This window comes from Lepidochelys kempii, chromosome 2 (genome assembly GCF_965140265.1).
Source record: "Lepidochelys kempii isolate rLepKem1 chromosome 2, rLepKem1.hap2, whole genome shotgun sequence".
In the NCBI taxonomy this organism is placed as follows: Eukaryota; Metazoa; Chordata; order Testudines; family Cheloniidae; genus Lepidochelys; species Lepidochelys kempii.
The window spans coordinates 1,929,591-2,071,800 of NC_133257.1; the positions used below are offsets into that span (position 1 = coordinate 1,929,591).

At 47.0% G+C, this 142,210-nt stretch overlaps 1 protein-coding gene across 8 annotated transcripts; it reads left to right on the forward strand.

Annotated features, from left to right (window-relative positions):
• The first annotated feature begins 1,409 nt into the window (after window positions 1–1,409).
• Window positions 1,410–108,130, forward strand: LOC140906245 (uncharacterized). 8 transcript variants are annotated; one of them, XM_073329827.1, is made up of 30 exons: window positions 1,410–1,514; window positions 17,667–17,794; window positions 18,896–19,083; window positions 19,321–19,430; window positions 20,039–20,110; window positions 22,092–29,085; window positions 30,750–32,157; window positions 37,467–37,692; window positions 51,206–51,418; window positions 51,560–51,766; window positions 53,105–53,286; window positions 55,975–56,092; window positions 57,102–57,191; window positions 64,364–64,483; window positions 65,014–65,230; window positions 65,639–65,772; window positions 68,079–68,279; window positions 78,615–78,763; window positions 79,916–80,075; window positions 80,323–80,431; window positions 83,660–83,793; window positions 85,561–85,672; window positions 86,401–86,630; window positions 90,034–90,067; window positions 90,899–91,039; window positions 91,598–91,797; window positions 92,895–93,130; window positions 100,250–100,403; window positions 100,860–100,908; window positions 107,469–108,130. In XM_073329827.1, exons 2-30 carry the CDS (start codon window positions 17,694–17,696, stop codon window positions 107,609–107,611), a joined length of 12,432 nt encoding a protein of 4,143 aa, XP_073185928.1. In that variant the 5' UTR covers window positions 1,410–1,514; window positions 17,667–17,693; the 3' UTR covers window positions 107,612–108,130. The 8 variants fall into 8 exon arrangements, with proteins under 8 accessions (XP_073185928.1, XP_073185930.1, XP_073185929.1 ...); XM_073329829.1 differs by having other exon boundaries at window positions 91,598–91,767; XM_073329828.1 differs by having other exon boundaries at window positions 57,105–57,191.
• The last annotated feature ends 34,080 nt before the right edge of the window (window positions 108,131–142,210 follow it).

A 142,210-nucleotide genomic window follows, 5' to 3' on the forward strand; every position in this document is an offset into this window, starting at 1 on the left:
GGGGGTGATGTGAGGGGTGACGTGGGGGGTCAGAGGCTGCTCGGGGGCGGGGGGTGACGTGGGGGGCAGGGGATGTGGGGGTGAGGGGTGACGTGAGGGGTGACGTGGGGGCGGGGGGTGACGTGGGGGGGTCAGAGGCTGCTCGGGGGCGGGGGGTGACGTGGGGGGCAGGGGATGTGGGGGGCAGGGGTGATGTGAGGGGTGACGTGGGGGGCGGGGGATGATGTGGAGGCGGGGCTCAGAGGCTGCTCGGGGGCGGGGGGTGATGTGGGGGGCAGGTGATGTGGGGGCGGGGGGTGACGTGGGGGGCAGGTGATGTGGGGGCGGGGGGTGATGTGAAGGGTGACGTGGGGGGCAGGGGATGTGGGGGGCGGGGGGTGACGTGAGGGGTGACGTGGGGGGGTCAGAGGCTGCTCGGGGGCGGGGGGTGACGTGGGGGGCAGGGGATGTGGGGGGCGGGGGTGATGTGAGGGGTGACGTGGGGGGCGGGGGGTGATGTGGGGGCGGGGCTCAGAGGCTGCTCGGGGGCGGGGGGTGACGTGGGGGGCAGGGGATGTGGGGGGCGGGGGTGATGTGAGGGGTGACGTGGGGGGCGGGGGGTGATGTGGGGGCGGGGCTCAGAGGCTGCTCGGGGGCGGGGGTGACGTGGGGGGCAGGGGATGTGGGGGGCGGGGGTGATGTGAGGGGTGACGTGGGGGGCGGGGGGTGATGTGGGGGCGGGGCTCAGAGGCTGCTCGGGGGCGGGGGTGACGTGGGGGGCAGGGGATGTGGGGGGCGGGGGTGATGTGAGGGGTGACGTGGGGGGCGGGGGGTGATGTGGGGGCGGGGCTCAGAGGCTGCTCGGGGGCGGGGGGTGACGTGGGGGGCAGGGGATGTGGGGGCGGGGGGTGATGTGAGGGGTGATGTGAGGGGTGACGTGGGGGCGGGGGGTGACGTGGGGGGGTCAGAGGCTGCTCGGGGGCGGGGGGTGACGTGGGGGGCAGGGGATGTGGGGGCGGGGGGTGATGTGAGGGGTGACGTGAGGGGTGACGTGGGGGCGGGGGGTGACGTGGGGGGGTCAGAGGCTGCTCGGGGGCGGGGGGTGACGTGGGGGGCAGGGGATGTGGGGGGCGGGGGTGATGTGAGGGGTGACGTGGGGGGCGGGGTGACGCTGTTCTGACGGGGGCTGGGCGTGGGGACCCCCCAACGAGCGGAGTCACTTCGAGGCGCCAGGCCCCGCCCCCCGCGAGCCCCTGAGCGCTGTCCCGGTGCAACCCGCAGCCCGCTGCCGCCTTTCGGTTTCGTTTCCCTCCCTTCCCGCGACGCCGGCCTGGCGCCCGCCCACCCCAACCCCCAGCAGCCAATCAACGGCCGCCGAGCGCCACGTGCCCGGGTGCGAGAGGAGCGCAGCGGATTGGCTGGCCAGCCCGGATCACGTGGGGTGCGGGCCGCGAGCTGGGCGGGAGCGAAGGCCGGTGACTGCGCGGCCGGGGCGCGGGCCTGAGCGCGGGAAAGCGTCGCGCCAGCTGGAGCCGGTGAGAACCGCCCTGCGCCGGCGGGGGGAGGGGCACCGCCCTGCGCCGGCGGGGGGAGGGGCACCGCCCTGCGCCGGCGCCCCCGTGCGGTGACCGGGCCCAGGCGGGGGCGCCTGGCGCAGGCCCTGCCACGCGCCGAGCGGCTGGTTCCCCCCGGCCCGATCCCCCGCCCGCCGGTGGGGATGCGGCGGTGACCTCCCGGGGTCCCTCCCGGCCCCCGCGGTCGGCGGCTCCCCGTGTGGGGGGGGGCGCGGCTCCCCGTGTGTGGGGGGCGCGGCGCCCCGTGTGTGGAGGGGGGCGCGGCGCCCCGTGTGTGGGGGGGGCGCGGCTCCCCGTGTGTGGGCGCGGTGCCCCGTGGGGGGAGGGGGGCGCGGTGCCCCGTGGGGGGAGGGGGGCGCGGCGCCCCGTGGGGGGAGGGAGGCGCGGTTCCCCGTGGGGTGAGGCGCCTCGAGGGGCTGGCGTGGGCGGGCTCCGGTCCGGCGAGCGGGAGGGAAGGGGCTAAGGTGCCGGAGGCGAGGCTCCAGGCTCAGCCCCTGTCGCAGAGCGCGGGCCCCCTGCCCCCGCGGCGTCGTGTCCCGCGGGCAACAGCCGCGCTTGCTTGCTTGGAAAGCGAGTATTGGGGAAAGCTTTTAATGTATTTTAATTTCTTCTAAGGTGATTTTTAACAGACAGACTCATTTGACCCGCTGGCTCTCTGTGGACTGCAGTTTGGGAAGCACTGCCCGAGTTCATTTAGCACTTCTACTTGCTTATTCCTTTATGAAATAGAAGTAAAATATGTATGGTTTTAATACCAGGTACATAAACCCTCTTCTGTTGGGCCTAAGCCAGCTACTAAGTATCAGGGGTTAGGAAGAAACTTTTTCTTACCTCCTTGTTTGTCTTGGGTATTTAGATTGTCATCTCTCTGGGGTTGAGACTCTCACTACCTATTTGTATGAGATCTGATGAGTTGGGGCCACTAGGCATTGCTGTAAGACAATGAATAAAGTTATCCACTTTGGAGTTCCTTGCACTTTCCTCTGATACTTCAGAGACAGTAAACTGAGCTAGATGGACATTGGTGTATCCAGGTGTGGCAATTGCTTTGTCCCCTCCTCTTCTGCCTTTTTTTTTTTTGGTCCATGTCACCTCTTCTCTCTCAGGGGTACGGCCACAGGTCTTCAGTATGGGTCCTCACCAGTCTGTAGCTATAGGGAGTAGAATCTGAGCTGCTTGGACAGCTGACATGGGACTAGTCCCCACATTCTGGAGACTCCTTAGTTTTGTTCTGCCTCCTGTAACATCTACTGCAAGAGAGAGAATTAAAAAACAAAAAAAAAACACCCTGAAGAGTCAGTTTGTCTCCTGCCTGGAATTACTGTAACCCCTTCCCCCTGGCAGCTCAGACTAGGAGGATGCTGGAGAAAGGTCCAAATGGAAGACCAAAGCTCTGTTCCTCCTGGTCTGTATCCAGGATGGAGAAGGAATGGTGTGTGTATTGTGCACTCCAGCTGTCTCATCTGCAAGGTCAGAAAGGTTTTACTTTTGCCACCTTAACCTGCCCCAGGAGCTGGTTCCTCATCTGTGGGGAGTCTGACAGCCAGGTTGTGAATGTCTTGAAGAATGGTGGAAAAATGGAGAGAGCTCTTCTCCTGGAGGCAGTTACCCCAGGCTGCTGCCTTTTGATGTACAGGGAACTCATAAGCAACCCATGGCTGAATCTGTCACAGACAAAGCAGGCTGGTAAGACAGTTACATGTGTGTTCCCTCCTGCAGCGCAAGTCCTCAGTGGGCAGTTTGATTTCCTTTGTTTAGCCCCAGGGGAAGTCAGGAATTCTTCATGGAGGTGGGAAGAAATTCCTCTGTGGGCTATGGAGCTCTTGGATTTGGTGTAGAACATGGTCTTGGACACCATCCGATGGTCCAGGGGCATCTACATCGAACACCTCACCAGCCACCAACAGTACCGGGAGATGTGTGCCGGTACGACATTGTGCATCAATTATGAGAAAGCGACCAAGAGACTTTTTCCATTGGACCATATGAGCTGGAACCATAAACTCACTGAACATTAAATCTCACCAAATGAGGGCAAATCTATCCTCCTCATCGTATCCACTGATTATACGAACATCATACCCCCATATCTCCATGTCTGTACTTTGACCGTTAACCTTTTACCCCCAATCGAGGATATTGCAGATTATGTATTCCTTACGCCACCTGTTCCTAAACCGAACTTCACACCCCTTGACAATCTGTACCTTATTCCCTGATAACCAGAAACTTCTATGCTTAAACTCTGTACTGTTTTCTTTTTATTTTAACATCTTAATAAAATTATTAGCACTTTTACCTCAGAGGCTGCCATCTCGAGAGCCCCAGGCAGTAGCTGCATTGTCTCCTTACATGCATCCTATGCACTCTCAAATGGGCAAAGATAAAGAGATGCCTGCTAGAAGAAGAGGTTCACGGGATTCAGGTTTCCAATCCCCATTTTCCCTAAAGAAGTAAAATTTGAAAAAGGGGAAAAGGGTTCAAGAAATTGTCTCAGAAACTTAGGAGAAAACTGGTCTGTTCTTCTGGGGATAGCTGTTCCATTGGCTGATCACCAGAGTTTAAAAGCTCTGCTCACAAGGTTTTCATACTTGGAAAGAAAAAGCTTAAAGGGACGAGAATTGTTTGTGTCTGGTTCTTCATCATTTGATTCATTTTCATCCTCCTCTTCATGCCATCAAAGAAAAAACTGGCTAGGAAATCTGTTCAATCTAAGTCAGAGAGAAGTTAAGTGGAAACTCAAGATCTTCACAAGAGAGAGATGAAACTCTCAATCTCAGCATCTGAAACGCAGGATGAAGCAATGCCAGAGGAATTTTTTTCCAGCTTAATCATTTGAGAAGACGTTACAAAAGGTGATTAGATACTTGGGTATTCTGTCAGATGAGCCCATTAAAAAAGATTCTTAGGAGGGAGAAGAGGAGATTGCTACAGAAATTGCAAAAAAAAAAAATTCCCAGCCTGTTTAAAATCTGAACCACACATTCCCCTTCACATCTTTTTGAAAAAAATAATTAAATCTGAAAGGGAAACACCGTCAAAGTCTTTGAGATTGTAGACTTTTTTGGGAAGCCTGGAGAAAATGCATTATAGACAAGCAGATCTTGGGTCTCTTCCCAAAGTGGACAGGGCAGTTTCAGCACTAGTCAAAGACACTGCTATCCAAATGGAAGGGGACTTTTTCCCAAAAGAACCCAACAACCGTAGAATGGAAATACCACTGTGCCATACGTTTGAGGCTGCATCTTCCCCTCTGAGGTCTTCTGCTGTTGCAACATTTTTTGCAATAGTAATACAGGTCTGGACTGAGTTTGGTAGCCAGACTGCCAAAAAAAGTTAGGATAGATCAATGAGGTTCAGAGTTAAAGAAAATCTCAGTGGCTTGAGCATTCATAGCCAATGCAACCAGAGAAGCTTTGGAGGTCGTGGCACGTGCTGAAGACATGAATGTGATGACCAGATGGCACCTCTGGTTATGAGCCTGGAAGGGTGATATATGCCAAAAATGTTAGTGGCTTTGAAATATTCAGAGGTCAGTTATTGGGGAGCTGTTAGACAACGTGGTGATGGAATCCTCAGATAAATCAAAAAAGACCTTACTGAACCCTCCTAACGCCAAAGCTGCAAAAAAGGATAGCTGACCTTATTACAGGTCTAAATATTTTTTTCATGGCTACTCCTAAGTATGGTAGGTGAGATTGCAGCAAAAGCAAAGGGAACAAGTCTAAACCTGGAAAGAGCAGAGACTAGTCTTCCTGCAATGCAAATTCCAACACTAGAAATAGTGCCTGATAATGGTAGGAGAGGTCTGACAAGCCCCACCTAGTGGGGAGACTTAAAATTCAAGGACCAATGGCCTCTCTCCACATCAGACAGATGAGTCCTGCATGTGATTTGATAAGGTTGCATCATAGAACTTTCAAACAAAAAAAGGTCTCTGTGCCTGAAAGCACCTCAACATTCAGGGTTTTAGCTAATTGTCCCATTCTGTTGCGTTTTATGTCAAGGGTACTATTAAGGGCTGAACACTTCAATAGTCTACTCAGTAGACCATCCACAGTCAATCTGGGTGTCCTTGATCAATTATCCGAGAAACCCATTGTCACGTTATTGACTTGAACTGGGACCATATAGAACATGGTTGCAACCAAGGTCCTGTAGTGGCACCAAATCTTGTATAAAGGGGGTCAAATGAGGTATCTAAGACAAGGTTATGGTTTGCTGTTTATGATTGTGTTGTCTATATGTGTGTATCATTTTTGTAGTTGAAGTTATGAATATTGGCTCTATACTGTCTGTATTTCAAACTTCTGCTATGCTTCTGGATGACACCCCAGACAGGTTGGTGTCAGCTCTGCCTAGCCTGCTTGATGGCCCATTAAGGACCATCCGCTATACAACTGACCCATTGAGGGAAGGCAGACGCCTTGCAACTCAGCAAGGTAGGCAGGGACATGCCTATGGACAGAACTCTGAGGTTTTTAAGGGCATGTGATGGACAGCTTGTCTTTGGAACAAAGAAAGACACACCACATGGCAAGAGAATATAAAAAGCTGCTGCAGCTCCTCCATCCTGTATTCAGTCCTGCTTCTTACCTCTGGAGGAACTTTGCTACACTGAAGCTTTGAACCAAGGACTGAAAGACCCATCCCAGCTGGGGATGTTCTCCAGAGACTTGATTTGAACCTGCAGTTTATTCTCTCACTGCTGCAAATCTGAACCAAGAACTTTGTCATTACTGTATGTAACTGATTCCGTTTAACCAATTCTAGCTCTCATCTATATCTTTTTCTTCTTATGAATAAACCTTTAGATTTTAGATTCCAAAGGATTGGCAACAGCGTGATTTGTGGGTAAGATCTCATTTGAATATTGACCTGGGTCTGGGTCCTTTGGGATCGAGAGAACCTTTTTTCTTTTACTAGGGTGTTGGTTTTCATAACCATTTGTCCCCATAATGAGTGGCACTGGTGGTGATATTGGGAAACTGGAGTGTCTAAAGAAAAGGAGTACTTGTGGCACCTTAGAGACTAACCAATTTATTTGAGCATGAGCTTTCGTGAGCTACAGCTCACTTCATGAAGTGAGCTGTAGCTCACGAAAGCTCATGCTCAAATAAATTGGTTAGTCTCTAAGGTGCCACAAGTACTCCTTTTCTTTTTGCGAATACAGACTAACACGGCTGTTCCTCTGAAACCTGGAGTGTCTAAGGGAATTGTTTGTGTGACTTGTGGTTAGTCAGTGGTGTAAAACCAAAGTCTTCTCTGTCTGGCTGGTTTGGTTTGCCTTGGTGTGCACGGGAACCCCAGCCTTGGGCTGTAACTGCCCTGCTTTAAGCAGTTTGTCCTGAATTGGCACTCTCAGTTGGGTCCCACCAGAACCAGTGTAGTTAGACCCATCAAAGAGGATCTCGACCTCCCTCCATCAGTTGAAGAAGTCATGAAAGCCATCAAACAATTGAACCCTGGCAAAGCATCTGGAAAGGATGGTATTTCAGCAGAATTGTACAAAGTAGCAGGCCTAAAGGGTATCAAAGTATTTCACGCCATCTTGTCTAGCATTTGAGAGGAAGAAGAAATGCCACAAGACTTCAACGATTATATTATTTTATCACTGTTTAAAAACAAAGGCAGCAAAGCTGACTGTAGAAACTACAGAGACATTTCTTTTCTCTGTATGGCATGGAAAATACTAGCTCGCATTCTACTGAACAGACTCATTGTGAACGTATCTGAGGAGAATCTTCCAGAAGCGCAGTGTGGTTTCAGACCAGGTTGTAGTATTATGGACATGATCTTTGTCATAAGGCAAGTCCAGGAAAAATGTTTGTTTAGAGCAGAACATGGACCTGTATGCAGTTTTCATTGACTAGACCAAAGCTTTTTGATACCATCAACAGATAGGGTATATGGGCTATTATACATAAACTGGGTTGCCCAAGAAGGTTCATACAAATCATCTGTCTGTTCTATGGCCACATGACAGTGCAAGTGCTCCCCAATAGTGACTCTTATGCATTTGAAATCTCAAATCTAGTGAAGCAAGACTGTGTACTTGCTCCAATGCTTTTCAGCTTGTTCTTTCACTGTGTCCTCAGCCATGCCACAAGGGACTTGGATCAGGAGATATACATCTGCTGCTGCCTCGGTGGCTCCCTCTCTAAGACCAAGACACTTGAGAAACTTCTTGTGGAGGCACTTTTTTGCAGATGACTGCTCCTTGATAGCCCATAGATGTGACAACCTTCAGGTCATCATTGATAGGTTTTCTGCAGCATCCCAGCTCTTTAGCCTCACCATCACTCTCGGGAAGACAGAAGTCTTGTTCCAGCTAGCACCTCATTCCAATGCCCTAGTACCAGCCATCTTCATCCAAGGCACACAGCTGGAAAATGTGGATCAGTTCAAGTATTTGTGTAGCACCCTCTTGAGTGATGGTTCCCTGGATAAGGAAATTACTAATTCTGGAGGCAAAGTCAGGCAGGTCCTTGACCAACTCTGAACAAAAGTCCTTAACCAACACAACATTCGTGTCTCCACCAGAATGAAGATCTACAGTGCTGTGGTTCTAACATCTCTCCTTTATGTATCTGAGACTTGGACTTTTTATAGACAGCACATTCAATAGCTTGAGCAATTTCACATGTGCTCCCTCCACTCAATAATGAGCATTCGCTGGCAGGACAGAGCGACCAATATTAAGGTCCTTGAGAGAGCAAACACAACCAGCATTGAAGAAATGCTACTGAGACCACAATGTAGGTGGATCAGACATGTCATCAGAATGGAAGACCACCGTCTCCCAAAACAGATCTTGTATGGGGAGCAGAGTCTGGCAAAAGAAAGAAGGGTCCTCCGTATAAGCACTTCAAAGATAACCTGAAGAACAGTCTCCAGTGATCTGGCATCAGTCTCAACTCAAGCAAATGCCTTAGAACAGGATTCACTGGCGTTCTCTAGTAAGATCAGCATTTATCAGGTTTGAGTGGATTAGGCAAAATCTTGAGGCTGCATGTGAAAGACGCCACAGAGCTGCATCATCAAAAATCATAGATATGGACTTCCCATGCCCTTGGTGTGGCCGACTCTGTGCATCAGGGTTTGGATTTTGGAGTGATATGCTTAACCATAAATGAGAATTGTAACAATATCGTCGTCTTTGTCAGCGATGGACTACTAACACTAATAAGGGGACTCTTAGAGGGTTCCTTTCTCTCGCAGTTAACTAAGCAATTATCTGTGTGTGCTTGCAAATTAACAGGGTTATAAGGAATAGCCAGCATGGATTTGTCAGTAACAGGTCATGCCAAACCAACCTAATTTCCTTCCTTTGACAGGGTTACTGGCTTAATGGATGGGGGAAGCAGTAGAAATGATACAGCCTGATTTTTAGGAAGGCTTTTGACACTATTCCACATGATATTTGCATAAGCAAACTAGGAAAAAAAAGGTTTAGATGAAATAACTAAGGTGGGTGCACAACTTGTTGAAAGACCACACTGAAAGAGCAGTTATCAGTGGTTCGCTGTCCAAACTGGGAACATGTATCTTGTGGAGTCCAGCAGGGGTCAGTCCTACATTTTCATTAATGACTTGGATAATGGAGTGGAATTTGTTTATAAAATGACCCCAGGTTGAAAGGGGTTGTGCAAGCACTTTGGAGAGTCGGCTTAGAAGTCAAAATGATCTTGATAAATTAGAGAACTGGTCTGAAATCAAGATGAAATTCAAAGACAAGTGCAAAGTACTACATTTTAGAAGGAAAAATCAAATGTACAAGCCAAAAAACCCCCAAAAAACAGCTGGCTAGGTGGTAGTACTGCTGAAAAGAATCTGGGGGTTATAGTGGATCACAAATTTAATGTGATGCAGTTGTGAAAAAGGCTAATATAACCCTGGGGTGTATTAATAGGAGTGTTGTATGTGAGACCCAGGAGGTAATTTTCCCACTCTGCTTACACTGTTGCGGCCTCAGCTGGGAGTATTGTCCAAATCTGGGTACCACACTTTAGGAAAGATGTGGACAAATTGGAGAGAGTCTAGAGGAGAGCAACAAAAGTGAAAAAAGGATTAGAAAATCTGACCTAAGAAGAAAGACTTTTTAAAAAAAACAAAACCTAAAAACCCATGTTTAGTCTTGAGAGAAGAAGACTGAAGGGGAATTTTGTAACAATTTTCAAATATGTTAAGGGCTTTTTATAAAGAGGATGGTGATCAATTGTTCTCTGTGTCCACTGAAGATAGGAGAAGTCTACAGCAAGGGAGAATTAGGGTAGAAATTGAGAACAACTTTTTAACTATAAGGGTAGTTAAACTTGAATAGACTTCCAAAGAAGTTGAGAAATTCCCATTATTGGATGTTTTTATGAACAGGTTAGACAAACATCTATCGGGGTGGGCTAGGTTTACTTGGTCCAGTGTCAGCACAGGGGGATGGACTTGAAGATTTCTCGAGGTCCTTTCCAGCCCTACATTTCTGATTCTGTAGTGCTCTGAAACCCACAGTTGTAAGCTTGACAGGGTTGGCTTTTGCCTGAAGTGCTGCCTCAGCCATGGAGCTCTCATGATGAACTTGCTGTGTCTTCCAAAGAGACTGCTTTGCTAGTCTCCCTGAGGGTTGTGGAGGTAGAGAAAGAGTCATTAAGCTCAAGAATCTCCTCAGTGGTTTGTCTATCACAATGCCTGTGATTGTGTGTCTGAACTCTTACTGATACTAGCATTTTCAACATCTGTTGCCAGTGCCTTAACATCAGAGTTTCCAGCATTGATGGCTTCTGGCTCTGGGGATCCTGTGTCAGATGCTCCAAGCAATTGAAGCTTTGGTGTCACAATATTAGTTTTTCTGTCCATGATGTTGTGTTGGTTGTGCTGGGGATTGGGTCCTAGTGTTTGTCAGCTTGCTCATTTCTTCAGAGGTAAGTCTACCATATCCTTATGAACCACAGGCATATTGGCTTTATTGGGCAATGTGAGCTCAACAATGTATGTCTCAAGATTCGTTTATGCTCGTCTGGAAGGGGGGAAAAAGAACCTCAAGACATTCTTGCTGGCAGCTGACTTTTTTTAGCCATGATTTTCAGAGGATTGGGAGGGTCAAAAGATCCCAGACAGCCCTATCCCAGAGGGTTCCCATCTGTATTCTCTTCATCAGATTATGCTGTAACATCACCAACGTCTTCTCTTGCTCTCCCCTTCTGAATGACTTAAAATCTTTTGGAAGAAGTCTTGGAGGCTGAGACATTGGGCCAAGAAGAACACCAGATCAAAAAAAAGTCTCTCATGTTCAACATCCATTAGATAAAGCAACCTGGCAGAGTGGCCCTCCCAATAAATGAGGGGATTTTTTTTTAACGGGCAAAACAATCTTTCGTTAATTCCAGCTTCCATATCCTCTCCATCTAAGGCTGAAACCTGTGGGTATCTGGTTCCTCAAGGACTTGAATATTTCTATTTCAGTTGCCACAGAGAAATCAACTTTTTGATTCCTCTTGTTTCTCACTACCCACTTCTGGGGAGGGAAGTCAAAAGCTAACTACCAAGTAACACTAGCTAAGTTTCTCACCTGGGACAAACTCTCTTCTCTTGATAAAGGCCCTTAAAAATTTCTGGAGATCAGAAAGCCTTTGGCCAAAAGCCTTTTGCTCTCTGAAGTTGAAATCGTTCTCCATCTGGGTACGATTGAAGGAAAGTCTTCCAGTTCCTTTGTTCTGTGCTGTTGGTACTTCATCTCAGACAACTCAGTTTCTTTCCTAGCTCTATGACCGGTTTCAGAGTAACAGCTGTGTTAGTCTGTATTCGCAAAAAGAAAAGGAGTACTTGTGGCACCTTAGAGACTAACCAATTTATTTGAGCATGAGCTTTTGTGAGCTACAGCTCCGATGAGCTACAGCATCCAATGAAGTGAGCTGTAGCTCACGAAAACTCATGCTCAAATAAATTGGTTAGTCTCTAAGGTGCCACAAGTACTCCTTTTCTTTTTCCTAGCTCTAAAAGAGTTCATAAGATTATCATTTTAGCTTCTCTTCCTCCTGTCTGGAATTCCGTTGTGTGCTCACCCTACCTCAGGACTTTCCTCCTGTCTGTGCGCTGTCACTGTCCTGAGTCTTAAATATGGTGCTTGCCAAACTAATGGAACCAGCGTTAATGGAATGGTCCCTGCATAGTCTCTTGCAAAAGACTGCATTCCTGATGGTGATTGTATCAGCCCAGAGAAGCTGTGGGATACAGGTACTGATATATGGTGGATCAGTAATCATGTTCTGCAGGGATGTGGTGGTCCTCTGTTCTCTAGTTCATCTCTGAAGTGATCTCTGCTTTCCACTTAGACAGTTGTGTTAATGGAAGGGAGGCTCCGTTACATGTTTAGATAAGTCTATGAGGTAATTTTTTTTTTAAACCTGAGGACCCAAGTTTAGCCTCCTAAATGTGGCCTGAATTTCATGCTGAGCTCCTGCAGCTTCCAGTACAATCAATTTAGGGGCCTGCCTAACTTGAAACATCTGTTGTGAAAACATTGGTTTGTTAGTCTCTAAATAGGACTAAACTAGAGATTGTTGCCTGTTCTTGGAACCAGCCAAGAAATAACCACAAAGGTTGAACTAAAGCAGAACTGAGGGCTGATTTATTGTTTGCTTCCCTTATTTACGCAATTATACTCTCTCACACATTCCATTCATACTGGTGGCAGGCTGCAGGTCCAGATGTTCCTTTCGATCTTAGGTGACTGAGACTGGCCAGGTTCCAGGTTCCCAGAGATCGAGCCGCTAGGCGACTAAAACCCCTGACGTCCCTTCGGATACATGGGAGGGCTTTACTGCTTCCGATCCGGTCCTGAGTTTCTGCTGTCATAGGTTACATCTCTCTCTGTCCGCTACTGCCGTAGGTTTATATACAGTCCCATATACACCTTGATTATCCTTACACGGTAATATTTCGGTTCAAGCCTTGCGATTGGTTTCTTACACTCACTATCTCGCTCGTTCCTTACATATTGATTACATATTCATAAGCATGAATACAATTGGTAGTATAGCTTTAAGCAAGCCCTTAAGAGCTTCCGCTGGTTGTGGTTTTGTAACAACAGGAAACCTACACAGATGCAGAAACCTACACAGACAGATTCGGGGGAGGGACGCGGCATGGGCTGTCCCTCCTCCCTATGGAGCAGAAGCTGCTTCTGCCTGGCAGAGGCCAAGCCATGGACGGGGCCGTGTCCGGCTACAGAGATCACCCAGATTATTTGTTGTGCATGGAGGATACTAGACGTTGCCTAATTTCTATTCTAAGACTGTCCAAGTTGATGCATGCTATGAGCTAGAGATCTCACTCTACCAGGTCTAAGATGCGCTCTACCACATGTCTCAAACGTTTCTGTTTTAGTGATATGTAAGGCAGCTTTCTGGGTTTGTGTCCAGACCTTCCTGCGCCAGAACTCTATGGGGAAGTAGTTCTGGCATACTGCTAGTAGAGCTTAGAAATAACAGGATAGATAGTTGGGCTTCTCGCTCTTGTATGTCCTGCCCGGGGTGCGTACAAATGAACACTGTTCTCCAGAAAGTGTAGGCTCTTTCCCCTGTAGTGGTAACCAACGCAGGCAAATAATCCCAAGCCATAGATGCTATGTTAATTGACCACGTATTATTTTGAATTGCAGTAGCAACCAAAGCCTTCGTTTGGGATGTGGGGCCCCATTGTGGTAGGCACTGAACTAGCACGTCCATTTGAAAGACATTGTCTCTGCCCCAGAGAGCTAACAACTTTCTGACAGACATCGGGAGGGAGCAGGGCTGGGGTGAGGGAGAGGGTACCAGTGTAACAAGTTTTAAGATCCTCTAGGATGCTAGAGGAGTATGAAGACTTAACACACCAGGTTTTAAATCTAGCTTCAATCCTTTCTGCTTTTTCTTCTTCTGGTGAATAAGGAGTTGTTGACGTTAACCCAAATGCTGGAATAGTTAAGTGCTGGTAGGCAAGAGATGATTGCGATGGCAGTGGCCACTGATGCTCATCTAGTTAGTAATGAATATAAAACCTCTTCAGAGTGACAGATTTAAGCTGGTAAATGATAAACATAAACTACTAGTCACAAGTCATTGATTAAAAGATCAGTATGAGCTTTTGGAAGTTTGTGTGGGATGCATTTTTTCCCCTCCTTTCTTAATGACTGAATAGTTGGATGTAGACTTGCTGATTCCTGGAACTTCCAGGCATGGGCTAATCCTTCACTCCTTGTGTGGGCAAAATGCCCATTTGCCTTTGTAAGAGCTGCTGTATTGGTCCTTGAGTTTGTATGATGCTAAGAGTCGGTGAGCTGCTGTCTGTCAGATGAGACATAAAACCAGGGTCTAGTCCAGTTTTCATTAAAGATCTGTGGCTTTTTTGTTAACTCAGTGCTCTGGCCAAATTTCTTCTGGCCTAAATAACTAATGATGTTTCAGCATAATGGAGCAGGTGATATGGGACTCAATGGTAAAGAATTAAAGGAGGGTAATTTAATCCCAATCAACATGGGTTTATGGAAAATCACACTAGATAATTTTTTTGAGATTACAAGTTTAGTGGGTAAAGGAAATAGTGTTGAGGTAACATACAGTAACTGCTCACTTAAAGTTGTCCTGGTTAATGTTGTTTTGTTGTTAGGTTGCTGATCAATTTAGGGAACATGCTCGTTTAAAGTTGTGCAATGCTCCCTTATAACGTTGTTTGGCAGCCGCCTGCTTTGTCCACTGCTTGCAGGAAGAGCAGCCCATTGGAGCTAGCTGGTGGGGGCTTCGAACCAGGGTGGGCTGACAGCCCCCAGTCAGCTCCCTGCTCCCCTAAGTTCCCTGTGCAACAGCTGCCCAGCAGGCTAGCAATTGCCAGCAGTTCAGCTGTCGCTCCCGCACTGCCCTGTGCTGCTCCTGCCCTCTGCCTTGGAGCTGCTCCGGGAGCCTCCTGCTAGCTGTGCAAGTGGCGGGGGTGGGGCGGGAAGAGGGGTGCTAATGTCAGGGTTTCGTCCTCTCCCCTGCTCCTTTACCCCATCGGGCCATCTCCATGGAGTGGGAGCGGGGGGGACACGACGGGGCTCAGGACAGAGGGACCTTGCTGGCAGCAGCTGCTGTCTCAATTTGCTGATCTACTTAAAAGGGAATCAGAGTAGCAGCCGTGTTAGTCTGTATTTGCAAAAAGAAAAGGAGTACTTGTATTTGTTAGTCTCTAAGGTGCCACAAGTACTCCTTTTCTTTTTAAAAAGGAATGTACTTAGAGTGGGGCCAGCGTACTTAAAGGGGCAGTGCACGTCTGTCTCTCTCTCACACACGGTGTGTCTTTCTGTCTGTCTCTGATATGCTCTCTCCCCTCCCTGCATTCGCGCTGCCTTGTAGAGTGTGAGGCTACATTAACAACGTGTTGAGCCTTGAGGGCTCAGCAGAGTGCTAGTTCATCATTCAGCAGTAGGGCATTCCCTGGGAAATATCCCACCCTATTCAATGCTCTGACTCCACCACCTCAACCAGGCTTCACAATCATCATTGCTGTGTACAGTATTAAATTGTTTAAAACTTATACTCTGTGTGTGTGTATGTGTGTAAAATATAGTCATTTGTCTGGCCAAAAAATTTCCCTGGAACCTAGCTACCCTCCCCCCCCCATTTACATTCATTCTTACGGGGAAATTGGATTTGCTTAACATCGTTTCACTTAATCGCATTTTTCAGGAACATAACTACGTTAAGCGAGGAGTTACTGTACTTGGATATTTGTAAGGCATTTGATTTGGTACTGCAAAACATTTTGATTAAAAAAACGAGCATGATATAAAATTAACATGGCATACATTACATGGATTAGGAGCTGGCTAGCTGGGAATCACTGAGCAGGTGTGTTTCTAGTGGGGTGCCGCAGGGGTCAGTTCTTGGCCCCTATGGTATTTAACATTTTTTATGAATGACTTGGAAGAAAACATAAAACCATCACTGATAAAGTTTGCAGACGACCCAAAAATTGGGGAAGGGGTTAAATAATGAAGAGGATAGGTCACTGATACAGAGTAATCTGGGTTGATTGATAAAATGGGCACAAGCAAACAAAATGCATTTTAATATAGGTAAATGTATACATCTAGGAACAAAGAATGTAGGCCATACATACAGTATGGGGGGACTATATCCTGAAAAAGATTTGGAAGCTGTGGTGTATAATCAACTGAACATGAATTCCGAGTGTGATGCTGTGGTGCTAATGTGATCTTTGTGTGGTGCAAAAGTGCTAATGTGATCTTTGGATGCATTAACAGAGAAATCTTGAGTAGAAATAGAGGCGCTGTTTTACCTCTGTATTTGGCACTGGTTTGACCACTGCTTGAATTCTGTGTCCAGTTCTGATGTCCGCAGTTCAAGATGGATGTTCATAAATTGGAGAGGGTTCAGAGAAGAGTCTTTAGAAAGATTAAAGGACAGGAAAATTACACTTTATAGTGATAGACTCCAGGAGCTCAATCTATTTAGCTTAAAAAAGAGAAGGTTAAGGGGTGGCTTGATTACATTCTATATGTGTCATAAATGTAAAGAGAAGGGTAATCACCTTTCTGTATACAGTGCTATAAAATCCCTCCTGGCCAGAGGCAACATCCTGTTACCTGTAAAGGGTTAAGAATCTCAGCTAACCTGGCTGGCACCTGACCCAAAGGACCAATAAGGGAACAAGATACTTTCAAATCTTGAGGGGGAAAAGGCTTTTGTTTGTGCTCTTTGTTTACATGTTTGTTCTCTCTTGGGACTGAGAGAGGCCAGACAGAAATCCATCTTCCCCAACCCATCCTAATCCAAGTCTCCAATATTACAACCAGTAGAGGTAAGCCAGGCAAGGCGGATTAGTTTATCTTTTGTTTTATGTGAATTTTCCCTGTGTAAAGAGGGAGGTTTATTCTTGTCTTCTGTAACTTTAAGGTTTTGCCCAGAGGTGGATCCTCTGTGTTTTGAATCTGAATACCCTGTAAAGTATTTTCCATCCTGATTTTACAGAGGTGATTCTTTTACCTTTTCTTTAATTAAAATTCTTCTTTTAAGAACCTGATTGATTTTTTCATTGTTCTTAAGATCCAAGGGTTTGGGTCTGTGTTCACCTGTACAAAATGGTGAGGATTCTTATCAAGCCTTCCCCAGGAAAGGGGGTGTAGGGCTTGGGGGGATATTTTGGGGGAAGATGTCTCCAAGTGGTCTGTTTCCCTGTTCTTTGCCTTGGCTTTGAACAGTATGCTGCCACCACCAAGTGTTTTAAACAAAGTTTGTACCTTGGGGAAGTTTTTAACCTAAGCTGGTAAGAAGCAGCTTAGGGGGTCTTTCATGTGGGTCCCCACATCTGTACCCTAGAGTTCAGAGTGGGGAAGGAACCCTGACAATATATATCTATGTAAGGAAGAAATACTTGATAATCAACTCTTCAATCTAGTAGAGAAAGGTATAACACGATCCAATGACTGTGAAAGTTGAAGCTAGTCAAATTCAGACAGGTAATAAGGCATACATTTTTTAACAGTGAGGGTAATAAACCATTGGAACTGTTTATCAAGAGTTGTGGTGGATTCCCCATCATTGGCAATTTTAAATCAAGATTGGATGTTGATCTGAAAATTATGCTCTAGGAATTATTTTGGGGAAGTTCTCTGACTTAGTTATACAGAAGGTCAGACTAGATGACCACAGTGTTCCTCTCTGGCCTTTGAATCTATGAAAAGGACACTCTTTTTTAGGACCAGAAAATTAATAATGATTGTATAATGTTGTTGTGTGCAAGATCTACGACGTTCTATACCAAGGTTGGTTATATTTCCATAATGGGCATGGAAATATATACATAATTTGTTAAGCCTTTGGGATCCTTGGGCTGGAAAGCACTGTATAACTGAGGGACCCTAGAAAGAAAAAGCTATGTTAACTTTACTTGTTGGCCGTGGAACTTGGTCCTCCACTTTTGACCCTGGACTGCTTCTTCAGTTCACTTTGTGGATGGTGATATTTGATGTTTCTGGGATAAATGCATTGAAGGGTTGTAGATAAAGTGGGAGTGTTTTTGTGAGCGGTATGAAACTTACATGCTTCATTCACTTTATTTTTAATTTATTTTTCCCCCCTCCAGATGTAAAGGAAGCTCGTATTCTCTGAAATGGCAACCATCTGCCAAACGCACGGAGGGGGGCTCAACCAGTGTCACCTGCGCAGTATAGGCCGCAAAGCTTCTGTCTTCGGTGTTGCAGAGGTTATCCAGTGAGTACTGTGTAAGACAGCTCTTGGGCTGCTCTGCTCAAGAATGAACACTACATGCTGGGATTTGTATTTTATGGGCTGTGTTCCATGTTAAATATGAGTGGCGATGGTCCATATTGTAGACTGTGTCCAGTATTGAGACTAACTTGTTATGGTGTGAGTCTGATTTGATAGAGTATGTTTCTTAGTTTAGTTTAATATTATTAATCGTAGCTTACCTTTGTTTTCTTGATTTTATTTTAGTTTGAGAATTGTAACTCTATCAATTTTATAAATTGTATTGAATTTCTCTCAGTATGGGTCCCAGAACCTTTTGAGGGCCTGGCTTAGATACCAGCTGATCAACCTAAAAGCCTGACCAGCTCCCCTTACAAGTCTTTGGTTCTCACAGCTTGCTTGGACAGTTTTGACTTTGCCACTTTGAATATTTAACAGAACAGTCTTGGCACGGTCAGTGCAGTGGGTTTTTGTTGATTATTTCCCCCCAGATGTATAAGTTGAATCTTTCTTCTTTTCTGCTTATGTTTCCAGTTTCTCTAGGTTCCTTTGTATTATTATTTCTATGCCCTGAGAGGTGTTTGACTCCTCCTACTTTATTATTGCCTGTGAATGTAATTTATTAGCTGTTTGTTCTTTTTTTTTAGATCATTAATAAAAATGCTGTATAAAATCAGCTGTAACTTAGTCCTCACAGTATTCTGTGGACTTAGTACAGACTACCTCTTGCTCCCCTCCTCCCCCATTGGGCTCCTTTAATGTGTGTCAAGTTGGGCAGCCACAGATCAAGACGCCCATAATCACTGGTTACTTCTGAAAATGTGAGCCCTGTGTTCTCTGAAACCACTCCCTATTATGCTGAGTTAGTTTTGCTCTATGCATCTTCTCTGGTAGTGACCAGAAAATGATGATTCATTACTCCAACTGTAATTGAGTTACTAGACCTTGTAAATTCTATTGTACCTATTTGTGGTTCGATGAGAGGTGTTGTCTCTAGCCTCTTGTAATCACGCTGCTTTCCATGAAATCCAGACTTCCGCAGGAGAAGCTATATGTAACAGAGAAAAAAATCTGACTTTTTTTTTTTTTAAACTTTGTTTAAAGTTTTTATAAGGCAGTTACCCTGATTGGAAGAAACAAAGATGTTGTGGACTATTTCATCAGTGGTCCAGTTTCAGAGAGAAGAGATTACATTTCCCGGACTCATGCCAGAGTGATTCGAACCAATGATACTTACAGACTTGTGGATTCCAGTTTGACAGGCGTTTATGTGAACGATGTTAGAATCAATGGTAAGTGTGGAAGGAAGATGTTCAAGGGCATCCAGAGGAATCTTGTGCATTCTTCTCTTTAGGATTAGATGTTAGGATATACATAATAGATCACTTTATTTGATGCTTATTTAACATTTATATTACGGCTTCTTTATCGCCTGATGTAATACATCCAATGATAGTTCTGAATTTTTGAAAAGAATGATCGTTTGTTGTGATGTCTAATATTTTTTTGTTTTTGTTTTAAATTTTCAGGTACAATTAACTTGCAGGAAGGAGATACTGTGACCTTTGGACATCCTGCAGGGAATGGTATCAGGTCTGGAACACAAGTTCGTCAGCCAAATTCAGAATTTTACTTTCTGGTACATTTTATTCCTTTTTTGATCTGTTTTAAGAGTAGCTAAAGCATGGGTCAAATGTGATCCATATTGTTACACAGTGCAGCCTGTGGCTACCCTCCTCCTTAATACAAGGCAGGTCCCGTGGGAACCATGAGTCCTAGCATGCTGTGCTCTATTTTGATCTAAATGTCCTGTCCTCATTGCAGACTGGATGGGGGTGGCTGTGATCTGATTCATGTAAATAAGTTAAGTGTTGCCCTTGTGCTCCTGGCGGGGTCCAATCAGTACATCAAAGTTTTAGAGACCTCTGTTCGAATTAGTGATACTGAAGAGAACTCCCATAAGTTTAGTATTCAGATAACTTGTATTCTTTTAATACATCAGTATAGTTGTTTATGCTACAGACTCTGAGAATGATTCACTTTTAAAGGTAACTAAGTAAGACTAACTTCCATTAAAATTGGAAGACTTGAAAAAACTTAACTTCCTTTAAGCCTGAAAACTGAAATCTGTTAAGCAGTAAATGATGCAGTTTACAAGGTATTAGGCCTCCTCTTCATTTTATTCTTCTGGATCTTGAATTAAAGTGAGGTTGTGTTTCAGATAAACCTCTTGCACTTCTGTTTCAGTTTGAACATTGTTACTGTAGAATCGATCAGCTGCAAAGTGCATGTGGAGAGATGAGGAATTCGCTACCACAGGTGAGGCAAAGCATAGGAAAAAGAAATTACTAGCAGTACTCAGGGTATTTCATCTGACAAACAGTGTTCCTTTGTTGTACTTAAGGTACTGCACAGGATCTTTTCAGGGGGAATAAGGCAAAGCGTCACATTTATGGGTAATACATGTATCAATCAACACTGTATCATATGCATGTTATCTATATTACACGCACGCACGCTCCGTCTTGTTGTTGTTACCAACGAGTTGCTCCCCTTAACTTCACTGGCCAGGTGAGTTAAATGGGGGAGGGGTGGAGCCGGGCTTCTGTCGATCCGGATCGATGCTCCGATGTTGACAAGACGAGACCCAGGGTCCTCTGCAAGACCCGTCATATTTATAGCTGCTTCCCTCTCATGCAAATCTATATCAGATACAAAATCTGTGTCTGTGTCCATTGGTCCTTTGTGCTGCTTCCTTCTGGGTGTGGTCTTAATGCTACAAAGGGCACTTTCAAAAGAAAGTGCTGGCTTCTAACCCCCAAGGCCATCAATATATCTGCTCTTCTTTAGTGAGCCCACTTGACAAGTTTTATTGTTCTTGGGTCTGGTTTCCATCCCTTCTGTTGCAGCTGTCTGGAGGTGCTTGCCTTTCACACCTCGTTCATTCAACAGGGCAATTGATTAAGAGAGTTGGGGGGGGGGAGATCTTATTCTACTCCTAGCAAAAAGACATTTTTAACATTATACCAAGGCTCAATAGAAAGTTTTCTATATAAGGATCTGATACAAAGTTCTATGAAAATAGAGGCATAATACAAAGTCATATGAAAGTTATGTGAAGATGCATAATGCAGAGATTTATCTACACCTTTTTTCAGCTAAGAAAACTAATGGTGGAAATCTGTGAAATGCTCTCTGACCTCCTGAATCAGTTCCCCTGCTCACTGCAAGAGTCATGCTGTTGTTTGTTCAATACACAAGTGTAATGGGCGCTTTTCAGACAAATAAGACCCAGATCCTGGCCCAGTGTACTTATTTTCTAAGTTTTAGAGAAGATACAATGAATGCTAGCAACAAACAAGATGGGGAATTGGGGAAAGAAGGACAATGGTTACAAAAATGTCATACTGTTTATGTGCACATCTTGAAGATTCTGTTATAATAAATACATTTATATTACAAATGGAAAAAAATAATAAATACCTATTGTGTGTGTGTACATTTCTCGATCCTGTCTTCAGCAAGCACTGCTCCCCCGCCCCTTGTTGAGTTCCCTCTGATCACTCCTGCACTGCTTCTGAATTGTTTCAAGGGTGCCTACGTTGGCCAGACAGAACGAGAAAGAAGTGCTGTTGGAACTTGGACCACTTCCTGAAAAATAGCACTGACTACACTTGGAGTGTAATAAATATAGAATATCAGGGTTGGAAGGGACCTCAGGAGGTCATCTAGTCCAACCCCCTGCTCAAAGCAGGACCAATCCCCAACTAAATCATCCCAGCCAGGGCTTTGTCAAGCCCGACCTTAAAACCTCTAGGGAAGGAGATTCCACCACCTCCCTAGGTAACGCATTCCAGTGCTTCACCACCCTCCTAGTGAAAAAGTTTTTCCTAATATCCAACCTAAACCTCCCCCACTGCAACTTGAGACCATTACTCCTCGTTCTGTCATCTGCTACCACTGAGAACAGTCTAGATCCATCCTCTTTGGAATGCCCTTTCAGGTAGTTGAAAGCAACTGAGGTCATCAGTTGTGTATGGGGAAGAAGGTTATTATGCTCCCTCCAGTCAAAAATTATGTGCCCTTAATGTGTAGTAGTGTGGGGGTGGGGTGGTGGAGGGTGGCACCGAGTAAGTGGGTGGTGGTGGTGAAGAGGGATTAAGTAGATATGAAATGTCAAGTTATCCATTCTACATGGGTTTCTGTTTTCACAATTAATATGTAAAACCAAAGTTCATTCCTTTTCAGTTACTTATACTTAGCATTTTATGGTGCTGTGACTCTTGTCTCTTTTCTACAGGTTCAGTTACCGCTGTTGACATCTCCTGAAGTACCACCAGTGTACAACGCAGGTCTGGTCTTCGAGAACAATGTTGGCCTTCCCATTATATCCCAGCTGGCATGGACTTCTCAAGTAGTCCCAAATAGTGGAGCTCCATCTATATCTAGCACACACTGTGGTGATATGCAGCCTCCCACGGTCATTGTGACTCTGCCGTTAACATCAGCTGGCTCAGTCCTGTCTTCAGCGAAGTCTTCTCTTTGTACAAATTCTGTTAATGTGACTTCAAACAAATTAGAAATGCCTGCAACATCTACATCAGCTGCAACAGCAGATACTTCTTTGGAAAACTACACTAGACCTAATTCTCAGATTGTACGTTCTTCTTCACCTGAATATGTCCATCGGAAGGACTCAACAGTCACCACAGAGCCTTCTCAACAAAGAGTCTTTGAAATTGCACAGTCTTCGTTTCACGAAAATGCTGCAAGGACAGCAGAACTGGCTAATTCTGACTTTCTCTGTGTGAAACCAAGCGGAGCCCAACCATGCACATTAGGAAGCATGTCAAAGTTTTACAGACCATTCCTGGATGAGAGACAAGACAGTGGTGAAATAGAAACACAACCTCCTGTAACTTATAATCTGGAACCTTCACCACCTTTTCCTCACTCAGGAGGTGCTGTAGAGACACATGACAGTGACCCGAGTGGAAAAGCAATTGTCAGAGCTAGTCTTTCTGTTAATAGTCTAGATCTTTCAGACTCTTTTCAAGTAGAAAGTGGAGGCAACCTTGATTCCAAGCCACTAGTTCCTGTAGCTGATAAGTCAGTGCTTGGAAGTTGTGCAAACTCTGACGACGACGTAGTGATGGAGATTAACGTTATTAACAGCACTGAAGAAACAGCTAAACATGAAACTTCGGGGCATTCAGAACCTTATATTCAAATGCAAGTCACAGAAGTGATAAATGAAGCTATGAAAAATGTTCAGGTGCCATCAGTCGGTGATTATAAGGCGAATTTAATGGAAAAGGAAAGTTCAACAGAAGAAGAGAATAAGTATTCATTGGAGCAGCATATTGGTGATGCTTGTGTACATGAAACTCCATGTTTGGCTGTATCTGTTGCTGGTGCTGAAACTTGTGAATCTCATTCAAAGAAAAAGGGTAGTCTTCGTGTAAATAGCCTGTCAGAGTTGGTTATTGTTGAAGTAGAAAACTATTCAGAAAACAGTGACTGTATGGCAATAAGCATTGTCCCAGAAGACATTGCTTTGGGTAAAGATCTGGATGGTGGGTCTCCTGCAAAAGAAGTGGTGAGTCCGAAGAAACTAGTGAATGCAGATGGTAAAACCTGTGTAGAAGAGTTGGATTTGCCTTCTGAAACTGCTGTGACCATAGACAGAACTCGGGAAGTAAACATATCATTTGTGCCAGACTTAGAACTTCCACATAGTGTTCGGCATTCTGAGATGAAAAATGAGATCTGCAAAGATGAGCTGACTTCAGTTATAAAGCAAGACAGCCTTATGCCAAATGAGGAAGCAATAAAAGAAAGTAGTGATATTGTAGAACGTGAAAGTTGTTCCTTGGCTGATGGAGAATTGGAAACTTTAAATAATACCTTACATATGGAAACTCAGAAGCCTGAAACTACTTTGGATATTCAAGAAGGAGCTGAACCTAACACTGATAAAATCATTATGATATCAAACAGAGAAGTGAGAGAAATACATAGTGATCATGTTTTTGAGGACAAGTTGCAAAATGCTTTAGATCAGGACTATATGTTTTCAGACACTGGAATAATTAACCTAGAACATCAGAATTCTTCTGATGCTCATAAAATTCTGACAATGTGTGCAGCAAAAGAAATGTCCGGTTCTGAGTGTAATATTGGTTCTGCTAAATTCCAAGAAAATGAGGATGACACTGTCAGTGGGGTTGCCTTATTCCAGAGCTGTGTTACAGAACAAGTTGTCTCTAGAGCCAGTGGAACAAATATTGTCCAGTGTCTGGATATGCTTCATTCAGAAGAGGAAGAATCATCAATGGATTCTCATGTGGCACTGGATGGGCTTGTAACAAAGAAACTTCAAAACAATTCAGATCCCACAGCACCAGAGAACCTGCCCTTGTGTACAGAGAATATCTCAGACTATCATGTACATTCTCCTTCTAAACACCATATCCTTTCTCAAGATACATACTTGGAAGATGTAACTTATGATTCTCCCTGTAATTGTGTGCCGTCTTCCTCTGGCTCTTTGCACAGTGAGAGCTCACCTCACCAACCAGCTCCAAAGGAAGAGGAATTACGTAATTCAGGGGCAGTTGTCAAACCTTTGAGTGGAACATTTTGCAGTTTGCAGGCCACAGCAGTAGAAATGACTTCTCCTGAGTATCCTTGCAGGTATGAAGACTCTGGAGCTTTTACATCTGTCAAGAGGTCCATCAGTGAAATGATGAGCCAGGAAACAAACATCCAGCCATTGTCTCAAAATGAAACTGAAACTTCTGTGGAACAGAATGCATGCAATAAGGCAAATATTTCTCATGCCACTGTGTGTATAGAGTCTGAAGGCTTTCAGTCAGACCACGTATATATGACTACATCCGTATCTACAAAAGGTGTGCCACAGGAGGATAGTGATTTTGGTATCAATAAAATACATTTGGAAGTAAGTGCTTCTGAAGGGGATGAAGAGCAAACAGGTATGAATGTAAATGCCATCTCTTTAACAATGGGTAGTCCTGTTAGATACGGAGACAAAGATGAGAGTGAATCAAAGATGGATTCCATGGATACAGAGACGAGAATATCTTTAGTTACAGATTGTGTTGAAATATCATATGCAGAAGTGGGAACTCAAAGTAGGCTAATAAATGAGAGGGCCATAAACTTACTGGCTACAAAACCTGCAGTAAATGGAAACAAAAATAGTGTGTCAAACACTAGTATCTGTGAGGAAGAAGTAAATATGTCTGTGGACACACATTTGAGTCTTCAACAATTTTCAGAGGCATATGAAAGAACTATACTGTTTAACAATGCAAGTAAAAATTCCTGGAGAGAGTTCTCTAAACAGATGGAGATAGATTCCAAAGCAGAGGAAAAGCTGCCTTCAGAAACACGGATAAAAACCTTTGATGAAAAAACAGTATTTGTAGCTTCGTGTTCTTCTCCAAATACAGTGACATTTTGGGAAAACACAGAGAAATTGGTGGAAGCGATGAATCCTGAGTCACCGATTAATGTAGGTGAAGAATTTCTTGATCGGTGTCTTCTACAGAAGAGTGACTGTACTTTGGAGAGAAAGAGGTCTCCAGGAAAAGAAGAGGACGAGTCATATGTCTCTGTGTTTTCTTCCAATTCTCTTTCAACCACTAACACCAGGTGTATTAAAACAGTTGAAATCCTTGTCAGACATACTTTGGATTCCACTCTTAACGATAACAATGAGATGTATGATACTGATTGCCAGGAACTGAAAACTGCTTGCTCAGTAGTGGATGATACAGCATCAGGGGAGAAGCAGCTTGATCAGTCAGTTAGTATTGAGAATACGTTTTATAAAAAGACAGATGAAGATAGTATCAAAAGCAAAGAGATAATGAAAATACCAGAAGAGAGACATGACTCAGGAACAGCCATTAATGATAGCATATTTGAAGAACAGAAAAATATAGAAAACAAAGGTATAGATAAAGAGATGGAGATTATGGCAAATATGCATGTTGGACAAACCAATCTTAATCACAGCAGCGTTACAAAAGCACCCACAAACAGGCTGGAAGGGAATACAGCATATTACTCTTCAGAATTAGAGGGAGGAATAGCAAATGATCTTTCTCCATTATGCTTACCCAAACAGACTTCTCTAAAGTCAGAGCTTCTTGCTGCTACTAATGATTATTCCTGTTCACAAACACAGTCCCCTTACTATGTGAATAAAAGGGACATGGGAAACAATCCAGAACCTGTAAATGACTACATCTTGCCCCAGCAGGACACCAGGAATGAAGAAGGTATGAAGTTGAATGATGAAAATACAGGTGAGGCAGTAAACTGTAAATGGAGTGTAAAATCAGTTACACTGGAAAAAGATAATGCTGATGCACATTTTAGTGAGCTTGATTTGGGAACACTGAATAATTACCAAGAAAATAATGAGAACTCTTCTGTTAGCGCTGCCCATTTGGAATTACGACAGCAGTCTAGTGCATTTCATGACCAGCAGGAGACAGATTCCCATGCTGTAGAGTCCCAGCATTTGGAAAGTAACATAGACTTGAAATCCAAAGAGGATCCTGTGAAACAATCACTTTATCCAGAGGACTTTGTTGTAGACTGTGATTTGAAGAAGCTATGTGAACAAAATATGACTACTGAAATCTTGACACCAACTGCTTTGGAAAGGAGTAATCAAAAAAGTATATGCCAAGAGGAAGGTGGAATCAAACTGCAAACTTCTGAAATGGACACACAACCATGCAGTGTAGACAAAAATGATCTTGCAGTCGGGATGCAGGCTATTGCATTTGGAAAGCCTGAATCTGCCAAAGAAAATATAGCTGAAAACCACCTAAAGGAAATTGAAAATGACCCTACAGAGGGGTCTGAGTTATTCAGTGGAGAGGAACTTAATTTATATATCTCAGATTCTGAAGTTGAAAAGGAAAAGGAAGAAAACAATAGCATGAGAATGAAAAATACAGTTGAAATGCAGCATGATAGAAGCAAAATCCTGAAGAAGGATACTGTCATCTCTGATCCAAACAGTGTTTCTGGCAGCATTATTCTGCAAGCTGACCTGGACTGCAAGCCAAATGAAGATCAGCTTGACAGAGTGATTGAAACAGCTGATATCAAATCAGTGATAGGTACAGAAACATCAACAGATAGGAGTTTGGAGGGAAAATGCTATTCTCTTTGCAATGCAGAATATGATCTAAGTGAAGTTAGAATTGCTGGACCTGAAAATTGTAGCACAGGTGTGGTAGTTGGTGAATTCAGTCACTTAGTAAAAAGCCCAACACTGAGACAAGAAAAAACAGAGAACCAAATAACTGCAGAACGTGATCTTGGATCCTTACGTTATCCATATAATTCTATAGAATTTCCCTGTGTACCGGGAAGCCAGAGAGAAATGGAAGCAGTGAAAGGCAATGCAGAGGTTGGTTTGAATAAGGGAGATGCAGGTTGTTCAGATGAACATGTAGGAAATGCTGATTCTAATTCTATCCAAGCTGGAAAAAATCTAGAGGAGAATCCGGAGCCTGCGCATAGCTTGCTTGATGGTTGCATTCAAGAACTAGAGGTGGGGACACTAGCTGTGCCTCTTGGAGCCCTAAAAACTGTTAAAGACTCTCCAGTAAATGAAATGCTGACAAGCCTTTGTGCAGAAAAAGACAAATTTAATCAGAAAACAGAAACAAATGAACTGGTATATATGCATGAAGAAAGCAAAGACTCTGAACCCCTAAAATCCCAAGCAAAGATATGCCAGCCCACAGGATGTGCAGACTTTTCTGAAGGCAGTAACGAAGATTTAACTGTTTCAGAGTCTAACTTTACGAACAGAGTGGAATTTCATAAAGAGGAGAATAAAGATTCTCAGAATAAAGAGGCAAACAAAAATAATTCTTTCAGAACACTAAAAAGACACATTAGTAGAAACGAATATTCTGGAACTTCAGTTTCTGAAGATGAGCAGTGCTGCTCCCAAAAGAGAAACTGCCCTTTAGGGTCTCTTTCCATGCAGGAGTTTGTATCTGACCTGCCCAGTCCTAATGTAATCTTGTTTTCCATTCCCACTGATTTGAAGGAGTGTCATGATCAGTTTGTTAGCAGTAGTGTTAAGAAGTTCTTTAAAAAATACCCCATTCTTCAAACGGCTCAGCATCGTGATGAAGTGGAGAAGGAAAATAGTAAAAATATTGCCCAGTTGGTGAGAGAATTTTTTAAAAAAACAAATGACTCTGAGAACCTGGTAAATGAAAACACAAAACCTGAAAGGTTTGTGCCATCCATTAAAAGTAAAGTAGAAGAAGACACTGACTGTAAATCTATAGGTGAAGTAGACAGTGAAAGGAGAGATGGAAGCAGTTTACTTCTGCTTTCAAGTATTGAACCTCAAGTAAATGGAAAACAGTCAGTTAAATTAATATCTGAATCCCAGAGTCTCCCCTTTGACAGTCAGTCCGGGTTTACTGAACTTGCTGCCAGTTCAGAAGATTCGTGGACTTATGTACTAGAAAAAGATGTGGTAAATAAAATTCCAGAAAGCCCAAGTGCAGATTCCCTGTCTGAAGAGGAACAGTTTCAGTCTAGGGTGTGTTTAGCATTAGATAATCTATATACTTCTGCTAAATCTCCCCTGAAGTCTCCTGATATAAATTCTGAACAGAGCACCAAAATCAAAGATTTGGACTTCATATTCTCTGACATATCAAATAGCTCTGTTGAAAATGAGCATCATCAACTTGCCCGAAAACTAAGTAGCAGTAGTTCTAGTGGAACAGGTGACGGGCTACATGAAGGTATTTGCAGTGACAGTTGCAAAGCAGCTGGTCTTGACACACAGTCAGGTTTTTCATGTAACTCCTTAGAAGCTTCAGCTGTGTATTGGAGTGATGAAGACACAAATATAACTTCAGATCTCATTGAGACGTCTAGAGAGAGCAGCCAGTGTGTTATAAGTAACTTGCCGCAGCAGTTGGAGTCAGAAGACCATGTTGAAAGCATCAAAGACAAAAATTACATGCCAATACTGCACCGGGCTGAGAGAACACTTGATGGTGTCAAAACACCCAATATAGAAGACTTATCAGTTCCTGCATTCTGTGTGAATTCAATAACTGGAGCTGTTTCTAGTTCACAGAAGATCATCTTGAAGGTAGAAAGTGATGCAGACCAACATGAAGTCCCTGAATTTGATGGTCACAACAACACACAAAATAGTGAAATCTCCTGTCTTCAAACAAAATCTGTATGCTCTCCCTGCAAAGGTGGTAATTTTTTTTAAAAAGCATAAAAAATACATGTCTTAAGGCAGAAAAATGCATTTGAGAAGGCATATGTTGTGGGCTGGGTGTGTGGCTATGAAAACTGCCAGAAATAAATTAATTTGGCTATCACAGCACGTCATATTTATTATGGCGCATAGTCCCTATTGTATAGAGAAATTATAGTTGTCTGATTTCACATTGATAAACTTCCCTTTTTGTGTGAGGAATGTCTCTCTCACAGTGTTTTGGAACCAAATTTGCCTTATCCTACAAACTTGGAAGTAGCTTACATCGGTTGCTCTGGCTCCTGCATTTCAGTTATAAATTTAATGTGTTTATATTTTTATATAGACACACACTCTTTCCATCTTCCAGCGTGGTTTTTCTTGCATTCCTCGTGGCTGTGGACAGAGCAGCCTGAGTGGTATGGCTAATGCAGATTGAATTTGCTGAGAAGTTTACAAATATTGTAGTTCTCTAGCTTACTAGTGTTCTGGAGCACTGGCTTCCGTCTAAGGGTACGTCTACACTGCAGTCACGGGCTTTTGAGCCATCTTGTACAGTCCACACTGACGTGCACACTGCTGCAGCTTCACTGCTCTGGTACCTGAGGTAGCTACACTAAAGATAACTTAGCTATGTCTTCCTGAGCTGTGATTACAGCCTGGACCTACTCTAGCACAGATGTAACAGATGTGCTCAGCTGGCCTCATATTTAGGCAGACACATAAGCACAAGGCCCGCATATTTCTCTATCCCAGAATTCATCCCTTAACTTGGAATTGTGCTCCAGAATCTCAACTTTCATTAAAAAAAAACAAAACAGTTTTAATCCGTATGGTTGTGAAGATAGCCTCAAAAATGTAAACCAGTGCCCCGCCTGAGTCTGTAAAGAGACAAAAACAAATAAAGTTGATTGATCCATTTTCATCCTTAAATCTGAGGGTAAAAATTATATTCTCCACTAAGGAAGCCTCTATTAGTAGGGTCTAAACAAATGAAGTTGCTCACTCTAAAATGCAGCTGTTCTCTGTTGGTGCAAAACTAACATTGAATCAAGGGGTGAGGGTAGAGGGCACCCAAATGTTTCAAGTTATATTTTTTATTTGTTTGAACAGCCAGAAACATGCCAGGGTACTCCACAAAAGCAAGTATACAGTCCCTGCCCCAGAGCGTGCAGTCTGAACTTGGATATGATGACAAGTGTGGGACATGGATAAATGAAATAGCAGAATTTAGGAGAGGAAAGGGAGAAGTGAAGCAAAAAGATCACATGATTACACAGTAAAGCAGTGGTCCATTGTTGGCTTTAAATCTGCCTCGGCCTTTTGAGAGACAAGTCATGGGGGTGGGGTTTGAGAGTGAGAGAGAGGGAGGTGACCTGGTAAACATTAAGGAGGGCATTCCACGTATGGGGGTGGCTTGGAAGAAGGCAGAAAGTAGCAGAGTGTGAGTGAGATGAAGGGGGTATCTAGGCTGGCATCATTGGCAGAATTCAGGGCACATGGGAGGGAAAGCAAAAGGAGAGAAGGTTGTAGCTGAGAAGCAAGTAGCAGAAGCTTGAATTTGATAGGCATATAAGGAGCCGAAGTGGGCATTGGAATAGTCTAGATTTCTGTGAATCCCAAATGAAATGTTTGGTGTTTTTTTCTTTTCACCTCCAGATTTAACACCTGCAGCCACAGTGGATTGGAACGCTAACTCACCTATACAAGAACAAATTACGTCACATATAAGACTATGCATTAATTCTCAGGCGCAGTTAAAAAGGGAGCTTTCTCATGAGGAGCATGGTGATAGTGGTAACAGAAGCAGCATTTCCCCTCCATCCAAAATGTGTCCCCCTGTTGTTGCAATTTCTTCAGAGTCTGCTGATGAGGAACCAGCACCAAATCAAAAGGAAATTGGCTCTCCTGATGCTTCAGGATCATGCAGCACTTCTCAGACAAGCCTTACTGAACATCTTACCCAAACGCCATCCAAGCCTGAAGCCAAACACTCTTTATCACTGAAGAAACTGAAAAGTTCATATGCATCCATCCCTCCTTCTGCAGTCAAAGTGAGCAGTTCTTCTCAAAAGACTGTAGATAGTAATGTAAGCAGATGTCTTCAGAGCTCATATGTCAACAGTCAGTTGGAACTCTCTTCCTCTAAGCTTCCTCCTCCTGAGGCAAGTGATTCTGCTGAGATGATTAATAGCCACCATGAGAGAACTGACAAAGAGGAGGACTTTGCTAAAGATAACCAGCATGGAGGCCCCCAAAACCAGAAAGGGCAAACTAACCTATATGATTACATGGATGGAAGAGTTGCTTTGGAGCCTTGTATTGCAGTGGGATCGAAAGACCGCAGTGACTTACAGACTACTAATGATTTTAGTAGTATGAGCAGTGTGCCAGAACTAGAAGGTATGGATTTGTCTAGGTCAACATTGAACAGTTTAGCTTGTGAACCTGCTGCCTTTCCTGGTTTCAAAGAAGAAAATCTGCAGTGTTCTCTGCAAGTACAGACGCTTTCTGACACTTCTGGTCATTGCAGCCTGGACTTCAAGGAGTATCCCACAACTTTCTCTCCGGTAATCTCAACTTTGAACAAGTGTGGTGCCTCAGAGACTTCAGTAAGCTCTCTGCCAGACCATTCGTTTCAACCAACGTCTATGGCAAATCTTCAGATTCAAGACCGGGTCCTCTCTCCTTGTACGTTTGAGGCATGTACGTTTAGCCAACCAGCTTCAGAACATGTTTGCTCTTCGGATGAAGAAGCTTCCTGTCATTCCGAGGATTTAAGTGAAGATATGGAAGAATTCCCATCCATGTCTACAGAGAGTTCAAGTGCTATTGGCCTCTTGTCTGAAACTAAAAATCTGGGCAATCTCTCTGATGCTGAAAAATCTGCTCACAAAGCAAGTTCCAGTAATACAAATATAACGGAGAGTGAGCTTCAGAAAGCCTGGGCTTTATCAGAGGGAGACATTGAGTTCCAATTGAGTCAATGTCAAACTGTGCTTGATGACATTTCCCAGACTCTGTGTGCTGTGGAGGGCATTGATAAAGTGCACATGGAGGAATGGAGGTAAAGCTTTATTTTTGAGAGTCCATAGTTGTCAAACTAATGAGACCATTAGGGGGAGGCAGGGTTGTACTGGTCAAAGCATACTGAAAGGCAGGATTCATGACTCTCTGCATGACTTTAGGCAAGTCACTTTAACTTCTCTGCCTCAGTTTATCCATTTGTAAAATAGTGTTAGTAGCCACTTCACAGGGATGTTTTAGGCTACTGTGGCAAATTTGGTGTCATCCCAGTGGTGAATTTCTTAAGGAACTGTTGAGGAAATGGTATCCAGCCAATATGGGTTCTCAGTATGAAAACCTAAATTAATGGGGTCAGGACAAGAAACTACTCAAATATCCAGGAACCTGTTGTCATGCCGTTCCAGTGTGCCCTCTTGTGGCCCTGTGGATGTATTACACTTAACGTACCTTGAGTCTTTTCAATTACAATTCAGAAACAGGTTTCAGAGTAGGAGCTGTGTTAGTCTGAATACACAAAAAGAAAAGGAGTACTTGTGGCACCTTAGAGACTAACAAATTAATTTGAGCAGAAGCTGTCGTGAGCTACAGCTCACTTCATCGGATGCATGTAGTGGAAAATACAGTGGGGAGATTTTATATACACAGAGAACATGAAACAATGGATGTTACCATACACACTGTAACGAGTGATCAGGTAAGGTGAGCTATTACCAGCAGGAGAGAAAAACAACTTTTTGTAGTGGTAATCAAGGTGGGCCATTTCCAGCAGTTGACAAGAACGTGTGAGGAACAGTAGAGGGGGAGGGAATAAACATGGGGAAATAGTTGTACTTTGTGTAATGACACATCCACTCCCAGTCTTTATTCAAGCCGAATGTAATGGTGTGCAGTTTGCAAATTAATTCCAATTCAGTAGTCTCTCGTTGAAGTCTGTTTTTGAAGTTTTTTTGTTGAAGAATTGCAACTTTTAGGTCTGTAATCGAGTGACCAGAGAGACTGAAGTGTTCTCCGACTGGTTTTTGAATGTTATAATTCTTGATGTCTGATTTGTGTCCATTTATTCTTTTATGTAGACTGTCCAATTTGGCCAATGTACATGGCAAAGGGGCATTGCTGGCACATGATGGCATATATCACATTGGTAGATGCGCAGGTGAACAAGCCTCTGATAGTGTGGCTGATGTGATTAGGCCCTATGATGATGTCCCCTGAATAGATATGTGGACATAGTTGGCAACGGGCTTTTTTGCAAGGATAGGTTCCTAGGTTAGTGTTTTTGTTGTGTGGTGTGTGGTTGCTGGTGAGTATTTGCTTCAGGTTGGGGGGCTGTCTGTAAGCAAGGACTGGCCTGTCTGCCAAGATCTGTGAGAGTGATGGGTCGTCCTTCAGGATAGGTTGTAGATCCTTGATAATGCGTTGGAGAGGTTTTAGTTGGGGGCTGAAGGTGACGGCTAGTGGCATTCTGTTATTTTCTTTGTTGGGCCTGTCCTGTAGTAGGTAACTTCTGGGTACTCTTCTGGCTCTGTCAACCTGTTTCTTCACTTCAGCAGGTGGGTATTGTAGTTGTAAGAACACTTGATAGAGATCTTGTAGGTGTTTGTCTCTGTCTGAGGGGTTGGAGCAAATGCAGTTGTCAAAGAGCTTGGCTGTAGACGATGGATCGTGTGGTGTGGTCTGCTCTGGATGAAAGCTGGAGGCATGTAGGAAAGTATAGCGGTCAGTAGGTTTCTGGTATAGGGTGGTATTTATGTGACCATCGCTTATGAGCACCGTAGTATCCAGGAAGTGGATCTCTTGTGTGGACTGGTCCAGGCTGAGGTTGATGGTGGGATGGAAATTGTTGAAATCATGGTGGAATTCCTCAAAGGCTTCTTTTCCATGGGTCCAGATGATGATGATGTCATCAATGTAGCCCAAGTAGAGTAGGGGGATTAGGGGACGAGAGCTGAGGAAGCGTTGTTCTAAATCAGCCATAAAAATGTTGGCATAGTGTGGGGCCCTGCAGGTACCCATAGCAGTGCCGCTGATTTGAAGGTATACATTGACCCCAAATGTGAAATAGTTATGGGTGAGGATGAAGTCACAAAGTTCATCCACCAGGTTTGCCGTGACATTATTGGGGATACTGTTCCTGAAGGCTTGTAGTCCATCTTTGTGTAGAATGTTGGTGTAGAGGGCTTCTACATCCATAGTGGCTAGGATGGTGTTATCAGGAAGATCACCGATGGATTGTAGTTTCCTCAGGAAGTCAGTAGTGTCTCGAAGATAGCTAGGAGTGCTGGTAGTGTAGGGCCTGAGGAGGGAGTCTACATAGCCAGACAGTCCTGCTGTCAGGGTGCCAATGCCTGAGATGATGGGGCGTCCAGGATTTCCAGGTTTATGGATCTTGGGTAGCAGATAGAATACCCCAGGTCAGGGTTCTAGGGTGTGTCTGTGCAGATTAGTTCTTGTGCTTTTTCAGGGAGTTTCTTGAGCAGATGGTCCCTCTGATCCCAGTGAGGGTTACCAAAAGAAACTACACCATCTGCTCAAGAAACTCCCTGAAAAAGCACAAGAACAAATCCGCACAGACACACCCCTAGAGCCCCGAGCAGGGGTATTGTGGATGGGCCGCTCGTTTTTCTTCCTTCCTTCCATCCATCCATCCATCTCTCATTCTCCTTCTGTCTCTCTCTTTAGTATTGACATAATGTTGACGTTATGCTCAATGACCATAGCCTTCCTCAAATCAAAGGACTTCAAAGTATATCTCACTCATTAAAGTTGTATGAGTTCACTATGTTGCATTATTTTAATGGGAGAATATTTTTCTTGGGGGTAGATGCCTCCAAGGTGTGGATTAACTTAATTTTATAAATGCATGTTTAGGTTTCCTCAGATGTACGTTTGTTTCACACACAGCTTCCCTAAAAAGTTAAACACAAAAATACCCACCCTCTTGAAACCCAAGACTGGTAATTCAGTTCTGCACCAGAGACCGGTTTAAGGTCTGTTTATCTTGTGATATCTAAAAATTAGAAACAGAAGCTTTATATCACTGGAAATGTCTAATTAATGTGCATAACGAGTATGGCTGGAATACAGTAGTACAATATTGTGTCCCTCTTTTCCTTCCGGTAATACTGTACTCTGCCACCTCCACTCCCTCATACACTAAGACACACCACACACTGGCTAACAAAGTCTTTCCAATGTTCTGGGGTGCTTTATTTGGCATTCTTGTTCTGTGAAGGGCCTAAGGGCATACCATAGACTTCTCCTACCTACGCTTCTAGGCCAGTCTCTTTAACTACAGTCCTAGACCAACAGCACCTGTTTTTTTTTAAAATGGAAACTTAAATTGCAAGCTCTTTGGGACAAGAACCATGTCATGAATTTGTGCAATCTACAGCAGACTGGAACACTCATCCTGATCAGGGCCTCTGGGAGCTACTGCAGGATAAATACTGCTAATAGTCAAAACTGCAGAAAAAATCACTCCTCCTAACTCTATAGGCTAATGTTCTGACTGAAACTCACTGGCTTGTCTCATTGAGCTTCTAAGGAAGGCTAGCAGCAGGTGTTATGATTCCTGCTGGGTTAATTGACAGGGTGCCAAAGGTCACTTGCTAAAGCAAACCCACTTTGTGAACTCCTGCTAGTCCTCGGATAAATCCCTGCAATAGATGCAGCGGTAATGGATTTTCTTTCCAAAGGCTCATTTGGATTAGGATGCTGTTGTCACAGAAGATTCTTTGCTGAACCCCAAAGAGCTAGTACATCCCATCATACTTCCTAAGTAAGCATAGTTCTGTAATTTGGAATTTATTAGATGCACAACTGTGATACTTTTCTGTTAGTCTGGAGCAGACATAAGTACTCTTAAGATAGTTGCAATTTTCAGTTTTCCTGTGGTCTCAGGAGCACTAAAATACTTAAAACTGTATCATGAATTGTTATATAAACCAAGAAAGCAATATATCTTAGCAAGGGATAAGCATAGAGGTCCCTCAAGATGACAGCACATAAATACTAGCAATAAGTTCCATGGGGGTGCTCTGTCCAAATGCAATAAAAATAATTCTCCTCTATATTGAATATAACTGCAGCATACATATATTCTGTATTGTCAGTGGTGCAGTGATGTGCTAGTATTTTAACAGAGCTCTTCAATTCTTAAAGAAAACCTGAGTTGAATCCTTTGCAGAAGATTGAGTCACACTTCTCTGATATTTATTAATTGCTTATTGCATCATCTTCATGTTCCTATTACGCCTCTGGCATTTAGGGCAGTGATGATGCTCCTCCATTCCTGTCTGTTTCTGGCGAGTCTTTCCATGGTTCCCCAGGTTTTTCAGCTCGGCTTCCACAGCTCTTCACTATGTTGTTCTCGGGCAGCCTCGTTTTCAGTTGTCTTCTGGTGTCCATCTTATTGCTACTCTGGTGATGGAATCAGTTTGGATGTGTCCTACTTTCTCATTCTCCAGCATTCTGCACCATAAAGTAGTGTTGAAAGTACGCAGCTCTGATAAATCTTGAGTTTGGTTTTGGTGTTGTATTTCAATGATTTCCAGACTGTATTTAAGCTTCTGAAGGTGTTCCTGGCTTTACTGATTTTGTTCTGGATGTCCTGGCTTGTTCCACCTTCCTGGCTGCTTATTTACATAGGTGTAAATGTTGGAGGCAGACAGTTATTCTGTAGAATAACATTAAATCTTGTTGATTGCTGAAGAGCGGCTTATGGGGGGAGGGGAGGGAAGAAACCACAGTGTTTGAGAGAGATGAGATTTGCTCATGTGCCTAGGTTGTTAAGCTATGACCAAGCCTGGAAGTCATGTGGATTTGTCAAACATTGCAGCAAGTAAATAACAGTATTAGCAGGGGCAACGATCCTACCAGGGTAAGAACGGATGATACCTAAGTTCCAAGGCTGGAAGGGACCATGGTGATCATCTAATCTGACCTCCTGTATAACACAGGCCATAAACTACCCTAAAATAATTCCTAAAGCAGACCTCTTAGAAAAACATCCAGTCTTGATTTAAATGTTACCAGTGATGGAGAATCCAACATGAGCCTGGCTAAATTGTTCCAGTAGTTAGTTACCCTCATGATTAAAGTAGGTGGTTGTATTGCTGTATGTTGTAAGTGAAATGTTTGAGGGTGGTGGTGACTTCAAAAATACCAGAAGTAGGATACAACCCTCTAGTTCTGATTTGATCTCTGGTGGAGTAATTTTGGGAGCGTGGTAGGTAATTCAACTTCCATCAGTCAGAATAGCTGCTTATGCAAATTGAAAGCTTAAGTTAAATGTTGCCAGGTGACTGCTTCATAATTCTGCCTTTTTTTTTTTTTTAAAATAAAATAAAGAGAACAGATTGAAAAGTTGCAGAAAGATACAAAAATGCCAAAGACCTACATTGCAGTGGTGGGGAACACCGGGGCAGGGAAAAGCAGCTTGTTAAATGCCTTGCTGGATGAGGAAGCCGTGCTGCCTACATCTGCCATGAGAGCCTGCACTGCTGTGGTGGTGGAGATCTCCAAAACCGGTGGGAAGAGTCTATATGAAGCAGATGTGGAGTTTCTTTCTAAAGAAGTAGGTAGCAAAGATAAATCTAAATATCCCTAAAATGGCTAAATTCTGCCAGCAGAATGGTTGTATGACGACATTGGGAGCCTATGGTGTTAGGGTAAAGGGGTTAAAGAAGAGTAATTTCTTTCCTGTGGAGTGCAGATGCATTTTGTGTTGGCACGCAACATTTCATGGGCAAAATCTGAAATCTATGACGTGTCTGTCTGTTTCTCTCGCTCCCTGTCTCCTCATGGATGTGTCCTCTAACTTTGAATCCTGAAACCCATTAATCTAAGTTGTATTGTCTTGCTCCCAGCCTCCATCCTTTATGGGTTTCACTACACTCCTGAGTGAATGTTCCAGTTTGCAGAGACCCTTTAAAGCCAATCTGCAAAACTAACGGGCATGTTCTTCATTGCATGGGCAGGTTAGCAACTTGTCACGCAATCTTTTCAATGCCGTTTGAACAGTTTTACTATCATCTGAATGCTATTCATCAGAAAATATTGGGTACCCTTCTAGATCTTTGGGGTTGTATTATAATTTGTAGGGGTTTCATAGAGTCCAAGGCCAAAAAGGATCATCTAGTCTGACCTCCTGTATGACACAGGCCATAAAATTTCCACAAAAATTCCTAGAGCGTATCTTTAAGAGAAACATCCAGCCTTGACTTAAAAATGATCAGTGATGGAAAATGCACTATGACCATTGGTAAATTTGTTCCAGTGGTTACTCACTGTTATAAATGTATGTCTTATTTTTGGTTAGAAGTTAATAGGTTTCTAAACAGAGAAGTAACATAACTAAATATAATGAGATAAAAATCTCTCTGGCCTTGTTCCAAAGAGATGTTAAGGCTTGTGGGGTCTGTGATGATGGTAATTTGACCTTTTAGTTGGATGGTACTTTTAAGATTTACTGTGCCAGGGTTTGAAAATTCCACTTGTCCTTGGTGAGCTTGAAGTTTTTCCCAGGCAAGTGCCATTAGCCTCTTCCTAATATAAGCTTAGACTTGCATTTAATTTAAAAAAATGGTTTTGGGTGCCTTAATTGTTGGGTGCCCATTTGAAAGAGCCTGATCTTCAGAAATTGCTCCCCTGTGAAAATCAGACCCTTTGAAAAATGTCTCAAGTTTTGTGCACACAATCACGGCCTAAGTTTCTTCTTCGAGTGGTCTCACCCTTAGAATGTTTGAATGGTGAGGGGAGAGACTGGGGGAGCTTGTGAGCACTCCAGGAGGTACAGCTAGGAAAAATTCCACTGTCTGAGCATACCCAATAGGTGCATCCCATGAGTGTGAATATGCAGAGCCCATCTTGAAAAACTTAGGTTACAGGTAAGTAAACTTAATTTCTTCTTCAAATGCTGGTCTCTGTGTATTCCGCTGTGAGTACACGTGTGCTCCATGTGTCTGAGACAGGAGAATTCTTGCAAGTAATGTACATTGGTCTGCATCTGTGCTCCTGCTGTCCTCATGCTCTGCACCAAAATCATAAGTGGTGGGGTGGAGCAATTGCCTCTCCAGTTTCTTCATCAATTTTATCTTCAGTGTAGCTATACTAATAGAACTATTAATACTAGTTAGTGGTTAGATAGCGTCCCCACCATGGGGAACCTTCCCAGCTTTCTGGTATTGAAATCAGATTATATCCAGAATACTGGGCTTTAAAAGCTGCGTCTCCTGTCCCTCCTCTTTTCTTGACAGTGATGACCATCAGCATTGTCTGCACTTGCCTCAGGGAGGCTCATCTCTTCACCAAGTGCCGTATCTGTTGTCTGCCCCAGCTGGACCTGTCAGGTGTGGGAATTCTAACTTCCTGGGGAAGGCTATAAGGCCCCAGTCAGACCCAGACTGGAGGAACCTCCCTGTACATTGGCCAGAGTCATCAAGTAGCGCGTCTCCTAGCATGAGGCCTGACGCAAGTGTGAGGAAGATCATACTTATGGACCCTCCATTAGGGTCCATTTGCTCAGGAAAGCAGGGGACACTCTCATAAGCACAAAAGCAGACCACTCTGAAGAGGATGATCCTCCCTTCCCCCCCCAACTCCATCCAAGTCAGGCAAGTCTTCATCCTCAGGTCCCGAAGACTTAGCATGTCTTGAGTCCCAGGGCCACAATATAAAGATGCAGAGGAACAAGGTTCTGCTGATACTAGACTCTGCACTGGCAGCATTGCCATCGGCAGGTACCATCTGTAGGGGAGCCCTAGGCACGCCTAGCAGTATGAACCAAAGGTGGTGAAGCAAAGTAGGCTTTGTCAGAATAGTAACATCAGGGTATCAGCTAACCAGGTAAACATGTTCCTGACTGGAGAGGATGGTACAGGAACACGCAGGCCCCTCATAAAGATAAGGATGGGATGACAGAATAACAGACGAGGATGTTTTGTTCAAACTAGGAGGTACAAGTGTTACCCGCACGCTCTAGGACACCCCACGTTTACCTTTTGGTGGGCTCAAGGGTTAATTTAGGCACCCCCACCCTAACCCAGTTCCTAGGCTCAAGGCCACCCATACCCAATTCCTAGGGTTCAGGGTGTAATCTTCTGTGGGTTTTGTGGGGTTTTTTACCAATGAAAGAGCCTTACACAGTAATATCCTTAACCTCTATTTATTAACAGTTACTACAACAGAATACAAATACTAAGCATACAATGCTCGCCACTCCCAATAAATCAGACTAACTTTTCCTGGTGGCCAGTCAGGATCAGGTCATCCGGGGACTCCAGTTTCTGCAAGGTGTCATCGGCAGAGTGCTGAGGTCTGGCAGCTCTGAGCTTGGGCTGTGTCCTGGAGTTGGTTCCCAAAGAATTTCCTTTTGGACCCCAGTTTATATAGTGAAACTTGAGTCCTGCTTAGCTGTGCCGTAACCAATCATTTTAAACTGAAGTCCTACAAAACAGTATTTTTCACCAATCCTAGCCCATTATGAAACAATTCTTTAACCAATCAGACCCCAGCGCCTTAGTTGATTTTAATCTTGCAAGATTAGTTACGCAACAGACAGAAGAATTAAAGAATCAGACAGAGACCCTACAGATAAACAATAGAGAAGTAGGGATCATAAAGGCAAAACAATAAATAAATGTAGATTTCACAGTCACAACTAGTGAGAAGTGGTTCCTTGCCAGATAGGGTGACCAGACAGGAAGTGTGAAAAATCGGGATGGGGTAGGGGGGTAATAGGAACCTATATAAGAAAAAGACCCAAAAATCGGGACTGTCCCTATAAAATTGGGACATCTGGTCACCCTATTGCCAGACAGATGCTATCAAACAAAGTTTTCTTTAAATATCTTCAAGTTTCAGAGTGAAGTGAGCTGTAGCTCACGAAAGCTTATGCTCACATAAATTGGTTAGTCTCTAAAGTGCCACAAGTACTCCTTTTTTTTTAAATATCTTAAGATCTGTTCCTTTATCTGGTGGTGGTGGGTACTCTTGGGACAGGATCGCCACCTTAACAGCCCAATATTACATTGTTTTGATGGAATGTAGATGGAATGTGAGGATGTGACTTTCTGCTTCTTAGTTCTTGTTGTGGGCATATGTGTTGAGCCAGGGCACCTTTGTCACTGAACCAAGTCTGTGGTCTGTCTTCATGATTAACGTAGAGGTCTTCTGAATCTGCAAGCTACTCTGGTGCAGCTAATCCTGGAGTGCCACAAACAGCATAGGAGCAGCACAGACACCCAGCAGCATTAACACCACCTTTGAGGTCGAAAGGCAGAGAACCACCAGTACTGACAAAGAGCACCCATCGAGAACCTCAGCCACCGGCAGTAATGATCCAACCCCATATGGATCCGCCAACTCAGAGCCTTCCTACGTCAGCTCTCTTGGTGTGGGTGGACAGAACCGCACACACCGCGGGTAGAGCAGAAGGACTCCACTCCCGGGGATGTCTTTGTTTTCCTGGATCTGCAGTCTCCTCTGTTGCCAGGAGCAGCCATTACCAGAGAGATCTTGACCCCACCTGGAGACGTGAGCTATGGGACCCTATCCAGTCTACCACCTACAGCTTTCCTTTGATAGGATCAACTGCACCATTGATTGTCAGACCTGACCTTGTTATTGGGGGAGTCAAATCTACTGGAGGAACTGTCATTGCCTCATTGATGGAGAACAATCCAAACAGGAGATCAAGAGCTTCCTGGAACCAAACTCCCCCACCCAAACCAGGACATCCCCCCCTTTGGGACTGGTGGTACCCCCTATGTCTTGGGGACCTCTGCAACCCACCTTCAAACCTTTCTTCTGGCTCTGTTGGGTCCATGGGACCCAATGCACACAACACCCAACGTCTGTGTAATCTAATAAGGAGTCAGATCACCCCTCCGCTCCAAGAGAACAACGAGAACTTCCTTCTGAGCCTACAGAAGAGGAAGAGTATGGTTCTGCTGGTCTGACAAGGGTATCTTCTGTGGTTAGATGTTCAGCTGCGTGTGTGTATTCTCCCTGTGTGCTGCCCCAGCTCTGTGAAGACAGCCGGCACAGCAGACCTCGAGCAAACCACTCAATGACCAGAAGATCCGAAGGTGCCAGGCCAGGTTTATTGCTGACAAAGCATGGTAATAGCACCTGGCAGACTCTACAAGGATACTAAGACATGTATGCCTGTGACAATGAATGCAGCCCAGTGGATAGCGGGACTTTCCTTTCCCCCTCGGCTGGACCAAGACACACACTCCGAGAGATACCTCTTTAGACCCTGACACAAACAAGTTACGTACTGCTCCTCTGACATAGTTACTGCCCCCACACAGGGCTAGTTATTACCCAGCTCCTCGTACATGTTGGTTTGATCAAAACATCTCTATTCATCACCCTGTCATCCTGACCTTATCTTATTGGAGGGGTCAGTGTGTTCCTGTTATCCTTTGGGAATGTTTTTGTACCGTCCTTGATATCAGGGATGTTCTGGTACCACTTGAAATCGGGATGCCTGAGTGCTCTGTGCTTAGCTCTTCTTAGGAGTGTGCGTTTCTGCAATATCGGCCCTGTGCTTGCCAGATTCTGTGAGCTTGCACACAGGCAGAGCCTGATCTTTGCTTACAGCCTGACTTGTGCTAACTTTGCTTTATATCAGCAAAGCTTGGCCCATGGCTTTAGCTCAGGCCTTCGATATGAGCGCTTATATCTCAGGCTCTCTTCCTACATCATCTTCCTCTTCTCTGAATGAGGCAGATGCTCCAGCTTCGCCATCCTCTCCAGGTGACCACAAGCAATTCCAGGAACTGCTACAGAGTTTTGCCCAAGTGCTCCACGTCTCCTGACGAGATCCAGGAAGCTCAACATAAGCTTTTGGACATCCTAAAACCCACGGGATCCAACTGGATAGCACACCCAGGGAACACAGTCATACTGGAATTGGCAAGAGCAATTTGGCATACGACAGTAATCTGTGTCCTTCCCCCAAGAGGGCTGAGAAGTGTTCCTTTATGCTTGCAAAAGGGGCAGAGATTTTATTTACCCATCCTGCACTAAACTCTGGTTGTTCAGGATGTCACTGAAAGATCTAGGCAGCAACACCCAAGAGCCACCACCAAGAGCCTGGTACTGACCAGGAGGCCAAACATCTGGATCTGTTAGAGAGGAAGGTGTTTAAATCTACTAACCTCCAATTTAGAATATTGGACTAAGTATGATTTTTCTAAATTATTCAGAGTTCCTAGATTTTAAGGACAAACTATCCTAGCAGGACAGGGCTAAATTTCTGGCCCTTATCGGTGAAGACACACTGGTGGCCAAATCTTTTTTTAAAATATATATATATATTCACCCTGAAGAGGAAATACCATTAATAACCATACATATAGAGGCCTATGCCTCAACCATTTTACCATCAGTGTTCTTATGAACTGCCTCATAAAAGACAGAGAAGGCCCAAAGGCATGGTACCCTGCACCCTCCACTTAACCACATCAGCCCAACCGCACCTCCTGGCCGAAAGATACTTTTGACAAAATGTTCAGGAGTTGTGAACCAAAGTTGATGCCATCTCTACCCAATTCCCAGGTCTCCTTTGGTAGCTGCCTAGCACTCTTCTGCCTCCCACCCCTGCCCCACAGCTGGAGGGCAGTAACAACAAACAAGTGGGTGCAGGATATAATCCATTTCAGTTATACAATCAAGCTTCTCTCCTCCTCCTCCAAAACCTCCTTCCCCTTCCCTTTTCAGGGACCACTCTTACGAGGAGATACTCTCTCTCCTCCAACGGGGACCAATAGTGCAGGTACTTCTTCAGCATTGGGAAGAGGTTTATGTGTGAAATATTTCCTCATTCACAAAAAGAAGGCAGTATGGAGACCCAGTCTCGACCTGTGACAACTCAATGTTTTTATTCACAAACTAAAATTCCACATGGTTATATTGGTATTGATAATACCAATCCGGGAAAAGAACTCATGATTCATAGCTCTTGATAAAACATAAAATAATCACTGATAAATGTTTCAAATGAGACACACACTAGTGGAGTGGTAAATAATTAAGTGGACAGGTCACTGATACAGTATGATGTGGATTGCTTGATTCAGTGGTGAACAGCATTTTCACTCAGTGGGAACCCCCACTTGGGACTCTTTCACCTCCCGGGAAAACAAGAAATGCAACACTTGCTGCTCCAGGGGTGACACACTCTTCCTACTCCATTGGACACCACTTGAACTATTCATTCTGCTGCTACCTTGGTTCTTTGGAAAATTCAGCCAGACAGAGCCTGAGTCATCTTCATTGAGGCCAAAGGACCCAAACAGTTCTGGTTTATAAGCCTCCTAAAAACGTCAGCACGTCCTCTCATCAGCATTCAACCCTCCCAGATTGTCTGACTCAAGAGAATGGCAGGCTCAGGCATCCCAACTCAGGTGCCTTTCACCCCATGGCTTCGTATTTGGATGGGCCTGGAATGTGGAACGTTCCTATTCTGAGGCTGAGCAAGTCATTCTCGAGAACAGCAGTGTGATGCTGGCAGACCAGGTGCCAGCTTATGCCCAGGTCTCACTGAACACTGACAAAAGCATAGCTGGAACCAGTCTGGCTTACCTCTGTGTTTGTGTTGTTGTGAAATAGATGTTAAGTCGACAGGAAGAATGTGTTTTAGTGTTTAGACCTGATGAAATGCTTGTAGGATGCTGCATGTATTGATCTCACTTAACCTCTGTTAGCCCATGGTATAAAGTTATATTGAGAGTTTGCATTTGCAGTTGAGTTACTCACCAAACAGCAAAGAAGCATTCATTAATGTAAAGTGCTTGTTCTGCACACAAGAAGGTCCATTGAGGGTAAATGAGCCATTGTGAAACAACAAAGGACAGACTTTATTGATTGCTTCCCTGCCCCCCATGGTCCCCCCTACCCATAAAGAGAGGCTTGCACTTGGACACTCTGCCATCAGTTTGAACTCTGGAGGAAGAAAATAAAAATGCCCGACCAGAAGGAACTGTAGCTCTGTGTGGCTTGAACTTTTGAAGGGCAAAGATTTCTAAACATAAGCAGGGGATCCTCAAGCTGCATAGCTTGCCTTAGGGGACATATGGATCTGGCATATACAGCAGTTACAATCACCTTTTGGAACCTAAGATTGTAACTCATTTGAGTATGTATATCTGCTTTAACCTTGCAAATAACTCTTGTTTCTTTTTCTTCATTAATAAATCTTTAGTTTATTACACGATTGACTACAAGTTTTGTCTTTGAGTGCGCATGGGTACAATTGACCCGGGATAAGTGACTTGCCCTTGGGGACTGGGAGTAACCTGAATATTGTGATTTTTGGTGTAAAGGACCATCTGTCACAAAGGCAGGCTTGCCTGGGTTCAAGATAGACCAGAGTGCCCAAGTGGGCTGTCTGTGACTCCAGGGAAAGGCTGGTATAGTCATTGAGGAGTTCACACTTGTTACTTGGTTGGTGAAATCTAATTATAGAACCATCAATCAATCTGGGGCTTGTGCCCTGCTCCTTGACAGTCTGCCCGAGGTTGGCACTCGTGCTCTTGACCCACTTGAGACAGCTTGACAAGCAGAAAAGATTCTATCAGAAAAATGTTAGCTGTCTAAGTGGAAGCACTTCTCCCTCGGGACCAGCAGAATCATATATCTGCAGATACAGCGGATATTCTTGCAGTCTCCCTCCTTACCCACAAGGTTGGTCTTTCCCTTAGCTTGATACAGGTTTACCTGGTGGCAAGCAACTTTTATAAAAAACCAGCAGATAGCTACTTTATTTTTATTCACACAGTAACTTCTGGATTCCTAGATGGATTAACCAGAACCTTTCTGCAAGTAACAAAATCAACTTTTCACTGGAACCTCAACTTAGTACTTTTTGCATTCACTAAGCCAGCTTTTGACCCCTTTGCTACATGTTCAGTGTCTTACCTATCAACGAACATTATCTTGTTGCTATCACCTTGGACAGAAGGGCAGGTGAGCTTGTGGCCCTAATGACAGACCCACCTTATACAATTTTCCATAAAGACGCACAGTCTTGCTACAGCTGCACCTGAAATTCATCCCTAAGGCAGTTTCAGAAGTTCACGTAAACCAGACAGTCCACTCATGGTGTTCTTTCCGAAGCCTCCTGCCTCCATTGAAGAGAAAAGGGCTTCGTTCCTTGATGTGACGAGGCCAATGCACATCTACCTGCAGCGAACAGAACAGATCAGAGAGTCATCTTGATTGTTTGTTGCTATAGCAGAACGAGTCTGAGGACAAGCTATTTCCTCCCAGACAATCTCTAGATGGATTTCTGGCTGCATCCTGCTTTATCATTTGGCACATCTTCCTCCCCTACATGCAGTATGGGCTCACTGGTACCAGAGCACAAGCAGCCTCGGTAGCATCGCTTCAGAAGGTACCCCCACTTGATATTTGCAAGGCAGCAATATGGAGTTCTGTGCATATGTTCACAAGGCATTACCCACTGAACTAAGACTCCTCCACTGACTTATCCTTTGGGACTGTGGTTCTACAAGCAGCTATATCACCTGCATCTTTGCATCACCTCCTCCGAGTATTGCTTGTCAGTCACCCATAGTGAATTACACATAGGGATCAGCACGTGAAGAAGAAAGGGAAGTCACTACCCTTTTGTAACTAGAACTTTTCCAAAATGCCTGGTCCTTTTCTGTATGCCACTACCTTGCTTCCTTCCCTTGTGCTTTGGATCATAAGGTTCGCAGTAGAGAAGAAACTGGAGAGGCATTTGGTCCACCCTGCCTCTCAATCTCGATACGGAACACAAGGAGAGCAAGGATGCAGGCATGGACCAGTGGATGCTACTTGCAAGAATTTGCTGGTCTCAAGCATGTGGAGTGCATGCATACCCACAGGAGAATACAGATAGGGACCACACATCTCAAAGGACTTCAGTTACCTTATGGTAAATAACTTCCCTTTATATCACTTATGGTTGACAAGATAGCCTTCCAAACTTGATTTGAGAGTAAACTGATGCAGTTGTGTTTGTTGTTTTTTGCAGATAGACTGCTCTGTTGCCTTTGCTACTGCTACTTTTTAGTTCTTCCAAGATGCAGCAGAGCGACTAGCTTTTGTCATTGTCTGCTATTTAGACCTCTGTGGGGAGCAGTGAAATGGAGAGGAGTCTGAGTTCACTCCGCTGCTGTTTGGCAAGGCTATGAGTGGCAGTGGTGGCAGACATTGGAGCTTTTCAGAGGAAGGAGGCTCCAAAAACAGAGGCCGAGTGAGGGATAAAGTACAGATTTTATTTAGATTTACATCTCTACCCTAGCCCCTCGCTATCGAGCTGACATTCTGGATTACTAGTTACTACTTCCCATCCCCAAATCCTGAAGACTTTCAGCTCTCCATTCAACCTCCCTTGCACCCTTCTCTCTACCTTCCATAATACCTGCTGAGGGCACTGTTAAATGGCTTTCTTTTCTGTGTATAGCGTATAGTATTTTCTCTTGTCTCCTTTTATTCCACTTGATTTCAATGGGTCCTTCTCTGTATATTGTATCAGGTTTAGCTTCCTTTTATCATTTTCAGTCATTTCAGCTGCTGTTCAGATCTTCCTCCACTGCCTCCGGAGCAGAAATCTATTTAGACTGGTTACCTAAGTGGTACTTGAAAGGCTGGATTCATCCTTGGTGCAGTGTTGGATTTGTTTAAGTTAATGTCGGAGATGAATTCATCCTGCAAGGTGGATAAAAATCAGTGACTTAAAAAAATAATTAAAAATCTAATTTTATTGAATCAGATTTTTCAATTTTTTGTTTATTTAAATTGTTGGTTTTTCTCTTCTTAGCAATAAACCTGTTTAAAATGAAATCTGAATTTAGTACAAAATATGTGAAGGGCAACATTTCTTATAATCTCTTAAAATCTACTGGCTTAACCAAGAGATGTTCAAGAGAGTCATACAAAAAGTGGAAACTAGGTCAAATTATTAAGCATGAATATATAAAAAAAAAAAAAAAACCCCAAGCATGTAGCAACAAAATTAGAAAGGCCAAGACCCAAAATGAGATTAAACTAGCTGAGGATATAAAGGGTAACAAGAAAACGTTTTACAAATACATTAGGAGCAAAAGGAAGACCAGACCGAGGACAGGCTAGGTCCATTGCTCAACAAGTAGGGAACGATAATGGAAAACACAGCAATGGCTGAAATGTTAACTGCCGTTTTTGTTTCGGTATTCACATGGTAAACATTGATTGGGTAGAATCTGAGGCTAAAATAGGGGAAGAGCAAGTTAAAGAATTAATTAGATAAGTTAGATGTCTTCAAGGTGTCAGGGCCTGACCAAAATGCATCCCAGGTACTTAAGGAAATTGCTGAAAAGATCTCTGAGCCATTAGCAATTATCTTTGAGAATTCATGGACAGCTGGAGAGATCCCAGAGGACTGGGAAAGGGCAAATATAGAGTAGAATTTGAGTTATAAACCCCTCAGGAATTGAGGTAGTTAGTGACTCTGAAATGTTCGGTTTCAGAGTAACAGCTGTGTTAGTCTGTATTCGCAAAAAGAAAAGGAGTACTTGTGGCACCTTAGAGACTAACCAATTTATTTGAGCATGAGCTTTCGTGAGCTACAGCTCACTTCTCTGACAAAACATTATGGTTCTTTCAAAAGTTTACAACTGAACATTGACTTAATACAGCTTTGAAACTTTACTTTGCGGAAGAAAAATACTGCTTTCCTTTTGTTTTTTGTTTTTTAGTAGTTTACGTTTAACACGGCCCTGTACTGTATTTGTTTTTTTGGGCGGGGGTCTCTGTTGCTTCCTGATTATTTACTTCAGGTTCCAAATGAGGTGTGTGGTTGACTGGTCAGTTTGTAACTCTGGTGTTCGTAGGTAATACAGTAGAACCAGTAGTTATCTATTATAAAGGGAAATAAGGATAATCCAGGGAATCATAGACCAGTCAGCTTAATTTCCGTACCCAGAAAGATAATGGAGCAAATAACCAATCAGTTTGTAAGCACCTAGCAGATACAGTGATAAGTAAGTCAACATAGATTTGTCAAAAACAAATGTCAAACCAGCTTAATCTTCTTCTTTGGCAGGGTAATAAGCCTTGTGGATGGGGGGAAGTCGTAGATGTGATATATCTCGACTTCAGTAAGGTCTCACATGTTCTTCTCATAAGCAAACTAGAGAAACATAGCCTAAACAAACCTACTATAAGGTGGGTGAACAACTAGTTGGAAAACTGTACTCAGAGTAGTTATCAGTAGTTCACAGAAAAGCTGGAAGGGGTCTCACAGAGATCTGTCCTGGGTCTTGTTATAATCAATGTCTTCATAAATGATTTGGATAATGGCATAGAGAGTACACTTAAAATTTGCTGACAGTACCAATCTGGGAGGGGTTGCAAGTGCTTTGGAGGACAGGATTAAAATTCAAAATGATCATGGCAAACTGGAAAAATGGCCTGAAATAAATAGGATGAAATTTAATAACTACAAATGCAAAGCACTATATTTAGGAAGGAATACTCAATTGCACAAATATAAAATGGGAAATTACTTGCTAGGAGGGATCTGGGGATTATAATCTATCACAAACTAAATATGAGTCAATGGTGTAACACAAGTTGCAAAAAAAGGAAACATCAGTCTGGGATGTATTAGCAGGAGTGTTGTAAGCAAGACATGAGAAATAATTCTCCCATTCTACTCAGTACTCAGCTGGAGTACTGCATCAAGTTTTGGGCACCACACTTTGGGAATGATGAAGACAAATTGGAGAAAGTCCAGAGGAGAGGAACAAAACTGATCAAAGTTCTAGAAAACATGACCTATGGGGGAAGATTGGAAAAACTGGGTGAGGGGGGACATAATAGTCTTCAAGTGTATAAAAGGTGGTTATAAAGAGGAGGGTGATAAATTATTCTCCTTATCCACCGAGGATGGACAAGAAGTAATGGGCTTAAATTGCAACAAGGACGGTTTAGGTTAGACATTAGGAAAAGTTTAGGGTAGTTAAGCAGTGGAAAAAATTACCTAGGGAGGTTGTGGAATCTGTGTCATTGGAGGTTTTTAAGAACATGTTAGAAAAACACCTGTTGGGATGGTCTAGATAATTCTTAGTCCTGTCTCAATACAGGGGATTGGACTAGATGATCTATTGAGGTACCTTCCGGTCCTACGTTTCTAGGATTCTAAAACATTTAAATAATAAATATGCTATTTTGTGTGTTTAATTAAATTCAAATTACCCTTCTAATGCAGATTGACACAAATTATGTGCAAAATGTTTATTAATAAGTAAGCAATATATCATTCACCATTTTCTAACATACTAAAAATGCAGGTAAGAAGGATCTGAAAATATTAAGCCATATAACTGCTTAAATAAATGTATATAGTTATAGTGTACCCTCTTAGGTAGCAAAAAGATGTATCAGAGCTAGTATAGAGGCTCTGTCTAGTTGTAAATCAACATATTTTAATGATTATATCAACCAGTGAGAATGCACCTTTCTTCAGAAAATAATTGAAGTACAAGTGGAAAAGTAGATTAAAATCAAGGATTGAAATGGAGGATTTCTTCTTGGTGATTCAAATAATTATTTAAATCGATCCTCTGTCATCCTGTTTAAAAATAGGAATGTTGCTCATGCTACATGTTGGAACTATCTTGGATCTTTTCAGTAGCCGTTCTTTGTACCAGTCGTTGGTGATGCTGTTCATATTGTATGTTTAATTTTAGTGCTTAGGTACTGTGGTAAAAGGGAGCTGTATAAATATCTGAGGGAGAGAATCGGAGCTGAGTGGAAAACTTTCATCAGTCTTCAAGGGGAAAAAACAAACAAAAAAAGCTTTAAAAAATGTTTGAAAATATTTCCTGTTTTACTGACTAGCTAGTGTAATCAGTTAAAAAGGGTTTCTTGGTCTCAGCAGAGCAATAGTAATAGAACTCACTCCTCTGTATGTGGTAAAAATATCTTAGGGCAAACAGCATCTGGTCTTGATTCATTTTAACTTGAATAGTTATTCTACATATAACAAATGACAAACTTACTCTTTTGGAGTATTGTCTCAATTGTTTCTGTATTTCCCACTTCAGGAGTGGGATAATGAGCTGAAAGCTCTCCTAGAAGATATGAAAGACAAATCTGGTAACTTAAAGAAACGATGCCCAGATCGCAAGACTGAAGCTGGCGCTGCCTATAGTCGTGTGAAAGCTGTATATGGGACGATAGCAGAACTTCCAAAGCTGAAGGAGATGAAGGAGGTGACTCAGCATCTTGGGACAGTAAAGCACATCTCTGCAGAGAAGGTAAACACAGCATGATTTGAGGTGTGGCCTTCCTATATCTTCACCCATTCAGGCTATTTCACACTGATATAGAGAATAAATGGAGTAGCTCAGCCTATTGCCTGTAGTGAACCTTACTCTTGTTTTCTCTCTATTGCTTAGGCAGCAGATTTTCGCACAAAAATAGAGAAATTCATTGACTCTCGGACTGATAACTTACGCGACATGAAAGGTGGAGAATTTTGGCCCATTGTTAAATGTGTCAAAATCCGTGTTCCCGGTGCTAATGTCTTGAAGACTGGGGCAGTGCTGGTGGATTTGCCTGGAGTACGAGATTCCAATGCTGCCAGGGATAATGCTGCCAAAGAGGTACAATGGCATCTCTGAAATTTCAGTCTGTGGTTTGTTTTGTTTTTTTAAGCCCTTATGTCCCGTCTGGTTCCCAGACCTGATCTTCATTGGAAGCAGCATCTTCCTCCTTAACTGCTATATAATGGTTTTGCACACATCATGTCATTCAATATGCATTGGGCACATGAGCAACCTCTTCCCTTTTCCTCTGTTTTTCAAACATAAACATTTGCAACACCATGTAATTAACATGTGGCACTTGCTGCTGCATGATACCATAGTGACAAGCTGATTACTAAAACTCTAGGATTAGTAGCTTCTATGGATAAGTGGCATCCACAGTTGCACTAATTAGGATAAAATTACAAGTGCTATCCATCCTTGTGCTTCAGGGCATACATTGATTGTTATTTGAGGTCTGTAAGTAATCACCATAGATGCTATCATATTGCACTCTTAGGTGCCTTGAGGACATTTATCCCTCCCTTAGAAGGATGCATTGCTATTAGGGACTGATCATAGTACAGTCAGAAGTAATACATCTGTGTTTGTGTTTACGCAGACCTTTTCTGCCATTTCAATTCCTTTTGTACATCTCCATCAGCAACACTGCTAAATTGTGTTTGTATTAGTGCATTCTGCGAAAATCTGGGCAACTGTCTTATAGTGCCTCAGTAGATAAGAGTGCCAAAAAACCTGATTAACGTTAAATTTGGAAAATGGTTAACCACTGATAGACACATGTAACTGTTATATAGTAACTCTGAAAGCCTTGGCTCGTAAATAGGTTTGGAATTCTTTCCTTTTGCATTATCCAGCTGGATATTAATATTAATATTACTAAGGGCTTGTCTTCCACTTAATATTTCTAAGGGCTTGTCTCCACTTAGCAGGGGATCGATGCTCGGCGATTGATCCACCGGGGGTCGATTTAGTAAAGACCCGGTAAATCGACTGCCGATCACTCTCCCATCGACTCTGGTACTCCACCGGAACAAGAAGCATAAGGTAAGTCGACAGGAGAGTTTCTCCCGTCGACCCAGTGCGGTGTAGATACCACAGTAAGTTGATCTAAAGTACGTCGACTGCAGCTATGTTATTCATGTAGCTGGAGTTGCGTGACTTAGGTCAACTTAGCCCTGTAGTGTAGACCTGCCCTAAGTGTCACTCTACGACTTAGACACCCATGCGGGTTTGGAGATTCTGAGACCGTGAACAGTGTTTCTTTAAAAAAAGCAAACTTTTTTGGACAGTTCTTCTGAATGTATTATTTCGTAAGAATTGGTTGAAACTCTCAAGCTTTAGAACTAATTACTATAGTTTTCCTGTAAACTGACTTTTCTTGCCATCCTTTAGTATTTAAAGAACTGCAATGCAGTGTGGGTAGTAGCCAACATCACCAGAGCTGTGGATGACAAGACTGCCAAGGAGATGCTGAGTGCAAACCTGCGGAGGCAGCTGCTCATGGATGGCCAATATGGGAGTTTAGCTTTTGTTTGTACGAAGACTGATAGCTTTAATGTTACAGAAATAATGAGGTAACTTCAACTCTCCCGAGCCTGCTGCAGTAGCATGTCTTGCATGAGGTAGTGGTTGATCACTCAAGCTCTGTTAAACTGGGAACCACTTCAGCAACTTGCCAGGGGTACAAGAGATGCTCTTAACTTTCATAAAATGGGACAGATTACAAGTAGAGGTAGAACGTAGAGGTGATCCCACTGAGACGAAGGGCTCGCAAGTTACTGTGCGGCAAGCCAGAGTCTGACTCTGCAGCTCACCAGCTTGCTGTGCACTAACATTCTGTGTGGACAGTGCTAGATACAGTGAATGTCAGTGTGGCTCCTCAGCCTTAGGGATTGTCTTCACTATGGAGCTAAATCAGTGCTGCCGCAATCGATGCAGTGGCATTTCTGTACTCCACCTCAACGAGAGGCGGAAGCAATGTTGGCAGGAAAGCGTCTCCCATCAACATAGCATAGAGTGGACCCCACAGTAAGTAGATCTAAGCTACATCGACTTAAGTTATGCTACTAATGTAACTCAAATTGCGTTGCTTAGATCGACCGGAAGCGGTAGTGTAGACCTGCCTTTAGGGCCCTACCAAATTCACAGCCATGAAAAACGAGTCATGCACCTTGAAGTCTGATCTCCTACCGTGAAATCTGGTCTTGTGTGTACATTTACCCTGTGCTATACAGATTTCACAGGGGAGACCAGCATTTCTTAAATTGAGGGTCCTGACCCAAAAGGGAGTTACGGGGGGGAGGGTATCACAAGTTTATTTTAGGGGCGTTGTGATATTGCCACCCTTGATTCTGCACTGGCTTCAGGGCTGGGGAGTGGCGGCTGTTGGCCAGGCACCCAGCTCTGCCCGCAGCAGCGCAGAAATAAGGCTGGCAACACCACACCGTGCCATTCTTACTTCTGTGCTTCAGAGCTGGGCTCCCGGCCAGCAGCCACGGCTCTGGCTACCCAGCTCTGAAGGCACCGCCGCTGCCAGCAGCAGAGCAGTAGTAAGGGTAGCAGTACTGCAGCCCCCCTATAATAACGTTGTGATTTCTCTTCCTCCACCCCCTTTTTGGGTCAGGACCCCAACAATTATCATCTGTAAAATTTCAGATTTAAATAGCTGAAATGAAATTTATGATTTTTAAAATCCTATGATTGTGAAATTGACCAAAATGGACCATGAATTTGGTAGGGCCCTAATCATACTACAACTTGTAGGGCTTGCCATGTAAATCAGCCCTTAAGTGTGCAGAGTTCAAAAAAAGATCAATTAAGTTTTCTGGTTTGGTTGGGGCTAGGTTGGTGGCTGGCTGTATGGATTACTGGCCACAGCAGTGCACTAAGTTCATCACTATTGGAAAAGTTGATATGTCCCTAACCTTTCAGTTGAATTACAATGGACTGTACCACCTTTAGCTTGCACTAGTACAGTGGTCTCAAGATATAAATGGCTATAAAAGTGTGAAATATTTGTCTGTCCTCAGAGTGTCTGTGTGCTGGGCTTTCTAGTATCTTGGCTTGTGCTTTCCGTAGATCATTTTAGAGGCCCATAACAAACAGGTTCTCTGTCTCTTGTCTTAAAATTCAAGAGCTTAGTTCTGTGAGGTGTTAACATTCTCAGCTTCCTCTGATTTCAGTGCAAGTCAGAGATCTGGATTGTAACCCCCCCACCACTCCCAAGATGCAGTCTTTTTGTCTTTGTTCATGGTGGCTGATGTAAATCATTGTTGTCTTACTGTTCACACTCTAACCTTTAAAAGGCTAGAGTGGATTCAGGGAGCACACACTTGGGTACTGTCTGGGAAGCAGAATTGATAAGTGTTACTAAGTTCCCTCTAAGCTGCGTGGCCACGCCGCTGCCGGTTAAGCCCCATGCAGGGGCTCAGGGCTGCGGCGGGGAGAGATGCCTCTCCCCAGCACAGACCTGCCGTGGTGGGGAGAAGTGCCCCTCCCACACCCAGAACCCCTCATGCCTGGCTCCACCCCAGAGCCTTCACCCCCTACCTGGAGCCCCCTCCCACACTCCGAACCCCTCGCCCCCCCCCCCCACATTAATTTTGTTTTGTGCACCAATATAGAATCATGGAACTGGAAGGGATCTCAAGAGGTCATCTACTCCAGTCCCCTGCACTCAGTGTGTCACACATCACCTCCATATTGGTGCACACAACAAAATTCATTCCGCACATGGACACACAAAATGGGTAGTGTCCTTTTGCCTTGTCATTAACCTTCCTGCCTGTGGGACTGGCTTGTTTTGGTATGCTACATGTAATCTTGGAAAATACTTGCTTGGGTTATTTATTTCCAGCAAGGAAACTTAAGTTTTTACATGTAATGTCCCCAGCTTTGGTGGCTGTGAACTTGATCCAAAAGCTATTGAAGTTAAGAGGAGTCTTCTCCATGACTTCAGTGGGCTCTGGATCAGGCCCTATTGTATGAGTGCCCTAGATTATAATGTGATGTGCAAACCAAAGAGCCATGGAACTCACCCATCTTTGAAAAGCTTTGCAAACAAAATGAGTGGCACAGGATTGTCAGATTTGTTCACAGTGAATTGCTGTTAGTAATCAAGCAATTAAAGCAAAATATCAGTGTAATTCTTTTACAGAAAAAATATCCACTTAATTCAAGTAGAATATCAGTGCATGCAATGTCTTTTCTGTAGCGGGTCACTTTGTTTATAGCCTAACTTTTAAGTATCCTGGATCTTGCAGTGACCTGGATTTAAGAGATGAAATCCAGCCCATGGAAAAGTCACTGGAAGAGCTGGAAAATCAGCGGGTGCAAATGGAAATGGAGAAGGACACACTTTATACTCAGCTCCAGCAAGAGGTTGGTAACTCTTTCCCCCCTCCTAGTACAAGACAGTGGGTGGCAGGTATAATTGGGTCTGGAAACAGCCTCCAGGCAATAGAAAGTCATGTTTGTTAGTGGTTAAAACAGCTATTCTCCTCCAGCTAACTTCACCCCTGCCACTCAGATGGGCTGTATTTCAAACCCGGAGAAAGGCTTTTCATGGTTAGTTGTTCCAGTGGGGAGAAGAGGAGGATGGATAATCCAGAAATCGCATATGAAGAAAATCTAACTCAAGCCTTGGGAGCTGTGCAATAAGAGAGATGTAGTGGGATCCTCAGCTCTCAGATTGCCAGGTTAGAGAGGAAAATGCTCTTAGATCTAGTCCATCATCCAGGAGACAGTGCTGAACTGTACTCTACAAAATGTTCCTCCAGCGTTTTACCCCGTAGGTTTGAAACAGCCTAAGCAATAGAGCTTCCTCGTCTCATAGTCTAAAGATGAATGAAAGTTAGGCATTGTACTTCATTAGTACGATTGTATAGGGACCTTTTATAGAGAAAATAAACAAACTATCTCTGCCTCAAGAGCTTGGAGCCAACCTTAGATACATGCCTTCTCTTCTTGTGTCATGTCCTCAGGCAAGATGGGTAGTGAGGCTTACACAAAATAAAGTTGAAGTTACTTGTCTTTTACTTAATCTCAATTTTATCACTATAACATTGGTGTGGAGTGCCAGTCACTGCTGTGCTTGGGTGTGATGAGTCTTGAGGACTCCCTCAAGGTTCTCTTCTGGGAACTTCTGTGATTTGTGCCGTTGAAAGCTTTGTTGTGTTCAGTTGTGTCTAGCCAAATGTTTCTAGTTCATGGAATTTTTCTGATTTAAACACTCTTCCCCCCCCCACCTTAGGAAATATCACTTTTAAAAAAATGCATAAAACCCATTTAAGGTCTAAATTACCTATGGGACACAGCCTGGTGATTGGGGCAGTGTGGAGCTTTAAATTTCTAATGTTTTTAATGCTTCCGGTATTCTGTTCTTTCATAGCAGCAACGGCAAGGACCTGGTGCAGAAAATCCAGCCTCATTCCAGAAAGAAAATGACCTTAGGAAGAAAATCCTAGAGAAGGAATTCAGAGTGAGTGCCCTTGGGAGCCATGATCTGACCAACTTTTTGTTCAAACAAGGAAATGTGGATTCTTCTTCAAGTGATGATCCCTAACATGTTCCACTGTGGGTTATGCGTGCGTACTATGTGCCTGGAGCCGGAGAATTTGAAAGTATTGTCTGCTAGTCTGCACATGTGCCCTGGCTCAGCTCGTGTTTCTGACCAAGTGGATAAAAGGCGGGGCAAATCGACCAACTTCTCACTGCTGCATGAGCCAGGTCGGAACCTCTCTGTGTCCGTAGCTTTGGCTTCATCCCTTAAGATACTATTTAGCTTTGTAAATAGTTTTTAGCGCCTTGTACTGTTAATAATGTTAGTGTTTTCATAGTTTTTAGTGCCAGATTAATCTTTGGGGGAACACTTCACTTCCCCCTAATGCCCCATGTGGGTACTGGACTCAGCCCAAGACTCAGGGCTTCAAACTCTGTTTCCTGCCTGCAATCCTTCTTTGTCAGTGACAACCACTATTGCTTTGGGAAGCTCACGTTGCAGTGAGGTGCAGTATCTGCCACTCATTCCCCAGCTGTGCCTGGGAAGGGCAGGAACTCCACCTTTGAAAACACCTCCGTGGAAAAGACTGAGAGGGTTCAATTCAGCCCAGACGGGGGAAACCCCCCCTGTACACCAGCCTGATGAAGCAAGGCCTGGCCTTCCTGCTGCGAAGTTGGACACTGGTTCCAGAGATGTTACCCTCATAGACGCCCCCAGCAGGATATTCTCGGGAAGCCAGGAAGCATTCTCATATGCCTGGGACTTCAACAACACCGGATTTGGCTCTGAAGAAGCTCAGCTGAAGAGGACTTCCAGTAGAACCTCAGAGTTATGAACACCTTGGGAATGTGGGTTGTTCACAACTCTGAACAAAACATTAGGGTGGTTCTTTCAAAAGTTTGCAACTGAACATTGACTTAATACAGCTTTGAAACTTTACTATGCAGAAGAAAAATCCAACTTTTAACCATCTTAATTTAAATGAAACAAGCACAGAGATTCCTTACCTTGTCAAATCTATTTTTTGGTAGTTTACATTTAACATAGTACTGTACTGTATTTGCTCTTTGTTGTTGTTGTCTCTGCTGCTGCCTGATTGTGTACTTCTGGTTCCAAATGAGGTGTGTGGTTGACCGGTCAGTTTGTAACTCTGGTGTTTGTAACTCTGAGGTTCTACTGTAGTACATCCTAAGTCCCAGAGGCTTGACAAGAAAGTCCATAAATATCAAGCTCCATAAATACTGGAAAGCGATTAGTCTGTATTGTTCTCGGCACCTCCCAAGACCTCAGGATCTGTTGGCTCTGACAATGACCGTTCACCTCCGACTTGTCGCACAGTCTTCGACAGCACCCTCTCCAGCTCTGATGGTCCAGACAAAGACAGCCACTCTCACACTGGGGAAAACTGAGTCCCAGGCCGCTTCACAGGACATCTTCACATTCCCGGTTCTGGCATCCCCTCCACTGGGTCTGTTCCTTTCCAGAGATGTTATAACACCACCTGGAAATCAACAGCTCAGAGAAGTTTATTGCCTGTTCCTTCCTCAAGGTGCACCTTCCCTTCAGTGGCACCACCTCTGGAACAGGAATCAGCTTTCTCCTCATCCGGAGACTCCAAACCACCCGAGGAACCTTCGTTTCCTTACCCTACATATCTTCCACCACCCGAAAGACTTACACCTGCTTGGGAACAACCTCTGTATTTAGCTTGGAGCCGCTGGCACTTCATGCCATTGGGGCTTCCATGTCCCCCTTTTAACTCTGCCTACTGGCCATATTGAGGGCCCTGGGACCAGTACCGCTCTGCAGTGTCTCTCAGGTCTGCTAGGGAGTCACTCCTTGCCTCCTCTTGATTTGAGACACTCTGATCCCCCCTGGATCCTTTAGAGGAGGAAGAGCAATATGCACTGGACCCAACAGTTCTGCCGGAACCAGTAAGACTGCTATCTTCATCTCTGGACGACGTGGTAACCCCCACATCTCCCTCCCTCCCGCCCCCCAGTGAATTCAAGCAGTTCCAGGGTCTTTGTTGTAGAGTTGCTGGGTAACTACGATTCCTCTTGAAGGGTTTTTCAGGAATCCCAGTACAAACTCCTTGACATCCTCCACCCATCTGTCTCCAGCAAAATAGTGCTCCACGTAAACGAAGCTATAATGGAGCCCATTAAGGCTGTTTGGTTCACTCCCGCCGCCTGTGCTTCCATCCCCAACAGGGTGGGGAAATGTTGTGCACTGGCCAAAGGGGCTGAAATTTTGTTTTCTCGCCCTCCTCCCAAGTCCTTGGCATAAGCCGCTTCTGACAGGGCTCTACAGCCACACCCATGGTACGCTCTTTGTCTGCAGGAGGAGAAGTGCCCAGACTTACTGGGGAGAAAGGTCTTCCTGTTATCTAATCTCCAGTGCAGGATAGCCAACTATCAGGCAATAATGATCGAGTGCGACTTCTTGAACTACTCTAAGTTTACGGAGTTCACCGACAGCCTTCCACAACAGGACAGTGTTTGTTTCCAGGCATCGATAGACGAAGTCAAACTAATAGTCAAGGCTGCCCTCCAGTACAGAGTCGATGCCACTGACATATCCTCTAGAGCCATGGCTACTACCATTGTCATGTGCAGAGAATCATGGCTCCATGTGTCAAAGTTCCCTTGAGAGGTCCAGAATACTGTGGAGGAAATCCCCTTCGATGAACCACAATTACTCAGTCAGAAGATGGATGAATTCCTCCGTAGTTTGAAGGACTCTAGGGCTATCCTCCACTCTCTGGGGACATATACACCTCCCAAGAGAAAGCTCCATCAATAATCATCTAGACCTAGACGTGCGGGGAGGGATAGCTCAGTGGTTTGAGCATTGGCCTGCTAAACCCAAAGGTTGTGAGTTCAATCCTTGAGGGGGCCATTTAGGGATCTGGGGCAAAAATTAGGGATTGGTCCTGCTTTGAGCGGGGGGTTGGACTAGATGACCTCCTGAGGTCCCTTCCAACCCTGATATTCTGTGATTCTATGTGGCTCAACAGGTTTTCCCCATCAGATGCCCTATGGAGCACCATGCAAAAGGCGGAATGTTCAAAGAACTCACTTTCCTGCACCTTCTGCAACAGGGTTGGCCTTCCAATCTCAACCGGCAGCGAGGCACAATTTTTGAAGGGACCTTGAGAGCTGTGAACCACTAGGCCAAACATTGTCCGACCTTCACATGCCTTTTGTAGATTGTCTGGCGCGCTCTCAACCCTTAGAATGTAGTACCAGACCAGTGGGTGCTGAATGTCATCCGCGCTGGCTCTGTGATTGAGTCTGCTTTCCTACCTCCTCCACAACGCCCTTCTCCTACCTCCTTTAGGGACTACTCTCCCAAGACTATTCTCAAGCAAGAGGTGGGCTACCTATTAGAGCGAGGAGTGATAGAACATGTCCCCTATAGATACCAAAGAAACGGCTTTTACTTGACTTATTTTTTTATATCCCAAAAGAAGGGCATATGGAGACCAGTTCTCAACCTCCACCACCTCAACCACTTTGTCCGTAAACTCAAGTTTTGTATGGTCTCACTGGCCTCTGTAATACCATCCCCAAAAAAGGACACATGGTTTACAGCTCTTGATATGAAGGACATCTACTTTCATGTAGATATTCATCTTGTTCACAGATCATCCTCACATTCATGATGGGCCCTGGCCATTTTCGTTACAGAGTGCTCCTTTTTAGCATAGTCTTCACGGTAGTGAGAGCTCACGCCAGACTCCTTGGTCTCCTTGTCTTTCCCTACCTTGACAACTGGCTCCTTGTTCATAAGTCATGCCAGAAGGCCCATGCATCAACTCTAATGATTCTACACTTCCTCTTCAACCTAATAGCTCTCTTTGACACGGGTAAAAAGCCTTGTGGATAGGGTGAAAGTGGTAGATGTAGTGTATCTTGACTTTAGTGAGGCTTTTGATACTGTCTTGTATGACCTTCTCATAAACAAACTAGGGAAATACAATGTAGATGAAGCTACTATAAGGTGAGTGCATAACTGGTTGGAAAACTGTCCCCAGAGAGTAGTTATCAGTGGTTCACAGTCAAGCTGGAAGGGCATATCAAGTAGGGTCCCATAGGGATGAGTTCTGGGTCCAGTTCTATTCAAAATTTTTCATTGATGATTTAGATAATGGCATAGAGAGTACACTTATAAAGTTTGCGGATGATACCAAGCTAGGAGGGGTTGCAAGTGCTTTGGAAGATAGGATTAAAATTCAAAACAATCTGAACAAACTGGAGAAATGGTCTGAAGTAAATAGGATGAAATTCAATAAGGACAAATGCAAAGTACTCCAATTAGGAAGGAACGATCAGTAGCATGCATACAAAATGGGCAATGACTGCCTAGGAAGGAGTACCGCAGAAAGGGATCTCGGGGTCATAGTGGATCACAAGCTAAATATGAGTCAGTTTAACACAATAGCAAAAAGAGCAATCATCATCCTGGGATGTATTAGCAGGAGTGTTGTAAGCAAGACATGAGAAGTAATTCTTCCACTCTACTCTGTGCTGATTAGGCCTCAACTTAGAGTATTGTGTCCAGTTCTGGGCGCCATATATCAGGAAAGATGTGGACAAACTGGAGAAAGTCCAGAGAAGAGCAACAAAAATGATGAAAGGTCTAGAAAACATGACCTATGAGGAAAGATTGAAAAAATGGGGATTCTTTAGGCTGGAGAAGAGAGACTGAGGGGGACATGACATAGTTTTCAAGTACATAAAAGGCTGTTACAAGGGGGAGGGAGAAAAATTGTTTTCCTTAACCTGTGAGGCTAGGACAAGAAGCAATGGGCTTAAATTGCAGCAAGGGGGGGTTAGGTTGGACATTAGGAAAACTTCTTAACTGTCAGGGTGGTTAAGCCCTGGAATAAATTGCCCAGGGAGATGGTGGAATCTCCATCATTGGGGATTTTTAAGCGCAGGTTAGACAAACCCCTATCAGGGAGGTCTAGATAATACTTAGTCCTGCCATGAGTGCAGGGGACTGGACTAGATGACCTTTCGAGGTCCCTTTCAATCCTGTGATTCTATGAGTCTTCCCTGGGTGTAAATCCCAAAAAACCGTTCTCACCCTCCAAAATTCGGCAGGACAGGGCACAGGTTATCCTGATCACTCCCTACTGGTCTAGACAGTTTTGGTTTCCGAATCTTCTGCACATGTCATTCTGAATACCAATCATCCTCCCAACGTTCCCCAGACTCCTGACTTAGCAGAATGGTAAGACCAAGCACACCAATCTGCATTTTCTTCATCTCAAGGCTTGATTTTTGGATGGACGTTGTTCTTGAAACATGCATGTTCTGCAGCCATATGAGACGTACTTTCTAATGGTAGGGAGGATTCCACTGGATGATTCATCCTGGCTAAGTGGATATATTTTTCTTCTTGGGCACATCAGATATCTCTCTCATTTTAGATGATACCTTTTCTCTAAAGACATCAGGCCTATCCATCAGCTCCTTGAGAGCCCACCTGGCAGTGATTAGTGCATTCTGTCCTCCTTCTCAGGGTTACTTGGTCTTTGCTCATCCATTAATCACCAGATTTTGGAAAGGCCTACTTGGAACCTTTCTGACTATTCACAAGCCTACCCTTGAGTGGGACTTGAACCTTGTTCTGTCAGCACTTACACGATCACGCTTTGAACCTCTAGCTTCCTGCTCCATGTCTCTTCTCTCCATGAAAGTCGCATTCCTTGTAGCTATCATAGAATCATAGAAGATTAGGGTTGGAAGGGACCTCAGGAGGTCATCTAGTCCAACCCCCTGCTCAAAGCAGGACCAGCCCCAACTAAATCATCCCAGCCAGGGCTGTCAAGCCAGGCCTTAAAAACCTCTAAGGATGAAGATTCCACCACCTCCCAAGGTAACCCATTCCAGTGCTTCACCACCCTCCTAGTGAAATAGTTTTTCCTAATATCCAACCTAGACCTCCCCCACTGCAACTTGAGACCATATCACCTTAGCCAGAAAGGTTGGCGAACTTGGAGTGATGATGGCAGATCCTCCTTACATTGCATTCCATAAAGATAAGGTTTTGTTATGTTTACACCCCAAATTCACTCCCAGGGTTGTCTTGGAATTTCACTTGGACCATTCAATCCACTTACCTGTGCTCTTCCCTAAACCGCACACTTCCTCAGAGGGACTGATGTCTGGCAGGCCTTAGCCTTTGTTCTACACAGAACACGACCAATCAGGAAGTCCCCAAGACTATTCATCGCTCTAACAGAAAGACTAATGGGACAAGCGATCTCGACTCAGAGGATCTCCAAATGGATCTCTGGCTGCTTTCTACTGTTACCAAATATCGAGCCTCTCTCCCACATGGGGGAAGAGCTCATTCCACAAGAGCACAAGCTGCGAGTATGGCATCTCTTCAGGATGTACTCTTCCTTGATACCTGTAATCCAGCCATGTGGGACTCTGTTCACACCTTTACGAGACACACTGTCCTAGTCCAGGACTCCTCTGCTGATGCCTCCTTTGGGGCAGCAGTCCTTTGCTCAGCCCTACCATCAACATCCTCACACTCTCCTCCTACTTAAGTACTGCTTGTTAATAACCCACACTGGAATACAATAGGGACCATCACTCTAAGAACAGGAGTTTACTTACCTGTAACTGGAGGTTCTTTGAGATGTGTAGTCCCTATTGTGTGGTCCCTATTCAACTGTCTGCTCTCCTTTGGATCTCCTCCGATTCATGATGGAGAAGGAACTGGAGAGGCAGTCGGTCCACATTGTCCTTTATCCCCTTGGTTGGAGAGACAAGGTGATCCGGGGGCATGCATGGATCAGTGGACACTACTTTCAAATTCTCCAGTTCCAGGCGCATGGTGCACATGCGTAATCCACAATAGAATACAGATAGGGACCACACATCTTGAAGAACCTCCAGTTACCAGCAAGTAACGTAACTTCCTGTTCCTTTAAGTTACTTCCTTGGGCAACCTTGTCATTCCTCACCCTGAACAGCAGTGACACCCCAATAAAACAACAATCTCTCTGTGCAGGTCACATGCAGCTTCAGCTTTTGGTTGCAGTTGAAATTTTGTGTTGTTTTTTTTTTAAATGATGTCACCTGTTCTGGATATAACCTCATTTCTCCCCTTTCTTCTTTACTTAGATTAGTAAATTGCAGAGAGAGAAAGATATGAAGCTTCGTGACATTAGTCTGATCTGCGTTCAGTCCCGAAACAGATTTTCCAAACAGCGGATTTGGGTGGATTTCAACAACGGCCTTCAGGTAGGAATCCATGGGAACACCACCTCTATCTCTGCAGAAGGGGAGACAGCTCTTCCGGGCCACCATCTGGATTTCGCTGCTCTAAAGTAGTGAGTGGATGCAGTGAACCATAACTGAAATCTGAAATGTCGTCAACTTTCACAGAAAAGTTAAAGGGAATCCATATGTTTTTGGTGCTACCACTCCTTTTATCTGAATCACTGATGTTTCTATGTGTACTACTAATGAATGGTTAGGGCACCTTTTTAATGAGAAGCACATTATCTAGCAGAGGGCACCTCTGTGTTCTTGTTTGGCTAATTTCGGGAGACGAGTTGTATGTTCATCCATAAATTGCCATTATGACTTTCTGAATAACACAGGCCAGAGAACCGGACCAAATGCAGCTCGTGGTAGAACTAGCACATATCTCTTATAAAGACAAGAAATACTCATTCTAGTGTCTAAACTAGATTTTAGCTAAAGCCTCTGCAGCTGATCAACGAGTCTGCTTTGAGTAGAGGTGAAATGGAGGCTGTTCTTTGTTGCAGGAAATGAGAAGGAAAGCAGCATATGATGAAGATGAGGAAGAAGAGGAGACTGAGGATGAAGAGTTAACTACTTCAGACACAAGTGACCCTGGTGAAGTTGAATCCCAGCATGGGAAACTTCTGGTTTTCACAGTCAGCTCTACAGAATATCTAAAATTGCATGGAAAACTGCTCCGAGATGGGCAGCCGCAAGTCTTCCACAATGAGGAGGATACAGGTATTAACACCTGCTAACTTGAGCTCAAGTATCATGCTGCTGAGTTAGTGATCTGTTGTCTTGATTGCTCACTAATACAATGATCTGCCCCCTGTAACTTTGAGGTCAGTTTGAGTGTTCTCCCGGGTACATGGCCAATGGGCATTACAGATATCACTTTTGTTTTATATCTTCTTCTTTAAAAATATCTCTACGTCCAGTTCTTGCAACAAAATGTTTCCCGATCACTGTTTTCCTAGTCCTCTTCCCCGAGTCTTCCTTTTCATATTTTGTCTGTTTACTAGGTGTTTGTACAGAGCCTGGCACAATGGGGTCCCGATTATGACTGAGGCTTCTGAGTGCTAAATAATTTCTGAGGAAGAGGGTCCATGCAGGGGAATGGTCATGTTCTCTTGTCTCTTTGTTCAGAAATACCGGCTCTGAAGAAGTTTGCCATTCAAACTGCCTTGCAGCATAGCATGGTGGCAACAGAGAAGGTGATCAGAAATGTGGCTCGTGTCATAAGTCAAGTGGTCAATTATCTGACCAATCAGAGAGCAGAGGTAAGCATACACTAATGTTTTTAACTTACTTTTATTTGGGTTGAGCAACTATTAAGTTTCCTCAAAACTGATAAGTATTTGCAAATGCAAAATACGGAATAGACCAGTGGTTCTCAAACTTCATTGCACCGCAACCCCCTTCTGACAACAAAAATTACTACACAACCCCAGGAGTGGAGACCGAAGCCTGAGCTTGCCTGAGTTCCACAATCCCAGACAATATGTCTATTCCAGTGGTTCTCAAACTGTAGATCGGGACCCCAAACTGGGTCAGTACCCGGTTTTAATGGAGTCGCCAGGGATGGCGTTAGACTAGCTGGAGCCTGAGCCTCACTGTCTGGGGCCAAAACCAAAGCCCGAGCCCCATCGCCCTGGGCGGGGGGACCAAAGCCGAAACCTAAGGGCTTCAGCCTCAGGCAGGGGGCCTGTAACCTGAGCCCTGCCATGCAGGGCTGAAGCCCTGGGGCTATGACTTCAGCCCCGGGTGGTAGAGCTTCCGGCTTCAGCCCTGGGCCCCAGCAAGTCTAACACCATCCCAGGTAACTCCATTAAAATGGGGTCGTGATCCAGTTTGGTGTCCTGACCCACAGTTTGAGAACCGCTGGAATAGACATATTGCAGTAACTTGCATGGACTCTAGGTTTATTGCATGATACATGTTGCTGGCTGTTAGTGCTATTGTCCTGGGTCCTACTCAAGATGAAGAAGAAATGCTGGAATGGCGGCCAGCAAAATGAACAGTATGGCCTAGTAGACTCCTGCTTAATATACGTATTTAGGGAACCGAAGAGACTGTCTTCTCTCTGTTTGCAGCACAAGCCCTGAGTTTCTCTCTTTTAAAATTAATCTTTGTATTTTACTTGTTTAATGCATTTCACGTTGACTGACTTCTAGTACATAACCCAAATGGAACTCCTCTGTGACAGCAATGATGGCAGACAATGGGCAGTCATTAGTTTGAACCAAAGACAAACTCATACATGAGAGAAAATTGTAACTACAATAGAACCTCAGAATTATGAACACTTCGGAAATGGAGGTTGTTTGTAACTCTGAAATGTTCGTAACTCTGAACAAAATGTTATGGTTCTTTCAACAGTTTACAACTGAACATTGACTTAATACAGCTTTGAAACTTGACTATGCAGAAGAAAAATGCTGTTTTCTTTTATTTTTATTTTTTAGTAATTTAACACAGTACTGTACTTGCTTTTTGCGGGGTGGGCTCTCTGCTGCTGCTGCCTGATTGCGTACTTCCAATTCCAAATGAGGTGTTGACTGGTCAGTTTGTAACTCTGGTGTTCGTAACTCTGAGGTACTACTGTATGCCATTGTTCTTGGTCCAGTACTGGCCTGTGAAGCATACTTGTTGGATGGGTCCCATAGGTTCACTTTGTAGCAGAGTGAGGAAGGCAAAGGTATTTAATCATGTCACTAAACCAAGGGATGCCAAATGGCATTCTCTGCGTCATATCCAGCTCCAAACATTCTGAAGTGCAGCCTGTGCCCACTTTATTGTTTTTCATATGGAGTTGTGGCCAGAAGACTCCAGTTCCTAGCATATGAGGTGTGGCCTGAATGCTTGGGTTAGGGTTCCGGATGGGACCTGTAGTTTCTGTAGGCTGTACCTCTTTGTTAAAGATGTGGATGGCTAAGTAGCTATAGCTCTTTGGCTCATGGCATCTTGCTGCTGCTGCCCTGTGTTATGCTGCCTTTGAATGTAATGCAGGGTGCCCACATATCTGTGGTGTGTGCATGCTTTGATGGTCACAGGATCTTCCACTGGAGAGATGTGTAGACTTATTGGATATAGGTCTGTATGCAGTGTTGTTGCTGCGTCGGTCCCAGGATATTTGAGACAAGGTGGGTGCGGTAATATGTTTTGTTGGACCAGCTTCTGTTAGTGAGAGAGACCAGCTTTTGAGCTTACACAGATACCTGAAGAAGAGCTCTGCATAGCTAAGAAGCTTGTCTCACTCACTGAGAAAAGTTGGTCCAGTAAAAGATATTACAGCATCCAACTTGTCTCTGGATGTGGATCTAGTAGACCAGCAGAGCTGTGGGTTCTGTACGAAGTTAGCTCTCAGTTGTGTTCTTTAATTCTTCTAGGTGCTGTTTAGCCAACATCCAGTGACCTGAAGCAATGTAGCAGGTGGCCCACGTTGATTGCTCGCATTGTATGCAGGCCTCTGGATGTTTCTGAAGCAACTGGCAGAGCTCAGCAGGGATGTAGATGGCCTCATGTGCCTGTTGCACTGAGAGCTTTTTACATTGCCCTGTTAGGATCTTCTCTGTTTGCCTTTCAGGACAATTCTCACCGGGCCCAGGTTCAAGAAATCGTGCAGGAGTGCCTGTCGAGACTACCCACGCTCTTTCAGGAGGCCGTGGAAGACAGCCTCCATGACATCAAGTACTATTTTTCTGTCCTCATTCTCGCCAGCCTAAAGAAAGGAGCCAGAAGGGCAGAGGAGCTGTGTGAAGACAAAGTCAGAAGTTGGGGTTTACCTGTAAGATACGTGCTTCTGTTTGCCAAACCCTCTCCTATGCTGTCACTGTCAACACCCTTGCCATCCTGCCTGCCTCTCAAGCTTAGTGCTGCCTTTCACTGCTCTTTCCTTCTGCACTTACATTATTGTACTCCTCTGCTCTCCATGTACTGTGTTCTGTACAAAGCCAAATATAAAATGATGCTAATGCTGATCTATGTTGGAGCGGTGTGATGAGGACTATCTAGTGTTTTTTTGCATCACTCTAAAAATGCTATGTAACTGGGGTGGGATATTAGTGGTGGTAGTTTTAAGGAAAGAATCTATACATCGGAATGGATGAGCTCCACCTAAACCAAAATGGAACCAGATTTCTGGCACTTAAAATTAAGAAGGTCGTAGAGCAGTTTTTAAACTAAGAGCTGGGGGGCAAACCGACAGGTGCGGAGGAGCATGTGGTTCAGACAGAGACATCCCTTAGGGGAGGATCTATTAATGGGTATTCTCTATATCCTTGTAAAGAGGAGAGGATGGAAGATAAAATATGAGTAGGATCTGATGAGAAACAGTCAAATGAAAGAGTCTCATTCAATTACATCATGTAATGGCAGAGAGCTAAACAGTGACAGTTTTTAAGTGCTTGTATACAAATGGTAGAAGTCTATAAATAATAAGATGGGTGAACTAGAGTGCCTCGTATTAAATGAGGGTATTGATATAATAGGCATAACTTGGTGGAACGAGGATAATCAATGGGACACAGTAATACCAGGGTACAAAATATATCAGAAGGACAGAATAGGTTCGTTCAGGTGGGGGAGTGGCACTATATGTGAAAGAAAGCGTAGAATCAAATGAAGAAAAAAATCTTAAATGAACCAAACTGTACCATAGAATCTCTTTGGATAGTAATTCCATGCTTGAATAATAACAACGTAGCAGTAGGGAGATATTACCGACCACCTGACCGGGATGGTGATAGTGACTATGAAATGCTCAGGGAGATTAGAGGTGCTATAAAAATAAAAAACTCCATAATAATAATGGGGGATTTCAACTATTCACATATTGACTGGATACATGTCATCTCTGGATGGGATGCAGAGAGTCTCTTGACACTTTAAATGACTGCTTCTTGGAGCAGCTAGTCCTAGAACCCACAAGAGAAGAGTCCATTCTTGATTTAGTCCTCAGTGGAGCACAGGATCAAGTCTAAGAGGTGATTATAGCTGAATCACTTGGTAATAGTGACCATAATATAATTAACATCCCTGTGGTGGGGGAAACACCGCATCAGCCCAACACTGTAGCATTTAATTTCAGAAAGGGGAGTTATACAAAAATGAGGAAGCTAATTACACAGAAATTAAAAGGTGCAGCGCAAAAAATGAAATCCTTGCAAGCTGCATGGAAACTTTTTAAAGACACCATAATAGAGGCTCAACTTAAATGTATACCCCAAATTAAAAAACATAGTAAGAGAACCAAAAAAGTGCAACTGCAGCTAAACCACAAAGTAAAAGAAGCAGTAAGTGGCAAAAAGGCATCCTTTAAAACATGTAAGCTAAATCCTATTGAGGAAAATAGAAAGGAGCATAAACTGAAGTGTAAAAATAGAATTAGGAAAGCCAAAAAAGAATTTGAAATATAGCTAGCCAAAGACTCAAAAAGTAATAGCAAAAAATTTTTTTAACTACATCAGAAGCAGGAAGCCTGCTAACAACCAGTGGGGCCATTGGATGATTGAGATGCTAAAGGGGAACTCAAGGCTGATAAAGCCATTGCGGAAAAATTAAATGAATTCTGTGCATCAGTCTTTGCAGCTGAGGATGTGAGGGAGGTTCCCAAAACTGAGCCATTCTTTTTAGGTAACAAATCTGAGGAACTGTCCCAGATTGAGGTGTCATAGGGGAGGTTTTGTAATAAATTGATAAACTAAACAGTAATAAGTCACCAGGTATTCACCCAAGAGTTCTGAAGGAACTCAAATGTGAAATTGCAGAACTACTAACTGTGGTATGTAACCTATCATTTTAATCCGCTTCTGTACCAGATGACTGGAGGGTAGCTAATGTGATGTCAATTTTTTAAAAAGGCTCCAGAGGTGATCCCAGCAATTACAGGCCGGTAAGCCTAACTTCAGTACCAGGCAAACTGGTTGAAACTATACTAAAGAACAGAATTATCAGACGCATAGATGAACGTGATTTGTTGGGGAAAAGTCTGCATGATTTTTGTAAAGGGAAATCATGCCTCCCCAATCTACTAGAATTATTTGATGGGGTCAGCAGGCATGTGGACAAGGGGGATCCAGTGGATATAATGTACTTAGATTTTCAGAAAGCCTTTGGCAAGGTCTCTCACCAAAAGCTCATAAGCAAAGTAAGCAGTCATGGAATAAGAGGGAAGGTCCTCTCGTGGATTGGTAACTGGTTAAAAGACAGGAAACATAGAGTAGGACTAAATGGTCAGTTTTCAGAATGGAGAGAGGTAAATAGTGGTGTCCCCCCAAGGGTCTATACTGGGGCCAGTGCTGTTCTACATATTCATAAATGATCTGGAAAAGGGTAAACAGTGAGGTGGCAAAATTTGCAGATGATACAAAACTACTCAAGATAGTTAAGTCCAAAGCAAACTGTGAAAAACTGGGTGACTGGGCAAAAAAAGGGCAGATGAAATTCAGTGTTGATAAATGCAAAGTAATGCACATTGGAAAACATAATCCCAACTATACATATAAAATGATGGGGTCTAAATTAGCTGTTACCACTCAAGAGAGAGATCTCAGAGTCATTGTGGATAGTTCTCTGAAAACATCCACTCAGTGTGCAGCGGCAGTCAAAAAACGAACAGAATGTCGGGAATCATCAAGAAAGGGATAGATAATAAGACAGAAAATATCCTATTGCCTTTATATAAACCCATGGTACTCCCACATCTTGAATACTGCATGCAGATGGGCTCGCCCCATCTTAAAAAAGATATATTGGAATTGAAAAAAGGTTCAGAAAAGGGCAACAAAAATGATGAGGGGTACGGAACAGCTTCCATATGAGGAGAGATTAATAAGACTGGGACTTTTCAGCATGGAAAAAAGACGACTGAGGGGGGATATGATAGAGGTCATGACTCGTGTGGAGAAAGTAAATAAGGAAGTGTTGTTTACTTCTCATAACATAAGAACTAAGGGTCATCCAGTGAAATTAATAGGCAGCAGGTTTAAAACAAAAGGAAGTATTTCTTCACACAACACAGTCAACCTGTGGAACTCCTTGCAAAGGATGTTGTGAAGGCTAAGACTATAACAGGGTGCAAAAAAGGACTAGATAAATTCATGTTGGATAGGTTCATCATTGGCTTTAGCCAGGATGGGCAGGGATGGTGTCCCTAGTCTCCATTTGCCAGAAGCTGGGAATGGGTGACGGGATGGAACACTTGATGATTACCTGCTGTGTTCATTCCCTCTGAGGCACCTAGTATTGGTCACTGTTGGAAGGCAGGATACTGGGCCAGATGGACCTTTGGTCTGACCCAGTCTGGCCATTTTTATGTTCTTAGTAAATACCTTATGGAAGGAAAGGTATGGCACCCTGGCACCCCCATTCCATTGAAATGAAGAAAATTCCAAGGGTTGTTAGCAAAAATGTGCATTGCTCTGGGTAGATGGTGTAGACTTTAGTCATGTAAGGGTTTTGTGGGTAATAGAGAAGATGTTGGCTGCTGTAGCTCAGTGAATGACTAATTGTGCTAAGATGTGTTTCATTTACTGTCACTGTTTGCTTCACCTCTCCCAGTTAAACAGCATCGTGCATTTTAAAAATGCTGCACAACCACTAGTAAATCTACACAGCCATTTGTAAAAAGAAAAGGAGTACTTGTGGCACCTTAGAGACTAACCAATTTATTTGAGCATGAGCTTTCGTGAGCTACAGCTCACTTCATCGGATGCATACCGTGGAAACTGCAGCAGACTTTATATACACACAGAGAATATGAAACAATACCTCCTCCCACCCCACTGTCCTGCTGGTAATAGCTTATCTAAAGTGATCATCAGGTTGGGCCATTTCCAGCACAAATCCAGGTTTTCTCACCCTTCACCCCCCCACACACAAATTCACTCTCCTGCTGGTGATAGCCCATCCAAAGTGACAACTCTCTACACAATGTGCATGATAATCAAGTTGGGCCATTTCCTGCATAGCAGCGGCACTGCTATGGGTACCCGCATGGCCCCACAGTATGCCAACATTTTTATGGCTGATTTAGAACAACGCTTCCTCAGCTCTCGTCCCCTAAAGCCCCTACTCTACTTGCGCTATATTGATGACATCTTCATCATCTGGACCCATGGAAAAGAAGCCCTTGAGGAATTCCACCATGATTTCAACAATTTACATCCCACCATCAACCTCAGCCTGGTCCAGTCCACACAAGAGATCCACTTCCTGGACACTACAGTGCTAATAAACAACGGTCACATAAACACCACCCTATACCGGAAACCTACTGACCTCTGTTCCTACCTACATGCCTCCAGCTTTCACCCTGACCACACCACACGATCCATCGTCTACAGCCAAGCTCTGTGATACAACCGCATTTGCTCCAACCCCTCAGACAGAGACAAACACCTACAAGATCTCTGTCAAGCTTTCTTACAACTACAATACCCACCTGCGGAAGTAAAGAAACAGATTGATAGAGCCAGAAGGGTTCCCAGATGTTACCTACTACAGGACAGGCCTAACAAAGAAAATAACAGAACGCCACTAGCCGTCACCTTCAGCCCCCAACTAAAACCCCTCAAACGCATTATTAAGGATCTACAACCTATCCTAAAGGATGACCCAACACTCTCACAAATCTTGGGAGACAGGCCAGTCCTTGCCTACAGCCTGCCCCGCAACCTGAAGCAAATACTCACCAACAACCACATACCACACAACAGAACCACTAACTCAGGAACTTATCCTTGCAGCAAAGCCCATTGCCAACTGTGCCCACATATCTATTCAGGGGACACCATCACAGGGCCTAATAACATCAGCCACACTATCAGAGGCTCGTTCACCTGCACATCCACCAATGTGATATATGCCATCATGTGCCAGCAATGCCCCTCTGCCATGTACGTTGGTCAAACTGGACAGTCTCTACGTAAAAGAATAAATGGACACAAATCAGATGTCAAGAATTATAACATTCATAAATCAGTCGGAGAACACTTCAATCTCTCTGGTCACGCAATCACAGACATGAAGGTCGCTATCTTAAAACAAAAAAACTTCAAATCCAGACTCCAGTGAGAAACTGCTGAATTGGAATTCATTTGCAAATTGGATACTATTAATTTAGGCTTAAATAGAGACTGGGAGTGGCTAAGTCATTATGCAAGGTAGCCTATTTCCCCTTGTTTTTTCCTACCCCCCCCTCCCCCCCCCCCGCCCAGATGTTCTGGTTTAACTTGGATTTAAACTTGGAGAGTGGTCAGTTTGGATGAGCTATTACCAGCAGGAGAGTGAGTTTGGGTGGGGGTGGGGGGGTGAGAAGCCTGGATTTGTGCTGGACATGGCCCACCTTGATTACCATGCACATTGTAGGGAGAGTGGTCACTTTGGATGAGCTATTACCAGCAGGATAGTGAGTTTGTGTGTGTGGTTTTTGGGAGGGGGGTGAGGGGGTGAGAGAACCTGGATTTGTGCAGGAAATGGCCCAACTTGATTATCATGCACATTGTGTAGAGAGTTGTCACTTTGGATGGGCTGTCACTTTGGATGAGGCCAGTGAAGAAGCTTGGCAACATGTGACCTCCAGAAGAGGTAAGCGGAATGTCCGGGTTCCAGTAACACAGACACAGGTAACTAACCGCTTTCATGTTCTCTCCACAGGTACCATTGCGGAGAGTGGACCAGATGATATGTCTGGGGTGAGAAAGCAGAAGGAGACTCCGCTGGTTGGAAGGCATGAGATGTGATGTCCTGAGGTTGGGGGTTCCACGACCACCACTCCCAAGAGGAGAAGGCGGGTGGTGGTGGTCGGGGACTCTCTCCTCCGGGGGACTGAGTCATCTATCTGCCGCCCTGACCGGGAAAACCGAGAAGTCTACTGCTTGCCGGGGGCTAAGATTTGCGATGTGACGGAGAGACTGCCGAGACTCATCAAGCCCTCGGATCGCTACCCCTTCCTGCTTCTCCACATGGGCACCAATGATACTGCCAAGAATGACCTTGAGCGGATCACTGCGGACTATGTGGCTCTGGGAAGAAGGATAAAGGAGTTGGAGGCGCAAGTGGTGTTCTCGTCCATCCTCCCCGTGGAAGGAAAAGGCCTGGGTAGGGACCGTCGAATCGTGGAAGTCAACGAATGGCTACGCAGGTGTCGGAGAGAAGGCTTTGGATTTTTTGACCATGGGATGGTGTTCCATGAAGGAGGAGTGCTGGGCAGAGACGGGCTCCATCTTACAAAGAGAGGGAAGAGCATCTTTGCAAGCAGGCTGGCTAACCTAGTGAGGAGGGCTTTAAACTAGGTTCACCGGGGGAAGGAGTCCAAAGCCCTGAGGTAAGTGGGAAAGCGGGATACCGGGAGGAAGCACAGGCAGGAATGTCTGTGAGGGGAGGGCTCCTGCCTCATACTGGGAATGAGGGGCGATCAACAGGTTATCTCAAGTGCTTATATACAAATGCACAAAGCCTTGGAAACAAGCAGGGAGAACTGGAGGTCCTGGTGATGTCAAGGAACTATGACGTGATCGGAATAACAGAAACTTGGTGGGATAACTCACATGACTGGAGTACTGTCATGGATGGTTATAAACTGTTCAGGAAGGACAGGCAGGGCAGAAAAGGTGGGGGAGTAGCCCTGTATGTAAGGGAGCAGTATGACTGCTCAGAGCTCCGGTACGAAACTGTAGAAAAACCTGAGTGTCTCTGGATTAAGTTTAGAAGTGTGTGCAACAAGAGTGATGTGGGAGGGAGTCTGCTATAGACCACCGGACCAGGGGGATGAGGTAGATGAGGCTTTCTTCTGGCAGCTCACGGAAGCTACTAGATCGCATGCCCTGATTCTCATGGGTGACTAATTTTCCTGATATCTGCTGGGAGAGCAATACAGCGGTGCACAGACAATCCAGGAAGTTTTTGGAAAGCGTAGGGGACAATTTCCTGGTGCAAGTGCTAGAGGAGCCAACTGGGGGGGGCGCTTTTCTTGACCTGCTGCTCACAAACCGGGTAGAATTAGTGGGGAAAGCAAAAGTGGACGGGAATCTGGGAGGCAGTGACCATGAGTTGGTTGAGTTCAGGATCCTGACGCAGGGAAGAAAGGTAAGCAGCAGGATACGGACCCTGGACTTCAGGAAAGCAGACTTCGACTCCCTCAGGGAACGGATGGCCAGGATCCCCTGGGGGACCAACTTGAAGGGGAAAGGAGTCCAGGAGAGCTGGCTGTATTTCAAGGAATCCCTGTTGAGGTTACAGGGACAAACCATCCCAATGAGTCGAAAGAATAGTAAATATGGCAGGCGACCAGCTTGGCTTAATGGTGAAATCCTAGCGGATCTTAAACATAAAAAAGAAGCTTACAAGAAGTGGAAGGTTGGATATATGACCAGAGAAGAGTATAAAAATATTGTTCGGGCATGTAGGAATGATATCAGGAGGGCCAAATCGCATCTGGAGCTGCAGCTAGCAAGAGATGTCAAGAGTAACAAGAAGGGTTTCTTCAGGTATGTTGGCAACAAGAAGAAAGCCAAGGAAAGTGTGGGCCCCTTACTGAATGAGGGAGGCAACCTAGTGACAGAGGATGTGGAAAAAGCTAATGTACTCAATGCTTTTTTTGCCTCTGTTTTCACTAACAAGGTTAGCTCCCAGACTGCTGCGCTGGGCATCACAAAATGGGGAAGAGATGGCCAGCCCTCTGTGCAGATAGAGGTGATTAGGGACTATTTAGAAAAGCTGGATGTGCACAAGTCCATGGGGCCGGACGAGTTGCATCCGAGAGTGTTGAAGGAATTGGTGGCTGTGATTGCAGAGCCATTGGCCATTATCTTTGAAAATTCGTGGCGAACCGGGGAAGTCCCGGATGACTGGAAAAAGGCTAATGTAGTGCCAATCTTTAAAAAAGGGAAGAAGGAGGATCCTGGGAACTACAGGCCAGTCAGCCTCACCTCAGTCCCCGGAAAAATCATGGAGCAGGTCCTCAAAGAATCAATCCTGAAGCACTTGCATGAGAGGAAAATGATCAGGAACAGCCAGCATGGATTCACCAAGGGAAGGTCATGCCTGACTAATCTAATCGCCTTTTAGGATGAGATTACTGGTTCTGTGGATGAAGGGAAAGCAGTGGATGTATTGTTTCTTGACTTTAGCAAAGCTTTTGACACGGTCTCCCACAGTATTCTTGTCAGCAAGTTAAGGAAGTATGGGCTGGATGAATGCACTATAAGGTGGGTAGAAAGCTGGCTAGATTGTCGGGCTCAACGGGTAGTGATCAATGGCTCCATGTCTAGTTGGCAGCCGGTATCAAGTGGAGTGCCCCAAGGGTCGGTCCTGGGGCCGGTTTTGTTCAATATCTTCATAAATGATCTGGAGGATGGTGTGGATTGCACTCTCAGCAAATTTGCGGATGATACTAAACTGGGAGGAGTGGTAGATACGCTGGAGGGGAGGGATAGGATACAGAAGGACCTAGACAAATTGGAGGATTGGGCCAAAAGAAATCTGATGAGGTTCAATAAGGATAAGTGCAGGGTCCTGCACTTAGGACGGAAGAATCCAATGCACAGCTACAGACTAGGGACCGAATGGCTCGGCAGCAGTTCTGCGGAAAAGGACCTAGGGGTGACAGTGGACGAGAAGCTGGATATGAGTCAGCAGTGTGCCCTTGTTGCCAAGAAGGCCAATGGCATTTTGGGATGTATAAGTAGGGGCATAGCGAGCAGATCGAGGGATGTGATCGTTCCCCTCTATTCGACATTGGTGAGGCCTCATCTGGAGTACTGTGTCCAGTTTTGGGCCCCACACTACAAGAAGGATGTGGATAAATTGGAGAGAGTCCAGCGAAGGGCAACAAAAATGATTAGGGGTCTAGAACACATGACTTATGAGGAGAGGCTGAGGGAGCTGGGATTGTTTAGCCTGGAGAAGAGAAGAATGAGGGGGGATTTGATAGCTGCTTTCAACTACCTGAAAGGGGGTTCCAAAGAGGATGGCTCTAGACTGTTCTCAATGGTAGCAGATGACAGAACGAGGAGTAATGGTCTCAAGTTGCAGTGGGGGAGGTTTAGATTGGATATTAGGAAAAACTTTTTCACTAAGAGGGTGGTGAAACACTGGAATGCGTTACCTAGGGAGGTGGTAGAATCTCCTTCCTTAGAGGTTTTTAAGGTCAGGCTTGACAAAGCCCTGGCTGGGATGATTTAACTGGGAATTGGTCCTGCTTCGAGCAGGGGGTTGGACTACATGACCTTCTGGGGTCTCTTCCAACCCTGATATTCTATGATTTTATGATCACCAGCAGGAGAGTGAATTTGTGTGAGGGGGTGGAGGGTGAGAAAACCTGGATTTGTGCTGGAAATGGCCCACCTGATGATCACTTTAGATAAGCTATTACCAGCAGGACAGTGGGGTGGGAGGAGGTATTGTTTCATATTCTCTGTGTGTATATAAAGTCTGCTGTAGTTTCCACGGTATGCATCTGATGAAGTGAGCTGTAGCTCACGAAAGCTCATGCTCAAATAAATTGGTTAGTCTCTAAGGTGCCACAAGTACTCCTTTTCTTTTTGCGAATACAGACTAACACGGCTGTTACTCTGAAACAGCCATTTGTGAGTTTCATCCATCTGCCAGTTTCACTTGTAATCTAGACTTCTGAGTTTTGTATTAAGTGTGTTTGTACAGTGCCCACTACAATGGAGCTGTGATTGGAGCCGTTAACCACTACCTGAATACAAATAATAGAACATTGTATGGGTGCTGCACTCCTGCCTCTTAGTCTGCTCGCTGTTCTAGTGTATCTCACGCCACCTCCCTGAAAACTATTCTGCATTGGCACGTACGTAGTTGTCTTATTTCTGTAGGGGAACAGCACCTAGTTGTCCATAAGTGGGCAAGGAATTGTCATGGTAAGTTGACTATCCCTTTTGAGCTGCTCTTTTTATTTGTATTACTTTACAGCACTCAGAAGCTAAATCATACCCTGTCAGTGCCTTGCACAGATATGATATGGTTATCCCAAAGGTACATTTCTCACCTGTGAGCAACCAAAGAGCATATTCGTGTCTTAGAGTTGAACCGCTGTCTCCTGTGTACATTGAAATACTGTGAGAGACCCTCTCTCTCTTTGCTTTCTATTTCACAGGTTATTGGATACCCCTATGCTACGTATCGAGCTGTGTGCGCTCGTCAAGGTGTCTACAGCTCTGGAGCATGTGGTTTTGTTGATTTCAATGAGCAACTCACAGAGCCAATATCCAGTGCAATCTCCATGACATGGAATGACGTCTTCAGGTACCCTCCTTTTCACTGCACACTCGGACATTCTGACTAACACAAGACACTTGCAAACCTCTCTGGTATAAAAACAAACACAATTTTGTGCTGTCTGCCAAAAACAGTGAGATGAGCTGGTACAAAATGCATGGCCTCTGTTCTCTAATGTCCTCAGGCCACTTTATGCCGTAGGTGAAATGATATTCCAGCATTTGATACAGGGAAAGGCAAAACTTGATGATTTCTTCCCCTGAGGGGCTGAGCCTTCCAATTCACTTCCTGTCTCCCAAAAGGTGGAGATCACCTCATGGCTGATTTAGTGTCTAATTTGCATTGCTTCCTAAATTGGAAAGGATTAGTTATGCACTCGTTGGTATTTTTGTATTAAATTGTATCACACAGTCCCTAGTCTTGCAACCAAATGCCAGAGTGCTGGCACAGAGCCCAGTTTTCTTAAGTGCAGTTGCAGAATGGGGGCCCTATTCTCTAGTCGCTTCGTGTATTCAATTACTATTTTAAAAATACAGTCTTTATACACTGTATCTGTGTACTAGTTATAACTTGTATTGTAATGCAAGTCTTAACAAGGATGAAAGTGTTAAATTCTGAAACTCTTAAGTGAACGTAAAATTTACTAATCCTTTGGAGAATATTATTTATATCATGGAGTAACAGTACTTATTTAAAATATCCTCTTCTGAATTAAGAAATCAATCACTTGTAGCCTATGTGATCCAAACTTTGGAACAGTAGATCCATAATATAAATTGCCATACTGGATAGTGGTCTATCTTTTATAGGTACTAATACACCGCTTCATTAAAAGGTATAAAGTGCTTTGAGATCCTCTGATGGAAGCTGTTATAGAAGTAGGAAAGCCCAGGACAGAAACAGACAGATCTGATGCAGCAAGGGTTCCCTGAAAGGGCACCTAGCATTTGTAGTGAGACTTTAGACCCTGTGGAAAAAAATGCAGATGTTTCATAGAACTCATTTCTCTGGACATAACTTCATCATTTGGTCATCAGTATGACCCCACCATTTTATCTCCTCCAAGAGCAGTTAAGTGCATGGTGATCATGCCCCCAAATGCCCCTTTTGGCATTGCAGCGTGTTACTCATGCCCTTAGGTGCCTGGATTAATCCTTGAATGTATTTTCCCCCTTCCAGTTGTAGATTGGCGGAGTCCATCAAACAGTTCAGCAAAGCCATCTTAGATAAATTGAAATACTTCTTCAGAGATCTCAAGAACAAGCTCCAGGAAAAAGGCAGAAACACAGAGCCAGTAAGCGTCATTCAGAGGCATCAAATGGAAGCTGTCCAGGCTTTGGTAAGATTGGCAAGGGGGTCCATGCAGTGGATGCCCTTCAAAACTTGTCTGTTTTGTGTTGGGTAAATATGGTGAGGATGCCTCACTGTTTACAGTTTGCCCTGTGCTTACTATAGGGAATCTGCAAATGCTCAAGTAATATAACTGTTGTGGGTAATAGGCAACGTTTGGTAAGCAGCCACTTCATTTGAAATGAGAGAACTTTTTGTAGCAAACCATACTGATTTTTCCTTCCTTCACTTCTCAGATGTGTAACTTTCTCCTGGATCAGACGGAGTACATCAATAAAAGGCAGCGTGGTATATCCCGTGTCCTGACGCCAGAAATACAGGCTAGCATGAAACCAATATATGCAGGTAGGAAAATCCTATAGCTGGGCTAAGTCTGGCTTCCTGTGCATTGAGTTCCTGACCTGGGAACCAAATTGTAGCAGTGACGCAGGGGGGGATTTGATAACTGCTTTCAACTATCTGAAAGGGGGTTCCAAAGAGGATGGCTCTAGACTGTTCTCAATGGTAGCAGATGACAGAACGAGGAGTAATGGTCTCAAGTTGCAGTGGGGGAGGTTTAGATTGGATATTAAGAAAAACTTTTTCACTAAGAGGGTGGTGAAACACTGGAATGCGTTACCTAGGGAGGTGGTAGAATCTCCTTCCTTAGAGGTTTTTAAGGTCAGGCTTGACAAAGCCCTGGCTGGGATGATTTAACTGGGAATTGGTCCTGCTTCAAGCAGGGGGTTGGACTAGATGACCTTCTGGGGTCCCTTCCAACCCTGATATTCTATGATTCTATGACGCTAAACATCTGTGCAGTGGTGAATTCTGCCAGTTAGTACTGGACAGAATGGTTCCCAAGCTGGTAGTATGGAAATCTGTATGGTGGTAAAAAGAAAAGGAGTACTTGTGGCACCTTAGAGACTAACCAATTTATCTGAGCATAATCTTTCGTGAGCTGCAGCTCACTTCATCGGATGTATACTGTGGAAACTGCAGAAGATCCACAGCATGCATCCGATGAAGTGAGCTGTAGCTCACGGAAGCTTATGCTCAGATAAATTGGTTAGTCTCTAAGGTGCCACCAGTCCTCCTTTTCTTTTTGCGAATACAGACTAACACGGCTGCTCCTCTGAAACCTGGCTGGTAGTAGAGTCACTACATGACTCCGCCTGTTGAGTCTGCTTTTCCCACTTTCATTTCTTACATTTCAAAGGCCTAGCTCAAAGGGATCACTTTACATTCTTATTCTTGAGCAGCCGAGTAATAATGTTGTGTATTTGTAGATCACTTAGCATCTTCAAAAGGGAGAGAAGGAGCAGAGAATGAAATTCCACAGCAGTGCTGTGGAACGGCACAGAGCTAGAGCTGGAGTCTGTCACAGCAATGGAGTAGCACCCAGGTGTGGTGCGTGCCTCCATCTGACAGTGAAATCTGACACTGAAAACACCCACTCAGTGTGCAGCGGCAGTCAAAAAAGCAAACAATGTTGGGAATCCTTAAGAAGGGGATAGATAATAAGACAGAAAATATCTTATTGCCTCTATATAAATCTATGGTAAGCCCACATCTTGAATACTACGTGCAGATGTGCTCACTCCATCTCAGAAAAGATATATTGGAATTGGAAAAGGTTCAGAAAGGGCAACAAAAATGATTAGGGGTATGGAACAGCTTCCATCTGAGGAGAGATTAATAAGACTGGGACTTTTCAGAATGGAAAAGAGACAGCTAAGGGCAGATAAGATAGAGGTCTTTAAAATCATGACTGGTGTGGAGAAAGTAAATAAGGAAGTGTTATTTACTCCTTCTCATTACAGAACTACTAGGGGTCAACAAATGAAATTAATAGGCAGCAGGTTTAAAACAAACAAAAGGAAATATTTCTTTGTACAACACATGGTCAACCTGTGGAACTCCTTGCCAGAGGATGTTGTGAAGGCCAAGACTATAACAGGGTTCAAGAAAGGACTAGATAAATTCATGGAGGATAGGTTCATCAATGGCTATTAGCCAGATTGGACAGGGATGGTGTCCCTTGCCTTTGTTTGCCAGAAGCTGGAAATGGGCAACAGGGGGATGGATCACTCGATGATTACCTGTTCTGTTCATTCCTTCTGAAGCACCTGCCATTGGCCACCATCGGAAGACAGGATACTAGGCTAAATGGACCTTTGGTGTGACCCAATATGGTCATTCTTACGTTTTTATGAAATGGCAGTCTCACCAAAGAACAACAGTTGAAATACAGGAAGGCTATCCTGTTCCTGTAATCCTTCTGGATGTTAGGAGCCACACCAAAATAAGTCTCTGGAAACTTTATAAAGGACTTCAGAGACACTGTAGTGATTGCTTCATATGGTGGCATGTATGAAGTAATACTTTGCTGCTGTGTTTATGATTGCATAGGTCTGGGCTAATTTAAAATTGGAAGCATGTGATGATGAAAGCAGAAGAGTGTTAGGTCAAATGCTGTCCACTGTTTTGAGATTAGAAGTCTAGGGATTGTGGAGACCTTATGGGTTTTGAAATGTACTGGTATGTTTTAAGGGTGCCAGAAGACAACCTAGTAACCAATCCACTACCATATTCTACTGAAGTTGCTGTCAGGTCTGTAGCTTCTCACATTCCTTGGTGAAAAGAGCTTGAGGGATCAACGTGTAATACCCTGGCTTTTTTTATGTGCTGATGACTCCCCCTACCGACTAGCTGCAGAGCATACAATTTGCTGCTTTCTCACAGCTAAAGAGGGTCAGTAATGCAGGTAGTAGAGGTTTGGTGCTGAACATCCTAAGTTTAACCCACAGTGACGGTTATGATGCCTGTATATATGCCGCTATGGTTTGCTATAAAAGCACTAGAGAAGTGCTCCGTGTCATGACCACAAAGCTTCTGGCTGTGTAGTTCACAGTCTGTGTGGTCTACAAGCTAAATATAGCAGAGTTCTACAATGAAGATTATGTCCCACCTTATCTTCAGTGTGGAACCCTGTTTCGCATGCAAGCTTTGCCCCTCTTGCTCCCGAGAGGGAGAACTTCTCTCCTCATGACAGCTTGGGGCTTCACAAATCGTAAGGCTGTCTAGTGCCTTCAACGCCGTCCCAGTGTGCAGTTTAGTATGGCCACTTGGATCAAAATGAAGCAGCATATGCTGGGACCAGAGGCAATACGTGTGTGTGAGGGGGGGACGTGTAGGGTCATGTGCCCCCCTCCAGAGGCTTGATCACATGGTGCGGTCAGGCCTCCTCCCTACAGGACAGCTGAGGAGGCAGGAGGAACAGCTGGGAGGTGCAGGGAGGGGCCACTGCTTTCTGGGAGGGAGGCACTGCTTTGGGGGCGGGGCATGACTTGGGCTGTTCTGGGGTTGTCCCCCTCCACTATCAGCAGGCATGGGTCATCTCTGGTTGGCACTTGCAGTCCCTGTAGGCCACACCTCTATTAGATTGCCTTTTCCATTTTAGTAGTCATTGTGTGGCACCAGGCATCCTGACAGATTGCCATTCAGGCCGTTGGTTGAGTAGCATGTGGGCAAGGCTGCACCAACACTTGTAAGATTATGTGCTGACATTTAAATACTATCTCTCTTCTGTAGTTTGTAGCCAACTGAATGGTCCTGGCTGTTTCCAGAGAATGAAAGATCTTATGCAGAGGCACGTCCGCAATCAGAAGGAGACCATGTTTAACTGTGTCACTGATAAGTTACGGCACCAGCTTGACCTGCTCCAGGTGAGATGAAACAGAATTAGCCTTCTTCTGGAAAGTAGCTGACCTTGTACAATGTGATATAACTGCTGTCTCTCAGGTCACGGGACCATGCTGTTTAGTATGACTTGGAAGAAGCATTGTAGCTTTTCCATTTGCAGTTAAGTAGCAAGAATGGCAGCCAGTATTAGAAGTGAACCCCTCCCGTTGTGTTTAGTTTGACTCTTGTTGCAGTATTTACTGGGATTTTAGCCCTGGTGAGATTCCAGTGCTATTAATAATCTTGTCTAGTGTGGAGAAGGGAGAATAACTTTCAAGAAACTGTGACTGGATGGAAAGATTTCTACTGTCTGTGAAAGATTTTGTGTGAAACACTGATAGACAAGCTTTGTGCAGGATGCCTCCTTGAAGTGAGTCTCTATATGGGGACAGTACCATGGGGCTACATGCCATGATTGCTGTCTCCAGTTTCTTTCACACTTGACTCCTACTGCTTTTAGGTTGTTTGAATCAGTAAGCTGACTTATTGATGAGCTACTAGTAATCAGATTTCTATTATTACAAACAACTCTTCATAGTGTCATACATGCCTGTTACAGGAGAGCCTCAGAGTTACGAACTGACCAGTCAACCACACACCTCAGTTGGAACTGGAGGTTCACAATCAGGAACAGCAGAGACTGGGAACAAAAAGAGCAAATATAGTACAGTGCTGTGTTAAATGTAAACTATAAAAAAAGAAGGGAAAGCAGCATTTTTGTTCTGCATAGTAAAGTTTCAAAGCTGTATTACGTCAGAGTTCAGTTGTAAAGTTTTGAAAGAACAAACATCACGTTTTGTTCAGTGTTACGAACAACCTCTATTCCCGAGGTGTTCAGAACTCTGAGGCTCTGCTGTATATTTCAGTATGCTTTAGAGTTAAACCAGTATTTATATTTCATTTATTTTTTAATTCCATCTTCGAATGAGGTTTGAAAAGAAGTGAAGAGGCAGAGAAATACAGGAAATCTACAGTTCAGACAAAGCATTGCATGCTGGTTTTGGTCATCTCCAGGGGTCAGACTTTTATATTAAAGACGATGATAAAATTGCGGTTGTAGTACTTCAGCAAAGTTGAGTACCTCTGCATGAGCAACCGTATAATTTGGACCTGATTTTAAACATGTCAGATTTTAAAATTTATTTGTAGTCTCACTAACTGGTTGTTTGCTCGCTAAAATGGTCCTCAAACTGCAGCCCATGACCTGCAGGGGTCTTGATAGGTCACATTATGCAGATTCTTCCTCTTTGGTTCCAGCTGTTTCTAGGCTATTGGTGGCAAAGAGCCCTGGTGCCCTATACAAGTAGTTGGAAATAAGGAAGAGGAGCCAGCCTAGCCTATGCACATTGTGTAACTGAGAACTGGAGGAGAGCGGGTCCATCGGGTTGCAAAAGGGAGAGGAGGCAGGCCACAAGACTATAAAAACATGTCCCATGCCATGAAAAATGTGAGCTCACCAAGTGACTATGTGTAGATAAACGGGAGAGGGAGGCTTGTGTCCCGGATACTTAATGTACAAGGTTTCCGTATAAAACTGCAACCTGAGCCTTCTCCCCTCTGAGTTTCACTTGTTTTGTTTTGGTTGTTGCTCTTATACGGGGATTATCAAAGAGATTTAGCCTGATTAGAGTGATCTAGTGGTGAAGCAGCCTACTAAACGAAAAGGGCCCTGCTGACTAAAAGAGAATTAATATCCATTTTGAAGAAAATTAGAGTGTAACATGAAACCTTGAAGCCTTGTCTTGTTTTAGATCGACATCGGTGGTAGTTTTGAGTGCTTGGTTCGGGAGCTGACTAAATCCTTGAATCTGCAGTTTGAACCAATGCTGAAGCGTGTCCAGAAAAATGATGGAATTATTCCAGGTAAAGAGGCTATTGCTTACACGTAGGCTTCCTCTCCTCCCTGTAAACAATGTTTAGAGTGAATGCTGCACACAGAGACAGAACATCACAGCACTCAGCACCGTCTTGTGGAGCAGTTAGAGGGTGGTTACATATGTGAGCTATAACAAGTAAGCATTGCTGCAGCTGATTCAGTAATCTCATACTTCAGAGTGTGCTGATCGAAATTGTGCTGTCTTTAAGTTTTGAACTGTAATGCTCTCATACTAAAAAGGGTGCTGAACTGTACTTTACCATCCCTAAAAAAAAGAGTTTTGCATTTGTTAGATTTGGGCTGCGTTCCTGCCCCTTCTAGTGGTGTGTCCTCAGAGGCAGACTTTTCACACACAAGCATAATTGTATATACATCAACTGAAAGGGGAAGATCCACAAGGATGGCAGACATGACCAATGGTACCTCTACTCTCCTGGGAATGGGCTGCCAGCCGCACCAGGTGTGTCTTCTACACAGAACCAGGTGCCGTGTATCCACTGGAAAGTCTTGCACGAAATTGGTTACTTACAGTGTTCCAGTTTAAGCGGTTACATAGCTTATTGGGAGCGGTACAGTTCGTGTTAATGCTACCCATTTCTTGCTGTGGAAAGCCTGGCTTCAATGTGTCTTGCATTTATAACAGGTGCAGCTTTGAACCGGTAGGACTGCTGGTCAGCGGAGGGAATAACATTTGTTCCTTTAATGTTTTGTCCAGTTTTAGTGAACATCTGTGCCAAAGTCAGCAAGATTTGTAAAATATCCCGTGTAGATTATGTTCTTCCCAACCTCAACCAGACAGAGAGCTGTTCTGTACCTGCTTCTCCTGGGAGAAGGTTGCCATTAAAGAGGGAGCTGCAGGAAGGCTTGGATCCCCCAAACTTCTTGGGAAAGTGCAATATCATTCACATTGGGACCATGACACTTTCTCACATTAATCCCATTCAGGTACTGAATTTAAAAGCACCTCTTCCCTTGGGTTGGGAGGGATGTTCAGTAGGAGGAGATTTGTGAGTCCAAGAGAGAAGGCACAAGAGAAACCAGCAGAAATATTTCTGCCAAAGTGGTGTGAAACTTTGAGCCCTATTATTCCAAGTGCTACACAGTCAGAATATATGGTATATCCTATTTCCCTGTCTCAAAAGATTCACTGGCGTAATATAGTATACCCATGGATTCCATGCTAACAGGGAGGATTTTTTTTTTTCTGCACCGATATTAGATGAGAGAGATTCTCCCTTTTTCTCCTCTTGAAATTTATCCTCACTGGGAATGTTCATTCTTTCTGTGACCACTCTCTGCCCTCAGGCAGGTTTGTACACATTGCGAAGCTGTTTCTCCTTTCAGTAGTTGAGTTTTAACTAGATTTCCCAGGTAAGTTTGATTTTGGACCCTTGCACAGCCCTAACTTGTTCAAAATAAATCCTTTCTACCAGAAACTTCTTGTGTGGAGCATTCTGCCACAGAGTTTTTTTTTCTTATGTTTGTGATTAATTTGAGATGTGAGAAGTTGGAAAACAGACTTCAAGAAGATAAGTTAACTTTTTTTTAAGACTCTAGGAACCCAGCCTCCCCTCCACCCCCTTTTATTCATTCATTGGTCCTCCATGAAAGTTAGTGCCTTTGAGTACTTCTGAAATGCCGCTGGCTGACTGGCTTTTAGATCGTGATTTATCTACCACAGACCTGGAACCACTGTGGCTTCCTGCAGCACTTTTTATAAAGTTTGTCAGTTGCAACACTTGGCTTGAATATTTTACAAACCTATTAATTGCCATTCTACACCAAACTAGAGTACAATCTTCTGCCTCTCGGGTCTTGTCTGTACTTACAGCTAAATCGGCACTGCTGCTATTGATGCAGCGGTGTCATAGAATCATAGAATATCAGGGTTGGAAGGGACCCCAGAAGGTCATCTAGTCCAACCCCCTGTTCAAAGCAGGACCAATTCCCAGTTAAATCATCCCAGCCAGGGCTTTGTCAAGCCTGACCTTAAAAACCTCTAAGGAAGGAGTTTCTACCACCTCCCTAGGTAACGCATTCCAGTGTTTCACCACCCTCTTAGTGAAAAAGTTTTTCCTAATATCCAATCTAAACCTCCCCCACTGCAACTTGAGACCATTACTCCTCGTTCTGTCATCTGCTACCATTGAGAACAGTCTAGAGCCATCCTCTTTGGAACCCCCTTTCAGGTAGTTGAAAGCAGCTATCAAATCCCCCCTCATTCTTCTCTTCTCCAGGCTAAACAATCCCAGCTCCCTCAGCCTCTCCTCATAACTCATGTGTTCCAGTCCCCTAATCATTTTTGTTGCCCTTCGCTGGACTCTCTCCAATTTATCCACATCCTTCTTGAAGTGTGGGGCCCAAAACTGGACACAGTACTCCAGATGAGGCCTCACCAATGTCGAATAGAGGGGAACGATCACATCCCTCGATCTGCTCGCTATGCCCCTACTTATACATCCCAAAATGCCATTGGCCTTCTTGGCAACAAGGGCACACTGCTGACTCATATCCAGCTTCTCATCCACTGTCACCCCTAGGTCCTTTTCCGCAGAACTGCTGCCTAGCCATTCGGTCCCTAGTCTGTAGCTGTGCATTGGGTTCTTCCGTCCTAAGTGCAGGACCCTGCACTTATCCTTATTGAACCTCATCAGATTTCTTTTGGCCCAATCCTCCAATTTGTCTAGGTCCTTCTGTATCCTATCCCTCCCCTCCAGCGTATCTACCACTCCTCCCAGTTTAGTATCATCCGCAAATTTGCTGAGAGTGCAATCCACACCATCCTCCAGATCATTTATGAAGATATTGAACAAAACCGGCCCCAGGACCGACCCTTGGGGTACTCCACTTGATACCGGCTGCCAACTAGACATGGAGCCATTGATCACTACCCGCTGAGCCCGACAATCTAGCCAGCTTTCTACCCACCTTGTAGTGCATTCATCCAGCCCATACTTCCTTAACTTGCTGACAAGAATACCGTGGGAGAACGTGTCAAAAGCTTTGCTAAAGTCAAGAAACAATACATCCACTGCTTTCCCTTCATCCACAGAACCAGTAATCTCATCCTAAAAGGCGATTAGATTAGTCAGGCATGACCTTCCCTTGGTGAATCCATGCTGGCTGTTCCTGATCACCTTCCTCTCATGCAAGTGCTTCAGGATTGATTCTTTGAGGACCTGCTCCATGATTTTTCCAGGGACTGAAGTGAGGCTGACTGGCCTGTAGTTCCCAGGATCCTCCTTCTTCCCTTTTTTAAAGATTGGCACTACAGTAGCCTTTTTCCAGTCATCTGGGACTTCCCCGGTTCGCCACGAGTTTTCAAAGATAATGGCCAATGGCTCTGCAATCACAGCCGCCAATTCCTTCAGCACTCTCGGATGCAACTCGTCCGGCCCCATGGACTTGTGCACGTCCAGCTTTTCTAAATAGTCCCTAACCACCTCTATCTCCACAGAGGGCTGGCCATCTCTTCCCCATTTTGTGATGCCCCGCGCAGCAGTCTGGGAGCTGACCTTGTTAGTGAAAACAGAGGCAAAAAAAGCATTGAGTACATTAGCTTTTTCCACATCCTCTGTCACTAGGTTGCCTCCCTCATTCAGTAAGGGGCCCACACATTCCTTGGCTTTCTTCTTGTTGCCAACATACCTGAAGAAACCCTTCTTGTTACTCTTGACATCTCTGGCTAGCTGCAGCTCCAGGTGCGATTTGGCCCTCATGATATCATTCCTACATGCCCGAGCAATATTTTTATACTCTTCCCTGGTCATATGTCCAACCTTCCACTTCTTGTAAGCTTCTTTTTTATGTTTAAGATCCGCTAGGATTTCACCATTAAGCCAAGCTGGTCGCCTGCCATATTTACCATTTGCATCTCCTGTATCTATATTGCTGAGTAAACCCTGGGTTTACTCAGCAATGGTTGGTGGAATTATAGAGTTAGTGATAAAGTTGTTTGGGGGATCTGAATGATGAAAATCTGGAAATTGAAACATGAGGGGTTTTTTTTCTAAAACTAATAAAATTGTATCATATATTTACATCCTTAACAGTTTCTAAATGAAATATTTTAACTGCAAAATGTGTTATCCAGTTCTCAGTTGCAGTGTACTTTATTAACTCATAGAGGCTATTAGTAAAATAAATTCAAAAACTGATCTTCAGGAGAAAGCAAAGCCTGTCGTCCATTTCAGGGCTTCTCTATGAAAATATCTTAGATTTCCATTTGGGGGTCAATACTGTAAAATGAAAGACAGCCACGAACCTTGATTTTAAATGTCTTTTCTCACTGTTCTATTTGCCAATCAATAAGTTATCACCTAACAAATCTGTCTCTTGTATTTTTAAGATATCTGTGCAAGAAGTCGCTGTCACTATGACAGGTCAGTAGCCTACATCATTTTTAACTTTGTGCATGCCCTCTCTTTTCCACCCCCCCCCCCCATGTATAAACTGCAGAAAAGAAAGGTTTTCTTCAATCCCTTGAAGTTGGTATTTAAAACTCCCAAGAAAGAAACTGTTTTGACCATTGCTTCTGCCTTGGCTATGAAGCATTGGACTCAGCACACAGAAGCAAGGTCCCTCTAGTGTGGGGACATTCCATGGGCAGTATGAATTGGATCAGAATGATTGACTTTTAGAATCATTGGTCTCACTGAATCCATTCACACTTTTTCTGGCACAGCTGGAAATATTCCTGTTACTTCTCCATCTGTACTCTCAGAAGAGACAGAGACTAGAACTTCATGCCACTCTTTTTCCTACACACCATTTTAGGGCTTGGTGCACCTTGGGGATACCCTGTAGGTAAATCTTAGTAACCAGGAGTTCCCAGCCCGGCAGATTGCATTGATGCTCTGAGAAAGCTCCTGGTCACTGACTTCAAGGAGTTAGTCATTACAGTGTTTAATACCCACTGCCATTCTCCATTGAGGGTTTTTTCTTTGTACACTTTAAAATTAGACTTCATTTTAGAATATTAAATGAACAGATAGTTAATCTCTCATGTGGGAGGCTTAAGTAGGTTTTTGACATGAGGATATTCTCTTTCCACCTGGACAAAGCACATAATATAAATAGAGCAGTGACAGCACCATCCTTTGGCTGTGGCACCATATTACGTTCAGAGATTTTGAAACACTGAGTACAGTTTGGCTATCATAGGAGCATAAATGTGAGCATACTTTTAAATTCTCATCTTTCTTCCTCCAAAGATCATACCACCATGACTCTTCCATTCAGCAGCGTGTATCTTTGCGAATGTTGCTTCCACCTGTATTATTTGATCCTTCATGTCTCTCCTGAGTTTGCCAAGAACATTTACTCCAGATTGGGAGCCCAGGCATCCAACCCAAGTGAGTGGAAATGGGAATGCTTCCCAGGTGGTGGTGATGTCTTGAAAAACAACCTAGATAAACCTGTGAACTATTGAAGGGCTTTTTGTTTGTAAAATGTTTGTTTTCCATATCTTCCCTCACCTCCACCAGACAAATGTACCATATATTATAATTTAGAGTCTGAACCTCTACAATCGGCTAATGTGTTTTGCAGTGATAGGTGTGCCTTGTCTTCCCTGCCCTAAGCGGGAAACCACACATACACCCACATTAGCTTTTTCTATCTGTCATTATCATCATGATGTGTGGAGCCAGCAGAAGTTTCTTTGAAGATCTCCTGCTGTGTCTTCTGTATGGAGCAGTATGTATGCTAATTTGAGTTACTCCATAGACCTAGTATCGCTGTGCTACATAAACCATATAAACATCCTGAGACTACCTCGGAACATATTGGATTCCTAGAAACAACAGCTAGTAGGAAGTGGGGGGAGTGATAGAAGAAGCTCCTTCACACTTCTGAGATTAGTTTATGTTGTGCTATGTAATGTAGTTTAATTGTACTGTCTTTATACCTAGGTAACCAGGAGGTGCTCATTATCCTGGACAAGCCCCAGGACCCGTCATCTTTCCATAGCTTGGTAGAATTCATATCGGCAAGACATGGGGGCATACCGTGGTTCCGGGAACTAAATCTGCAGCAGGGAAGAGAGAAACTGGAATCGCTGGGAGTGTATTACACTGTCAAAGTGAGCCATCATGAGTTCTGCATGCTAGAGGTGGGAATTTCAGGGTGACTATCAGAAAACAAGCTTGTTTCCAAAGAGAGAATGAGTTAGAGGCTGTTTGCTGGGAATGCTGGTATTTTCAGATACTTGAGCTCCACAGATGAGTCAGCCAGTCCTGAAGAATTGTTCTGGAAGACTGGGGGCTTCCCCTACATGTTAATAGATCACCTACTCTTGAACAGATTCTTCAACCTCAAGTAGAATCTAGTTCTAGTGACACAGTGAATTCTCACTGTCTTACAATGATTTTTGTTTTTTTGGGTTGGTTTTTTTTTTCGTATTTATCTATCAGGCCTACTTCCTAATCAGACAGACATGCATGACTTAACTACAAACTCCCATAGTGTATTTGTGCCTTTAGTTTAGCTAGCCACCACAACAAGCTTTCTGTGCTGTTCTTGCAAGGCTTCGCTTCTGGGAGACTCTTGAATGTAACCACTCTAACATCCACAGTTTGATCATGGATCTCTGCCCCTGCCAGCTGTTGGATGATATCCCACCTGCAGGAATTCTCATTTGATTTGAATCTTGTGATGATGGAGATAAAATATTCTTTCATGGTGTTTAGTCACTCATCTTTCAGGAATCCTAATCTCTTGAGTTGAAATTATTGAGGGTTGATCTCTATCTGATGGTGAATTATTTTTGGAAAGTCTTTAAACAAAAGCTTTGTAATTTAACTGACTTACGAGCCTTTGAAATATTTGTACTGTTTTTGCAGTAGACTTCTGCATTCATCGTCTCATTGTTTTTATAAAGCGTGCAGCAAAAGGCGGCCATGCTGTGCATGCGTATGCAGGTATCATAAGCTGCATACTGTTGAATTGTAAACTGTTGCGGGCTCAGCTGCTATTCATCTTGTTTAGTGCTCCTGGAACTCTTGCTGTGTTTTCGCTGAATTCTGGGAAAAAAAAAAATCATCCATATTCTTTTTTTAAACCAAAGAGAGAACCCGTGGAAATTCCATACAAAATACGTTAAGAAAGCCTTAGAGATGCATGGTTAAGAATGCAAAAGTTAAGGTTGCTGCAGGCTGCATTTTAGTACTTTCATTTTAGCAAGTATTTAATTTTTTTTCTCTTCCCTAGGACTTAAAATATGATGATGAAGAAAAGACTCTTGAGGTCTCACCTTCCAGTTCGCCATCAGATCAACCAACCGTCTTCACCATTGCACAGCAGCCCCTGCTCCCTGGTGTGAAGTTGTATTCATATGGCAGAAAGAGAGGAGGCGGAGAGATCCAGTCACAGCCGGAGAAGAAGCACAAAGGCAAAACCATAGAACAAAGCCCAGAAGTGGAGCCTGCTGGGTTCCATTTACCGAGGTAACTGCATGGTGATCTCGGGGCTTCACTGCTCACATAGCAGTACTTTCAGTGAAAGGTCTCAACAGCATCAGCAGATATTGCAGCACACTATCATACTTGACCCCCTGTCTCAGCTACAGTGTAAATACTGAGCAGGCCCTGTCAGAAAATCACATTTTTAGAAGCTCAAAAGTCTGTACAAAAATTTCAGCTCAAGATTGAAATGTGCCCTGCAAAAGCCAAGCTCAGAAGAGAGACTTGGTGACAAAATGTAAATACAATTAAAATGGGATATTTTAAAGTGTATAGGCTTCAAAGCTGGAAAACTCTCATTACTGGTTGCTCAGCCAATCCAGCCCTCCACTTTTCGTCTGCCCCTTAAAGTGTAGTTCCCTATAGTCTTTCCGTGTGGGAACCATGTGGAGATTTACCTCCTACCTCCCAATAGGCACTCTCAGTACACTGTGACTCATGGCTGTAGAGCCCTCGTTGGTGCAAGGGGAAAAGATGAGCCTGTCTCCTCTGTCCCTTCTTGATTCTGCACCCTTATTAAAGAAAAAAATTGTGTTAACTTGAAAAACTGGTTTCATCCACCTAAAATGTTATACTTCTGTTTACTCGGTTATTGTCTTATGAAGAGAGGAATAGATTAATAACACAATCCAGTTTATTTTCTTGTAGAAGTTGATTGCCTAAGGCGATAGCTACCTGGCAGCTGGGAGGGCGCTTCCCAGCACGGCTAGACAGACGCACTCGTTCTGCTCAGGCTCGTGCACTAAGAATAGCAGCGTGGCTGGGATGACTGGGATTAGCTCGCCAAACCAGAGGGTCAGGTGGGATTGTGTTCAGGCAGTAGCCTGGGCAGCCTCCTGTGGCTGAACTGCTATTCTTAGCATGCCAGCCTGAGCAGTGCTAGCGTGTGTCTGCCTGCCTGCTCTGCGAAACCCTCTCCCAGCTGCTGTGTAGACATCGCCTAAGACAGTGTCTTCCCAGCTAACCCACGATATTCCGTTTTAGTGCAGTTCCCGCAAGCTGCCCAGTCTTTGTGATATAATGCAGTTGGGCCAAGAGTTGGTTCTTCTGCCTTCAGGCAAGAGAAAGTAGAGCTCTGGGGTGTTCCCTCATTTGGCAGGCTTTCTTAAAGACAACAAGGAAACACAGATAGGTCTTGGGTCAAATGACTGGCTCCAGGACCTTCGTTCCATCATCTTCTATGCTGACGGCTCCTCCTGTTCTTCCAGTGCTGCCCCAGGACTCCAACTAGCTGTCCTCAAGCTGGAGGAAGTCCTTCCGTGCCAGGGCTGCTTCTGTCCTGGATTGCCTGTAGGTTTCGATACAAGCTGTCATTAAGATCTGGATGGAAGCGTTTTGGGGATAGATCTGCTGCACTTCAGCTAAAGCTCTAGTTTTTCTTCGAGTGCTTGTTCATGTCAATTCCAATCAGGTATGCGTGTGCTGCGTGCACAGCAACCATAAGATTTTTCCCGTATCAGTAGGGTCGGCCTGGGTGCCCCCTGGAGTCGTGCTTTCATGGTGCCCAATATAGTGCCTTGCCAACCCAACACCATCTCCCCTTCCCCAATAATTCCTTCTTACTGCCTGTGCGGCTAGCTGGAACTCCCTACCGCTCTTGCCTCGGCAAACACATGCATCGCAATATCTCTCTTCGTGTACATAGTTAGATTTTTGCAGAAGAGTAGTTTATAGTTAGCTTTTTTTATAAGTTTCCTTTGCGGGGGGTGTTTCCCCCCGACGTGTTTTCTCAGGCAGTGGGCTATGCCTTGGTCCCCAGGCTTTAAACTGTGCTCAGACTGTGGCACGTTTATGCCAAGAAGCGACCCAAACTTGTGCCTTAAGTGTCTTGGCAAGGGGCATCTCAGGAACCGCTGTAAAATCTGTAAGAGTTTCCGCCCCAGGACCCTTAAGGACAGAGAGCAGTGACTCCAAGTCTTACTTATGGAGGCAGCACTTCGGCCACAGTCGGAACCCCACGCCGGACCTGGCCTCGAGAGTCGCATCCTTGGTGTGCAGCACGCCGGCACTGAGGAAGGATTCAGTTACAGACCCTCAGCACCGCCATGGCTCCACCCACAGGCAGGCATCGGTAAGGCACTGCTCTCGCTCCGTGGTGCCCCATAAAAAGAAAAAGGCAGACAGAGGCGCTCCCCAGCTAGATCCAAGGACCATTTAACCAGCAAGCCCCCATTGGGTGCTCAATTGGCTGGGATCCCATCAACTCCTGCCCCAGGAGGGGTCCAGTTGAGTCCGGACCCACATCGCTCACCGGCCTGCTGCTATGAGGACATGCAGTTCCCCTCCACGCCAGAGGCATTCAAGGCAGCAGCGGACCTGTTAGTACTCACGGCTCTGCCTTTGTCTCCTAGGAGGGAGAGGTCACCGGCACAGATACCAGGCCCTATACATTCTGTGGGCAAGCCGGCGATGATGTCTGCCATGAGGCCATCCCCATTGCATCAGCCTGCGGCACTGGGGGCCATGCAGGAGAGCTGCTCTGGTCCCCAACTTGGCACCAATCCCTGGCACTAAGAGGCTCCGTTCCTCCCTGGTCCTTTCAGTCAGAGACCTTGGAATCGGAAGTAGAGTCTTTGCATTTTAGTAGGAGCAGAAGATCCTGCTCTCGGTGCAATCGACATCCCTACCTGGCGCCGTGGCCAGGCTAGTGGCAGGCTCCTCAGTGGCCCTTCTGGACACCCTGGGCCTATCATCAAAGCCAGGGTTCCAGATCGGTGTCGATGGCCTCAGCCAACAACAGTGTCAGCTGCTGCACTGTCCTCGGCGTCGTCCCTGGCCCCCGATCCCAGCGCTGTCCACAGTGCCATTGCTCCTTGCCCCGCAGGACTCCAGAGGGGCTGAGGGCAGTGAACAGAATCCAGTTCCCGCCACCTTCTCATCCTAGTCGTCGGACGAGGCGGTGGAGGGTACCTCAACTGCTCCGGCCTTAGAGGACCTTAGGGTCCTTCAGCAGCTGCTGAGTGAGACAGGTGGACCAGAACCTGAATATCAAAACGGAGGAGGTGGTGGAGAAAACTGATCCAGTAATTGATATTCTCTCCCCTCCTGGGCCACCCCGAATCATGCTGCCACTGATCAAAACAATTAGCGATGTCACCAAGACTCTGTAGCAGACCCCTTCCTCACTGCCGCCAACCTCCAAAAGATACGAGCGGAGGTATATTGTTCCCTCACATGGGTATGAAACATTTGTACACCCACCCCCAACCGAACTCCCTGGTCGTTGATGCTGCTAACCAGCATGAGCAGCAGGGCTACCAGGGACTTTCTCCCAAGAATCATGAGGCCAAGAAATTGGACCTTTTGGGGGAGGAAAATATACTCGACTTGGGGTTGTAGCTCCGTATTGCTAACCATCAGGCGGTGGTTAGCAGATACACTTTTAACACCTGTAGGACTATGCAAAAGTTCTTTGAACTTCTGCCTTCTGACTCTTGTGCGGAGTTCTCCGCACTAGAGGAGGAGGGCAAATTGATCTCCCTTGTGTCCCTGTGGGTGGCGTTGGACGCAGTCTCCTGTACAGTGGCTACAGGGGTGGCCATGAGGAGTTCCTGGATGCAGCTCTCGGGCCTACCATATATGGTGCAGCAGACAAGTCAGGATCTCCCTTTTGAAGGTCAGTCAGTTTTCAGAAAAGACTGACTCGCGTCTGCACAGCCTCAAGGACTCTCAGGCCACCCTGAGGCTGTTGGGCCTCCACATGCCTGCGACCCAGAGGAAGCACTTCAGGCTTCCTCTCTTCACTCCCCCTCCCCCCCCCGAGGAACAGGAACTCGAGAAAGAGACCTCATCCCTCGTCCGGCCAGGGCTCTGACTAGCCTAAACCCTCCTCAGGCCAGAAGCAGGCCTTTTGAAGGTGTGCTTTGGGGCGACACAACAGTGCAGAGACTGGCTCCATCCCACCTTACCTTTTCGTCCCATCTATCCCCTTCCTACCCTGTGTGTGCTCGCATTACGTTGGACTGTTGGGTGCTCTGCACAGTAGAAAGGGGATATTCACTCCAATTCTCGGCCCTCCTGCCCTTTCACTCCCCTACCCCGTCCCTCTTCAGGGACCCCTCTCACGAGCAACTCCTTATCCAAGAGGTGCAAACACTCCTCTCACTGGGAGCAGTGGAAGAGGTTCCTCAGGACTACAGGGAGAGGGGTTTTTATTCCCGGTATTTCCTAATACCAAAAGCCAAAGGTGGGCTAAGGCCTATTCTAGACCTGTGCAAACTCAACAAGTTCATGAAGAAACTCAAATTCCGCATGGTCTTGTTGGCCTCCATCATCCCTTCTTTGGATCCATGGGACTGGTATGCTGCACTAGACTTGAAGGACGCCTACTTTCATATAGCAATAACTGCGTCCCACAGGAAATACCTCAGGTTTGTGGTGAGCAACAACCACTACCAGTTCAGTCCTCCCTTTCAGTCTGTCAGCGGTGCCTCAAGTATTTACCAAGTGCACGGCATCGCAGCCGCGTTACTGCGCAGGCGCCAGGTACAGGTGTTCCCGTACCTCGACGACTGGCTGATCAAGGGCCGCTCCAGGGCCCTAGTGGAGGCACAAGTCGAATTCATCACGACTTGTGCAGGCTTTCCTCCCGAAGGTTGTCTCCCATTTTCACATCAACCCGGACATCTTCCTCCCAGTGTTCTGTCCTAAGCCGCACTCAAGTGGTAGGGAACAGAGACGTCGCTCACTGGATGTCTGCAGAGCGCTAGCCTTTTATATCAAGAGAACAAAACTGTTCCTAAAGTCCATCCAACTCTTCGTGGCTGTGGTGGACAGAATGAAGGGTCTTCCTGTCTCTCCTCAGTGGATTTCATCATGGATCACATCCTGCATAATGAGTGCTATAACCTGGTAGGTGTTGCTGCCCCTCCACCAGGGTTCAGGCCTCTTCAGCGGCGTTCCTGGCTCACGTTTCCACCCAAGAAATTTGCAGAGCAGCGACATGGTCCTCCATACACACTTTCACCGCGCATGATGCAATCGCCCAGCAGGCCTGAGACAGCGTGGCCTTTGGTAGAGCCGTGCTCCAATCAGTGGACAGCTCCAACCCCACCTCCTGAACTTGAGCTTGGGAGTCACCTGACTGGAATGGACATGAACAAGCACTCGAAGGAGAAAAACCGGTTACTCACCTTCTCGTAACTGTTCTTCAGGATGTGGTGCTCATGTCCCTCCCAATACCCACCCACCTACCCTGCTGTCTGAGTCGCTGGGAAGAAGGAACTGAGGCGGGTATCAAGTCGGCAGGGCCGTATATTGGGCGCCATGAAGGCATGACTCCAGGGGACGCCCAGGCCAACCCTCCAGATACTGCTAAGGGGAAAATCTTCTGGCTGTCATGTGCAAAGCGCACGTGCACCTGGTTGGAATGGGTGTGAACGTCACATGTCGAAGAACAACAGTTGCAAGAAGGTGAGTAACCATTTTTTCCTGAGAAGATTGGGCTTATTCCATTAGGGCAAAGGCTGTATTAGTGCCCTGCCTTCACAGGACTTCCATACAGCTCCTTGGAGTTGAGTACACAGGCTTACTCAGGAATATCATCGACTTGGCATCTGTGGAGGGTGCTTACTTTGGGATGGCAATTGTCCAATCTCTCTCCAGCTAGAATCCACATTCTTAGTATTGCTGGCTAAATCCCTGCAGATGGGAATATGCAGAAGACAGTAGAAAGTAAAAAGGCAAAAATAAAAAAAAACCCAAGTTTGTTTGACAAGTCCTCTTTTACTGTGAGCTGGTATTAATTATACTGCTTTGGCCCCGAATGTTACAGTACAATGTCTCTACAGCCTCTCTTTGTAAATGAAGAACCTCTTCCAGTTAAGGTCTTTGTTTCACATCCAGAAAATCTAAATTTAAATTTATTGTCCAGAATAAATATAAGAGGCTATTCAGGCTCATTGCTTTCTCTCTTAGGGTTTTCTCTGGCGCATCACCAGGGTATCGCTGCACCTTTGTCCTTCTTCTGAGGCCTTGTCTATGCTACAGAGTTTTGTCGACGCAAGTTATGCCAACATACACCACCGCTTTAATTAAACTGCTGTTTTGTGTCAACACTATGTTCCCTGTGTCGGCAGAGTACATCCACACTAGCAGCTCTTGCATTGAGACAGAGAGCAGTGCTCTGTGGGTAGCTATCCCACTGTGCAACTGGCCGCAGGATGCTTTGAGAAGGATTTTCAGTGCTTCATGGGGCAGGTACACCATCACATGGGGCAGGTTTCTCAATCCCATCCTTCCATGGGCATCCTATTAGGTTGCCAGCTGCTTTTCATCTGAAGTGGGGGACAGGAGCGGGGGAGTGTGTGTGATGGGGCGGGGGGGAAGAGAGAGACAGTGCGTGTGTTGGGGGAGAGTGAGTGTCAGCATGTGGTCTCTTTTAAGTTCAGAGAGCAGCCAGAAGCAACTAATCCTGAGGCAGAGGGAGGGGGATACACCACCCGCCATCAACCCCAGCTCTGCACAGCAGTGTCTCTCCCGCCCTCCACCCTACCTACCTGCCACTGTGTTCCTAGTGCAGAGGAGAGCAGGATTCCACATTAATGATTCTGAGATTCCCTCTGAATTCTCCCACAGCCTCGTCTGCCTACAGACCAAGATGATCTACCCCTCCCCTGTAGTCTAGGCAGGAGTGTGTTTGCTGCTGTAGTGCTCAAGGGGGCCTTAGCTATGTGAGCTCTGTACACTGAGGAATTTCCACAGTTCCTGGAGCTTTGGAAGGGGAGGAGCACATGCCTGTGTAGCTGGATGCAGGGCTGTGGAGTTCAAAATAGTGAGCAGACTGGTCACGGTGGGCACTGTGGGATCCTTCCTGGAGGCCAGGTGAACACAGTGTCTACCCTGACGCTTCATAACTCTAACTTTGCCACAAAAATCTCTACGCCTCTCGTCAAGGTGGTTTTCGGCAAAACAAGAGAGTTTTGCCGCCAAAAGTTTCACTGTAGTGTGTACCCCTCCACTGTTTTGCCGACAAAACTGTGTAGTGTAGACAAGGCCTATGTTTCCAGTGGGTATCGAATTAGCGGTGATGTGACCTCTATTTTAATCTCTCTCAGCCTTCTGCTGTTTAAATACCCCTCCTTGATATTTTTTTCTCTAATTCAGCCAACACATTCCTGGCAGACTGGTAGTCTCAGCCAGACAGTCCATGGCAAGTCACCTGCAGAACGCAAGCAGAGAGTGTGCACCTGCGTTTTACGAGTTGAATACAACCTCCTTTCCAGGAATGTCCATGTCTGAGGCACCATCCAGTTCTCATGTAAGCAGCCTGCTAGGAGAGTGTTACAGCTGTTGTGGGGGGGCAATGACAGTCCCATCAGCTGGGCTGTGGTTTTCATGGGAGTTATGCAACTGGAACCTTGTGCAGTACTATGAACACTGACTTTGGTCTGGAGGATTTCATCCTTAACTAGGAACATAGTTCCATGCATCTTTACTGCTGAGAGCATCTTATGCCTTCCCACATGAGAGCTTCGTTTCCTTGTCAGAGCCCTGGGCATCCCTTCTATTTTATAACACCACCTTGAGGGCTTTCTCTTTCCTTGCAAACATAGGTCCCAGCCCTCTCTGATTTATTGGAGTCTGATAGGCCATAGTTGAGCAGCTAATTAAAAATGAACCACTTCTGTGGTGGCTGGTAAAGAGAAGGGTGAGAGACATGGGAGCTCATATAGTTGGGTGTATACTGAACTTTAACTCTTGTTTATTTCCTCAGGTAACTGTGAAGGATGAAAGCGATCTGTTTACCATTCCAAGTGCAGCTGGTAAGCAAAGGCAACTGTTAATGGTTACTGTGTCCTTGCTAGGCAAGGGACACCCAAAATGTGCCCAACCAGGAACTTCACCACCTTTGCAGCCTACAGTCAATTAAGAGATGCAGCCTGTGGGGCATACATATCTCAGCATGTCTGCTCTGATCAAGGCAAACTATATTGGACTTGTCATCTCTGTGAGCCTTGCTTCCATATTGATAAGGGTGGTTGCATTCTGAATCTTAACTGGCTTGTTGCCTTCTCAGTGATCTATTTCAGAGGACCCCACTCTGTTTCTGAATGTGTTTGGTTAGGTGTATGGACGAGTGTGTGGTTCTTTGAGTGACGGTCCCTATGTGCGCGTGTGCTCCATGTGCCTGAGACTGGAAAATTCTTACTAGCAGCATCCATTGGTCTGTGCCTGCATCTTGTGTGTCCTGGGGCTCCGAATCGAGGGCATAAGGGGAGGTGTGGCTTGACTGCCTCTCAAATTCCTTTCTACAGCTTACGGTCTGAGACCGAACTCCTCATTGTCTGCAGCTTTTGCTAGCATTCCTGCTAAAAAAAATCTGGGGGGGGCAAGGGGGTGTAAATAGTTTTCTTAAATAGCTAGTTCTAGTATTTTAGTAGTTAATTTTGTTAGTGTTTTGTGGTCTGTGTTTTCCCCCCATGTCTCTCCTCCATAACATTTAGGGTTCTCAGGATGCCTAAGATCCCAGGCTTTAAATCCTGCATGACCTACCTCTAGCTTTATATTGCCTTGGAGACTCCCACGTTCTCTCCATGTGCAATATTTGCTGTTCACTTTCACCTTGAACATGGCAATCCCATGAATTTCAGCTTCAAAGATACCCTAATGGAGCAGTCAATGAAGCCCCAGTCCAATCCCACGTCCCTCTCTCTCTCTGTCACGCACAAACACAGACCCCCTCGTGCGTCGTCAGCAGTTCCCTAATAATGGCCTTTCAGGCTGACACACTCCAGCTCTGGATCGTCTGATACCAAGCCTGAGAACGCTGACAAGAGACAGGAGGAGGGTAAGATCAAACACCCCATCAGAAACAGGAAAGGTCCGCTCATAAGGCCTCTGAAAAGAGAATCACTTCTCCTCCACCTTCCAAATCACATCCCAGTATTGGTATGTTCGGAGCTCACTGGGACCCAGGGGCTGATCTGTCAATACTGAGGGCCAAGAGCAGCCCTAAGCAGCCAGCTGTGGAAGGGGCAGGACCAGCCCCAGTACTGGAAACAGGAGGGAGTGAGCACCGGCTGCACTGTCGGCACTGCACCACAGCACCAAAAGGGACTTGGTGGTTCCATCGTCTAGCACCCAACTTAAATCACTACTGTCAGCTCCACTGGGAGGTAGCAATCCCTCCCGCTCTCCTTCTGGTAGACCTGGGCTCACTGTCCTGGAGGATCTGGCTTTTATTCCAACACAGAGTTGCTGATACTTGTGGAACCAGTGATCTATAAGGAGATACCCATACCTTTTGAGGCACCATTTGCCAGTATTGTCAATGGCTTTATCCGTGGAGTCTGAAGAATCCTATTCTTCTGGTGAGATAGAGACTGAGTCAGTGTCCCTCTACCTGCTTCAAGAAGCAATGTTTACTCCTGGGGGAATTCTGTGCCTAAAAATTCTGTAACAAAAATTTTAAAATTCTGTGCACGATATTTTCAAATTCTGCATATTTTATTTGTCAAAATAACACAATATAATCACACCAGTTTCAATTATTTTTGGTCATTTATTTCAAAATATTTGTCAACAAGTGTGTTCTGTAACAATACAGACAACAAAAAAGATTCAGAAAATGTTTTTTGGCAAAAAGATTCCTTACTAGGCATATTAATACAGAACTCTGAGTAATAATTGATTTAAACTACAATACAGAACCATATTTCCTGCACCCCCCACAGAAGCAGTGCAAAGTCTGCGGGGAGTGAGGGGTAACGGAGAAGCTGAGGGAGAGGGAAATAATTACTGGGAAGGAGACTGGGTGTGAACTTGGAGGGTTGTCGGGTATGGGTGGGAAAAGTATGGAACAGGTTTTTCGGGGGGGGGGGGGGCAAGGAGGGACTGCTAGAGAGTTTTCCCCCATGTAGAGCCTGGCTGACCCCTAGCCTCACCCATTCAGTCAGGCACATGTGTCCCTCCACCCCCACTCAAACACCCACTCCCCCCCATCCACATGTGTCCTTGCACCCCCTGTCCACATGTGTTCCTCCACCTCCACTCAGATACCCACTTTTCCCATCCCCATGGTGCCCTGCACCCCCTCCCCCATCCCCATGTGTCTCTGTGCCCTCACCCAACCACGCCTTGTCCCTGTGTGGCTCTGTACCCCCTCCCCCTGTCCCAATGTGTCTGTGCCCCCACCCAGCCACCCCCTATCCCTATGTAGCTCTGCACCCCATCCCCCATTACCATGTCGCCCTGTGCCTCCACTCCCATTCAGCCCTTGCCCCAGTCTGTCCTCCCACACTAGCCCTTGTGAGCCCCTATCTGACCCCCCGCCCAGCGCCCCATGCTCTGTCTCTCCATAGCTCCTGACCTGGCAGGTGCTGCGAAGAAGGCAGGCTCTTTCTCTTCCCTAGCTGGCTGGGAGTTGCTGCTGTGTTCTATCGCCACAGCACCCTCTGGTGGGCAAAAGATGGAACTGTAGCCACTTTTCAGCAGAAGCTTTTTTCTGCGCAACAAAATTAAAGTATGCACGGCTCATTAATTATGCGCACCTGCAGTGGCGCGGAATTTCCCCAGGAGTAAATTTTTGCCAAGATAGGGGCTCCAGACTCTCCTGGTACCCTCCCCTTTGTCACCACTTCCTTATTATGATCCCATCCCCTGGACATTGGAGTTCCTGGGATCCCTACTGCAGACCGCCTGACTTAAAGGGATCTCTGCAGGCGTCTACACAAGGATCACTGCAAAGGGAGTATCCTCAGCTCCCTCATAAGTACTGTGAGGAAGATCAACCCAAGCAGACAGAATGGCTCAACCCCCATGCAGCACTCTTCCACATTCCCTGATGAGGTGGTGATACCAGCCACATCATCACTACCCAATGACTACAAGCAATTTCAAGGTGTGAATTCCAGAGTCTCTTCAGATTCTTCTGGAGGAAGCCCAGGATTCCACTCACAAGCTTCCGCAGGACCACAAGTGGGAACTACACAACTTGGTGGTACAAAACATCTTCCAGTGGGGATTCCCATTATGGGATCTCTTCATGCCCAAGGACAACAAGAAATGCCCGACCTAATATTCCCAAGCAGCTTGGGGTCACGTTTCCAGAGGGGATTCTTTCCTGGTTCAGTGTTTGGAGCTGCTGATGTATGCCTTCCCACCCCGCCACCCTTTTGCCCTGAGTCCTAAAGAAAATCAAGGAGGACAGTGTGTTGGTGATTCTCATGGCATCCTACCGGCTGAGGCAGTTCTGGTTCACTAGCATCCTTCAGATGTCAGTGTTCCCGGGCATGCATATCCATCCATTTCCAAACCTTCTAACACAGAACAGAGGTAGGATCAACTATCCTAACCCAGCATCCTTCTAACAGCCTGGTATTGGGAAGGATGACGAGCTTAGAGGAATCGTGCTCCAAGGAGCTACAATCCGTACTCCGTAATAGCAGAAAACTCCCCACGAGACAGTGTTGTGGGCCTAAATGGAAGAGATTTTTTGTCCGGTGCCAACTTCGGCACATAACCCCAGAGGATTTGGACATTCCTACTCTTAGACTACCTTCTTTCCCTGAAGAATCTGGGGCTATCTCTGTTTCCAGTGTGTGCATTTGACATCAATTAACGCCTTCCAATTCCTGGTTGACGGCTACTCAGTCTTCACCCAACCTACAACTCGGGGCATGGCTACGCTTGCAGATGTAGAGCGCTTTGAGTTAAAGCCGCCTTGGGAGAGTGCAGTAGGGAAAGCGCTGAAGTCTGTCCACACTGACAGCTTCAAGCGCACTGGCGTGGCCACATTTACGGCTCTTGCAGCGGCATTGGGAGCGGTGCATTATGGGCAGCTATCCCAGCATGCAAGTGACTGCAACGTGCTTTTCAAATTGGGGGGGTGGAGTGTGTTGTGTGTATGTGGGGGGAGAGAGAGTGGGTTTTGGGGGGGCTGAGAGCATGTCAGCATGCTGTCTTGTAAGTTCAGACAGCAGCAGACCCCCCACCCCTCTCTCTCGCACAGCATTCCACAGTAAGGGTTGCTTTGTCTCGGAGTAGATAAGCAGCTGGCTGTCAGAAACTGAGCTTTCAAAGGGCATATCCGCATTCCTACAGTGATTCAAAAACAATGAGAAGAGTGGCCACTTGACCTGAGGGGATTAGGGGACGTTTCCGGAGGCCGATCAGAGCGCAATAATGTTCACGCTGATGCCTGGGCGTTTCAGCCAGGGTGTACCAAGTGTTAATCTTCTCGCCTAGGTGGAGAACCAGGAGCACCCTAGTGGACGGGTAGTGAGCTAGGGTGCCTGGGGCTGCTTTAATGCGCCTTAACTCACACGTGTAGCCCAACCCTAAGATTCCTGAAAGGCCTTGCCAGAACTTTTCCTCCAGTATTGAAACCAGCACTGTCTTGGGACCTCAGCTTGGCTTTGTCAACACTCATGAATCCTCTATTTGTACCATTGGCCCCTTGCTCCCTTCTTCACCTGAATATGAAGGTAGCCTTCCTGACTGCAATCACCTCTGCCAGAAGAGTGGGTGAGCTCAGGGCCTTTATGGCAGACTCCCTATGTAGTGCTCCCTAGAGTAAGGTAGTTTTGAGGTTACACCGCAAGTTCATTCCAAAGATTCCCTCTGAATTCCACATTAACCAGGTCATACACCTTTTGGTCTTCTCCCCAAAACCTCACGCCATCAGGGAGGACAGGAAGTTCCACTCTCTGGACGTCCCTCAAGCCATAGCTTTCTACCTACAAAGGTCTGAACCCTCCCAGAAATCTGAGACTCTTGGTTTCCTTTGCTGAGCAGGTGAAAGGAGAAGCAGTTTCCTCTCTCAGAGTCTTTCCAAACTGATTTCTGGTTGTGTGCCTTTGCTATGATCTTGCGGGGATGATGACTCGTCAGAGTGAGGGCTCACTTGACCAGAGCCCAGACTGCTTCAGGGCCATCTCTTCAGGATTTTTCCCTCCTGGAGATCTGTACAGTGACAACATGGAACTCTGTGCAAACCTTTACTAGACATTCTGCACTGGTGCAACCCTCTTCTGCGGTTGCGTTCTTCAGTACAGTGGTCCTAGAGTTGATGGTGCAATACAGGTCCTCTCGCCCTCCTCCTTGCTGAATGCTACTTGGGAGTCACCCACAGTGGAATACACACAGGGACCATCACTTGAAGAAAGAACAGTAATGTAAATGACCTGAGTTCTTTGAGATGTGGTTCCTATGTGTATTCCACTACCCACCCTCCTCCTCTCCTGCGTCAGATCCTTTCTCTACCACAAATCACTCTCGGAAGGTATTGGAGAGGCATTCAGTCCACACCACCCCTAAAGCCTTCGGATTGGAGCACAAAGAGATACAGGGCACAGGTGCGGACCAAAGGACGCTACTAGGAAGAATTTTCCAGTCTCAGTTGCACAGAGCACATGTGCACCACAATAGAATACAAATAAGGGCCACACATCTCGAGGAACGTTGGTTACTGTAAAGGTGAGTGATCTTTCTTTTTAAACAGGTCCTTGTTAAGAGGACTTTCAGTAGATGCTCATGTAATAGCAGGACTAGGGTGCGCCTACATTGAGGGGCTGTATGCCATTGTAAGCAGAGCTTTACAAAGCGGAATGCTTGCCTTGAGGGGGAGTAAATCTTCATACTAGCTGCAAGCCAGAGTTTTGTATGGCTCTTCGCAAACTATTGCCAGTCTTAATTATGACATGGCTATCAGGAGGATTGTTCAAGTCTAGGAGCTTTCTATAGCAGCCCCTCATACATGTTAACACCCTGTTTCCCCTCAGCTATCGGTAGCTCCTGCATGTGTTTCACAGGTAGCATTGATCGTGGTAAATGACGGGAGTACTGGGACGTGGGACCCCTTTGGGAACCTTAAGGCTTGTTGAGGGGGAAGGCAGCAGAGAAGAGGAATAACTGGAGGCAGGGAAAGTTGTTTGGCCCCGGAAAGTGAGCTGCATTCTGTCCCTGCACTGCTCCCTGCTGTAGCCAATGCTGGGAGCAGCTCATGTGTACATAGGTTAGGCACAGCTGACTTTTTGTGGACTAGGGAGAGGATAGACAGTTGCCAGATAAGAATTAAAAAAAAAAAAGTAATAAAAAGAGAAAAATACACACAAGGAAGAAGCAAGACAAAAAAGGCGGAGGGGATGGGACGGATAAAGACCCGATGAAAGAGAGAATGGACAGAGGGGAAAGACAGTGTTGTTTTAAAGGGTGCTCCAAGGGGGACCGAACAGAAGAACACACCCAGCCATTAGTGTTTCCCCAATGGGATTCCAGCAAAAGGTTGGGAACCACCAAACGAGAGCACCAAAATGCACAGGTGCCAAAGCAGGACTGGTGTGTCTCAATCTCATGTTTTGTTCTCCTCTTGCATACAATAAAGGTATCCTTCATGGCGGAGCAAAAGAGGGTGTTTGGGGAAAGTGGGAAAATCCAAATGCTCAGGAAGACAACAGTTCTGATGTGGATAAAATGGAGACCAATGGAAACACGCACACTGCAAAAGATTCATGGAGCCCACACTAGTTAGTTATAATTCAAAGACTGTTACCTGACTTGTATACACACAATATATGTACATATATCATTAGTACCAAAAGGCTGTAGAAATAGACTCCTTCCTGTTGAAAAATTATTCTGAAACTGATTGTCATGTAATCTTACACTGATAATTTAACACGATTGACTGAGCGCATTCTGAGCACTGTCTCTGAAGTAGCCTGCTGCATCAGTGCCTCTTTTCAGAACGGAGGAGTTTGCGTACAACAGAAAAGCTGAAGTATCCATTTGGACAATGGTTGGCTGTTTCTTGAAAGAGAAATGAAGTGAGTCAGCTGCATGCAGAAGTGATATTCACGAGACTCCCTCTTTGCTAAGACACTTGACTCTAGAGTGTAGCCAGCAACTCTCTGCCAGTGAAAGCTATTTTGGTAAAGAAAAACTTAGAGTAACAGGCAAAGACTCATCCAAAATGCATAGAGTCAAATGCTAAAACACTGTAGCCTACATATTAATCCAAAGCAATTAATCCAAAGCATCGACCCACTGATTTTTGGAAAGGAAAACAGATTGTGATTTGATCAACAGAAAACTTCTGCAACAATAAAGAACAGCTTCTTGTTGTTCCTTGTAAATTGAGGGGATGGATGAAGTCCAAATTGAGTTAGGATGGTGCTGGAGAATCAGCTTATCCTGCCTGTTATGGAGCTTTTCAAATACAGACAGGTTGTGCTCGAACTTCAGCAGAAGTGGAAAGAAAGTAGGAAAGGTCTAACCTGAAAAGATAATGTGTTTTGTTTACTTAGGGGATTATGCTAATCTACATTAAAACCTCTCCCTGGCCTTCTGGTGAGGTGTAACCAAAACTTCCATGTGGTGAGAGTGAGTTCTTGGAGTTACTGTGTGTCAAGTGTGAGAAATTGCTGAGTTTTGTGTCCTATAAGGACATTGTTTCTGAGAGAGCCTGAAGTCACATTATACTTTTCTGTATCATAAAGCCCTGCAGTGTTACAGTGGCAGTGGATGCAAGTGGGGCTTGATCCACAGCCCACTGAAATCAAGTAGAGACTCTCAATGATTTCAGTGGTCTTTGGAGCTGGTCTCAGTGAAGATGAGAATTTTGTTGAAGAGGAATCTGTGTAGTACAGTTAAATCTTCCTGGATTAACTGTTCAGTTTTGCTTTCTCTAAATATTCCCAGTTCTGATTAGGTTCATAATGGAGTCTTTGCTGAACAGAGCTATGGAGCACAGTGATCTGTTTAATAGTATTGCCCCCACCCTTTGTGTTTTCACTGTCTTGTTTCTCCTTTTTAATGTGTTTCCATCCTTTCCTTGCAATGCTGCCTCACTGCAGGATGAGTAGTGCAGCCTGCTGCTAAATTTGCAAGTGCTGTAAGAATTTTTATGCTGTTGGGCAGGGTTGTTTTTTGTTTTGTTTTTAACTGAATGCAGGACGCTTTGAGGTAAAGCAGATAAACTACTAGGATGTCAGAGACCCAGCCTGACTGAAAATGTCTCTCGGTGCATCACTTCAGCTGACAAACTGTTTTTGCCTTATACCAATATGATGATTTGTAGCATTGCTTGAATCATGCATTGTATTTGTGCCTTTTTGTGTTTATAAAATAAAAATACTTGATATTCTTCCAAAATAAAGTATACAGGTATTGGTGGTTGTACGTGTGTGTGTGTAGAGGAGGTGGGGACATGTTACATACTGAGAGTGGCTGTCACTGCATCTATTCTTAATCCATCCTCCTTCCCCACCACTGGCTCCATTTTCCCATCCTTGGTACCCTCACCGTTCTACAGTTCCCACCATCCCTACCTGCTCCTCTTCCCCTCTCTCCTTTCCTTCCACTAGCACAGACCAAGTCCTACCTTAACCCCCTTTCTATTTCCCATATTCATCTCCCCATGACCACCACACACACACCCACCACCCACCCCCCCTTCCCCACTGTCTCTGGAACACCTACTCTCTGGAACACCTGCTCCTTCTCTGAAAAGATTTGTCATCCATGACCTCTTTGTATCTTGTTCCCTCCAGTTCTTGGCTTTCTGAGACCTAGATCCCTTTGTCTGCCATGGCCTCTGCTGCTGCCCTCTTAGGAGGTCTCTTCTTTTCTCTCATTCCCTGCCTGGAACAGACCAGGGTGGGGGTGTTGGGCTTTTTCTCTCCTGTTCCTGCTGCTTCAAGTCCCTCCACCCTCTCCCTTCCCACTTTCTTCTCTTTTTGAACAGCACTGTACCCGACTCTCCGCTCCCCCCCCCCCATGTTGCTGTCATCTACTGTCCATCCAGTTCCTCCCCCTCAGCCTTCCTCTTCGATTTCAAATCTTGGCTCTCTTACCTTCCCAGTCTTTCACACTCATCCTTGGTGACTTCAGCTTCCATATTGAAGACCCATCTGACCCCTTAGGTGCACATTCTTCATAGATTGATGGTCTCTAAGTGTATTCTAAATGTGGGTATGAGTGCGCGCCATGCACCCCAGTCCAGAAATTTTTCAGAGCAGTGTCCATTGGCCCACACATGTGTAGTAGTTCTCCTCATGCTCCTGATCAGGGGTGTAAGAGACCGTGTGTGTTGATACCTCTCCAGTTCCTTCTTACCGCTGCCTGGCCCAAGTCAGAACTGTTCCCTCCACTTTGGTGCATAACCTATAAAGAAAGCATTTGTAAATAGTTATATTCTGAGATTAGTAGTTAGCAGTTAAAGTTTATAGTACAGTTTAGAGTATTTCTTTCTCCCTGGTTGGGAAACGCCTCCCCAGCGCCAGGACTGTGCCCAGAGTCCCTCGATCCTTCTCCATCAGTGATGAACATCAGCATTGCCTATATTGTCTGGGTGAGGCGCATATCTCTGTTGCTCCTTCCCACCCAGAACTCAAGAAGCCTGAGAGTTTCACCTATGGAGTCATGTGATGGAGAAGGCTATGAGACCCCTCTCCGATTTGGGCCAGGGAGACCCGCTGTAATCAGCCTTAACTGATCAACAGTGCCCCTCCAAGTACGTGCCTTGGAGCAAAGCCCTCAACATCTAAGCCTAAGATCTCTTCTTTCAGGGCTGCCCTTGATGGTAGAGAGCACTCTCCTGGGTGTAAGGACAGATCCCCATTGAGGACTGTCCGTGAAAAAACACGCTTCCTCCCTGAGTCTGTCCAGCTTGGGTAAGACGTCACATATGGAACTTAAGGAACTGACTCTATTGAAGACTCCTGGATCAGAGTGCAAGACACATAGAAAGAAGGATCCGCTGGTTCTGTTGGTCACCTTGGTACTGAAGCATAAGGATAGATATTCACTGGTTCCATCTACAAGTGCAGGTCCAAACCTATTGTCTGTATCGCTTCGTCTGTCTAAACACCAGCTGATGAACCAGGTCAATCAGATTTAACTACAGGAACCTCTTGAACACCAGGGTGTCCCGAGACTTATACAACACCAGAGCATATATTCCTCCCTTATCTGTAGTCTCCACTTCTCTCTGGCCCAGCCCTCCAGAGGGATGTTCTTACTCCGGAGGAGGAGTCTGCACCATTGTCCCAGGAGCCATCTCCCTTCCGGCCATCTGGCAGGAGTGTCCCGGTACCAACGTCACCACTTCTACCAGTGGAGCAGGTCTTGGACTCAGAGGACTCTCTGAGGCAATTGAACCCTGATAGTCAAGGGGTTTGTGACGAAGGGGACTGTTCTTAATGTTTCCTCTGACTAGTGTGGGGGTGCCTCAGTTTCCCCCATGCAATTCTTAAGTATCTAGGGGGTGGGGTAAGGGTGTATGATCCTTGCAGAGCCCTAGAGGGCAGGTGTGTGCAGGGGTCTGGACACAGAGAATGGCTGACACCCTGTTTCCTGGCAACTGATGGCCTGGGCCCTTCCCCCCTGCAAGGTGAGAGCTAAAGGGTTGGAGAACAAAGGAATCAGGTGACCTCCTGGCCCAGGAAAGGAACAAAGCCCAGGGGAGGAGGGGCTGGAGAGTGCGTCAGTTTTGGGGCTGGCTGGGGTCATGAAGTGAAGCGCAGACGTGGTTGTTTGGCTCACTCCCCCCCAAAATGGACCCAGCGGAGGGGTGCTATTCTCTGCACCTACAGGCTCTGTTTTAGACTATGTTCCTGTGGTCTAATAAACCTTCAGTTTTACTGGCTAGCTGAGATTCCCGTCTGACTGCAGAGATGGGGGGCAGGACCCTCTGGCTTCCCCGGGACCCCGCCTGATAGGACTCACTGTGGGAAGCGCACGGAGGGGCAGAGGATGCTGAATGCTCCGAGGACAGACCCAGGAAGGTGGAAGCTGTGTGAGCTGTGTGTCCTGAAGACAGGCTGCTCACAGAAAGGAGACTTCCCCAGAGTCCTGACTGGCTTCATGGGGAGCAGTTCCAGAGCATTGCCCAGGGACTCCGTGACAGGGTTACCCTCGTCATCTTGCTGGATACGACACCCCTTCCCCCCCAGGGACTGCTGGTACAGATTTCCTTGGGGTTCTCCTGCAACCAATCGATCCCTCTTTCTTGCATTATTGGGATCTGTGAGTTCCTTATGGCAGATATCTGCGCCCCTCTCGAGTCCCACTGCTCCTCGCCTCCCGGTTCTGTCAGTAGACGAGGAGGAGGAGTGGAACTGGATTCACAGGTCCTGATGGGTGCCTCTGCATCATCCTCGAATGAGGTGGTCACTCCTCCTCTGTTTTTGTAATAGGGAAAGAGAGCCCGGGGCCTGGTGCGAGGCCTGAGGCCTGAACCAAAGTGAGCAAAAGTTACACTCTGAGCAACAGTCCATGTGCTGTACCAGCTCTGGTCAGGTTCAGCACACAGAGAGAACACAGGCAGCCAACAACTGACAACAGCCTTCTCCACCGAATGACCACTGCCATTACCGGGACTATTGCAACAAGTTGCCAGTGATCTATACATACCACTAAAGGGAGTAAACAGTGAGGTGGCAAAATTTGCAAATGATACAAAATTGCTCAAGATAGTTAAGTCCCAGGCAGACTGTGAAGAGCTACAAAGGGATCTCACAAAACTGGGTGACTGGGCAACAAAATGGCAGATGAAATTCAGTGCTGATAAATGCAAAGTAATGCACATTGGAAAATATAATCCCAACTATACATATACAATGATGGGGTCCAAATTGGCTGTTCCCACTCAAGAAAGATCTCGGAGTCATTGTGGAGAGTTCTCTGAAAACCTCCACTCAATGTGCAGCGGCAGTCAAAAATGCAAACAGACTGCTGGGAAACATTAAGAAAGGGATAGAGAATAAAACAGAAAGCATCATATTGCCTCTGTATAAATCCATGGTATGCCCACATCTTGAATACTATGGAATATGTTGGTTTCAGAGTAACAGCCGTGTTAGTCTGTCTTTGCAAAAAGAAAAGGAGGACTTGTGGCACCTTAGAGACTAACCAATTTATTTGAGCATGAGCTTTCGTGAGCTACAGCTCACTTCATCGGATGCATACCGTGGAAACTGCAGTAGACATTATATACACACACAGACCATGAAACAATACCCCCTCCCACCCCACTGTCCTGCTGGTAATAGCTTATCTAAAGTGATCATCAAGTTGGGCCATTTCCAGCACAAATCCAGGTTTTCTCACCCTCCGCCCCCCCCCCCCCCCACAAACTCACTCTCCTGCTGGTAATAGCCCATCCAAAGTGACCACTCTCTTCACAATGTGTATGATAATCAAGGTGGGTCATTTCCAGCACAAATCCAGGTTCTCTCACTCCCTCACCCCCCTCCAAAAACCCCACACACAAACTCACTATTCTGGTGGTAATAGCTTATCAAAAGTGACCACTCTCCCTACAATGTGCATGATAATCAAGGTGGGCCATTTCCAGCACAAATCCAGGTTGTGTCCCCCTCTCCCCCCACCGGGAACACACACACACATAAACTCACTCTCCTGCTGGCAATAGCTCATCCAAACTGACCACTCTCCAAGTTTAAATCCAAGTTTAACCAGAATGTCGGGGGGGGGGGTAGGAAAAAGCAAGGGGAAATAGGCTACCTTGCATAATGACTTAGCCACTCCCAGTCTCTATTTAAGCCTAAATTAATAGTATCCAATTTGCAAATGAATTCTAATTCAGCAGTTTCTCGCTGGAGTCTGGATTTGAAGTTTTTTTGTTTTAAGATAGTGACCTTCATGTCGGTGATTGCGTGACCAGAGAGATTGAAGTGTTCTCCGACTGGTTTATGAATGTTATAATTCTTGACATCTGATTTGTGTCCATTTATTCTTTTACGTAGAGACTGTCCAGTTTGACCAATGTACATGGCAGAGGGGCATTGCTGGCACATGATGGCATATATCACATTGGTGGATGTGCAGGTGAACGAGCCTCTGATAGTGTGGCTGATGTTATTAGGCCCTGTGATGGTGTCCCCTGAATAGATATGTGGGCACAGTTGGCAATGGGCTTTGTTGCAAGGATAAGTTCCTGGGTTAGTGGTTCTGTTGTGTGGTATGTGGTTGTTGGTGAGTATTTGCTTCAGGTTGCGGGGCTGTCTGTAGGCAAGGACTGGCCTGTCTCCCAAGATTTGTGAGAGTGTTGGGTCATCCTTCAGGATAGGTTGTAGATCCTTGATGATGCGTTGGAGGGGTTTTAGTTGGGGGCTGAAGGTGACGGCTAGTGGCGTTCTGTTATTTTCTTTGTTAGGCCTGTCCTGTAGTAGGTGACTTCTGGGAACTCTTCTGGCTCTATCAATCTGTTTCTTCACTTCCGCAGGTGGGTATTGTAGTTGTAAGAAAGCTTGATAGAGATCTTGTAGGTGTTTGTCTCTGTCTGAGGGGTTGGAGCAAATGCGGTTGTATCGCAGAGCTTGGCTGTAGATGATGGATCGTGTGGTGTGGTCAGGGTGAAAGCTGGAGGCATGTAGGTAGGAATAGAGGTCAGTAGGTTTCCGGTATAGGGTGGTATTTATGTGACCATTGTTTATTATCACTGTAGCGTCCAGGAAGTGGATCTCTTGTGTGGACTGGACCAGGCTGAGGTTGATGGTGGGATGGAAATTGTTGAAATCATGGTGGAATTCCTCAAGGGCTTCTTTTCCATGGGTCCAGATGATGAAGATGTCATCAATATAGCGCAAGTAGAGTAGGGGCGTTAGGGGACGAGAGCTGAGGAAGCGTTGTTCTAAGTCAGCCATAAAAATGTTGGCATACTGTGGGGCCATGCGGGTACCCATAGCAGTGCCGCTGATCTGAAGGTATACATTGTCCCCAAATGTGAAATAGTTATGGGTAAGGACAAAGTCACAAATTTCAGCCACCAGGTTAGCCGTGACATTATCGGGGATAGTGTTTTGACGGCTTGTGGCCACTATGGATGTAGAAGCCCTCTACACCAACATTCCACACAAAGATGGACTACAAGCCATACCCAGAGCTCAGCACCCGCCATACCCGGAGCTCAGCGCCCGCGACGGGACCGGCCGTGCCCGGAGCTCAGCGCCCGCGACGGGACCGGCCGTGCCCGGAGCTCAGCGCCCGCGACGGGACCGGCCGTGCCCGGAGCTCAGCGCCCGCGACGGGACCGGCCGTGCCCGGAGCTCAGCGCCCGCGACGGGGGCCGGCCGTGCCCGGAGCTCAGCGCCCGCGACGGGGGCCGGCCGTGCCCGGAGCTCAGCGCCCGCGACGGGGGCCGGCCGTGCCCGGAGCTCAGCGCCCGCGACGGGGGCCGGCCGTGCCCGGAGCTCAGCGCCCGCGACGGGGGCCGGCCGTGCCCGGAGCTCAGCGCCCGCGACGGGGGCCGGCCGTGCCCGGAGCTCAGCGCCCGCGACGGGGGCCGGCCGTGCCCGGAGCTCAGCGCCCGCGAAGGGGGCCGGCCGTGCCCGGAGCTCAGCGCCCGCGAAGGGGCCAGACCCCTCCAAGGGGCAGGGCAGAGGGACGGCAGCATTGAGCTGTGCCGCAATGACAGGGTTTGCTGGGGGAACAGCTGCTATCTCACCTGGCAGGGTGCAAGGGCCAGGCCATCAGTTGCCAGGAAACAGGGTGTCGGCCATTCTCTGTGTCCAGACCCCTGCACACACCTGTCCTCTAGGGTTCTGCAATGATCATACACCCTTATCCCACCCCCTAGATACTTAAGAACTGCATAGGGGAAACTGAGGCACCCCTACACTAGTCAGAGGAAACATTAAGAACAGTCCCACTTAGTCACACCTGGCAACGGATGGCCTGGTCCCTTCCCTTCCCCCCTGCAAGGTGAGAGCTAAAGGGTTGGAGAACAAAGGAATCAGGTACCCTCCTGGCCCAGGAAAGGGACAAAGCCCAGAGGAGGTGGGGCTGGAGAGAGTTTCAGTTTGGGGCTGGCTGGGACATGGAGTGAAGGGCAGACATGGTTGTCTGGCTCATTGCCACCGAAAATGGACCCAGCTGAGGGATCCTGTTCTCTGTACCTACAAGCTCTGTTTAGACTGTGTTCCTGTCATCTAATAAACTTCTGTTTTACTGGCTGGCTAAGAGTCACGTCTGACTGCGGAGTTGGGGGGCAGGACCCTCTGGCTTCCACAGGACCCCACCTGGGTGGACACCTGTGGGAAGCGCACGGAGGGGCAGAGGATGCTGAATTCTCGGAGGTCAAACCCAGGAAGGTGGAAGCTGTGTGAGCTTCTTGCCCTGCAGACAGTCTGCTCCCAGAGAGGAGACTTCACCAGAGTCCTGCCTGGCTTTGTAGAAAGCAGTTCCAGACATCACCCAGGGACTCCGTGACAACTGGTGGCAGAGATGGGATGTACTGCACCCCGTGGATGGCGCTTCCTGCAATAAGTGACTGGGGAGCAGTAAAACGAAGGGGGATTGATGAGAACCAGGTGTGCTGAAGGCTCAGAGAGGAGTGGTTTCGGGGGCGGGAGGGGAGGGCGGAGGAGCCTGTGGCTTGGCCCTTGGAGAGAGAAGGACTTTTGCAGGAACAAGGTTCCCCTGGGGATTACAGCGAGCGGTCCCGGGGTGGAGGAGTCTGCAGCTCGACCCTGGCAAAGAGGTGGTGACCTCGAGAAGGGCTGGGACACTAGAATCATAGAATATCAGGGTTGGAAGGGACCTCAGGAGGTCATCTAGTCCAACCCCCTGCTCAAAGCAGGACCAATCCCCAGCGAAATCATCCCAGCCAGGGCTTTGCCAAGCCTGACCGTAAAAATATGTAAGGAAGGAGATTCCACCACCTCCCTAGGTAACCCGTTCCAGTGCTTCACCACCCTCTTAGTGAAAAAGTTTTTCCTAATATCCAACCTAAATCTCCCCCACTGCAACTTGAGACCATTACTCCTTGTTCTGTCATCTGCTACCACTGAGAACAGTCTAGAGCCATCCTCTTTGGAACCCCCTTTCAGGTAGTTGAAAGCAGCTATCAAATCCCCCCTCATTCTTCTCTTCCGCAGACTAAACATCCCCAGTTCCCTCAGCCTCTCCTCATAACTCCTGTGTTCCAGTCCCCTAATCATTTTTGTTGCCCTCCGCTGGACTCTTTCCAATTTTTCCACATCCTTCTTGTAGTGTGGGGCCCAAAACTGGACACAGTACTCCAGATGAGGCCTCACCAATGTCAAACAGAGGGGAACGATCACGTCCCTCGATCTGCTGGCAGTGCCCCTACTTATACATCCCAAAATGCCATTGGCCTTCTTGGCAACAAGGGCACACTGCTGACTCCTATCCAGCTTCTCGTCCACTGTCACCCCTAGGTCCTTTTCTGCAGAACTGCTGCTGAGTCATTCGGTCCCTAGTCTGTAGCGGTGCATTGGATTCTTCTGTCTTAAGTGCAGGACTCTGCACTTGTCCTTGTTGAACCTCCATCAGATTTCTTTTGGCCCAATCCTCTCATTTGTCTAGGTCCCTCTGTATCCTATCCCTCCCCTCCAGCGTATCTACCTCTCCTCCCAGTTTAGTGTCCTCTGCAAACTTGCTGAGGGTGCAATCCACACCATCCTCCAGATCATTTATGAAGATATTGAACAAAACCTGCCCGAGGACCGACCCTTGGGGCACTCCACTTGATACTGGCTGCCAACTAGACATGGAGCCATTGATCACTACCCATTGAGCCCTACAATCTAGCCAACTTTCTATCCACCTTATAGTCCATTCATCCAGCCCATACTTCTTTAACTTGCTGGCAAGAATACTGTGGGAGACCGTGTCAAAAGCTTTGCTAAAGTCAAGGAACAACACGTCCACTGCTTTCCCCTCATCCACAGAGCCAGTTATCTCGTCATAGAAGGCAATTAGATTAGTCAGGCATGACTTGCCCTTGGTGAATCCATGCTGACTGTTCCTGATCACTTTCCTTTCCTCAAAGTGCTTCAGAATTGATTCCTTGAGGACCTGTGCTCCATAATTTTTCCAGGGACTGAGGTGAGGCTGGCTGGCCTGTAGTTCCCAGGATCCTCCTACATCCCTTTTTAAAAGATGGGCACTACATTAGCCTTTTTCCAGTTGTCTGGGACTTCCCCGGATCGCCATGAGTTTTCAAAGATAATAGCCAATGGCTCTGCAATCACATCCGCCAACTCCTTTAGCACCCTGGGATGCAGCGCATCCGGCCCCATGGACTTGTGCACGTCCAGCTTTTCTAAATAGTCCCGAACCACTTCTTTCTCCACAGCGGGCTGGTCACCTCCTCCCCATGCTGTGCTGCCCAGTGCAGCAGTCTGGGAGCTGACCTTGTTCGTGAAGACAGAGGCAAAAAAGCATTGAGTACATTAGCTTTTTCCACATCCTCTGTCACTAGGTTGCCTCCCTCATTCAGTAAGGGGCCCACACTTTCCTTGGCTTTCTTCTTGTTGCTAACATACCTGAAGAAACCCTTCTTGTTACTCTTAACATCTCTTGCTAGCTGCAGCTCCAGGTGTGATTTGTCCTTCCTGATTTCACTCCTGCTTCCCCGAGCAATATTTTTATACTCTTCCCTGGTCATTTGTCCAGTCTTCCACTTCTTGAAGCTGCTTTTTTGTGTTCAAGATCAGCAAGGATTTCACTGTTAAGCCAAGCTGGTCGCCTGCCATATTTACTATACTTTCTACACATCGGGATGGTTTGTCCCTGTAATCTCAGTAAGGATTCTTTAAAATACAGCCAGCTCTCCTGGACTCCTTTCCCCCTCATGTTATTCTCCCAGGGGATCCTGCCCATCAGTTCCCGGAGGGAGTCAAAGTCTGCTTTTCTGAAGTCCAGGATCTGTACTCTGCTGCTCTCCTTTCTTCCCTGTGTCAGGATCCTGAACTCGACCATCTCATGGTCACTGCCTCCCAGATTCCCATCCACTTTTGCTTCCCCCACTAATTCTTCCCGGTTTGTGAGCAGCAGGTCAAGAAGAGTTCTGCCCCTAGTTGCTTCCTCCAGCACTTGCACCAGGAAATTGTCCCCTACACATGCAGATGACCTGGCTGGCAGCAGGGAGGAGCGGCTAGGCTCAGGATACCTGCCTGCCTGTAACCAGACCCCTGGGGCTGGGTGTGAGAGAGAGATGCTCCCTGCCCCCCTGCACACCGGAGAGGGGGCTTACGCTGGCTCTGAAGCTGTAAGGAGAGCAGCGAGCTCGCTGCCTACCCCACTGGGACAGCAAGGGCAGCGCTGAGCAAGGGGGGAGATAAGACCCCAGCTGAATGGGGGGACCCACAGGCAGGGCATGACGGCTGCCAACCAGGTTTGCCTGGTCCAGAGGCGCTGCTGGAAAGTCATCCCACAGCAGGGAGGGAGCGACCAGGGACAGGGCTCAGTGGGACTGTGACCCCAGGCCCAGCCCACGAGAGGGAGCAGTCCCACTCCCTCCCCCAGCAGCTGAATTGCAGACCGAGCCGCAGAAGGATCCCTCCTTGGAGGAGCTGAGAGGACTTGCTGGCCACAGCGCTGCAAACCCCTTGGGGAAGGTTGCAGGGACAGATCCCTGTGGGAGAAGGGGTTCCTGTACTGGGAAGGGGCTCCCCCAGGGGAAGTAGAACTGTGGGGGATCAGGAGGCAGCTGGGGTTGCCCCAGAAGTACCCCCGCAGGCTGTCGTACCTGGCCCACGATGTCCCCCTCTCGGGACACCAGGGGATCCAGGCCCCAGGCAGTGGCTGCTGCAGAACCGTGACTGGCCCGGAGCCTGGGACGCGGCCCAGTGGCACGGCAGGTCCTGCGACCCCGGACAGCGGGTGGGGAAGGCTGGGATAAGGGTGAAGCTCCCTTGAGACCCCTGCCCATCACAGACGAACCTTTCCAGAAGGGGGCTATGGACATAGTGGGGCCCCTCAGCAAGGCGACCCGGTCGGGGAACAAATACGTCCTGGGGGTGGTGGATCTCACCACCCGTTACCCAGGGGCGGGGGCTCTGTCCTCCACCGAGGCAGACACCAGGGCAGACGCGCTGCTGACCATCTTCAGCAGAGCGGGGTCCTTACAGACCAGGGGTCCAATGTCCTGTCAGCCCGGCTCCAGGGCTGGTGGGAGAAATGGGGGGGTCTGGCCCACCTGGGCCTCTACAGGTGACCCTCCATCCCACGGGCTGGTGGAGAGAGTCTATGGGGCCCTGGGGATGGTGCTGAGGATTTTTATGAATCAGCATCCGCAGGACGGGGACAGGCACCTGCCCCACTTGTGGTATGGGGACATGCCCCAGGAATCCACCGGGTTCTTCCCTTTGAGCTGCTGTGTGGGAGGAGAGTGAGGGGACCCCTGGACCTGGTAAGGGACGGTTGGGAGGTGAAGGGGGGAGACCCCCAGGTGGATCTCTTCCCTGAGGTGGGAGCCAGTCCTCCCATCAGGTGTCCCCCCTTCAGAGTCACTGGGAAAACAGCCCAGAGCCTGCAGAGAGAGGTCAAGGACATGCTGGCTTTAGAGATGATCCAGCCATTCAACAGCCCGCAAGCCTCACCCGTGGGGTGGGTCCCCAAGGAAGACGGGTCGATCTGGTTCTGTGGGGACTATTGAAAGCTTAAAGCCATCACCATGTCTGATGCCTACCCCAGGCCTAGGCCTGGTAAGATACTAGACAAGCTGAGGGGGTGGAGAACTTGGCCCTGGCGTACATTGATGATACCTGTGTCTCTAGCCAGACCTGGGAGGAACACGTGTCCCAGGTGAAGAGGGGGCTGGGTTGCCTGAAGCAGGCCGGACTGACAGTAAAAGCTGGAAGGTGTAAGGTGGGGATGGCAGAGGTGTCATACCTGGGTCACAAGGTGGGGAGTGGCTGCCCAAGCCTAGAGCTGGCCAAGGTCAAGATGAGGGCTCTTAACCAAGAGAGCCCGAATTGCAGCCCTCCAGGCTGGAGCGCTGGGAGAAGACCCGATCTCAGTTTGAATCCCAAGGGTATTTGGGTGGCAAAAGGGCACAGGCCCCATAAGCCTTCCCACATGTGGCCTGTAAGTGCCATCGAGCACACCCAACCTAAGGGAGGACGTGAAACAGGAAGAGTGTAAAACTGGAAGGGCCTGGTGTAACTCCCACCAAGGAGTTGCTGGGGCATCCATGGGAACGTTGGTGGGTTCAAACTTCCCCAGGTCACCAGCTAAAGTGACCCTGCTCAGTTTGGTCTCGAAGGGGAGAGAGATGTGACAAAGTGGAGCTGTTCTTAATGTGTCCTCTGAATACGGTAGGGGTGCCTGCATTTCTTAAGTCTCTAGGGGGTGGGATAAGGGGGTGTAATTGTTGCAGAGCAAAGGGCCAGGATACATAAATGGCCGACACTCTGTCTCCTGGGGCCAGGCAGGTGTCTCAGCACCCAGCACCCCTGTGCCCGCCCTAGGCTGGAAGGGTTGGCAGGCATCAGCGGCGAGCGAAACCTCCCCAAATCTTTTCCTGCGGAGAGCTTAGTGACACTCCCAGGAGTGTGTACGTGTGTGTGTGCGTGCGTCTGCCACACGTGAGTCTGTGCTTATACATGTGCATCTGTGTGCGGGTGTGTCTGCGTGCACACGCGTCTGCCTGTACGTGTGGGTGTGTCTGCGTGTGCACATGGGTGTGGGTGTGTTTCTGCCTGCGTACGTGTGGGTGTGTGTGTCTCTTTTTACGAATTACACCTGGTAGGACACGCACACCAGGGCTGCGAATTACACCTGGGAGGACACGCACAGTTCGAATCTAGGCTGAGGCACAGAAACAAAGTCCACAACTGCAGAGTTCCCAAAAAAACACCAAGTTTATTACGCTCTCGAGCGTGGTGCCCCCCTGCTAGCCAGGAGAGGACCCCGAATACAGATTATACAAAGGTTATAGACCTCTTAGCAAAGCATGTTGCCCTCGTGCATCGGAAACCTTAGCCAATAAACAAACCCTTGTCTTATCTACCACCTATTCCTGCTTGGTGCATTCCTCGTGCTAAACCAGTATGTTAATGACACAGCATGGTCCTAAAGCCATGCATCAGTAACTTTTATTATCAGGATGGGAGGCCTCACATCAAAGGCCAGGAGACAGGGAGTTAGAGACTGACAAAGAACAGAAACTGGGAGTCAAGGCAGGCTGGAGACAAGGAGGAGGATTTTCACAGGGATTCAGTATCTAAGGATCACTCCTCCTGGTGTATGATGTGCTGGCATTTACACAACGGTGGGCCCCAAACCAAAATGGAGTCACATGTGCTAACTTTTCCTTAACACTCTGTGGGGGGGGGACTGGCTGGATGACAGCCGACTGTGCGAGGTTGTGCTGAATGGTGGGGGGGGCTGCATGGCAGCAGCAAGTCCCTTGTGGGAGGTCCGTGGGGGGCAGGGGGCCTGTTTATTTCAGCCTCTGGGTGAGTGAAACCAGCAAAGGCCCAGCTCCAGCTCCTCCCTCCCCTGGCTGCAGTGGGGCGGACACCGGCCCCAGTCGCGGTGACCCTGCCTAGGTGGCCCCCACGCTCTGCCAGGTCTTCTCCGATCAAGGGGAGGGGGGGCAGTTCCCAGGCAGACAAACAGATAGGGGACGGGAGCTGCCAGGGCAGACAGACAGACGGCCATTGGGGGTGCAGCTGCCAGGGCAGACAGACGGACAGACAGGCGTGGGGGGGGGCTACCAGGGCAGACAGACAGATGGGTGTTGGTGGGGCGGCTGCCAGGGCAGACAGACAGGCATGGGGGGGGGGGGGGCTGCCAGGGCAGACAGATGGGCGTTGGGCGGGACTGCCAGGGCAGACAGACAGACAGGCATTGGGGGGGCGGCTGCTAGGGCAGGCAGACAGATGGGTGTCGGGGGGGGGAGTGGCTGCCAGGGCAGACAGACAGACAGGCATTGGGGGTGCAGCTGCCAGGGCAGGCAGACAGACAGATGGGCATGGGGGGCCTGCTACGGCAGACAGACAGATGGGCGTTGGGGGGGGGTGGCTGCCAGGACAGAAAGACTGATTGGTGTTGGTGGGGCGGCTGCCAGGGCAGACAGACAGATGGGCATGGGGGGGGCTGCCAGGGCAGACAGACAGATGGGCGTTGGGGGTGCAGCTGCCAGGGCAGGCAGACAGACAGATGGGCATGGGGGGGGCTGCCAGGGCAGACAGACAGATGGGCGTCGGGGGGGTGGCTGCCAGGGCAGAGAGACAGACGGGCGTGGGGGGGCTGCCAGGGCAGATAGACAGATGGGCATGGGGGGGGTGGCTGCCAGGGCAGAGAGACAGACAGACGGGCGTGGGGGGGCTGCCAGGGCAGATGGGCGTTGGGTGTGGCCTGCATGGAAGCAGGCGCAGGAGGACTTTGGCGGCAGCCTGGCACAGGGAGGTTCGGCTAATGCAGTGTTTGCCCGGGGGCAGAAAGGGGCGCTGGGACCGGGGGGGCCTGCGGTGGAGACAGCTCAGCTGTACAGGGACCTGACCGACCGAAACTGGTGTCAGATAGCGCCACTGGGTGAGCAATGGGACGGGGGGCACTGGGGGGCAGAGCTGTGGGGGGCAGGGGAAGGGCGGGGGGCAGGGGAGGGGCTGGGATAACACAGATGGGGGTGACCGGGCCAGCTCAGCTGCAGGGAAGCTCTGTGTGGGGCAGCAGCCTCTGGGGGCTGCAAGGCGGGGGGCTGGCGGGATGGAAAGGGCTGGATCTTGGAGGTACTGAGGGAAGCAGCAGCCGGAGTGTGAGACCAGCGAGAGGAGGAGTCCACGAAACCCCTGATTCTGGGCTGGGGGAAACCAGACCCCCCGACAGGTGCATGGCCCCCGAACCCCCCAATCCCAGCAGGGCTCCCTGAGTCCTGGCTGCCGAGGCTGAGAAAACCCCGCTAGGTCCAGCTGCTGCCCATGCGGGCCGGGCTGGATTGTGTCATACCCACACAGCCTGGCATGGCGGTACCGGTGCCCAGGTGCCCACAGGCTGGCATGAGATCCCGCCCGGGCAGCGTTTCCCTGCCAGGGGCCAGGCTCTAGGGGGCATGTGCCCATCCCTAGCGAACACTCCAGGGAGCCACACGGCACTGGGGTCAGGAGGACCACCCCACATCTGCCCCTGAGCCCCTTGCTCCCAGCTCCCCCTGCCCTCAACTGCCCCAGGGCCTCCTGCCTGCCTCCGTCCTCGATTCCCCAGCCCCCGGGGCCACCCACCCGCCTCCGTCCCTGATTCCCCAGCCCCCGGGGCCACCCACCCGCCTCCGTCCCCGATTCCCAGCCCCCGGGGCCACCCACCCGCCTCCGTCCCCGATTCCCAGCCCCCGGGGCCACCCACCCGCCTCCGTCCTCGATTCCCCAGCCCCCGGGGCCACCCACCCGCCTCCGTCCCTGATTCCCCAGCCCCCGGGGCCACCCACCCGCCTCCATCCCCGATTCCCAGCCCCTGGGGGCCACCCACCCGCCTCCGTCCCTGATTCCCCAGCCCCCGGGGCCACCCACCCGCCTCCGTCCTCGATTCCCAAGCACCCTGGGGCCACCCACCCGCCTCCGTCCTCGATTCCCTAGCCCCCTGGGGCCACCCACCCGCCTCCGTCCCCGATTCCCAGCCCCTGGGGGCCACCCACCCGCCTCCGTCCCTGATTCCCCAGCCCCCGGGGCCACCCACCCGCCTCCGTCCTCGATTCCCTAGCCCCCGGGGGCCACCCACCCGCCTCCATCCCCGATTCCCCAGCCCCCGGGGCCACCCACCCACCTCCGTCCCCGATTCCCAGCCCCTGGGGGCCACCCACCCGCCTCCGTCCCCGATTCCCCAGCTCCCGGGGCCACCCACCCGCCTCCGTCCCTGATTCCCCAGCCCCCGGGGCCACCCACCCACCTCCGTCCCCAAGCCACCAGCCCCCAGGGCCACCCACCCGCCTCCATCCCCAATTCCCAGCCCCTGGGGGCCACCCCCCCGCCTCCGTCCCCGAGCCACCAGCCCCTGGGGCCACCCACCCGCCTCCGTCCCCGATTCCCAGCCCCTGGGGGCCACCCCCCCGCCTCCATCCCTGAGCCACCAGCCCCCGGGGCCACCCACCCGCCTCCATCCCTGATTCCCCAGCCCCCAGGGCCACCCACCCGCCTCCGTCCCCGATTCCCAGCCCCTGGGGGCCACCCACCCGCCTCCGTCCCCGAGCCACCAGCCCCTGGGGTCCACCCACCCGCCTCAGTCCACGATTCCCAGCCCCTGGGGGCCACCCACCCGCCTCCGTCCCCGAGCCACCAGCCCCTGGGGGCCACCCACCCGCCTCCGTCCCGGATTCCCCAGCCCCTGGGGGCCACCCACCCGCCTCCGTCCCCGAGCCACCAGCCCCTGGGGTCCACCCACCCGCCTCAGTCCACGATTCCCAGCCCCTGGGGCCACCCACCCGCCTCAGTCCACGATTCCCAGCCCCTGGGGGCCACCCACCCGCCTCCGTCCCCGAGCCACCAGCCCCTGGGGCCACCCACCCGCCTCCGTCCCCGAGCCACCAGCCCCTGGGGGCCCCCCACCCGCCTCCGTCCACGATTCCCAGCCCCTGGGGACCACCCACCCGCCTCCGTCCCCGAGCCACCAGCCCCTGGGGTCCACCCACCCGCCTCCGTCCCTGATTCCCCAGCCCCCGGGGCCACCCACCCGCCTCCGTCCCCGAGCCACCAGCCCCCAGGGCCACCCACCCGCCTCCATCCCCAATTCCCAGCCCCTGGGGGCCACCCCCCCGCCTCCGTCCCCGAGCCACCAGCCCCCAGGGCCACCCACCCGCCTCCATCCCCAATTCCCAGCCCCTGGGGCCACCCACCCGCCTCCGTCCCCGAGCCACCAGCCCCTGGGGGCCACCCACCCGCCTCCGTCCACGATTCCCAGCCCCTGGGGACCACCCACCCGCCTCCGTCCCCGAGCCACCAGCCCCTGGGGTCCACCCACCCGCCTCCGTCCCTGATTCCCCAGCCCCCGGGGCCACCCACCCGCCTCCGTCCCCGAGCCACCAGCCCCCAGGGCCACCCACCCGCCTCCATCCCCAATTCCCAGCCCCTGGGGGCCACCCCCCCGCCTCCGTCCCCGAGCCACCAGCCCCTGGGGCCACCCACCCGCCTCCGTCCCCGATTCCCAGCCCCTGGGGGCCACCCCCCCGCCTCCATCCCTGAGCCACCAGCCCCCGGGGCCACCCACCCGCCTCCATCCCTGATTCCCCAGCCCCCAGGGCCACCCACCCGCCTCCGTCCCCGATTCCCAGCCCCTGGGGGCCACCCACCCGCCTCCGTCCCCGAGCCACCAGCCCCTGGGGTCCACCCACCCGCCTCAGTCCACGATTCCCAGCCCCTGGGGGCCACCCACCCGCCTCCGTCCCCGAGCCACCAGCCCCTGGGGGCCACCCACCCGCCTCCGTCCCGGATTCCCCAGCCCCTGGGGGCCACCCACCCGCCTCCGTCCCCGAGCCACCAGCCCCTGGGGTCCACCCACCCGCCTCAGTCCACGATTCCCAGCCCCTGGGGCCACCCACCCGCCTCAGTCCACGATTCCCAGCCCCTGGGGGCCACCCACCCGCCTCCGTCCCCGAGCCACCAGCCCCTGGGGCCACCCACCCGCCTCCGTCCCCGAGCCACCAGCCCCTGGGGGCCACCCACCCGCCTCCGTCCACGATTCCCAGCCCCTGGGGACCACCCACCCGCCTCCGTCCCCGAGCCACCAGCCCCTGGGGTCCACCCACCCGCCTCCGTCCACGATTCCCAGCCCCTGGGGGCCACCCACCCGCCTCCGTCCCCGATTCCCCAGCCCCTGGGGGCCACCCACCCGCCTCTGTCCCCAAGCCACCAGCCCCTGGGGCCACCCACCCGCCTCCGTCCATGATTCCCAGCCCCTGGGGGCCACCCCCCCGCCTCCATCCCCGAGCCACCAGCTCCCGGGGCCACCCACCCACCTCCGTCCCTGAGCCACCAGCTCCTGGGGCCACCCACCTGCCTCTGTCCCCGAGCCACCAGCCCCCAGGGCCACCCACCCGCCTCCATCCCCAACTCTCCAGCTCCCGGGGCCACCCACCCGCCTCCGTCCCTGAGGCACCAGCCCCCGGGGCCACCCACCCGCCTCCGTCCCCGAGCCACCAGCCCCTGGGGTCCACCCACCCGCCTCAGTCCACGATTCCCAGCCCCTGGGGGCCACCCACCCGCCTCCATCCCCGATTCCCTAGCTCCCGGGGCCACCCACCTGCCTCTGTCCCCGAGCCACCAGCCCCCAGGGCCACCCACCCGCCTCCATCTCCAATTCTCCAGCTCCTGGGGCCACCCACCCGCCTCCGTCCCCGAGCCACCAGCCACAGGGGCCACCCACCCGCTTCTGCCCCCAATTCCCCAGCCCCCGGGACCACCCACCCGCCTCCATTCCCCAGCCCCCGATGCTACCTGTCTGCATCCACCCTCTCCCAGCCCCCAGTGTCACCTGCCCTCATCCACACCCCCCACCCCGCAGCTTGTGCCGTCTGCCCACCTCCCACCCCAGTGCACCCGCCGGCATCTGTGCCTGAGCCCCCCTGCCGGTTTCTGTGCTTTTACAGCCACATTTCCCACTCTGTCCCCCTGCCCCGTTGTGTCTCCGGGACGGAGGGTCCGTCCCGTTAGCAGCCTGAGCCTTCGAGCTTAGCACCCCTCTGCTCACCTGGCACAGGTCTCATCCTGCCCCTGCCCCTGCTACCTCCCCTGGTGCTGAGCTGTGGGCAGCCGGGGCCGGCGCTGAGCCGGACGGGGTCATGTCCAGGGCACTGAGGCTGTGGGCAGCCGGGGCCGGTGCTGAGCCAGGCAGGGTCCCTTGTACTAAGAGACCATTCGAAGCCCTAGGTCCCGCCCAGGTGCTGTCTCTGGCTGCTCTGCCCAGCGACTTAAGTGTCTGAGCAGAGAAATGGAAACTTATATTTCCTGCCCTGGTGCCCTCTGGGTCCTAATACAGGTCACCATCCGGCCCTGGGCTTGGCGGCGTGAGCGAGGGTCTAGCCTTGCTGGGTTGGGCGTCTGCGCCAGGCCAGCCGGTCCCCCCATGCCCAGCTGGGAGGAGCTGGTATGGATTGGTCAGGAACCAAAGGCGATGGCCTGGCGAGGGGCAGGGGCCGCCCATGCCCCGCTCCCTCCAGCGAGCAGGGGCAGCAGGGCACTGCCCTGGAGCTGGGGGGTGAGCGACACGGGCGGGGTGGGGACCATTTGCTGACCCATGTCGGGGGCATTTTATTTTGTAGGCACTGATGGTTTGGGCCTGGCTCCCTCGCGGGCCCAGCCCTGGCCTCCCGTCGGGCTGAGGAAACTGGTGGCACCAGGCGCTTGAGTGGACGTGTTGCCGAGTCGGCGATGCCCCTGCGGTATTTCCTGAGCCGGCGTCGCGGGATGTGGTATTTGGGACCTGTTTGCTCATAGTCAGCTACATTGGGACTGCTTAGATTTAAATCCATGAAAAAAATAGAACTCGCTGTAATTCAAACCCTGGGCCCGCAAGCCCTGGGGGCGGTGGTCCAGCACACGTGGATGCCGGGGCCCGGTTGGCGGGGGCGAGGGGCCATGCTGTGTCCGGGTCTCTCCCAAGGGTGCTGGGCTGTCCACCGGCTTCCCGGTGCAGGGCCTGAGTTGCTGCCTCTTCCCCCTGGGGGGCTCCATGTCTGTGTCCCAGGCCGAACGGCCTGGTTCGGGGCCCTCGACCGGTGAATGCCGAGGAGAACGGGTGGGGAACGGGTTCTGCGGGTGCATGTGGGGGCGACCGGGCCCCTCACTGTTCTGCTCCCCTCTCTCCTTTCGATGGCCTTGCGACCAGCAGAGGAGCCCTGGCTTGGACTCCCTGTGGGGACCCTGTGGCCCGTGGCCCCAGACCTGTGCACGCTGCACAGCTCACTGCTCTGTGCTGCCCGGCAGCAGGCCTGGGGGACCCTGGGGATCTCCGTTAACCCCGCCTTCCCCTGCAATACGGCCATCTTGTGCCTCCGCGAGCCCCAGGGCTGGCTCTGAGATTTCCTTCCTGGCACTAAGAGCCAAATTCTTCCCCAGCTCGTTCTGTTGGGAGTTGCAGACACGTGTCTCACAGCCACATTTGGCCTTAAGTCTCTTAGCGCAAGAGTCGCCGTTCTTCCCACAGCTGGCCATTGCTGCTGACTATCTGTAGATGACTATTCAAAAATACATTACAGCCTCATTGGCTTGCAGTGCCCTTTCCCGAACCCCCGGTGGCTCTCCCCAGTTCATAACGGCACTGAGGGCTGTGGAGGGGGTGGACTTGTTATTGTTTGCGCTTGATCGGGGCTTTTAGTGGAGATTCTGTTCCCACTTGCTGAGCGGGCTGCTCGGTGAGCGGTGGCGTGTAGTGCTGGACTGGTGTCCACTTTCCGGGGAAGTCAGGGGATCAGCTCAGTTTTGCTCTATAGCTCAGAGTGCTTTACAGACACTACAATTTTCAACCCCTCCTGTAGCTGAGAAGCCCATTTTACAGATGGGATTACTGAAGCAGTGATACTGTACATTTCTAGTCTTTTAAAAGAAAATCATTCCAGTTTTTGACAGAGCAGAATCTTTGGAATTTGTTAAGATTTTTTCACGTCTTCTGCAAGGGTATTTCTGCTTTGTTGGAAAAGAGACGACGAAGGGGGGTATGATAGAGGTCTATAAAATCACGAGTGGTGTGGAGAAAGTGAATAGGGAAAAGTTATTTACTTGTCCCCATAACACAAGAACTAGGGGCCACCAAGTGAAATTAATGGGCAGCAGGTTTAAAAGAAATAAAAGGAAGTTCTTCTTCACTCAGCACACAGTCAACCTGTGGGACTCCTTGCCTGAGGAGGTTGTGAAGGCGAGGACTATAACAGGGTTTAAAAGAGAACTGGATAAATTCATGGAGGTTAAGTCCATTAATGACTATTAGCCAGGATGGGGAAGGAATGGTGTCCCTAGTCTCTGTTTATCAGAGGGTGGAGATGGATGGCAGGAGAGAGATCACTCGATCATCACCCGTTAGGTTCACTCCCTCTGGGGCACCTCGCATTGGCCACTGTCGGTAGACGGACACTGGGCTGGCTGGACCTTTGGTCTGACCCAGTCTGGCCGTTCTTATATCCATAATGGTCTCCCCAGCAAGGTAGAAATGAATGTACAGGAGCGGTAGACACTGACAGCACTGTGACACAAAGTACAGTCCAACGCATAAAACAAACTGAAAAAGAAAAACAGACACTTTTTTTCCTGTCTGTCAGTTGTAGACCTCTTAGGTGTAACAACCAACTGTGCAGGGTTGTCTCTGTCGACGTGCAGGGCCGCACTACGAGTCATTGAATTGAAACTGAGAGAGCAAGTCAGCAATCGAAACTGAGAGACCTGGTGCCCTGCACTTTGTGATCATCAGTAGATGTACTGGTATGTTGTGTATATTTGGGGAAGCGGCCAGACATACCTCCTAGTGTGTACCATATCCCTGGGTTAGCGCAGATGTACTTCCTTTCCCAATGGAGCGTGGAACAAGAAGCAATTGACTAGCTGGAATATTTGGCCTGGGGGCTGTCATATAAAACTGTGATTTGGCTGAGGGAAACAATAGCCAGCCTGTTAAACACATTTGTCACCAGAGGGAGAGACTCTTCAAATTTCCTAACAAATTTATCGCAAAGGAGGGAGTTGTCCTCTCCTCCATATGAATGCGACGGCTCTTTCTAGCTCTCCTCCACTATGTTAGTGATCACAGTGTGGGTAGAATCATAGAATCAGGGAAGTGTAGGACTGGCAGGGACTCGAGAGGTCGTCTAGACCAGTTCCCTGCACTCGTGGCAGGACTAAGTATTCTCTAGCCCATCCCTGACAGGGGTTTGTCCAACCTGCCCTTAAACACCCCCAAGGACGGAGACTCCACAACCTCCCTGGGCAATTTATTCCAGTGCTTATCCACCCTGACAGTTAGGAAGTTTTTCCTAAAGTCCAACCTAAACTTCCCTCGCTGCAATTTTAAGCCCATTGCTTCTTGTCCAATCCTCCGAGGTTAAAGGAAAACAATTTTTCTCCCTCCTCGTAACAACCTTTTATGTACTTGAAAACTGTTATGTCCCCTCTCAGTCTTCTCTTCTCCAGACTAAACAAGCCCAGTGTTTTCAATCTTCCCCCATAGCTCATATTTTCTAGACCTTTCGTCAATTTTGTTGCTTTTTTCTGGACTCTCTTAAATTTCTCCACATCTTTCTTGAAATGTGGCACCCAGAACTGGACATAATACTCCAGTTGAGGCCTAATCAGCACAGAGTAGAGTGGAAGAATTACTTCTTGTGTCTTGTTTACAACACTCCTACTAATAGAGACCAGAATGATGTTTGCTTTTTTTGCAACATTGTTACACTGTTGACTCATATTTATTTAGCCTGTGATCCATATGACCGCCAGATCCCTTTCCACAGTACTCCTTCCTAGGCAGTCATTTCCCATTTTGTATGTGTGCAACTGATTGTTCCTTCCTAAGTGAAGTACTTTGCATTTGTCCTTATTGAATTTCATCCTATTTACTTCAGACCATTTCTCCAGTCTGTCCAGATATTTTGAATTTTAATACTGTCCTCCAAAGCACTTGCAACCCCTCCCAGCTTGGTATCATCTGCAAGCTTTATAAGTGTACTCTCTATGCCATTATCTAAATCATTGATGAAGATATTGAACAGAACCGGACCCAGAACCGATCCCTGCGGGAGCCCACTTGTTAGGCCCTTCCAGCATGACTGTGAACCACTGATAACTACTCTCTGGGAATGGTTTTCCAACCAGTTATGCACCCACCTTATAGTAGCTCCATCTAGGTTGCATTTCCCTAGTTTGTTTACAGGGATTACATACTTTATGTAATCCCTGTAATACATACATACAGTGATTTTAAAAGGTCGTGTAACAAAAGGACAGTAACAAAAGCTTTACTAAAGTCAAGATATACCACATCTACCACTTCCCCCCTATCCACAAGGCTTGTTACCCTGTCACAGAAAGCTATCAGCTTGGTTTGACACAATTTGTTCTTGACAAATCCATGCTGACTGTTTCTTATCACCTTATTATCTTCTAGGTGTTCGCACATTGATTGCTTAATTATTTGCTCCATTATCTTTCCGGGCACAGAAGTTAAGCTGACTGGTCTGTAATTCCCTGGGTTGTCCTTATTCCCCTTTTTATAGATGGGCACCATATTTGCTCTTTTCCTATCTTCCGGAACATCTCCCATCTTCCAGGACTTTTTGAAGATAATTGCTAATGGCTCAGATATCTCCTCAGTCAGATCCTTGAGTATTCTCAGATGTATTTCATCAGGCCCTGGTGACTTGCAGACATCTAACTTGTCTAAGTAATTTTTAACTTGATTTTAGCAATATGTCCACTTTAGGGAACTGTAGAGATACAGTGGACAGGGCTCAACGGGTTAGCTATTAGCTATCATATACAAATTTTTGACTGAGTATGGGATTGCTGCAGCCCTTCATTCTACTTCTTTTTGGTGGAGGAGTGGTTTCAGCTGAATATTAAATGTGTTGTGATCTTCGTATACATGCAGTATTCGAGAGTTTGGAGGAAGGGAAGGGGAAAGGATCATGCTTTTTACAAGAAAGCCTTTGGAGCGTTGGGTTAACATTTGTCACTGATTCCTGTGCTTCTGAGCCACTCAGAGCCAGGCGGAAAGGAAGTAGAGACTGTAACTATGCTGCCTCTGGCGGGACACAACTGAGAGTATCAATTCAGGACAAATTGCTTAGAGCGGGGCAGTCACAGCCCAAGGCTGGGTTTCCTTTACTATTAAGGCAAACCAAACCAGCCAAACAGAGAGGACTTCGGTCTCACCCCACTGGCTAACCACAAGTCATACAAGCAATTCCCTTAGACACTCCAGTTTCCCAGTATCATCACCAGCACCGCTCCTTATGGGGGCGAATGGTTGTGAAAACCAATACCCCAGTAAAAGAACAAAGGTTCCCTCGATCCCAAAGGACCAAGCCCCAGACCCAGGTCAATATACAAATCAGATCTTACCCACAAATCACGCTGTTGCCAATCCTTTCGAATCTAAAATCTAAAGGAAAGGAGGACTTGTGGCACCTTAGAGACTAACAAATTTATTTGAGCATAAGCTTTCGTGAGCTACAGCTCTAAAGGTTTACTCATAAAAAGAAAGAAATATAGATGAGAGCTAAAACTGGTTAAATGGAATCAATTACATACAGCAATGGCCAAGTTCTTGGTTCAGGCTTGCAGCAGTGACAGAATAAACTGCAGGTTCAAATCAAGTCTCTGGAGAACATCCACATCTGGGATGGGTCATTCAGTCCTTTGTTCAGAGCTTCAGTTTGTAGCAAAGTCCTCCAGAGGTAAGAAGCAGGACTGAAGACAAAATGGAGATGATGCAGCTGCCTTTTATAGTCTCTTGCCATGTGGCCTGGGCTCCCTTTGTTCCAATCACAAGCCACCCATCCCATGGCCTGGAAAAACCTCAGAGTTCTGTCCACAGGCATGTCCCTGCCTGCCTGGCTGAGTCCCCAGGGGTGTCTGCCTTCTCTCAATGGGTCACTTGTGTAGCTGATGGTCCTCAATGGGCCATCAAGCAGGCTAGGCAGAGCTGATGCCACGTTGTCTGGGATTGCATAGCACAAGTTTGGACCAAACTGTATAGCACAAGTTTAAAATACAGACAGTCTAGAGCCAATACTTATAACTTTAAATACAAAAATGATGCATGCAAACAGATAGCATAATCATAACCTTGTCATAGACATCTTACTTAACCTCCTTTGTACAAAATTTGGTGCCACTATATGACCTTGGTTGCAATAATCTATACAGTCACAGTTCATGTCAACAACATCACAGAGACACAGCTGCACACAATACATGGGAAGTAGGTTTAAAGCATTTTCAGGTTTGGTATCTGCCAACTTCATTCATCCTGTTTTGTCCGAACCATCTGCCAACCCTCAAATGGGATACAAGTACCAGTGTCGGGGGGTTGGTTTGACATGCGATTGTCATCTTACAGAGTAAGACTTTATTATTCAGAACATTTAAAACCCTGGTTTGTATTAATGCATATTGAACTATGAACTTATTTAACTAATAAATCTTTGTTCCAATTGTTTAATGCTCTTCCCTCTTCAAGTAATGGCTGACAAAGCTCCCAATCCATCTGTATCCTAAAAGGAGACCTCCAGCAAAAACAGAGGTAAAATCTGATATTTCGCAATTAAAACACAAACTCCTGCTGGGGGCCTGTAGCTGTTTTAAAAAAAAAATCAAATCTGTGCTAGGTATCTAGTGAAATCTCCTGTTTGTTCTTCCATGTACGGACCACAGTGTTCATAACAAAAGTTTGTTTAAATAAACAGCTTGGGTTACTTTGGGGCTAGTGTTTAAGTGACTTTGTCCAGATTTCTCCTTCATTAAAATAGCCCACCCCCTCATGGGGGCCCCCGAGGCAGGCAAATGCCTTTACCTCAGCCTAGACTTGTTGCTCCCCAGATTTCTCTGCCCCTAGAGGGACGGAGCAGGGAGCTTCCCGTGGGATGGTCTGTGGCTCTTGGTCCAGCTCTAGTCCTGTCTATAATTTGTCTAAGGGAGGGCCCCAGGGTACAGGGCCCGTCTCCGCAACAGTGGAATAAAGTGAACAGACTCGGTGTGCAGCTTGGCATTTACCAGCAGCTCCTGCCGCCGTGTTAGCACTGCGGGAGGAGCCCTAACCTGGCCACTGCCGGACTTGGTGGGGTGACATTCCTCCCTGAACTGGCTCTCGGGTCGGGCTGGCTTTGGGGGTGTCATAAATATAAAGGGAAGGGTAAACCCCTTTGAAATCCCTCCTGGCCAGGGGAAAGCTCCTCTCACCTGTAAAGGGTTAAGAAGCTAAAGGTAACCTCGCTGGCACCTGACCAAAATGACCAATGAGGAGACAAGATACTTTCAAAAGCTGGGAGGAGGGAGAGAAACAAAGGGTCTGTGTCTGTCTGTATGCTGGGTCTTTGCCGGGGATAGACCAGGAATGGAGTCTTAGAACTTTTAGTAAGTAATCTAGCTAGGTATGTGTTAGATTATGATTTCTTTAAATGGCTGAGAAAAGAATTGTGCTGAATAGAATAACTATTTCTGTCTGTGTATCTTTTTTGTAACTTAAGGTTTTGCCTAGAGGGGTTCTCTATGTTTTTGAATCTAATTACCCTGTAAGATATCTACCATCCTGATTTTACAGGGGGGATTTCTTTATTTCTATTTACTTCTATTTTTTATTAAAAGTCTTCTTGTAAAAAACTGAATGCTTTTTCATTGTTCTCAGATCCAAGGGTTTGGGTCTGTGGTCACCTATGCAAATTGGTGAGGCTTTTTATCCAACATTTCCCAGGAAAGGGGGGGTGCAAGTGTTGGGAGGATTGTTCATTGTTCTTAAGATCCAAGGGTCTGGGTCTGTAGTCACCTAGGCAAATTGGTGAGGCTTTTTACCAAACCTTGTCCAGGAAGTGGGGTGCAAGGTTTTGGGAAGTATTTTGGGGGGAAGGACGTGTCCAAACAGCTCTTCCCCAGTAACCAGTATTAGTTTGGTGGTGGTAGCGGCCAGTCCAAGGACAACGGGTGGAATATTTGTACCTTGGGGAAGTTTTGACCTAAGCTGGTAAAGATAAGCTTAGGAGGTTTTTCATGCAGGTCCCCACATCTGTACCCTAGAGTTCAGAGTGGGGGAGGAACCTTGACATGGTGGCATAGTGGTGGGATTAACCTGAAATCATTTTGAGATCCAGTTGAGATTTTTTGAACTAGAAATACAGATTTTAAAAAGGAAATTTTTTTTTCCTTTGGAAAGGAAGTCCAGAAAGCAGCTGAAACTGAAAGCAGCTTGGTTTTTCTCTGCTTTGTGGCCAAGCAGAGACAAAAGGGGATTATCTTTGTGAATTGCAGGTTTTCTTTGCCTGGAGGCAGGGTACTTAACTCCTGCAGGGAAATTCACAGTCTTCCAACCCAGAGTTTTGGTTTTTTTTCTTTTCTTCCTAAAAGTAAATAGGGGGTGTGTGTTCTACCCATTTGCCTGGAGACAAAAGTGGCAGGGGTTTTTTTTTAGGATTTTGATTTTTTTGTTTTACAAGGAGCACAGGTTTGAAAAGGATTTTTTTTTTCCTTTGGGCTGCTGGTAAGCAGGTTTCCAAGTAGTTGGAGGTTTTTTGCTTTGATTTGGGCCCAGAGCAGAGACAAGGGAATTGTCTTTTTCTGTAGGCTGACAATCACTATCAGAGAATAGGTATTCTATTCCAGCACAGCAAAATTTTACAGCCAAGTTTTGTTTATTTCTAAACCTTGGGTGTAAAGTTAGTTAAAAACAGAGAGGTTAGAATGACAAAATCCACGGCTCGCCAAAAGCTGGAATTAGCCAGATTTCAGGCTGCGGAAAAACAAAGGGAACATGAAAGACAGATAGAACTCATGCGGCTGAAAATGGAAGCAAGGGACAAAGAAATGGAAGCAAGGGCCAAAGAACTGGAGGAGAAGGAAAAAGAGAGGAAGCATGTGGAGGAGATGGAGAAGATAAAGGCTCAGCGGAATATCCCAACAAACCCTAGCAATCCTTCTCCAAGTACCACTTCCCATCCCAGAAAGTTCCCCACCTACAAGGCAGGTGATGATACTGAGGCCTTCTTAGAAAACTTCGAAAGGGCCTGCCTTGGGTACAACATCTCTACTGACCAATACATGGTAGAGCTGAGGCCGCAGCTCAGTGGACCCTTAGCTGAGGTGGCAGCTGAAATGCCTAAAGAACACATGAACAAGTATGAACTGTTTAAATCCAAGGCGAGAGTCAGAATGGGGATAACACCCGAGCAGTCTCGTCGGAGGTTCAGAGCCCTAAGGTGGAAACCAGACATGTCATTTACCCGACATGCCTACCACATTGGGATGCCTGGATATCAGGAGCAAGTGTTGACTCTCCAGTAAATTTGCCCTTCCTAATGCAAATGGAACAATTCTTAGAGGGTGTTCCTGAGGAAATAGAAAGATACATCCTAGATGGGAAACCCAAAACTGTAATTGAGGCAGGAGAGATTGGAGCCAGATGGGTGGAGGTGGCAGAGAAGAAGAAAACTGGTCGCAGTTGGAGCGGAGACCAGAAGGGACCACCCCAGACCACACCCTATTACCGGGGGCCGCCCAAAGCCCCACCTATCTCCCAAAGAACTCTCCAGACCCCTTATCGTCCCACCACCCCGTTCTCCAGCAACCCTCCTCGCCCCAGTGACCCGTCAGCTGGACAATGTTTTAAATGTAACGAGCTGGGGCATGTAAAGGCCAACTGCCCCAAGAACCCCAACAGATTACAGTTCATTGCACCGGAATCACACCAGAGGTCCACAGGCCCAGATACCTCCCAGATACCCTTGGAGCGGAGGGAAACTGTGAGTGTGGGCGGGAAGAAGGTCACCGCGTGGAGGGACACCGGAGCACAAGTGTCAGCTATCCATGCTTCCTTAGTGGACCCCAATTTAATCAACCCAGAGATCCAAGTGACGATTCAACCCTTCAAGTCCAACTCTTTCAATTTGCCTACAGCCAAGTTGCCTGTCCAGTACAAGGGCTGGTCAGGAATGTGGACTTTTGCAGTCTATGATGATTATCCCATCCCCATGCTGTTGGGGGAAGACTTGGCCAATCATGTGAAGCAGGCCAAGAGGGTGGGAATGGTCACCCGCAGCCAGGCTAAACAAGCCGTGAGGCCTAGCTCTGTTCCGGAAACTTCTATCAGGACCTGGTCAGAGGTGATGGACCTGGACCCCAGGCCAATGTCTGCAACAGCAGTAGTGGATCCAGTCCCAGAGACCCAGATGGAACCAGTCCCAGAACCGGAACCAGCCGAACAACCAACACCAGACCCCGTGTCAGCACTGAATCCAGTACTTGCAACCTCAACACCAGAGGGCCCCACCGAACCTGAACTGGCAGCAGCCGATAACCCTACACAAGAGGCTCAGCCGGAGCCTGAATCCCAACATAGTGCACCAGCGGAGAGCGGTTCACAGTCAACAGAAACAGCTCCATCCCCTATATCGCTTCCAGAGGGACCAAGCCTAGGTCCACAATCCCATGAGGAACTGATGTCTCCAGCATCAAGGGAACAGTTCCAGACCGAACAGGAAGCGGATGAAAGCCTCCAGAGAGCTTGGACGGCGGCACGGAGCAACCCACCGCCTCTCAGCTCTTCTAATCGATCCAGGTTTGTTATAGAAAGAGGACTTTTATACAAGGAAACTCTTTCTGGGGGACACCAGGAAGACTGGCATCCTCAGAGACAGTTGGTAGTTCCAACTAAATACCAGGCCAAGCTCTTGAGCTTAGCCCATGATCACCTTAGTGGCCATGCTGGGGTGAACAGGACCAAAGACCGTTTGGGGGGGTCATTCCACTGGGAGGGAATGGGCAAGGATGTTTCTACCTATGTCCAGTCTTGTGAGGTGTGCCAAAGAGTGGGAAAACCCCAAGACCAGGTCAAAGCCCCTCTACAACCACTCCCCATCATTGAAGTTCCATTTCAGCGAGTAGCTGTGGATATTCTGGGTCCTTTTCCGAAAAAGACACCCAGAGGAAAGCAGTACATACTGACTTTCATGGATTTTGCCACCCGATGGCCGGAAGCAGTAGCTCTAAGCAACACCAGGGCTAAAAGTGTGTGCCAGGCACGAGCAGACATTTTTGCCAGGGTAGGTTGGCCCTCCGACATCCTCACAGATGCAGGGACTAATTTCCTGGCAGGAACTATGAAAAACCTTTGGGAAGCTCATGGGGTAAATCACTTGGTTGCCACTCCTTACCATCATCAAACAAATGGCATGGTGGAGAAATTTAATGGAACTTTGGGGGCCATGATACGTAAATTCGTAAATGAGCACTCCAATGATTGGGACCTAGTATTGCAGCAGTTGGTCTTTGCCTACAGAGCTGTACCACATCCCAGTTTAGGGTTTTCCCCATTTGAACTTGTATATGGCCGTGAGATTAAGGGGCCATTGCAGTTGGTGAAGCAGCAATGGGAGGGATTTACACCTTCTCCAGGAACTAACATTCTGGACTTTGTAACCAACCTACAAAACACCCTCCGAACCTCTTTAGCCCTTGCTAGAGAAAACTTACAGGATGCTTAAACAAGAGCAAAAAGCCTGGTATGATAAACATGCCAGAGAGCGTTCCTTCAAAGTAGGGGACCAGGTCATGGTCTTAAAGGCGCTCCAGGCCCATAAAATGGAAGCATCGTTGGGAAGGGCCATTCATGGTCCAGGAGCGCCTGGGAGCTGTTAATTATCTCATAGCATTCCCCACCTCCAACCGAAAGCCTAAGGTGTACCATATTAATTCTCTAAAGCCCTTTTATTCCAGAGAATTAAAGGTTTGTCAGTTTACAGCCCAGGGAGGAGACGACGCTGAGTGGCCTGAAGGTGTCTATTACGAAGGGAAATGTGCTGGTGGTGTGGAAGAGGTGAACCTCTCCATGACCCTTGGGCGTATGCAGCGACAGCAGATCCAGGAGCTGTGCACTAGCTACGCGCCAACGTTCTCAGCCACCCCAGGACTGACTGAACGGGCATACCACTCCATTGACACAGGTAATGCTCACCCAATTAGGGTCCAACCTTACCGGGTGTCTCCTCAAGCTAAAACTGCCATAGAACGGGAGATCCAGGATATGTTACAGATGGGTGTAATCCGCCCCTCTGAAAGTGCATGGGCATCTCCAGTGGTTCTAGTTCCCAAACCAGATGGGGAAATACGTTTTTGCATGGACTACCGTAAGCTAAATGCTGTAACTCGCCCAGACAACTATCCAATGCCACGCACAGATGAACTATTAGAGAAACTGGGACGGGCCCAGTTCATCTCTACCTTGGACTTAACCAAGGGGTACTGGCAGGTACCGCTAGATGAATCTGCCAAGGAAAGGTCAGCCTTCATCACGCATCTCGGGCTGTATGAATTTAATGTGCACCCTTTCGGGCTGCGAAATGCACCCGCCACTTTCCAAAGACTTGTAGATGGTCTCCTAGCGGGATTAGGAGAATATGCAGTCGCCTACCTTGACGACGTGGCCATATTTTCGGATTCCTGGGCAGACCACCTGGAACATCTACAAAAAGTCCTTGAGCGCATAAGGGAGGCAGGACTAACTGTTAAGGCTAAGAAGTGTCAAATAGGCCTAAACAGAGTGACTTACCTTGGACACCAGGTGGGTCAAGGAACTATCAGCCCCCTACAGGCCAAAGTGGATGCTATCCAAGAGTGGCCTGTCCCAAAGTCAAAGAAACAGGTTCAATCCTTCTTAGGCTTGGCCGGTTATTACAGACGATTTGTACCGCACTACAGCCAAATCGCTGCCCCACTGACAGATCTAACCAAAAAGAAACAGCCAAATGCCGTTCAGTGGACCGAAAAGTGTCAGAAGGCCTTTAACAAGCTTAAAGCGACACTCATGTCTGACCCTGTACTAAGGGCCCCAGACTTTGACAAACACGTTCCTAGTAACCACAGATGCGTCCGAGCGTGGTGTGGGAGCAGTTTTAATGCAGAAAGGACCTGATCAAGAATTCCACCCTGTAGTGTTTCTCAGCAAAAAACTGTCTGAGAGGGAAAGCAACTGGTCAGTCACTGAAAAAGAATGTTACGCCATTGTCTATGCTCTGGAAAAGCTACGCCATATGTTTGGGGACAGCGTTTCCAACTGCAAACCGACCATGCTGCACTGAAGTGGCTTCACACTGTCAAGGAAACTAACAAAATACTTCTTCGGTGGAGGTTTAGCTCTCCAAGATTTTGATTTCGACATCCAACACATCTCAGGAGCTTCTAACAAAGTGGCTGATGCACTCTCACTGTGAAAGTTTCCCAGAATCAACTGGTTAAAATCGTCCTTTGAGATGTGGAAAATATTGTTAGTCTTTATGTACTTGGTAGTATATTTAGAGATGCATGTGTCTTATTAACTCTGTTTTTCCTAGAGCTCCAGGAAGAAATCCCAGCCAGATGTTTCACCCTAGCTGAGATTTGGGGGGGCGTGTCATAAATATAAAGGACAAGGGTAAACCCCTTTGAAATCCCTCCTGGCCAGGGGAAAGCTCCTCTCAACCTGTAAAGGTGTTAAGAAGCTAAAGGCTACCTCGCTGGCACCTGACCAAAATGACCAATGAGGAGACAAGATACTGTTCAAAAGCTGGGAGGAGGTGAGAGAAAGAAAGGGTCTGTGTCTGTCTGTATGCTAGGTTTCATGAGTAACAGAGCACGTGTTAGTCTGTATTCGCAAAAAGAAAAGGAGTACTTGTGGCACCTTAGAGACTAACCAATTTATTCGAGCATAAGCTTTCGTGAGCTACAGCTCACTTCATCAGATGACAAATCAAGTGGAAACTGCAGCAGACTTTTATATATACACAGAGAATATGTACCATAATACCTCCTCCCTCCCACTGTCCTGCTGGTAATAGCTTATCTAAAGTGATCATCAGGTGGGCCATTTCCAGCACAAATCCAGGTTTTCTCACCCTCCACCCCCTCACACAAATTCACTCTCCTGCTGGTGATAGCCCATCCAAAGTGACAACTCTTATACCACAAATGTGCATGACAATCAAGTTGGGCTATTTCCTGCACAAATCCAGTTTTCTCACACCCCCCCCACACCCCATACACACACACAAACTCACTCTCCTGCTGGTAATAGCTCATCCAAACTGACCACTCTCCAAGTTTAAATCCAAGTTAAACCAAGAACATCTGTGGGGTGGGGGGGGGTAGGAAAAAACAAGAGGAAACAGGCTACCTTGCATAATGACTTAGCCACTCCAAGTCTCTATTTAAGCCTAAATTAATAGTATCCAATTTGCAAATGAATTCCAAGTTCAGCAGTTTCTTGCTGGAGCCTGGCTGGGTCTTTGCCGGGGACTAGACCAGGAATGGTGTCTTAGAACTTTTAGTAAGTAATCTAGCTAGGTATGTGTTAGATTATGATTTCTTTAAATGGCTGAGAAAAGAAATTGTGCTGAATAGAATAACTATTTCTGTCTGTGTATCTTTTTTGTAACTTAAGGTTTTGCCTAGAGGGGTTCTCTATGTTTTTGAATCTAATTACCCTGTAAGATATCTACCATCCTGATTTTACAGGGGGGATTTCTTTATTTCTATTTTTTATTAAAAGTCTTCTTGTAAAAAAATGAATGCTTTTTCATTGTTCTCAGATCCAAGGGTCTGGGTCTGTAGTCACCTAGGCAAATTGGTGAGGCTTTTTACCAAACCTTGTCCAGGAAGTGGGGTGCAAGGTTTTGGGAAGTACTCTGAGATAGCGCGT

What these genes read in the sequence shown, in the direction of transcription:
- LOC140906245 (XM_073329827.1), top strand. Translation starts at nt 17,694, where the DNA reads ATGGCAACCATCTGCCAAACGCACGGAGGGGGGCTCAACCAGTGTCAC. An exon ending in AGTCGCTGTCACTATGACAG is followed by an intron (nt 90,068 to 90,898) that starts GTCAGTAGCCTA and finishes CTTCCTCCAAAG; the next exon opens with ATCATACCACCATGACTCTT. An exon ending in AGGCACCATCCAGTTCTCAT is followed by an intron (nt 100,404 to 100,859) that starts GTAAGCAGCCTG and finishes TTATTTCCTCAG; the next exon opens with GTAACTGTGAAGGATGAAAG.